At 40.7% G+C, this 144,179-nt stretch overlaps 2 protein-coding genes across 2 annotated transcripts; one reads left to right on the top strand and one right to left on the bottom strand.

Annotated features, from left to right (window-relative positions):
- The first annotated feature begins 37,886 nt into the window (after positions 1 to 37,886).
- LOC141902217 (forkhead box protein P1-like) lies at positions 37,887 to 72,456 on the top strand. Its single transcript, XM_074789859.1, has 14 exons — positions 37,887 to 37,934; positions 42,543 to 42,713; positions 45,961 to 46,219; positions 50,715 to 50,885; positions 51,066 to 51,219; positions 51,984 to 52,071; positions 52,357 to 52,434; positions 54,278 to 54,575; positions 56,856 to 56,932; positions 59,366 to 59,467; positions 63,469 to 63,620; positions 68,516 to 68,585; positions 71,314 to 71,447; positions 72,082 to 72,456. The coding sequence occupies exons 1-14, from the start codon at positions 37,887 to 37,889 to the stop codon at positions 72,419 to 72,421; spliced, it is 2,142 nt and encodes a 713-aa protein (XP_074645960.1). The 3' UTR covers positions 72,422 to 72,456.
- A 10,078-nt stretch (positions 72,457 to 82,534) lies between these two features.
- On the bottom strand, positions 82,535 to 143,148 carry LOC141901511 (dynein axonemal heavy chain 5-like). Its single transcript, XM_074788796.1, has 65 exons — positions 143,101 to 143,148; positions 140,205 to 140,339; positions 139,009 to 139,096; positions 137,742 to 137,795; positions 136,482 to 136,642; positions 135,653 to 135,857; positions 135,264 to 135,427; positions 134,562 to 134,738; positions 133,882 to 133,995; positions 133,279 to 133,386; positions 132,337 to 132,646; positions 131,758 to 131,894; positions 130,920 to 131,148; positions 130,086 to 130,267; positions 129,360 to 129,566; positions 128,461 to 128,778; positions 127,878 to 128,028; positions 127,067 to 127,324; positions 126,110 to 126,537; positions 125,293 to 125,494; positions 124,598 to 124,833; positions 123,819 to 124,037; positions 122,948 to 123,249; positions 122,197 to 122,437; positions 121,227 to 121,580; positions 120,489 to 120,652; positions 119,862 to 120,069; positions 119,054 to 119,215; positions 118,363 to 118,587; positions 117,732 to 117,904; positions 117,202 to 117,380; positions 116,541 to 116,728; positions 115,501 to 115,992; positions 114,695 to 114,941; positions 113,966 to 114,207; positions 113,143 to 113,527; positions 112,139 to 112,416; positions 111,400 to 111,615; positions 110,609 to 110,839; positions 109,900 to 110,063; positions 108,842 to 108,964; positions 106,546 to 106,615; positions 105,559 to 105,812; positions 104,114 to 104,267; positions 103,457 to 103,621; positions 101,720 to 101,946; positions 100,760 to 100,878; positions 99,968 to 100,416; positions 99,083 to 99,298; positions 98,263 to 98,528; positions 97,627 to 97,795; positions 97,353 to 97,508; positions 96,788 to 96,943; positions 95,751 to 95,933; positions 95,033 to 95,137; positions 94,663 to 94,916; positions 93,882 to 94,072; positions 93,312 to 93,433; positions 92,521 to 92,842; positions 91,391 to 91,617; positions 88,944 to 89,216; positions 88,177 to 88,439; positions 87,288 to 87,657; positions 85,300 to 85,452; positions 82,535 to 84,659 (listed from the first exon to the last, which is right to left on the bottom strand). The coding sequence occupies exons 1-65, from the start codon at positions 143,146 to 143,148 to the stop codon at positions 84,273 to 84,275; spliced, it is 13,956 nt and encodes a 4,651-aa protein (XP_074644897.1). The 3' UTR covers positions 82,535 to 84,272.
- Positions 143,149 to 144,179: the final 1,031 nt, after the last annotated feature.

Here is a 144,179-nt window from a genome sequence, read left to right as displayed (position 1 = left end):
TGTGGAATTTGTCTCTTTGTCCCTGATTCGTCATTGACAAGTAGGCATCGTATTTTAGTCGTATTAAATTGCGTTATCGGAAATTGAAAAAAAAAAAATCTACATTCCAGCATCAGTTATCGGAGCGACTTCGAAATATGATTATCATCTATATTTAGTGAAAAGAAGGAAAACAATTTTTTCAATTAATTCGCTCGAAATTTAATCGCGAAATTGATCTTTTAATTCATGTTTATCATCATCATCATCATCATCATCATCATTATCATTCAGGCAGTTTTTCGTCGGAATTGATCGTTTATCTTTGTTGATAGGTTTTATGAATTTTTTTATTCGAAAAAACAATTTTTTTCAAATTCAAAATTCTATTTTCTCGATCAGGAGAATATATTACACAGTTAAATAAAATAAAAAATCTTCAAGCCGGTTTTCCGTGAAATCAGTGATTCGTACATATTTTTTTCCCGGAAGAAATTTTCTTTCCCGGTTCGTTTTTCAACAATTCATTTGAAAAAAAGCAATAAGGAATTTTTCTAATTCGAATTCAAATTTGTATTTTAGTTATCGAGGATAAAGGAATTTTTTTTGCGATGATAGATCAAGACGCAGGATGAGCCGGCTGGGTACACGGCGTCAAAACCTGAAACGCGTCGATAATAGTGTACTAGTGATAAGAATGATTATAATGTTCGTAATTATTACACTGATAAGTATCGTCGATTGTAGAATGAAATGTACGTTTTGCAGGAAGTTTTTTTACCCCGATCTACATAGGCCTACATATCGAATTTCGTCGAATTTTCGGTCTTGATTTTCGTTTTTTCGAAACCGGTATTTTCGTTTTTAGATCCGATAGGGTAGATTCGTAGAGTAGCCGTCCATGTGAACCGGTTTTAGGATAAATAACATCTAGGTTCACCTGATGAAGCTTCTATACGTTAGCTTGTGCATCAAATAAATAGTTAACAGATCTATAGCGATTTCATATAGCAAAAACAGTACAAACCATATTTTCTAATGAGTATACAAATCTATTCTTGCAAATTTATTCTATTCAGGGGTTAAACTTTACCCACTTCGGGCACTGACTTTACCCACTAGCGCGACTGATTCAATTTTCGTGTCATACTGGACCCCCAGTTCCACAGTTGTGAGTTAGGCTTAACTCTATTTCATTTTCAATTGGTAAACTCTGAGTCAAATCTTAACGCAGAACTGTTGATAGGGATCCGGTTCCACAATTGTGAGTTAGAGTTAACTCCAAGTCAAAATTATCTGAGTTGAATCTTAACTCACAACTGTGGAACTGGGTCCTGGGTCCAGTTCCACAGTTGCGAGTTAAGATTTAACTCTTGCGTTAACTCATTGAAAATGAACTAACTTCAACTCAAGAGTTGACTCTTAACTCCTCACAACTGTGGAACTGGGTCCTGATATTTGTATGAAATGAGACAATGCTTATTAAATAGTAACAACAATGTCGGATTACTGAGTGACGGATAGTGAGAATATGAATAAAAAGTAATTAATTAGATACGATCTTAAGCGAGTAAAATTTAACTCCCGAGAACGTTCGCTAGAAATGAATTCACTCAATGGAAAATTAGCTTTTTGTTTCTATATGGACTTCGAATTTTTTTAAAAAAAATTTCGCGTTGAATAATTTGTTAGGTATGATTTTTTTACGTGATGACGTTGTTGTCGGGAGGATGGGTTCGATGCGCGGTTGAAAATAGTGTCGCGTCGACGACTGGAAAACAAAAGGTTTCTTTGTGCTTTGTTTCGCGCCCGGTAGATTTTTTACGTTTGTTTATTTTTAGCTCTCTCTCCACAGAGCGCGCTTGTGTGTGTGTGTGTAGTGTGTATTGCCGGTCCTTATTTTATAAGTTGATTTTGTTTACCCGGGCGGCTCGCATTGAGACGCCGCTTTTTGTAGGCTGCATGATTCATTATTTGGTTTAGATAGCTAATCAAAATAGTTGCCATGGTCACGACGAGAGCTCCGCAAAATATGATTTACTTAACGCGCGCCGGAGCCTTTTTATCATCGGCGAATATTGGGCCAAGCAAACAAAACAAAACATTCAAATTTTTGTTGACACAGATCGCATTAACTATGTATATATATATATATATTATATAAACTGTACTTCTTTTTTATTCGTTCGGATATGAAGCGTTTATAATAAGATCTATCGCCCAGCTAAGCTCCGTGGCGGTGGTGGCGGCCCGGCAACTTTTTTGTGTGCCTCAATCGCCATCTTTTACGCTCTTAGCGCGCGTTCTTTGTGTCCGGTAGATATTTCGGTGAATGGGCGTGTGCTCGTCGGTCAAAATAATATACCCTATTGTCGTTTAAAAAGTTTATGATAGGTGGTAAAAGGTCACGACCGTGTTGAGGTCATGTACGTGTATGTATGTATATATATATATATATATATATATATATATATATATATATATATATATATATATATATATATATATATATATATATATATATATATATATATATATATATATATATATGCACAATCGGAGGGCAAGATCAGAGGGTCTTTTTTATTTCTATCAAAGGCAAATAAATAAAAAACGGGCTGTTTGTATCTTTTTTCAGAAAAGCCATCATTTTGGTTGGTGAAAATTTGGTCAGATATTCTGAAAATGCTTTGCAAAGTGTAGCCCTGGTAGCCAGCCTTTTTCTTATTCAGTGATGTAAGACTTCCTGTTTTTTTTTAAATGGAATTCCGTTGTTTTTTTTTTCATTTTCCTGGTCAAAAAAATGCCGTGAAATAGCATCTGAGAACGCTTATAGTTAAAAAAATTTCCCAATATTTTGGATATCAACAATTTTCCTTTTTTTTTTCCTTTGGCCACTTACATCTCGGCTTATTGATTTACCGTTAGAAATTAATGCCGGCAAATGATTCATGGCAAGCGCGATCCGTCGATGCAAAAGTATGTCTTTTTTGACAAAAAGAGTCCAGTCTGAAAAAAGTCTCTACGTAAATGGGAAACTCAGAATTCTGTTCAAGCTCTAGAAAGTCGCGCGCGAGACCCCCGAGATGCTGCGGTGTGCGAGCTGTTGATCGAGGGGTGCAGAGTTAGTGTAATCAAATATTAGCGATCGTTACTGTAATTCGGTATATTCCGAGATAAATTTGAAAAATACATCGAAAACTTATCGTCGATAAGAAATGATAAACGAAACGATAAACGCCGCCGCCGCGACTATAGAGTTAAAACTATGTTTTGTTTATTCGCCCGGTTTTTTTTCCCGCCCGTTTTACACCACGCGCGCGCCGTATTTCGCGATGATGCGTAATGTTATTAATTCGTGAAATAAATATGTCCGCCCGCCCGCCCGAGTAGAAGCGTATATAGTAGGAGATGTTTTCATAGCTGTAAACAAAAATTGATATTGATATAAACTGCTCTCGGTATGATTAGATACGAGCTGCGCGCGCGCGGTGTGTATTTACTGATATTAATCATCAACAACGTTTATATGTTTTTTTTTTTACTCACTTCCCGATCTGGAGTGTAAGCGAGAACCCGATGGTTTTCAGATGGTCGGGCGGGGCGAGTATGGTTTACTCAGGCTGTTGTTCGCCACGTGGACACTGCTGCACCCCTCGGATATTCGACATCAAGGGCCGGACCAGGGGGCCTTTTGTCCCCTGGCCTAGATTTTTCTAGCCCAGTCCCTGTGACTGTTCGATTCCGTTAAAACTCCTTCTCGACCTAGAATATTCTTCAAGGTCCTGAATAATCCTTGAATTTGAGCAAAGTGCCCAAAAGTCCTCGAAAACTCCTTGAATTTTGAGAAATGGGCGATTAGAAAATTTTTAGGCTTAAGGCCTAGTTATTATACACACAGATTCAAATCCTGGCTCCGCCCTTGGACATTTCAATATTTATCGTCACCATTCAACCAATATCTCACTGTGTCGTGGCCTTGCGTCGATGATGAACTACAAAGACGTTTTATTAGCACGCTTATAAATACTGATTACCACACTTCACGAGACAGACAATTTTGGTTGAAACCAACTACAGACCCCATAAAATAGACATTTTATCAGCACACTTTCAAAAAAATTGTTTGTCCACACTTGACATGTATGAAGAGCTTTCTTAATCAGAGATGTTTCTAGTCGAATAGGAACTACAAACACCTGTCATTAGACCTTTAATCAGCATATTTTTGGAAAGTGATCGCAAAGACGCCCAATGGCAGCATTGGCACCGTACCTGTACGAGGGGCTATATATCGACAACACGTCGCGTCGGGGTCAAATTCATCGAAAGATTTGGCCAATTCAAATAAAAACAATGTCATGTCAACATGATCGGTGTTAATACTGTGGCTTCATTTTAGGTTATGAATACTTATATGTGTGTATATACAATGATAATCTCCTTGAACTCTGATCTGACTAAAATATAACATAGTAACCTTGAGAAGATAAAGACAGTGGGCTGTTGGCTTGACGTGGCACTTTATAGTTGAATTTCCCAAGTAATCAGTAGTGATAGCCAGTGAGTTGATACGGGTTTCACTTATGAATGCTGTTTTTGCTCTCAGCCTTTGTTTGACTGTTAAAGTTTTAAGTATCTTCGCGATAAGCCATTGGTAGGCCGAGGCCCCTATGATGACACACTGTCTTGAAAGAACGTTCATCACTTACAAATTGAACAGCCAGGCTCATAGGCCAGATTGATGCAAAAATTGATACCTGTTGTTTTTCCAGGCCCTTGAAAAGCCCTGGAAATTTTGAATTTGGCACCAGCGAAGTACGGTGCTTAGTAAGCGCCGAATCTAGTGTGAACGCGGCTTAACATTAATGTGCGAGCGCGCTCTCTTATTAGACACGGGCCAAATTTGACTCAAGCATGATCCGTGCCAACTGGGCCCGGGCCAAATTGTCTCCATGTGATTGCGGCTTTAGCTAAGGGGTACAGAAAGTCGAATTGGATAACTCTTAAAAACCGTGCTATAAATATTAATAGCCTCGGTAATTGTGATTAACTCATATTGATTGCTATGAATATCGCTATCTATTTTAATTTCGATACTGATGTTGCCGCTGCTGCTGCTGCCGCTGCTGCCGCTGCTGTTGTTGCTGCTTCTGGCCGGATAAATCATCGTCATTAATTTTAAGTTTATAGGTGGGGGGAAACTGGGAGCAGTTTATTGGTAAACAGTTAGACGACGAGACCGTCTCGCTGAATGAATATACTATAACTCGACTACTAAACGATATATGAAAGTGATACAAATGAATGTTCGCGCCGCTCGAAGATTCATCATGGTTAAGCCGCGTGTTAATAATTGAAATTAATGGATCGTTTTTCCGCGGATCGAACTGCGGGTCTTTTTCCCCTCGTACCGACGCCGGCCGCCGCGAAGAGGGCGGCATAAATTCGTCGATTATTTCCGTGCGTAAATCGCGTTATTTCTATCGACGGCCGAAATCGTCGTCGCCGTCGGTGGCCGTAAATAACGTCGACGGGAACGGCAGCCGACCGTCCGTCGTGGCGCTAGTGCCGCGGCTGTTGACGACGCTTTAGAAGTGTCTTTAGTAGTTAATGACTAACTTAAACGATAAAAGGTTATCAGATATGAGGACATTTTTGAATTGATTCGAGGACATTTTTAATAATGGGCATTCATTGAAGTCAAAGTCCATTGCGGTTATAAGTGAGACTATGAGTGTTTGAAAGCAGTTACTCTTTGGTTTCAGTTTGGTGGCAGTTTGAAAGAAATTATTCTTCGGTCTCAGTTTTGAAAGTCGTCACTCTTCGGTCTCAGTTCGAAAGTCGTCACTCTTCGGTCTCAGTTCGAAAGTCGTCACTCTTCGGTCTCACAGTTTGAAAGTCGTCACTCTTTGGCTGCAGTTTGAAAGTCGTCACTCTTTGGCTGCAGTTTGGCAATCCTTTTCTCAAGTGGTTGCCTCCAGTTGGATTTTAGTGTGTCAGCTGAAAGCAAACCAAACCAAATGCCTCCTTGATATTCAAATAAAAGTGACGACAATGACGAAAAGTTGCTCGTAAATGCAGCAGAAATGGTCTTAACATTGCCACAGTCCCTTTATAGGTCGCTTCTTGTGTTCACGTGCGGGAGGCGGGATACCGGTCAGCGGTATACCGGTCAGCGCTATACGCGTATACGTAATACTTACTTATTGTGCGGCTTAAGATTGTCACCTCTCGCTGAAACTAGTTTTCGGGTAACTCATCCGAAAATATCATTTCATTTTTGCGAGTATTCTTCGTTTCCGCGTAAAATGCGCCTTTTTGATTGTTCCTCGAATCCCGTATGTGTGTATGTATATAAATATATATATATATACGACGCGTATAAATCCCATCAGCGCGCAATTTCATACCGCGTTGAGGATCAGTTTTTCGATTCGTCGTAAATATCGCGCGATTGTTTCGGAATCGGGGGATAATTTCGTCAGTCCCGGTCCGACTTTCGGCGGCCGTCGTCGTACAAATAGGTGTTGATTTTTTGCTGCCGATTTCTCATCAATCGGGAATTCGGATATACTTATCGCGCTCTTTTCAACCGCGGAACCAAATTTTGGCGAGTAAGAAAACCGAATGCGGTCGTCTTTCGTCGAATTAGAAACCGTTTTCGGTAGTGTCGGGGGGGGATGAAAATTTGCTTATAAAACCGCTGAATTAACGCTTTACCGCGATAAACGGTTCCGATTTCGAGAGCAGTTGATTGGGATATAAAAGTGATGCAGATGCTATTTCGTGGAAATTCGAAAATGTTTACCTCTTCGCCCCACGCTTCCCCATACATATATGTGTCCTAAGTCTGAACGAAAATGATACCTTGTTTCTCCGCAGCGGCCGGGTCATTTTTGAATATGATAAAATTTGTAGTCAGATCATTTCTATAACTGCCAGGTCTGTTATGGTAAAATTGATCACGATTTTTAATGTACATGGTGGTAGATAGGCGGCCGTCCAGTCGGGTCAAGTTTTAAGCTCAGCGGAGCAGAGAAACGAGGTATCCATTTTTAGCCTAAAGATATGAAATTTTTTTTTTTTTTCATTTGATTCGTTCAAAACCTCATATATGTAATATGTTTTATATATATATTTATGTGTGTGTGTGTGTATATCAGCAGTTTTAACAGCCTATGTAAAATAGTCAATAATGAATATACACGGCTGCCGATCGGCGTGGTTGTTGTTGATTCTGTCGTTTTTTAAAGAATCATCCTATCGGTTTAAACACGTTCGCAGGTGCTACAACAGCGAGTAATTCGAGCTGTCGGTTGACTACGTCGCAAACATGGGCCGCTCGAACTTAGCTGTATCCGATCGTCGCTACTGGCGTTTTGGGTCCGTAATGAGGAGTTTTCGAGGGTCGGTCCAAACGTAGTCACATGGCGCCGATGGTTTACGCGTCGATGAGACCAGAAAAGGCGACCCGTAAATTTTCGCGGTAAATGGTTAATTTCAATAGCGTGTGACTGTCGTTACGTGCTATGTGCCCTTTCCGACAAGTGTCCATTCCTTATAGGGACGTCGCTGAAATGGAATGATAATGTTCTCGAAAAAAACCTGGAAACTCAGGGAATTCGGTAGTTCAAAGAATCTAAACCTGGGCATTAATCGAACGTGTCGCCACGAACACTCTCAACCTACGTGTCCTTGTGACTGCCAGGGGGGCTCCAAGCGGCCATGTTCTTCTTTCTGTTCCACTTTCTGACTGCCAGGCGCTCCAAGCGGCCATATTCCACTTTCTGTTCTACTTCCTGACTGCCACGGGCTCGTGAGCGATATCACGTCCGACGTTCTGTGACGCAACCATCTCTGCCAGACTCACGTCACTCGTGACTGACAGACTAGTCGCACGCCATCAGGAATGAATCTTCGTCATGGCCAGTTTTCCGAGCGATTTCCAAATAAAGCTCAGCCCCTCTAGCTATTTATAGCAGCCGGATATCGAAGCTTTTTTCTAGCAACTATCTGCTGTGTTGTTTGGGAAAAAATTGTTAATTGTTGTTTGTCGACTTAAGTTAAACTGTGTTTCGTGATTATGCCTCGATGGTTCTCACAGGGCGGATGTAGACGATTTGCTTGATTTTTGAGCTCCCATTTCTTGAAATATGGGGAGTTACTTATTAAAATCCATAAATCAGCAAAGCCTGAAGGAGCCCTTATAGGATGTGACAGATTTGACTTATGGTAGAGTTTCTGAACAGCAAAGCAACACCTATGCCTTATCTGCGCTGTTTTTTATTGAGACTTCGGTACTTGTCTTGTTTGGGATGAAAATTTGCCCCTCTTCAAGTAAGTGATGGAAGTGTGTAGCTGTGATCTACTTTATGATGGAAGTGTGTAGCTGTGATCTACTTTATGATGGAAGTGACTATCTGTGATCTACTCTACGATTGAAGTGACTAGCTGTGATCTACTAGTGTGTAGCTGTGATCTACTAGTGTGTATCTTTGATCTACTTTATGATGGAAGTGACTAGCTGTGATCTACTAGTGTGTAGTTGTGATCTACTCAATGATGGAAGCGTGTAGCTGTGATCTACTCTACGATGGAAGTGATCTACTCTACGATAGAAGTGTGTAGCTATGATCTACTCTACGATGGAAGTGTGTAGCTGTGATCTACTCAACGATGGAAGTGTGTAGCTATGATCTACTCTACGATGGAAGTGTGTAGCTATGATCTACTCTACGATGGAAGTGTGTAGCTGTGATCTACTCAACGATGGAAGTGTGTAACTGTGAAGCTATGATCTACTCTACGATGGAAGTGATCAACTCTACGATGGAAGTGTGTAGCTATGATCTGCTCTACGATGGAAGTGTGTAGCTGTGATCTACTCAACGATGGAAGTGTGTAGCTGTGATCTACTCTACGATGGAAGTGTGTAGCTATGATCTACATTACGATGGAAGTGATCTACTCTTTATGATGGAAGTGTGATCTCTATGATGGAAGTGTATGATTTTGTTATTGTTGTTCTGTGTTTATTGTTCCCGGAGCTCGTCGTAATCGCTGAAATATGTTGCCATTATTAAAAACGATTGCGTTCGTTGTTTACACGCAGCGAGCATTAGTTCGGTTATTTATCATGAGACATATAATCGATCTCGCGGGGGGGGGGGGAGAGGGGGAAGCTTACGGGTTGATAGACGGGTGATAGATGGGGAGGGAGCGGAATGGTTGGGAGAGATTTCGATCTTAGGTATGCAGAGATGGAAATCGGAAAATAGGAATATACGGAGTGTGGATTTTTGGGCTGAAAAAAACAGGAAAACGTGAAGCCGCGCTCACGCTGAGCCGATATGGCCCGGGTCACGCTCTTCCAGGGCGGACCGGAGTCAAATAAGAGAGTGCGTTCACATGTACACCACTCATTCGATACTAAAACAATGCTTAAACAAACGGAAGTCTATCACTTCTGGAGCCAGTTGCAATTCAAATGCAAAAATTTGACCCGTGCTAAGATTTGTTGCGGCCTGGTTGATCATTTCGGTCGGGCCACGGTTGGTTGAGCCAAAAATTTCTTGTACGATTGCGGATTTAGGTTAGATGGCAGTGGTAAGAGGGAAAGAGCCGGGATAAGGATAAGAGAGGTGAGGTTAGAGGGTGGTATATAAAAGAGGAGGCCAATTAGCAAGGTTAGGACGAAAAAAGATAGAAAAAATGAGTTTGTTTACGGTTGGAATGAGTTTACGAACGGCGACTACGCCGATGGATTATTGGAACCCGGGCCGCGCCGGGATTTATGACAATTACACGTAATATATAGATCTGTCGTACCGATCGCGAGCAATAAACAAACGTCGTCGAAAATCGCGTAGAATAGAATGGAAATAAATGCGTTGCCGTGGTAACCGAAGTATTTCATCATCATCATCACGGTCGTTCTCGTCATCATCATCATCGCGGCAATAATTCCTCTCTCTCTCTCTCTCTCTTGAATCGTCGTTACGTGGCGGCGGTTGTGAGAATAAACGAACGAACGAACAACAAGGGAATAAAATATAGTCTGTTTGGTAGTACGCGGGTGTGTACCGGTGCTGCTCGTGTCGATCAGCGGTATTCTTCCACGACGACGGCTTCTCGATCGCCGATTCATTTAATGTTTTTCGTATTGGTGAGGTAACAGGCGCGCGCGCGGTGGCCGCAGTTCGGCGTTAGGATGCAAGATCGATTGTTCAGCCGCCAGTGATGCCTAGGTATGCGCGGCTGCGGGTTCGCGTGCTACGCGCGTGCGCGCTGGGAGACGGGATTCTTCGTCGCGATGGAAGTCTTCGTTGCGCGAGTGAGGATCTGCTCGACGGCCGCTTACCCAAAAATCGGGGCGGGGGAAAGTCGGGGGAATTTATTTTCTTTAAAAAAAAAGTCTGGGAATTTTGTAAAAACTCCCAGACGCTTAAAATGCAAAAAAATTGTCAAATCCTGAAATTTGATTGTTTGATCATGCGTAAAATCAAACAGTTTCCATCTATGTCTTACGTATTTGACTGGGTTGATTGATTCAATTCTGAGACAGAGGAGTACTCCACCGGAGGAGTACTACGTCGGAGGAGTACTACGTCAGAGTATTACGGCGGAGGAGTACTACGTCGGAGGAGTACTACGTCGGAGGAGTACTACGTCGGAGGAGTACTACGTCAGAGTATTACGGCGGAGGAGTACTACGTCGGAGGAGTACTACGTCGGAGGAGTACTACGTCAGAGTATTACGGCGGAGGAGTACTACGTCGGAGGAGTACTACCACGGAGGAGTACTACATGGGAGTACTCAATGTCAATAACTTTTCATTCATTTATTCAGTTGCAGTAAATCATCAGTTTATCTGCATGAATAATAGCAGGAACTGTCCTCCGCAAACTGACTGCTGCTGCTGCTGATACTGAAGGGAGCGGCTTTGTTTTTATTTATTTTTTTTTCAACTGGTTAATCTCCGGGTCTGGTCCTTCTCGAAAACTCGACTTGCTGTCTTTTTGAAGCAGCAAATTATTTCATAATCTTGGCCCACCATCAAAAAGTCAATACAAACCGAGTGTTTAGGATTTTATTGTACCTACTTGTATTGATACCACTTAGGTGATATCTTCAGAGCGGCCAACTGTTCCTGATTTTCAGTATTTGTTACTACTATTTTATAGTGAAAAATACTGATTTGATTTGTTGTCAGCCCCGTATCCTATTGATACCTCCCAATACCTCAATCCCATTACCTCAGATTACTTATAGATATATATAACTCCATGTATCTAGGCGGATAGATTTGGGTATCGGTACATCTTGATACTTGCTAGGTATTAATAGCCGGCCTATTTAAGTAATATCTTATTGATACCTCTGGATACCGCGATTCAGATAACTCGTAGATGTTACTCTGCCTAGCTGCATTTAGGTATCGTTGCATCTCGATACTCGTTAGGTATCGATACCCGGACCACTTGATAATATCCTGTTGATAACTGCGGATACCTCTATCCAGTTATTACTCTCTCCGGATACCCGTATCTATACTATATTTAAGCGTATATCGATAAGTAACTTTTTCCAGTGGGTAGATACATTTATGTATTGATACATCTTGATACTTGCTAGGCGTTGATATCCTGGTCCAGTAACGATACTTTTAAGATACTGACTCTTGCGATGCATATACCTCCAATAGTCCTAGGTATTTATACAAATGTATCAAATGTATCTTACAAATGTATCAAAACCTCTAAACACAAGTATGTGAAGGTAGGCTTTGATCGATTAGGTATAGGGCCTATTGATACCTCGCTATACCCTCTTAGCTGATATGTCTAGTTATTGATACAGCCAGGCAGGTTGTGTTTACTAGCTATGCCCCTCCCGGTATTATTCTAAACAGCCAGCCCAGCAATTCTTCTTCCACAAATCCTGGGGGAAATTCGCAGTTCTCGGAATGAAAAAGAGGTATATTTTTTTTCCCTGTTTACGATTATCAATAGTATATTTGTCCACGAAAACATGTGGTGTAGACAGTCGATCGTAGTGTGCTTACAAAAGGTCATTTCGTCTATTCATACATCAATTTATATTTTCAAAGAAATTCCTTTATTATTGTTTATCTTGTTTATGTGCGCGCCATGTGTGTCCCTGAGCCGGATAACAAAATCAATATAGATAGAAAAGCAATGTGTTTTCTGGTTTGGACTTGATCTGGGTTTGAGAATCGACGTGATGAAAGTGTTTGAATTCAGATGAATCTTTGAAGGTGTTTCAACTGAGACAGATTTTTGAAGGTGTTCCAATTGAAATGTATCTTTGAAGGTGTTCCAACTGAGAAATATTTTTGAAGGTGTTCCAATTGAGATGTATCTTTGAAGGTGTTCCAACTGAGACAGATTTTTGAAGCTGTTCAAATGGAGACATGTCTTTGAAGGTGTTCCAATTGAGACAGATTTTTGAAAGTGTTCCAATTGAAATGCATCTTTGAAGGTGTTCCAATTGAGAAATATTTTTGAAGGTGTTCGAACTGAGAAATATTTTTGAAGGTGTTCCAATTGAGATGTGTCTTTGAAGGTGTTCCAATTGAGATGGATCTTTGAACTGTAACTCGTGAAGTGAAGTGACTTGTCGTCTAAAAGTGCACAATTACGTATTCAGAGGCTGAATGCGAGTGGTATTGAATTCGATTCATAATATATAGATTTTTATTTCTGCGTTGTGTGTATTTTGTTGAATAAAACAACCAATTGACACGGTTTTTACGAATGTCTAGACCTCCGCGCGCTGATAGGGTGAGAAAGAGAGAATTTTTAATTTTCATTCAAACCAAACAAATATGACTCACTTTTTCTCCGGGGAGAGAGTCAGAGACGAGAGAGAGAGAGAGGGAGAGAGAGAGAGAGGGGAGTCCGGAAAAATAGATCGATCGTCATCTGTTGTGTATTTTATATGTTGTTTTTTTTTTTCGAGGGCGCCGATAGAAGGGGAGTTATTAAAATATTTTCCTGCCAGCCGTTGCGTCGCGCCCCTCGCGCTCAGCTCACTGGCAGCTCGTTAATGAAATATGTTGTTTTATTTGTGCCGCGTTTTTGTGTGTTTATCGAACTGAATAAACACGGTTGCCTGGCAACGTAGCCGTCTGGCATGTTTTAATTTCATTGCGCCGGTCACAAAGAGGTGATATCCTCCGCACCCCGGCGCGCGCGCGCGCGAGCGCGGTGTATGTATTATTATTTTTGTGTTGTTGATCGATTTTCGAAAAGTGTAATATTTCGCAGATGAAAATAATATGCTAGATAAACAGTCGAGACTCGACGGTTCCAATTGCGTTTTGTCGCGGTAAATTCCCGGAAATGGTTTTTCAGCGTGGATCCGATTCCACGTTTACGTTTTCAGTAGAATTAAAGATCCTTTTCCACAGTTGTGAGTTTTAAGTGGAATCAAGGATTCAGTTCCACTGTTGTACGTTTTCAGTGGATTCAGTCCACAGTGTGTTCAAGGACCATCCCAGTTCCACAGCGGATTCAAGGACGCAGCTCCACAGTGGATTCAAGGACCAAGTTCCACAGTGGATTCAAGGACCCAGTTCCACAGTGCAATCAAGGATTCAGTTCCTGTTGTCAGTTTTCGGTTGAATCAATGGGTTCAGTTCCACTGTGGATTCATGCGCCCAGTTCCACAATGGAATCCAAGTATGCTTTTCCGCGGTTGAGAGTTATCAGTGGAATCAAGGACCCTGTTCCGCAGTGGAATCGACGATTCGTTTCAACAGTTGGAAGTTTCAATAGGACTCCAGGGGGCCGTTCCATAATCACGACTTCAAGTCCTAAAGTGGGCTGGTCTTAAGTTGTTAGATTGGCTACGAAACTAAGAGGCTGATCTTAAACTGGTCTTAGACTGGTCTGAAGTCTAAGCCAGGACTATGGAAGCTGCCCTGTTCCCAATGATCTTTGCCATTTGAAAAATACACATTTTTCGCGCTCGTATCGGATATTATGTTTTTGTTTCCATGTATTCCGATCGTAAAACTCGACAATACGCTATATTTAGTCGGCCATTGTTCGTCGTCGTCGTCATCAAATTTTTTTGCGAAAAAATATCGCGAACTCGAGATTGAAATTCATCGTCTTTCAAACCCTGGTTCGTTCGCAATTGTTGTCATGCTAATAACATCGGCCTTTTATTTTTTTAAAGTACTCGTCAATGTCATCGGCATTATCGGCTCAGGGCTCTGCGACTAAGGCTCATCGATAAATTCGTATATAATGTCAACTCTACTATAGTTCGCCGTACTTTTGCATCGATTGTTTGTCCCCACACCCCGATAGGTCGCCTAGCGCACCTGCGCGCGTCTTATTTTTTTCGCGCTCGATCGCGCGGCCTACCTAGGCGTGTTTTTATATACTTCAGAAATTTAAAGGACAGCTGCGATTAGACTAGAAAGAAAAAAAAACTAAACGACGCGGTGAAATATTCAAGGGCGAATTTTGCCTACACGTTTCGATTTGCGGGTTTTGAAAAAAAAACATCCTCGAAAATTTCAAAATGTGTTAGTACGTAATAGTCATACAGGGTCCTTGACTCCGTGATTCCTTAATTACTCCTCCTTAACGGGAAAAAGTTTTCGAAAGTGCTTGAAACTCCTTTGACATTTTTTAGCAAAATGTTAGAGAAGAATCTCCTTTAAAACTCCTTCAATTTCGATCGATATTTGATCGATTAGAAATTTCTAGAACTTGTGCGTGTAATTTAGTAGATTGAAAGCAGGGTTTGTTAGCCGATTTTGCGGTGTGTAACCTAATTAGAAACCCGAGTTAGTGTCGAGGATAAAAATTTGCTTACAAAACCACTGAAATAATGGCTTAAAATTGTAATAAAATTACTGATTTAGGGGGAGTCTTCATACTGTAATTGGGATATGAAAATGATGCAGACGCTTTCTCGAACTTTGAAATTTTCTCCTTAAAAAAGAAAATAGAGCGAGAGTAGAGACGGAGCAAAGAGCAAGGAAGAGCTGAGAGACCGAGGGGGAGAGTTATAAGGGACGGGCAAGTGAACTCGGTGAGAAGAGAGATACTGAGAGCAGAGAGGAAGGGAGAGAAAAGTGAACGGCGGATAGTGAGGGAGTTGTGCGGTGAACGAGCTTAGAGAAACCGATGATTGTTTTAAATGGCGGTTGAGGGGTATCTGCCCGCGAGGTAACTTCGAAACTTGATCACCTTCAAGTGCCGTGTATAATACCGGCTACCGTCTGAATAACCGGCCATTGTTTTTCGAACGGCGCTGAGATTTTCATTGAATATCATTTCATCGTTGTTTGTTATTGAAAATTCATTCTCTCTTGCCGCGCTTCCATAAATCGTTGTATGCAAATTGCGCTTCTAGCTCTTCTGATGGGTTTGAATTGCATTATAATCCTCGCGCTGGAATTACTGGCACTTGAGACTATATATCGGATTAGATATGAAGATTCAATTTCGCCATTCGAGAACTTGGTTCAGAGTTAAATTGAACCCTCATAACTGTGGAACTGGAGCCAGTGTAATTAAACCCACACAACTGTGGAACGGGGGGGGGGGAGCCAGAGTCAAATTTTTAACTGGGTTCAGAGTTAAATTGAACCCACAAACTGTGGAATTGGATCCAGTCTAATTAAATCCGCACAGTTGTGGAACTGGGTCTAGAATCAAATTGTACCCACACAAGTGTGTTGCTGGATACAAGCCAAATTAAACTGTAGAACTGGATCCAGATTAGACTCTCAACTGGATCCATAGTCAATTTAAACCCACACAACTGTGGAACTGGATCCAGAGTCAAATTAAACCCACACAACTGTGGAACTGGATCCAGAGTCAATTTAAACCCACACAACTGTGGAACTGGATCCAAAGTCAATTTAAACCCACACAACTGTGGAACTAGATCCAGAGTCAAATCTAACCCACACAACTATGGAACTGGATCCAGATTAGACTCACACCTGGATCCAGATAATATTTGATGGTGAATTTGAATCTGTGCAACCGACAAAGTTGTGCGTCTTGAAAACGTTTTTTCTCTAAAACTGTGAACTATTGTTCATCATTGTTCGACGGGGCGTGATTTATTCTCAACGCACGCCGAGCGTTTGTATTGTTTAACGAATATCCTTCGCCGTCTGATTCTTTACGATTCACCTTCGGAATCATCCGATTCTGTCGTTCGTTCGTTTGTTGTTGTTAATATCGTCTTTTCGCGTCGGTGATGAAGAAGACATCGTTCCTCGGATGTCGGTCGGTCGGGCTGCGACAGCTCGAGGCCCCCGGAAACGAAGCCTCCCGACACCGATGACAATACGTTTCGAGACGAGCCGTTTAAAATTCGAACAATAACTCGATTGAATCGCGCGATTCTTCGAGTGTTGGAAACGCATCGTCACACGTCTTTGAATTATCAGAGATGAGGGGAAAAACAATGAACTCAGTTTAGTAATTATACGCGGCAGTCGGACTGATACTGGTTACTCTCATGGACACGTTAGTTCATGTGAGGTCATCATATGGGCTGGTGTAATTTTAGCATTTAGTTCACAGAAAATTTAATTCAACTCATAAAACTGTGGAACTGGAATCAGATTAAACCCACGCAGCTTTGAACTGGATCCAGAGTCTAATTAAACCCACACAACTGTGGAACTGGATCCAGAGTCTAATCAAACCTACACAACTGTGGAACTGGGTCCTAAGTCAAATTTGACCTATACACGACTGTTAGTCCAGACTAAAACTACATAAGTTTGGAAATGGACAGCGAGTCAAATAAGATCCATACAACTGTGGAACTGGATCCAGAGTTTAATTAAACCCACACTTCTGTGGAATGTGATCCAGAGTCAAATTAAACCTTCTTCACAACTTTGGAACCAATACAACTGTGGAACTGGATCCGGAGTCAAATTAGACCTAGAAACTGGACGAGTCAAATAAAATCCAGACAACAGTAGAACTGGATGTAACGATGAATTAAACCCACACAACCGTTAGGACTTCCGGTGAATAATATTCCATTGTATTAATTAAAATCCATCCGAATATAAATAATCAAAGACTTTAATTAAAATATGTGTTATCGATGTTGATCGTAGTCGATTAAAAAACCGGGCGCGATTTTGCGAGCGCGTCTGACGCGAGGCGCTCGTCGTAGTCGTTTTGAAGAGTTTCGCCGGCAGCCAGGTTGTATCGACATCTAAATGGTTGCGCGTGTCTTCGCTTATACTTCAACGGCGTATCTGCGACTGACAAGACATAATTGTGAAGATGTTTTTAAATGAAGTACTCCTCATTCCTCATAAGTTCCTCATTCCTCATACGTTTTTCATTTAGTCGTGATATTTGTTTTTCTGTCAGCTCTGTACGAGGGGCGGGGATGACATACCTACTCGAGCTATGAATCTGCTCTAGCTATATCATTTGTTTTGGTCTCATTAGGCGGCTGTGGAGGGTATGATCCTTTTAGTATTCAGCGAGGTTACAATGTGAACCTGTGATGCAGTCGTATGACTTTTGAGTCCGAAAGTGGTTTTTAATCATGAGACTGATCTCAAGTTGTTTTAATGGCGCTAGATCCAAAATAAGCTTAGACTGGTGTTAGGTCGCTAGATTGGCTATAGAACCAAAATGAGCTGAGCTTAGACTGGTTTTATGTTGTGAGATTGGTTATAGAATCAGAATGAGCTTTAGACTGGTCTTTGTTGATTGGTCATGGAACATCAATTAGCTTAGACTGGGTTTAAGTTGTTAGATCGACTATAAACCCAAATGGGTTTAGACTGGCCTCAAGTTGTTGAATTGGTTATATAACCAAAATTTGCTTAGCCTAGTCTTATGTTGTTGAATTGGCTATAGAACCAAAATGGGCTAAGAATGATTTGCTATGGAACCAAAATGAGCTTAGGCTGGGTTTAATTTGTTAGATTGGCTATAGAACCAAATGAGGTTGAGTCTCAAGTGGAATGGGTTATGGAACAGAAATTAGCTTAGATCCTGGTCTTAAGATTGGCTATGGAACCAAAATGGGCTTTTAAACTATTCTTAATTCTAGACCTTAACTATCTAGTGCAACCGGTAACTGAAGTTCATCTCCGTTCGTAGCGAACAAAACAGGACACTTACGACATTCATATTATAAATAAAACATTTCATAAAGATGAATCTGATCCGTTTTTATTTGAAATTTAAAGGAAAAAAAAATGTCGCAATAACGCGAAGGTCATTCTTGTCGAAAATGCGTCGACGTAACGCGCGCGGGAACGTCAGAAAGAAAAAACGAACTGACATTTACAGAAGCTAAACAAACCCGAGTTTTTTCTTCACACCATTCATACATCGAATATGAAAACACTCCCGGTAAACACGAGCCCCGGTGATAGTTTTTGTTTACGCGGAGGCCTCTCGTCGTCGTTGTAATTTTTCTCCCTGCGCCGGCGCCGAATTGTTTGTAAACTCGATATATATATTATTCGTGGGCGAGAAATATAATTCGACTAGAACTAGTTTTTTTTTCGCGCGTCGGGCCGATGCGCTGGCGAGAGCGGCTTCTTAGAAATCACTTGATCTCTTCGAGAAGATCGCAATCTACGTCAGGTATATTTACCGGCCCAGTGAATAGAGTTTTCTTTATTTATCGACTGAGTTCATGAAAATTGAATAAACTGTTTATTTTTCTCATGATTATGACGTGCAGTGTATATGATATAGTCCCGATCTCCACTCACTGTAAGTGTATATATATATATATATATGTATATAGGTTTGTTTGTTTGATTTTATGAATGTGCTCGAGGTATGGCGAGGCTTTTTGTGTTTCACCTATTAAAAACATGGCTGTGTACGTTCTGCGCTGGCTGTCTATCCCCTCTCTCTCGATCCGACGATGATGATGATGTTGTTGTTCAACGCTGGATCATGTTTTCCCGATTGATGTAAACGTTTAGTAACCGGTTGATATTGATAACAGGGATGATCGGTCTGTATGATTCATGACCTGTTATTTGACTCCCGACCCGATTACACAGTTTTGAATTTAATTCGACCATGGATCCGGCTCAGCGGGTCTTGATTCGAGACTCAGTTAGAAATGTTTTTCCTACTGGGTCCTGTTCCACAGGGGTTGCATTAAAATCTGGGTCCAGTCCCTCAGTTGTGTGGGTTTTATTTGCTTTAGGATCCAGTCCCACAGTCAAAGATCCAGTTTCTCAGTTGAGTAGGTACAATTTTGCTCTGAATCCAGTTCCTCAGTTGTGTGGGTTTAATTTGGATCTGAATCCAGTTCCTCAGTTGTGTGGGTTTAATTTGGCTCTGAATCCAGTTCCTCAGTTGTGTGGGTTTAATTTGGCTCTGAATCCAGTTCCTCAGTTGTGTGGGTTTAATTTGGCTCTGAATCCAGTTCCTCAGTTGTGTGGGTTTAATTTGACTCTGGATCCAGTTCCTCAGTTGTGTGGGTTTAATTTGGCTCTTAATCCAGTTACACTGTTGTGTAGGTTTAATTTCACTCTGGATACAGTTCCACAGATCCAGGATTAAGCTATATAAGACGACATCCAGTGTTAGGAACTATTATTTCCTAAATTTTTAGGGTGAATCGAAATAGATCGATAGAACTATGCCCTGGCTTTCAGGCCTAGAGTTTGAATGCCTATAGATTACTGGATCAAGCTAAGACAGGCCATATCTTGCGTCCTGAGGGCACCTGGAATCTGAATGGAAAAGTCGAATAAAAATTGGAATTGTTGTATGTAAGTAATAAACCGTTGAATAATCAGGGTATCTATTGATCATTAATATGATCTGATTAGTTTCTCAATCGTTAATTAATCATTTATTGTCATTAATCTTTTGTTGCCGGCGATTTTTCAATTTGTAAATAATAACTCCATGGTAACCGTGACGTCTGAGTAATGAATACAGAATGATGATCACTGATTATCATGAGGGGGGGGGGGCGGCGCTTGCAGGACCTGACTATATCACAACTATTTTAAATATCAAAATAATCCTAAAAAAAATCTGAATAATTTCTAGTTCATTTTCTATTAAACTAGTATAATTGTCGATGTCAAATTATTCTCCTATTTTGGCAAAAACCACAATGATTATGTATCAGGTAGTCCTCCATCTATCCCCTCTTCTGCCTGTCCTCCTCTACTCGATTTATTGATAACCATTCTGCCTCTTTCTCCTCTGTTCCTCCCTCTCCTGCCATTCCTTCCTTAATGAACTCTCTGTCTGTCTCCATCACCTCCATCACCTATCTTGTCTTTCCTCCCCCTGTCTCTCGCACCCTCCATCACGGTACTCTGCCTATCGCCCTGTCCCTTAGCCTCGAGGTGGACCCAGCCTCGGTGTCAGAATACACCATAGTCAACAGTATCACAGCACCACAGATAGGGCTATTCTCTTGCCGAAAACTTTGAAATGCAATCCGAGCGTTTGTGGGACTCCGAATAAGGAGATCCCATTATATGCGAGCTTCGTATGTCTACGCAGTAAGTCGGGTTCGCTTCAGTTCACCCTTTCTCTTCTGCATGCTTCTCAATTAGAGAAACGACTTTGCTCCATCAAGGTTTCCTTAATTAACCAAATCGAGACGGTCAAAGGTGCTTTACATCGAATCGAATTGTCTCAGTTTTTGGACAGACATTAAGGTACGCGTGTATAGTATGTTTTGTAGCTGGTTCCACTATGAGCCATTAAATGCCATTTCTTGGAAAGAAAAAATTCTTAAGGCCTTCACAAAAATGTCAATGATCGATGGAAAGTGCTGCTTTTTTTAACGTTAGCGTCACCTGAAATGTTTTTGTTGAAGCATTTGTATTTGTGATGCTTAGCGTTGATCAAAATCTTCAAAAGCAAAGAACACATCACTTCCAGGAAATAAACATGCCCTATAGTGCATGAATGATATTGGTGATTTTTTCTGTATGTATTTGTTTTTGTTATCATAATGAGTAGTTACAAGCTCTATCGTGTAAAGGTCTATCGTGTAGGCGATTCACTGAAAAAGCACCCCGAGACTATCTAGAAGGGGGTGTCTGGTCAGAGGAAGGTCGTATTATCTGCAGGTGCGGATACAACACCCATTTCTCACTGTATTCCAGATTTGAGAAGGGCACTTTTTATTCTGCACAGAGTACCTTTTAAATGGACACTGGAAAAACGGTGCCCTTGTGGCATCGTTTTAGACCCCTCTTGATGGAATGTCATCTGTTATTGTAGATGTGTCTGGCAGAAATCTCTGTGGGCCTTATATACTGTAATCAGAGATGTAACTGGCAGAAGTCTCTCTGGGTCATATATACTGCTATTGGAGATATAACTGGCAGAAGTCTTTGTGGGTCGTATATTCTGCTATTGGAGATATAACCAGCAGAAGTCTCTGTGGGTCGTATATATTGTTATTGGAGATATAACTCGCAGAAATGTTTATTCATGGACTATGACAGAAAATGAAGAGGGCGCTTTCAATAAAATGGAAATTTTTTCAATCGCCATCGCTGTATCCAGGAAAACATGGAATAGAGTCTGAATCCACCCCTGGTCTGGTAGGGTGGGAGGTAGAGGGCAATGCTGTCATTTGTTATGATTCGTTGCAGTCGTGTTGTGTTTCGAGACTAAGATATGACGACGATATGACGCACGCGTACACGTACCCCTGAACAGAGCAGACGCGGATTGCAGACTTATTTACAATAGGTTAACAAAACATGAATTTGTCGTGATGGCTGCTGATATTAGTGGAAGATGAACGGAAATTAAGTATAGTTGTCAGATGGGCCTCGTGTTTTTCTGCCCCGCCACGACCGGCTTGCGTAAACAAATAACCCGGCTCGGCGTTCTCGCCGATGTTTACTGTAAAGTTATTATTTATTAGGTAAATATCGCGCGCCCAGCAAACAGACATTGTGTCAACATCATTTCTTTGCTTGTTTGAAGATCTACGGTTCTGGTATGGCATTATATTTGATGATGGCTTTCCGAACATCAAACGCGCCCCTCGCAACTGATATAAACTGGAAAAAATAATAAGGAAAACAAAATTTCCGTGTGCGCGCGCGATGGCTGTGCAGTTTGGGTGGGACCGACACGGATTTTGTCCAAGTTTGTCACTCTTGATGAGACTTTTATTTCTGTCTTTTACTCTCGTATTATGAATTGCTATAAATTATGCAAATTCAGATACAAATCAAATTGCTATAAATTATGCAAATTGATCTAGTGACAGTATCGAGATTTGCGATGAGACCAGTTTTTGGTGGACCTTGGGTCCATTTACGTATGTGTTTAATATCGTCATTCAGCCGCAGTTTGTATCGAAATATCAATATTCTATAGACTGAGTTCAAAGATGATTAAAATCACTTATTCAGTATCATCGGTTCAATTGCCTTCAAAATGAAGCAATGTTTCAAGTGAAACTGTGTTTGAAACTGAAAGTGTTTGAAAGTCGTCTCTCGGTCACAGTTTGCATCGATGTCAATATTCTATAGACTGACTTCGTTAGATCAATCATAGCATGAAGTGTGGCGCTGAATATCATGACATCCGGAAACATCAAAGGGTGGCTCCGGTTGGACTGGGCTTCCAGCATCAGACCCGATTCCATAGTTATGTATAAGATTAAACTCCCCCTACTATGGAACTAGGGTTTTGGGTAGTGCCCGCTTTGTCATCAATATTGTGAATAACTCTTAACTATGGACTAACAGTATTGTATAACTATGGACTTTTTTATAACGAGAAATACTGATTTGATTGTTTTGATGCGTACAGAAATGTGAGAGACGTTACCAAGGGTCTTTACTGTTGATTACTGATTAATTTGAACAGAAATATGACAGGTGTTACTAAGGGTTTTACCTCTTGATTATGGATTAATTTGAACAGAAATGTCAAAGAAGTTGCTGAGGGTCTTACTGTTGATTACTGATTAATTTCAACAGAAATATGAAAGATGTTACTGAGGGTCTTACTGTTGATTACTGATTAATTTCAACAGAAATATGAAAGATGTTACTGAGGGTCTTACTGTTGATTACTGATTAATTTCAACAGAAATATGAAAGATGTTACTGAGGGTCTTACTGTTGATTACTGATCAATTCGAACAGAAATATTAAAGATCTTACTGAGGGTCTTACTGTAGATTACTGATTAATTCGAACATTTTCTTTCATATTTCAACGAAATGTTACTGAAAAAAATTCTATTTGTTGCTGATAGCGCATTTCAGAGGTTGGCAGTCGTGCATTTAAGTTAATTTTCTCGCCCGTGTATTTTTGCGTTACTATATTATGTGTATATTCAATTTGAAATACTTCCCATAAAACCTGGTTAATAGTGACTAATCATGATTTCTGGGGTCGAAAGTTATCGAACGTCGAACCGTAAACTGTCAGTCCGTTTCGGATTCGATCTCGGTTGCGACCTTTTTTTTAAATTATCTCGAAGAAAAAAACCGTTTTCATCGGCGCGATAATATTGTTATTTTAGCGGATTGTCAATTGGAAATGATTGTTTGAAAAGTCTGACAGTTGTGAAAGTTCATCGCGAACGTAATCTTATTGGTTTCTGTCGTTTGCTTTGTGTTTTTAATACGGAGGATTCAATGTTATTTTTAGTGAATAATAAGAGTCCGTCGTCGTCATCAATCGGGCGCGTGGTTTATTTATGTTGGAGATTTTGTTTGTTTTGTTGGTTTTATTGATCAGATGTGAGGAGTGTAAGAAGATTACGAGATTGATACGCTATGAAAGTCTAATCTGTGACACTCGGCGATGAAGGCGAGGGAGTTTATCGTCTGATAAAGGGGGGAGGTTCCTTTTTCATTTAGCGGGGGGTTTGTCTTCCCAGAGGGAGGGGTTGCCCCTTCTGAATTACAGAGGGGGTTTTTGTTCTGATAGAGGGGAGGGGGTGTTTTCTCATAGAGGAGAGGGGGTTTGTCTTCTGATAGGGGAGATAGGGGAGAGTCTTATGATAGAGGAAATGGGGTGTTTTCTCATAGAAGAGAGGGGGTTTGTCTTCTGATAGGGGAGAGGGGGTGTCTTATGATAGAGGAGAGGGGGTTTGTCTTCTGATAGGGGAGAGGGGGTCTTCCGATAGAGGAGAGGGGTGTTTTCTCATAGTGGAGAGGGGGTTGTATTCTGATAAAGAGAGAGTTTGTATTCTGATGTGGGAAGGGGGCATTCCTTCGGATATAGGGGGGAGCTGTTTTGTGATGTTAGATATTAGGGGTTTCTCTTGAAAGGGGTCCTGATAAAGTGGAGGGGGTTTCCCTTCTGAAATCGGGGAGGGGATTTCCATTCTGAAATCGGGAGGGGGTTGTCTTCTGATAGAGTAGAGGATGTTGTCTAATGGTAGAGGGGGAGGTTGTTAGAGGGTAAGGCATCAATTAGACGAGAAGATACACAATATCCGTGTATGATGATAACGAGAGAAATCCCACAATAACGAAGCCAAGATTGAAAAATTCTATATCAGAATGATTGTATTTGAGGAGCGACATTTCGTCTAACAACTATTAGCCATCATCATACTGAATCATCCTGATATAGAATTTTTCCATCTTGGCTTCGTTATTGTGGGATTTCTCTTGGTAAGGCATCAAATTTAATTTCTTTCTGTCTGCAAGTTTGTCTCGCCGCCCCCAAACGACTGTGAAAACCGTCGAATTAAAGCGAAGACGTACGCATCGATAACTGAACGCCGGTGATAATTATCATGAATCAAACGGCAGGTAACTGCGCGACCTTGAGTTCGCGTGTACCCGCGACTACGGATTATTAACCTTGAAATAATGAACGGGCGAACGCGGACAAACGTTTGAACGACGCCGCGCGCGCCGTGAAAGAGATAGTCGCAATAATAAAAAGATGATGACAACGACGAAGTCTCGAAGATAGTTCAAACATCTGTCAAACTTTTCGTTCGAATCTAATCGTAACGGAAAAGCGGTCGATGAGTCGATCGATTCAATTCGGAATCGGTCGTCGTATCGGCAACAGGTAGGCCTAGATGATATTAAACAATAGCCTGTGTTTACATTTTGAATTTATTTACGAAAATTTAGGCACGTTTTGATCGGCACGTTTTAGTTAACCGCTGGATTGACGATTAATAAGTTTATCATTACTATGTTATTTATCGGGCCGGTTATCTTTAACCAACCTTTGAGCAACTGCCCCTCCGGAATATCTATTCTGGAATAGTGTAAATCTAGTCGACACAGCGTGGGAGGGTTCGGAATCCCAGTATTGCTGAAACTGCAAATCGAAGTGAAAGACAGTGCACACTGATGACGCATCAGAGACTTGCCCCAAAAGACTCGCATTTCAGCACTTCAGCCTCTCACTAAACTATTATCACGTTGAGGTAGATATTTATATCTATTTGAGGAAGAACTAGATACTAGTGGCGATGACAAGTTAGATACGCCTTTCAGGGGCATTTCACTGACTGGTTCATAAGTTTCTAACCGCTTCTGCGCTGTGACTGAGTGCTTGCTTACCCTCCGATGTTATGCCGGTACTGAACACTTTTCTGTTCCTTCCGCAGCATGGAAAGATTTTTTTCCGCGGATGATATTTTCCGATATTTTGTTTATTGCTAGCTGACAGTGAGCGCCCTATAGTGTAGTAGGCCTATAGTAGTTTCTTTGTATAAATCTGCGATGATGTGAAAACACGTCCGCCAGTCTGGACTATGTTGTTTATGTTGAGCTGAGTTTTGTAGCTTGTTTATTTACTTGTTTACGGCGCTATTTTCAGCCGCCCTCTTCCCACCACCACTCTCTCCCTATCTCCGTTTTTTTTCGAAAAAATGTTATGTTTTTTGTTGTTGTTGTATGGGGTTGATGTGTTTAGTTTGTATGAAACGATGATGCGGTGTTTACTTCTTGTCGATAAATAAAAACACGCCTGGAGTTGGATAGACTGGGAAAATAGATTCTTAAAAAAAAATGTCCACGTTTAAGTGTCGATGTGCGGTATGGATGGGTTGTTGAAGCTTTAGAATCTGGACCTTGTTATTTTACCGGGTGCCTACCGCACCTTGATTCTTTAAAAACTTCTAAACTGAAAATACCTTTTGAAGATGTTCGAAACTCGTTTGTTTTGAGCAAGAAACTCCTTCCATTTTGAGAAACAGGCAATTCGAAGCACTTGTTGTATATAGTAAACTACACTCATGTTGGATGCAGGATTTTTTCTTTACCCAATTAGGCGGTAACCGAATTCGAAATAGAGTTTAGTTGTGTCGATAAATATTTGCTTACAAAACCACTGACTTGATGGTTTACATAAGTTGTCGTTAGATCTGGAGGAGTCTAAGTTGTAATTGTGGTATATGGAAGTGATGCAGACAATTCCTTGAAGTATCATCCTTTAAAATTCCTTATATCCAGGAATGACTAATCTGTAGGGCCATGTTTTATATGAGTAATTGTAAGGAAACAATTTAGTTGGGGTCAAACTAATCCAGACCAGGCCAACGTTAAGTTAGACCCGGGCCTAATTAGAGAGCGTGTTCACACGTAAATGACTAACTGTTACGAAGGCGCAAAACGAAACAGGCAGAAACAAAACAAATTTGGCCCGACCAAAAAATGTCGCACTAGGCCTGAGCTGAATTTTAGCACGGGACACACTTGAATTGCAACTGGTTCCGGAAGTGACTCACTTTGCTTTGTTTGAGCATTTGTTAGTATGGAGTGAGTGGTTTATGAACGCGCTCTCTAATAAGGCATGGGCCAAATTTGACTTAGGCCTGATCCGGACCAAATCGTCTCCGTGTAATCCCGACTCAGTTTGGGCCCGTGTCAGTTGGCACCGGCGTGAACAGTATTGGCTGGGCGAAATTTAACCCAGGTCAAAAACGCTGTTACGATTTGTATTTCGATTTGTCATTAATTTCCATTCAGCATCGGTCTGTAATTACAGTATTTGTGTTGTCAGATCCTACCCGGGTTCAGACGAAAACTAAATATTTTATCAGCTGCCGAACGTTCAATACGCATCGATGATGTTTTCATTGTTATTTTATTTGTGTGTGTATTTTCAGAAAGCGAGATGAATTCTCTATAGAATCCGCATTCATGTATATAGAATATGGCTCAGGTATGTATTTCATTTTCGAATTTTATAATATGTACGATTGCGCGCTATTGCAGACATCGATGGCTGTTCAAACATGTTCGATTTCATTATATATCTATCTATGCAGCCCGCCACTCGAACCCCTTCAGATATTCGCCGATGTAGTGTGAAGCGTGTACGATCAGTTTTTGAAAGCGCGCCGATAAAATGTCTAATTTCTGGTTTAGTTTGTTAAGTTTTTAATTCTTCGGTGTCTTTCATCAATCAAAAATGTCTCGGGTGAAGAATTTCTGAACACATGTGAAGTGTGGAAGATCCGTTTTTGAAAGTGCGCTGATAAAATGTCTAATTTCTGGTGTTTGTAGTTCATTTTCAATTAAAAATGTGTCAGGTGAAGAAGTTCTGGACACGTGTAAAGTTTGGAAGATCAGTTTTTGAAAGTTTGCTGATAAAATGTCTAATGTCTGGTGTTTGTGGTTCATTTTCAATTAGAAATATCCTGAACGCATGTGTATGTGTGGTGTGAATGATCACATTTTGAAAGTTTGCGAATGAAATGCCCAATATCTGGCGCTTAAAAGTTCATTTTCAATCAAATTTCTCCGTTGAGTGTATAATAGCCTCGTGTCACGTGAATGAAGAGACATTTTTGCAGAACGGAAAACATCGAGCGCAGTATTCGGATAACGCTATTAACCAGGCGTCTCTTTATCAATACATGATTCGTGATTAATGAATATTGTAAACGTTTCATACTTAAGAAATCTCACCATTCACCTGCAGCCGATTCACGCGGGAAATTTTCTGTTTACCGAAAACTTCGTGAGGGGGGAAAATCGGCGAATTATTTATAAACGGGTCAAAGTTATCGCCTTGTGATACACCGTCATTCGGGTTTTTTCCTATCGCCAGATGGTATCGTCTCCCTTCACACTCCTCCATCAATATTTTGTTTGTATGGATTGATCAGCGTGTGGAGAATGCCGGTCTTGTCTTTGTTTATTGTTCGGTGCTCAGTGCCGTGTGCGCGCAGCGCGTCACTCTCGTAGCCATTGTTTTCGAGTCGCCTTTTTTTCCTATTTATCGTCTTCGATGATAATCCGGTGGTCCTCGACGAGCGCCGATCTCAGACTGGCTTCGAGCGCGGAGGGTTAATTAACGACGTCGTGAAAATTAATCTGTACCGGTTGTTTTTATTTTAAGAGCTGTCCGTCCGTCTGCTCGGTTGCGGCGGGCGCGCACCGCGACGCTGTTGTCGCGTTTGTTTACTCTCGACGCCCGTAAAGAATGACGGAACTACTTTTATTCAAATGAATTCGACGTCAAACAAAGACCGTTTGCGCCTAGATGCATTTTTGCATTGTCATCTCTCTCGGTGCGGCCGCGCGCGTTCGAACAAACGATATCTTCGAATGTGAAAAACAACACCAAGAAACAATCGTATCTGAAATCTGTTCCCAGCATCTCTTAGTATCTACTCGAGATCGTCCTTGTTACGACTAACTTCATTCGGCCCGGTTCCTCGGTATTGAGTTAAAGTTTGACCTTAATTTACATAGTGAAATCAACTAATCAAAAATGAGCTGTTTCAATTCTTATCTACTTATCAAAAATTAACTAATTCAATTCTGATCAATTACCGATCAGAAATGAACTAATTTGAAAGTTAGCTCAAACTCGCGATTATGGAAATGGCTATCTGCAGGAAATTCTAAACGATAAGAAAATCTGTTCGTTATAACCTGTTATATCTGGGATGAAATAACAGTGGAACCTAGTTACAACGAACTTAAGGAGCCCAGAAAATCTCTTCATTAAATCCATTAGTCTTGTTTCAAATCTAAATATTATGAGCTTCTTTGAGGCGATCATTTTTGCCCTCAAAATAAGCAGAAGAACTAGTCAAATTTAGATTAGACATTTATTTCTAGTTCATCAATTAGACTCTGGTATAAAGTTGCGCGTCTGTTTGCTATTTAATAGGTCTCGCTGATTGATTCGTCCCGCTGGCCGCTAAGAGTTTCTAGTGAATTAAGCTGAGTGACCGTTGACTGATGACTAGTACGTTACGGTCAGATGGTCCGTAGTAAATGACCACTCATTGATCAGTTGACCGCCCACGCCGGTCGGCATTGAGTGAATATGGTCATTGACTGTGTTAGCGAGCCATTGTCTTCATGCGTTCATTCACAGAGTTGACAGTTCCACTACTGACAGACTGACCTCAGATGATAGACTGAGGTTCCATTATTTACCCATTGACTGAGTTTCAATTACTATTAACCCATTGACTGATCTACTGGACTTAGTTCCACAGTTTTTAGCCGCAATCACGCAGAGACGATTTAGCCAAGGTCAAACTGGCCCTGGATCAAACACGAATCAAATTTGGGCTTGGACTGGTGTTTTTGGTCGGGCCCTTTTTTGCACCCGTGTGAATGGACGACCGGGCCCGATCAAATCCGAAATGTATTCTAAGAAAAAGATGGGAGAAAGAAGGGAAGATTTTCGGAAAAAGATCGTTTTCCTTTTTTTTCCATTTTAAAATGAAAGGGACTGATAATTGATTTTTTGTGGGTTTTTTAGTATTTTCCTTGTAAAAGCTTGTAGGAACTGAGAAAAAAGATTAGAATTTTTTTAGAGCGAAATTTATTGACTTCAATAATTGGAGAAATGAAGAAAACTCTTTGCAAATTATTAGTTCAAAAATTGAGGTGGACACAAAGAAAAAAATTATTTTGTTTTTTTTTTAGGAAAGAGAACTGGAAAATTTTTTTTTTAGATTTGATATTTTTGCGGATTTTTGCTGTAGTGCGGGATTTATATTATTTACAAGATTTTTACGAACTCGTTCAGACGTTATAAGTGTTTCGACCTGCTTGTCATCGAGTACTGACTCAAGAAGTGAACGCAGACATCATCTATATGACCATCAGCGGCAGTGCTGGTCAATCAGTGGTCATTCATTCTGCTGCTCAGTGGTCATTCATTGGTCAGTGGTCATTCATTTCTTCATCAGTGGTCAGTTAATCGGTGTCCGCTACTCGCATTATCAGTCGGAGTGTGTCGACAGAATGCTATAAGTCTGAGGGGGGGCTGTGGGGGGTTGAGGAGGGGACAGATTGATTAATGACAGCTGAAATTATTGCTCTCTAACATCTCCTTATTCTATTAAAAAACTATATTGATAATTAATTGATTACGCATTGATATAGTTTAATGGACTTCATATAATTGATTTCTAATTTACTAGCATTTTCCGTCCGTGATAAGTAGAAGTAGATAAGTAGAAATCATTAGTAGAAATTGTCGTCTGTATCGTTAATTCGCGACTTATCGCAAAATCCGTCCTTCCTATCAGGATTATGACGCTCTATTCGAAATATTTATTCATTTATTTTACGCTCAAACCCATTAAAATGTACAGATTTTATAACACTGTAGAAAATTCAATAACACAGTAAACTTTTTAAATTAACCAACAGAAATAGTAGCTTATTTTGACTGTCTATGCATAGAGATATCTATTCAAATAAAACACTAAAGAAAATACTAATGAGAACAATCATTCAGTAGACAAATGCAATTTTTTGATAAACTGCAAGATCTGCAGGTGAATGCGCAAAAATATGTCGACTGGAAACTGCTGCCATCTGGTGCGTATTACGAAAACGACGGAATGTCGAGCGAATAACAATTGAATACCGTGTCATGGTCACCGCAGTCATCGACGACGGGGACGCGTGTACCTTTACTGCGACGACGCGCCTGCGCGTGTGTGCGTTATCGGTTTTGGTTTACGTAAAACAAACAGATGATTTCGATGGGTTGAAAAACACTCGAATTCTGTTCAATTAGCGATTACGTGGCGGGCGCTTGATTGAAATGAAAATCGTTTAAACAAATAGGCAAATTAACTTGCCTTTTTCGCACTGCAAGGACGACGAGAGACTGATAACAGTTCGAATCGGGCAGATTCGATCGAAATAGGCCCGACTCGAATCAGCTGGAACCTCAAGGATGGAGGAAACTCTATACGCGTGTTTTGACACTGACATGATAACTTAAAAATAATGGTAAAAAGTCTGGAAATATTTCCCTGAGTTAGTAATTCATTCAACGTTTCGACTAAATGCTTCAGGAGCATTTCCATGAGTTAGTAGTTTGTTCAACATTTTGACTAATTATGAATAGTCATCTTCAGGGGCATTTCCATGAGTTCGTAGTTTCTTCAAAATTTTGACTAAATGCTAATAGTCATCTTCAGGAGCATTTCCATGAGTTAATAGTTTCTTCAAAATGTTGACTAAATGCTTATAGTCATCTTCAGGAGCATTTCCATGAGTTAATAGTTTCTTCAAAATGTTGACTAAATGCTTATAGTCATCTTCAGGAGCATTTCCATGAGTTAATAGTTTCTTCAACGTTTCGACTAATTATTCTAATAGTCTTCTTCAGGAATACCATATTCCTGAAGATGACCAAAAACTCTCTAAGGCCTGCAATAAAACGCTTGTCACTCCAGAGCAAAGGATTACATTAAATTTATAGATATGATATAACGATAACGTTTGCTAAAAGGGCATGTTTTCCAAAATTTCTGGGGGAGGGTAACTGAACCCCCCCATCCGCGCTATGTACGCCCCCCCCCCCCCGTAAACTTAAATCAACTAGACTCGATTCGACAGCCTGAAGGAGTTGAAAGGAACAGCGAAGGAAGCTGGTCGTTAAACCGCCGCCCTACGGCGCGTACAAACACACACACAGCCCATTAACCGTCGTTTAAGTTTAATTTCCATCGACTTCGTAATTCAATTATTTTCGCGAACGTCGTTGAAAATGATTGGAGAAAAAAGAAGAAGAAGAAACCGCGAACGTCGCGCGTATCTTTTGATGTTTTTGATTTCGTTAAGTCGACGAGTCGTATGTTTACGGCCTAATCGTGAAAGGGTCGAGACGCTCGACGCGCGCCCGCCGGTTATGTACCGGCGCTTCGAAATTCGTTTTTCGGCCCGGTTATGATTTGATTTTATTTCGCGAAATTTTAATTCTAATCCGCCGCCCGCGCGAACATATCGACGCGTAATTCGATTGTCGCGTTCGCGGAAACGCGTCGCCAGTTTTCGGCGGTGTTAAAAAGAAGTAAAACGATTTTAGCGTCGCGGTGAAGCCCGCGACGCGGGGAAACGCGGAATAGGAGATTGAAGTACGTTTCCCTGCGTCTTGTACGTTGACGAGAAACGAGAAACACGATTTCGGGAAACAATGTTTCCGAGATCAGACATGTTTCATTCCATGTTTCTTTTCTTCCCTGCGTCGTTTACGGGAAACGAAAAACACGATTTCGGGAAACAATGTTTCCGAGATCAGACATTTTTCATTACATGTTTCTTTGTTTCCCTGCGTCGTTTACGGGAAACGAGAAACACGATTTCGGGAAACAATGTTTCCGAGATCAGACATGTTTCATTACATGTTTCTTTGTTTCCCTGCGTCATGTACGTTGACACGGGAAACAAGAAACACGATTTTGGGAAACAAGGTTTTCGGGATCAAACATGTTTCATTCCATGTTTCCGTGTTTTTTCGTGTGCGTTTACGAGAAATGTGAAGCCTAAGAAACAATGTTTCCTAGATGAAACATGTTTCCCTGCGTCGTGTGCGTTTATGGTCAAAGCACTCGTTGCAGGTAAACATGGAAACGGAAATGATTCGTGGATAAATTGACAAATAGAATTTCCGCTAGGTGGCGCTAGTTTGAAGTCAGTCACATAGAGATCAAGGAAATCGGGCAGATACGCACGCAGGCAAAATCAGGGAATTCGGACGCGTCTTGAAAATCGGGGAAACGTCGCAAAAGTTTAGATTTTGGAGTCTTGTCGTTCCGGCGGGTGATGAGCGGCGCGAGGAACCTCTCGATAAGATACATCCCCTGCTGATAATTCAAAAAAGATCGAGAAAAATCAGGGGTATAGCCGGGAATTTTGGTTCCCTGTAAGTACCGTGGCCGATGCTATCGCTGCAACTCACTTCAAGGTGCTAAAATGAGGTCAGTATTTTGTGCATATCGGCGGCTTGCCATGTGACGCTGTCAGTCGGTCCGGTTATTCAACATTTTTTTCCGATCAGACCAATGTTATATAATTGGTAGGAAAATGTGTGACTCAAGTGTCAAGGTAAATTGAAAATTAGTATCGAATCAGGTCGAAAATGTAATTTTTCATGCATAGCTGAATGAATTGACCTAAAAAGCTTATTGATAAGGTATCTAATCTTTATTTCAATTTTCAGAAAATCAGGCCAGAGCTTTGATGACTAGTTAATGAGAACTGGGTCTCGCCCTGGAATTAAACGTTTAAAAATCAAAAGCTGATCAGTTTTTAAACTGAATATTTTGCTTAATTCCGTATCCTGCCGGGTGCAGTCAAATAATGGAACTGGGTCGAATTAAACCCACACAACTGTGGAACTGGATCCCAAAGTCAAATTATACCACACAACTGGGGAACTGGATCCAGAGTCAAATCATACCTTACAACTGTGGAAGTGGATCCAGAGTCAAATAAAACCCACACAACTGTGGAACTAGATCCCAAGCTAATCGAACCCATGCAACTATGGAACTGGATCCAGAGTCAAACTAAACCCACACAACTGTGGAACTGGATCCAGAGTCAAACTAAACCCACACAATTGTAAGAGTGGATCCATAGTCAAATCAAACCTAAACACTTATTGAACTGGATTCAGAGTCAAATTAAACCCACACAACTGTGGATTGGGATCCAAAGTTAAATCAAACCTACACAACTGTGGAACTGGTTTCAGAGTCGAAAACTTAAACCCACATAAGTATAGAACTCAAGTTATCATACCTATAATTGGTGGCATGCCATTCATTCAAATAGATTGATCGTATCAAATGTGACCGTGTATTTGTGCTACAGCTTCTCAGTTGTTTGTGAATATTTTGGTGAATTTTTTTTTTTATTCAGCAATTCAAAGAGACACTGAAAACAAATTGTATTCGTCTGAAAAAGTCGCATTGATAATGAATTTTAATAGAAGGCTGCAAATAACAATTTTATTACTGCCACTCAGCTGTTGGAAATTTATTAATGTATCTGACAGCTTGTTTGCTACTTAAAAATGTGCCCATTTATTAACGACTACTAATGTAACATAGCTTCTATCATCAGATTTCACCGGTGAATTATTGACTAGAAAGAGTAGAAATTTCCCCTTTCCAATCTGTAATTGTGCGGAGTAGAGATGACACGGAGAGGGTACATGAACGGTGTGTGGTCGAGTGGTTCGAGCCTTCGACTCCATGAAGCCAGCTCGTTGGTTCGAACTTACTTAAGAGTGGACATTTGGAGGGAGGGGAGGGAAGGGGAGAGGGAAGTTATGGAGACGGGAGGGGTGCATGGGGGAAGGGGAAGGAAGGAGTTAAAGAGAGAGGGGGGATGAAGAAGTTAGGGAGAGAGGAGAGAGAGAGGGGAGGCAGAAGTTAGGGTATGAGGATAGTTAAGACGGGAGGAAGAAATTAAGGAGAGAGGAGAGGCAGAAGTTAGGGAGAGAGGGGAGGAAGAAGTTAGGGGAGAGGAGAGGAAGAAGTTAGGGAGAGAAGAGAGAGAGGGGAGCCAGAAGTTAGGGAGAGAGGAGAGAGAGGGGAGGAAGAAGTTAGGGAGAGAGGGGAGGAAGAAGTTAGGGAGAGAGGAGAGGAATAAGTTAGGGAGAGAGGAGAGAGGAGAGGAAGAAGTTAGGGAGAGAGGAGAGAGGAGAGGAAGAAGTTAGGGAGAGAGGAGAGAGGAGAGGAAGAAGTTAGGGAGAGAGGAGAGAGAAGAGGAAGAAGTTAGAGAAGGGGGAGAGCAGCGATTGAATGCATGTGTCATTCACTGTGAGCTGGCCAACGGGGGCGCGGATGATAACACCACAATAACCCTGACGTGTGGTTATAGTATATATACGTCGCGGTCTTTTTATCGGTCTTTTTATCGGCGGCGATGCGTGCGAGGAAGAGATCCGCATAAAAGTTTTACATCTCGTACACACACACACACACTCGCACAACACTCCCCACACGCGCGCGGTAATAATAATTGACTCGTCCAATACCCGCCGAGCGTAGCGAACGTTTCATTGAACTTATAGACGTCGCGCCGTACGCAACGCGCGTTGATCCGTCGAGCGCGCGCTTTCTCGAAAGCGTTATAAAACGTATTCGAAAAATCGCGCTTCTCATTTCTTTCGACGAACGCATGGAAACAACAGCTATTGCGGACGATTGGTAAAGGGTCGATGTTTTTTTGACTAAGCGCGAAACGCGATAAAACTTACTTTTAGGATTATTTATTTTTTCGTGTTTTTTTTGTTGTTGGTTACGCGTATTCGCGATGCACGAACACTACGGACGAGAGTTTTTATTGTCAGACAAGCGTCAGGGCGGCGATCACCTCGACTTCAACATGAATTATCCGCGACTGGACGCCGGTCATCACCATCACCACTATTTCCACCAGCAGCAGCAGCAGCAGCAGCAGCAGGTGGCGTCGAAATTCGTCGGAATTCAGTGGAAATCGCGGCGTCTGACAGAAACCAATCGGTTACAAATTATTCATCGGAAGTTCAGTCCGTCTGCCGCGCGGCCGCTGCAACCGAACATTGACATGCCTCCCGCGCTCGAGTTGTGTAACAATTTCGCGGCGAAACCGCCGCCGTGGGGCGCCACCGCTGGCGCCGCCCCGGCCAACGCTGAGTCGCTCGTCAGATTTGACCGAAATTTCAGTAATAATAATAATATCAATCATAATAATAATATCGTCGTCGGTGATAGTAGTTATCGTAATAATGGTAGTCGTGACGACGCAGACTCATACAGGTATACGGACGTGCCGGGGCTAAAGCACGGCGGCATCCATCGGACTAATCGGATGTTTCCGTTCGAAGATAATATGCCGGTAAAGGCCATCGACCAGCAGTCGTGGGCTTACGTGACCGGTAAGTCGATCGACCAGTACGGCGGATCGGATAAGTCGATCGACCTGTATGGCGGTCCCGGTAAGTCGATTGACCGGTACGGTGGATCTGATAAGTCGATTTACCAGAATGGCGGATCTGGTCAGTCGATCGACCAGTACGGCAGTTCCGGTAAGTCGATCGACCAGTACGGTACGATGCTACCGACACCGCCGCTGTCCGACCGCACCGACTCGAGTTTACGCTCGCCGAACGACGATTCGAATCACGTACTTTACGATAACGATCGAAACAACGAAGGACTGGATTTATCTTTAACTAAATACAGGGTGAGAAACACGACGCGCCTTTCGTTCGTTTGGAGTTTTTTTTTTTCATTAGCTCGCCATATTTTCAGCTCTTCCGATTCGCCGGTTAATTCCGCGTATAAATTGATCACACAGATTAGGGGCGGGTTCCATAGTGACGGCTTGGACAAAAAACGAATTTAAGATCATCTTAGTTCCGTAGCCTATCTAACAATTCAAGACCAGTCTTAATGAATTCAGACATTTTTGGATTTAAGTCTCGACTATGGAACCGGCCTGTATAGCCTGCACCCCGGGACCCTGCATCAATAGCACATTCAATACTTTTTTTATCAACGTTCAACGTAAGATTATTCAGATTTCACACATGCATTCAGGATTTTACCGTAAGCTGTTTTGAATTGAAAATTCGAACAAGAAAAGACTTTAAATTTAAACATGTCATTAGCTCACTTTAAAAAAAACTGGTCATCTTTACTTCACGTGCGTTCAGAACTTCACCTTTTTTTGTACGTTTTTAGACATTTTCATTTTTGTTTGAAAATGAACTTCTAACACCAGGCATTATTAGCTCAAGAAGACATTTTTAACTCTTTTTCATTTATCAGTGTGGGATTCAGTAGTACGGACACCAGACACCATGCTTAACTTTCTAATCAAATGTGTTAATTATGTAGATAGCCAATTAAATGTGTTAATTGATTCGGTGACGTTTTTGTCAGAATCAAGTTCCTCTTTGCTGCTGTCAACGGCAACAACAAAAGATTGTGATGTATCCATAGTCAAATTAAACTCACACAACTGTTGAACTGGATCCAGATTCAAATTAACACCCACACAACTGGGGAATTGGATCAAGAGTCGAATTAAACCCATGCAACTGTGGAACTGGATCCAGAGTTGAATTAAACCCACACAACTGTGGAACTGGATCCAGAGTTGAATTAAACCCACGCAACTGTGGAACTGGATCTAGAATCGAATTAAACCACGCAACTGTGGAACTGGATCTAGAGTTAGATTAAACCCACACAACTGTGGAACTGGATCTAGAGTTAGATTAAACCCACACAACTGTGGAACTGGATCTAGAGTTAGATTAAACTCACACAACTGTGGAACTGGATCTAGAGTTAGATTAAACTCACACAACTGTGGAACTGGATCTAGAGTTAGATTAAACCCACACAACTGTGGAACTGGATCTAGAGTCAAATTATGCCCATTCATCTGCCGAACTGGACCGAGAGACAAACCCATTGTGGCACTGGATGCGTGGTCATATTCAAAATTGTGGCACTGGATCCACGATCGAATGAAACCATTAACTAGTGGTTGTTAATGATATCATATTTTTTCTTACAAATGTTTAACGACGGTTTTTTGCTTTCTTTCTATTTAGGAAAATGGCCATTCGGATAAAAGTGATAATGAACAAGATATAGCGATGAATCTAACGACGATGAAAGCGAATGAAATGAATGGCGTCGACATTGTAGAAAATGGCAACGATTCTTTACCAATGGTAAGTTGAATTTTTAATCTTCAGGAGTAGCTCATTTTTCATATAGCTCGTATTATGGCATCAAGACGATCAAATTAGAAACCCACACAACTGTCGAACTGAGTTCACAGTCAAATTTAACTCAACTGTGGAACTGAGTTCACAGTCAAATTTAACACAACTGTGGAACTGAGTTCACTGTCAAATTTAACACAACTGTGGAACTGAGTTCACTGTCAAATTTAACTCAACTGTGGAACTGAGTTCACAGTCAAATTTAACTCAACTGTGGAACTGAGTTCACAGTCAAATTTAACTCAACTGTGGAACTGCGTCCAGTCGAATTAAACCCATACATTTGTAGAACTGGATTCCGGGTATAATTAAACCCACAAAACTGTTGAACTGGATTCAGAATGAAATTAAACTCACACAACTGTAGAACTGGATTCAGAATCAAATCAATCCCACACAACTGTGGAACTGGATCCAGAGTCAAACTTAATTCACACGATCGAGAACTGGATCCAGAGTCAAATTAAAACCCACTCATCCTTGGAACTGTATCCATAATCAAATTAATCCCACACAACTGTGGAACTGGATACGTAGTCAAATTAAACCCACACAACTGTGGAATTGGATTCGCAGCCAAATCAAATGCACCAAGGCCTGTTTTAACACTGGTCAAATTGTTCTGTTTGAATTTTTATTCCTTGTTCAGCATGGGATGAAATTCAATAATTTGACCCGTGCCGAAATTTGGCACAGGCCTGACGTGACATTTCGTTCTGGTTGAAATTTGGCATCATTTTTTATTATCAGTGTTTTACTATCAAGCGAATGATTTTGAAGTGTGAATGCGCTCCTAATTTGACAGTAGCATACACAGTTCAAAACAACATCGGTCGGTCTGGTATTTAATGTCCAGTGAGTTTATATGCTTTGTCGTTTCTGTTTCTGGCTATATGACCTGAGTATGGCTGTTAATCAACAGCATCAAAACGTTGCAGTTTCATTTCAATAAATTTTAATCGGTTAAGAATTTTTTGCGGGACTTATATTTATCTACAGCTTACACGGATCAAAGCGTTTTTATCTGGCTGACTAGTCTCCGATATGAGTTTCAAAGTATATGTCAAGAAACAAACAGCATCTGTTTCATCGGAGTATGATTACGTTTCATTGTGGCGGGTTTAGTTTATGACTAGTTTATTACTAATGATATAAGTCGTGCCTGGTTATCAGCCGAGATCTGAGGCTTCTTGAAATCTGACAGCATACATAGGAGCGGGCCTAGGTAGTCAGGGGGGGTGGGGGTGGGTGGTCACCTCTTTTTCGTTTGACTGTCGTCGAAAAGATATGTGGGAAAATGTCGGGCATAATACCGCTTTTAAATGCGGTAAAACTTAACTTTAAAAACTTCAAAGTTCGAAAAGTTTCCTCAAAGCTATAAATTTATTCATCCGACGTTTCGACTATATCCTAATAGTCATCTTCAGTCATCTTTCCTGAAGATGACTATTAGGATATAGTCGAAATGTCGGATGAATAAATTTATGGCTGAAAGGAAACTTTTGGGACTTTATTTTTGTTATATTAGTGTGGAATTCTCTATATATCGTCACAACACGGAATCGATTGGTTGTTGTATGGTTAGGTCTCTAGTACACTAGTCTGATGGATGGCCCCGATGTGAATTGGAAATCTTATGTACTATTAAAAAAAGCCCTGAAATCCGTAGTCGAGAAAGTCCTCGAATCACGGGCAAAAAGTCCTTGAAAGTCCTTAGACGAAATCGGTTCATGGGAACTGATTCTTGTAGTATTTTTTCGGCGGTTTTATTTTTTCGTTTTAATTTCGATATGTCGCAGATATTACGTCGGTACGTCTGTCATAGAATCGAGGTTTGTTTCATCGATTCCGCGATAAAAAGGAATCTATAGAACAGGAGCGACGACGATATATTTTTACATGTGTGTCATGTTTTTATGCGCGTTGACGATATATTTTTTATGCGCGTCACGTTCATCGTGTGATCGTTTTGAACCGGTTCGATAAGTAGGGCTCGACGGTGACACTCTTGCGGCAGCGGGGGTCGCGACGACGACGACGACGAAACAATACGCGGGCTGCGACCATTTCTCGGAAAGTAATTCATCGGAAGTCGGTTCGTTTAGTTAACAGCGGCCCGGGAAAATCGCGTCGTTGACTTTCGTAAAAGAATGAAGAAAGTGCCTTGAAATTTCTTAGCCCGTTGAACGCGTATTCGCAATGATTTATCGCGCGCCGTTTCGAATTTTACGTCGTGAATTAAAGTTTTTCTTTTTTTTTTTAGACTACGAAAAAAAAGAATAGAGAGCTCATTTCTGATAGGGTAAATTCTTCGGGAAAGCGTTGATTCTTTTCGAAATTTTACTTTCAATCGCGTCTCATCAAGGAGCGTAGCTTGCTACAACGATAGGGATAGTCGAATCGTCGATTGCGGATCTGCTGAACAGTATCTATTACATTGCCCTGTCGTTTAGTCCAACCGTACTTAATTCAATATCGGATGAAATTCCTATAAACCTAAATTGTACTGAACTTTTGTTACGAACTCCAGTCACTTGCCATTTGCTCTCGATACCGCCATCCTCGCAGCTGTCCAGATACTTATTGGTTCTTGGGCTTCCGTGAGACTCTTATTCTCTTATGCAGTCTGTCTTTCAGCTATTGAGCTTTGTTAATAGTGGGGGTCGATCTTGATGAAACTTAGTTATGATATTAGTACGGCGGGAGTCCAGTTGTGCGGTGCATAGAACGGGCCCAGTGGTAATACCAGTCTATTAAACCGGGCTCTGGTGATTTCGGAAATCGAGTTAGAGTCTGAGCCCGAGATCCGTCGTCGCCTATGGCTTGTTTTCTGTAATTTGAATTATTCCCCGATTCGTGACTGGGATGCAACGGGTGTCCGGTATTTGGAATGAACGTTATTAAAACTGACAAAAAATCGACGATGTTTAGAAAACTAGCAAAACGAAAACCAGCGGCGCTTAGGCGCGCGCGCGCTCGCGGTAAAAAACGAAACCGTAAAGAAAAACTCTACGGCAACAACTAGAAAACAGATGGTTCGTAGAAAATAGGTTTGATAATTGTTTGAATTGTAATATTTGTTGTCGGTTGTTTCTTCTTCGTTCGGCGGCGGAGCGCGCGCGGCCCGGAAACATAATTCATCGCAATAACAAAGTCGTTATTTATTTTAATTCGAATGTGAACGATCTCGTTTCTGTCGGGAAATCGGTGTTTGTTTTAGCTTCGATGGAAGTGGATGTTTAGAACGCGGCGGTAGGTGTTGTTTATCCCGGTCGAAATCCGACCTGAACTAGTTCAATCGACTTATGCTGGAGAAGACAGATTTTTCCTCCAGCTCCCATTTTTTTCAATCTGCCTCTCTTACCCTCTCCATCTCTCCCTCCTCCTATTCTTACCCTCTCCATCTCTCCCTCTTTTCACCCTCACCCTCTCCCCTTCTCTCCTCTATCACCCTCCATCTCTCCCCCTCTCCTCTCTCACCCTCTTTATCTCTCCCCCTCCTCTCTCACCCTCTCTCCCCCTCATCTCACCCTTTCCATCTCTCCCCTTCTCTCCTCTCTCACCCTCCATCTCTCCCCCTCTTCTTTTCTCTCACCCTCCATCTCTCCCCTCCTCTCCTCTCACCCTCTCCCCCCTCATCTCACCCATTCATCTCTCTCTCCTCTCTCACACTCCATCTCTCCCCCTCCTCTCACCCTCCCTCCCACCTCTCTCACCCTCCTCCCTCTCTAACCCTCTCCCTTCTCTCTCCTCTCTCACCCTCTCTCCCCTCTTTCCTCTCTCTCACCTCTCTCCTCTCTCTCTCTCAAAAGATGCACCTGCGTTAGATATACGTTGTTGTTTTTTTTTGTAAACTTTCCACCAATGCGCGACCGCGATTTTCGAATCATGCGAGAAAAATTATTGTCGTAATTGTATATCCTCCTCTCTACTCTCCGCGGATAAATTTCACTTATCGAAATATTTTTGTTGATCTTTCCTCGGAAAAAGGGAAAAAAATTTCAGCGGTATGTTTAATGTGGCCCAGTTTTCACAAAACAAACAGAAATTTTGGGTTAGTTTTTACTAAATATTTATACAGGGCTAGTTGGGTTGATTGGAACACTCTAAACTACGTCAAGTAGATAAATGAATGAGTCCAGTTATTAAATTTTTATGCGATGAAATTCGATGAAATGAAACCGTAACAACATTTCAGCTTTTCACTCATTCGACACACATGGAACAACTGCTGTTCACACGGGTGCCAAATGAGTCAGTGCCCGTTTGGCCTGGCCCAAAATTGGCCCGACCAAAAACGTCAGACCAGGCCCGAGCCAAGTTTAGCATAGGTCAAATGATTGCGTTTGAATTGTTGCAACTGGTTCTGGAAATTACTCGCTTTGTTTGAGCATTGTTTAGTATAGAGTGAATGGTTTGCGTGTGAACACGCTCTCTAATTAGGCACGGGCCAAATTTGACTTGGGTCTGATCTGTGCCAATTTGGCCCAGGCGCCAAATCGTCTCCGTGTAATCGCGGCTTAAGTTTATCCGTCTCGGTTTTGTTTTTTTCAGAAGACGAAACGTAAAAGCAAAAACCTGATGGATTTTCCGCATCAGTCGTTGCTGCTGATGCAACAGGGTATCAACCAGCAACAGGTGCAGCAGTTACTGCAACAGCAGCTGCTGTCCGTGTCGCCTCATGTTCAACGAAATCAACAACAACAATCGATGATTCTTCAACAGGTAAGACGACTACGTCGTCGTAGTAACTGGTGACGAGATCTGTGTAAAGCCCAACTCGGGTCGTTTAACCCAATAACGCCTGCATCCACCCTGCCTATTACTCCTCAAGCCGCCCGAATCCACCATGACACTTCGCATGCTGCACAAAAACGGTTATAGTGGGATTTGAACCCAATAGCTTATTATACACTAGACACCCAAGTTCTCGAAATAACGAATACGACGGTTTTGAGCGCTCATATGAAAGCCTTGACACAGCAGCCTCACCAGCAAGGGCCAGTTCCACGTCAATTTCACATAGTAAAAATTTAAAGGTTGCCATAAGCAATTAGAATCGTTAATTTTCTTCGCGGGAATGACCCCAGTGAAAATACGCACTAAAACGTTAAATAGTATTCATTATCAATCTCTGATGAGAATATATATATATGTAGGTTCAATCATCTACTTCTGTAGCTTTGCAACAGGCTGCACTGGATAGAACGATAACCACACTCAAACGTGGTGAACGGATAATAAGATAAAAACCCACTATCTACAGATTAAAAGAATTTTAAAACCAAGAATTTACTTATTCGAACAATCTAAAATATATAAAATACACAACGTTTCGATTTCATCCTAGCGATCGTCGTCAGGTGATCGTCGGTCCGCGCCGTTTAAATTCGGACTTTTACGCCGAACCTATTCTCGTGACGCCTCGGAGGCGATACAATGTATTATGTACATAGAGAGATGTATTAATTCATTGCCAGTTATAAAACACCTTCGCAGCTGTTTCCGTATGGAATCATCGATATTACCTTCGCCCCTGACCGACCGACCGATCGATCGTGTTTATCGCGTTTTTAAAAACGAGAAATCGATAGATTCTCGCGCGCGGTGAGTGTAAATGTTTTCGTGCGCGCCCGCGTAGAGGGCGCCGTTCGAGTGCGTTTCGACCGAAATCGACTATACTCTACTGTAATCAATTCGAATGTTGTTGACACGTTTCGGGAAAAAAAATAACAACAGAAAAAACACTTTCGGCCGACTGAATTCGCTGTTAGTCGCCACTCGGGGCGACACTCTCGAAAAAGTACGTCGTCAATAGAAAAACACTTATTGCGGTGAGCGTTGTAATCAATTTTAAAATGCAGCGTAAGCCGTTACGAGTATGGAAACGTCCTTGGAATATGCCGCGTGTTTTTGCGGGCGACTTCGAAAATGGGGGCTGGGGGGAGAGGCGGGTATAAGCGTTGGAATCGGCGCAGTTTTCCGGGTCTCAGTTTTTGGTTCGTGGGTTTGAAGTGAATTCGTTAGATTCATTTCACGCTAAGGACGAAAAAGAGTCTTCGAAATCTCTGAAAAACAGGCGGAAATGTTTACGCGGGACGACTTCGAAAATGTCGGCTATGCGTTGGAAACTGCGCAGTTTTCCGTTCTGGGTTTGAATCCCGCTGGTGGCATCGGTTTCGAATCGGATTTATTTTCATTCAAGGAGGCGAAAAGAGTATTTGTAATCTATCGAATGACAAGAAATAAACGCATTTTAAAACATAGCTACCGTTATCATCAATACATAACAATACGCGTGCACTATTTACGATACATGTACTATTGGAGGGAGCTATATCGGAATGTTCTATTTTCCGAGTAGCTTCTACTTTAATGGAAAAAAAGAAATTTGGAACCTGCTAATAATGTCCTCTGAGCAGCATTCAGTAGTTCGAGGGGGACAATTAACCTCGAATTTGGTTTGAGCGATTTAAGATAAAGCGATCCTATCTTCGCTTGATTTTTGGATGACAAAGTACACAAAATAGACCGTAGTGATCGCTGATATAAATCTCAGTATAGTTAACGAATAAAAACCCACGCTAGATTTGTAGAAACAGTTTATTTTCTAGCAGTTTCGAGGTTAATTCTAAACGTCATCGTCGGAGGAACTAGAATAATAATACAATCAATTTGTATTATCCAATATGTATGGCGCGGCTTGTGTTGTGTTGGATATCGAAATAAAATATGACACGCCGCAATTTTAGCCGCTATGAAAAAAAAAACGATCATATGACGACACGGTGTGTGTGTGTGTGTGTGCTTGCGCTGTGCGTCTATTTGTTTTTCTACTTGTGATTGAAATCGCTAAAAATTATTCAAATTCGAGGTGCCTTAACCCTGACCCCTTCCAGCGCTGATTAATTAATACCCTTAAGCGCTGGAGGTTAGTTTTAACCTAGGAATGGTTTCACAAAAACAATTAACTGGCCTAATGGATTTAGCATGAACGTAACTTATGAACGAATTTAATGGAATGAATGAGTTAAACTTGTTGCGGAACTGGGTACCTCATGAATAACACCAGTTTGCCTGTTAATACATTTTGATTGATGAAGAATAGTATCAAGGGAACAACAATCGGGTTTTCTGCCACAAATTATAAAATGTAGGACAATTTCTATCGAATAAAGACTCCTTGAAAGTTTATTGGCGGTTTGAAAAATAACATATATTGCTTAATAAGATAAAAACCCACTATCTACAGATTAAAAGAATTTAAAAACAAGAATTTATTTATTCAATCTAAAATATATAGAAGACACGACGTTTCGATCTCACCCTAGAGATCATCGTCAATTAATTTAATCCGTAGATAGTGGGTTTTTGTCTTATTATCTGTTCACGTTTGAGTGTGGTTATCATTCTAATATATTGCTTAATTTCGTCGACAATGAATGACATAATATATAAGTTATGTATTGTTGTGGATCAATTTTATTTTGGATATGAATATATTGAGAATTGAATTGTATCGGCCCGCAAAAAGTGAAGCCCCAATATATCGGATGTCGTCGTGCACACGCTCTCAAAAATAATCATTGAAATTTATCAAATCGAAAATAAGTCATAGAATATGTGTAAGTGCAAAATGAATGAGCCTAAATTCACGATTGTATCGATATTTCGAAACGCTAGTATTGATGACGTAGCGCATATCGACTGGCACAGAACCCCTCGAATAACGACGCTAGGTATCAATGCGTATAAACATTATTGTAACGGGTTTTACGACTTCAAAAAACCATTCGATGATTTAATAATTTTGATTAAAGTTCGAGTGAAGATTCGCATTGGATTTATAGAAATGTGGGATAATTTCTCATCGAATATCTCGATGTAGGAATATTATTGCGCCGAATTTGGTTTCGTGTCGCTCGGGTCTTATCGTATTATTTTAAAAAATGAAATTCTCTCGTCGTTACAGACGGCTCAGCATAAACTGCAGGAGCAACTGCTGCAACACTTGAACGAACAGCTACAGATGAACATGCTGCAACAGGCGCAGTTGCTGCAGCTGCAGCAACAACAGGGCGACAAGAAAATCAACGGTAAACAAGTGGACACTCAGTTGACGCAGCTACGACTTCAACAACATCAATTAGTGCAACAGATACAGCTACAACAGCAGAGGTTTCTACTGTCGCAGGGGGTCACGATGTTACCGCATATCGGAATGGGACCCGGTTAGTATTTTTATGCTGTGCAATTCTATGATAACCGCGGAAAAACGCTGGAGCCAGTTTTATAGACTGGTATTTACATATAACCCGTGGGCTCACTAAATTGTCAACCTAGTTAGCCCCTGGTTTATGGTTTATTGCAGTCGATTAGGTCTCGGGTCCAATTGGTCGAATTAAACCCTCACAACTGTGAAACTGGATCGAGAGTGAACAAAAATCCCACATACCTGTGGAACTGGATCCAGAGTTAAATTAGACCCACACAACTGATGAACTGGATCTAGAGTTAAATAAAACCCACACAACTGTGGAACTGGATCCAAACTTAAATTAAACCCACACAACTGTGGAACTGGATCCAGACAGAGTTAAATTAAACCCTCACAACTGTGAAACTGGATCAAGAGTGAACAAAAATCCCACATACCTGTGGAACTGGATCCAGAGTTAAATTCGACTCACACAACTGTGGAACTGGATCCATAGTTAAATTAGACCCACACAACTGTGGAACTGGATCTAGAGTTAAATAAAACTCACACAACTGTAGAACTGGATCCAAAGTTAAATTAAACCCACACAACTGTGGAACTGGATCCAGACAGAGTTAAATTTAACCCTCACAACTGTGAAACTGGATCGAGAGTGAACAAAAATCCCACATACCTGTGGAACTGGATCCAGAGTTAAATTCGACTCACACAACTGTGGAACTGGATCCAGAGTTAAATCAAACCCACACAACTGTGGAACTGGATCCAGACAGAGTTAAATTAGACCCACACAACTGATGAACTGGATGTAGAGTCAGATTATACCCACTCAACTGTGGAACTGAATCCAGAATTAAGTTAGACCCATACAACTGTGGACCTTCACTTATTAGGTGACCTACTGCACTATTAAATCAGCATAATGAATATATCTATTAAATCAGCGCAGGTTCTGGTATTGTTTCTGGTATTGTTGCAGGTAACTATGAATTATGACTATTGCGTTATCAGCTCTTGGCAGCAGCTGATACTATTGATATAAGCGATTAAAACCACGCGTGCGCCATTGTAGTCTGTTTATTTCTAAGTTATTTTTATTTTCAACGCCGGACGAAAAAAAAAGTTATTTTTGACGAGCGTGGTTTTTTTTCATCGTTTGATTAGTTGAACGTGGAATCGACAAATAGTTATTCAACTGCGTCGTGTTCATTCATTCGGGGTTATTGTTTATTTTATCGATCTTCTCTCCTCCGGGGTTAAGTTTGTTATTATCAGTCGCGCCCGTGTAATACTTGTGTACTTTTGCGGCGTTGTCATGGCGACGCTATTTATTAGATAATTTCTATCGCGCGACGCCACGCTGCGCGAAAAAATAAAAAATAATCAACCGCGTCGAGAGGCCCGAAATGTTCGAAGTATTTCGTAATTGTTTTTTTTTTTCAAAGTTCATCAAATCGTTGTCGTCTGCCGCGAGATAGAATGGAAAAAAAAGTATTCATCGGCAGATGTTTTCAATAATGAAAATGTGTAACTGAAAAATAAAAAGTTTGGATTCTTTTCTGCGATTGGATTTGTACGATTGGCTATTCGAACCAAAATGAGTTTAGACTGGTCTTAAGTTGTTAGATTGGTTTTAGAACTGAAATGAGTTTAGACTGGTCTCAGGTTGTTAGATAAGTTAAGTTACAGAACCAAAATGAGTTTAGACTGGTCTCAGGTTGTAAGATTTACGATAGAACCATAATGAGTATAGATTTAGGATTTTAGAATGGTTATAGAACCAAGATGAGGTTGGACTTGTCTCGAAGTTGTTGGATAGACTATTGAACCAAAATGAACTTAGACTGGTTTTAAGTCGTTAACGATAACGCAATTTTGAATATTTCGAAAAGCAAATGTTGACGCGCTGACGACGGAGGTATTGTTGACATTGACCAACGATTCCGTCTCATCGTCTGCGTGACAACCGCTTAATGGCGATTTATTTGTTTTTTTTTCTCCGATATAACGTTTCAAATCGAACGGTCGATCGTGTGAATAGCAACAATTACATAGTACGTACCCGGAAAAAAAGTAACCGACAACCTTGACCTGTTTATCTATACGTAAATAGCTCTGCCCGCTTTCAGTTTCAGATTCAGTTTCAGTTTCAGTTTATTCACTCCACAAGTTATAATAACATTGCACAGAGCACAAAAGTAGCGCATAGATTACAGCATATTACAAAAAATATAATGATAGTATTAATAATAATTATATTTATAATAATAACAATTATGATAATAGTAAAAATAATAATAATAGTGATAGCAGTAATATAATACTTATAATAATAATAATTATAATTATAATGAAATTATAATGCAAAAGATGAGGCGGAATTGTAGTATCGAGATCTGATAATTACACACTATATTAAGTAAATGATTTGATGCCTTTTTTGATGCATATCGCCAGATTGAGCAAAGTTTTACCTCTCGAACAGAAAAGGTTATGTAAGGTGTTTTCATCGGGATGTCGCCAGTAGTAACTAGGTATAAATTTGCTTCAAGGTTATCTCGTAGGTGGGCCCCCCCCCCCCCGGTGTTGTTGGTGTTGACGCTCTATCTATAGCGGACGTTTGTACTTTAATCGAGAGGTACCCAGGGTGTCTGGTCGATTGCGAATATTCGCCTTTCTCGCGTTTGTTTTTATCCCGTCGTTTTTTCATTGAAAAGAAAAAAAAATAAACGGAACAATTTTCGATTTTTGTTTTGTTTCGTACAATAGAATTTAAGCGTTGTTTTATAGCGAATGGTTGCGAGAGCGGTTATCCGCACTCCCCTCGCGCTGGTTATCGATACTTCCCTTGCGCTGGTTTCGGGAGACTTATCGTGAATAGTTTGCGTCGTCGAGTCGTTTTGATTGTTATCGAAGTGTCATCGAGACCTTCGTCGTTTTTCTTCTCTACCGCGCACCGGTTTGAAGCCGTCGCGAATTCGAAGGTCGACGTTAATAATCGAGTCATTGAGATTCAGGAGGTTGTAGTTTATTTCTTATGATAATATATATATATATATAATCTATATTCAATATATAATATATTTATTTATCGATATTTATACAAGATTTGATGAATGTTGCTTTGTTTTATTCATTGTACCTACGTAATAGAAAGGACATCCCTGAGCTTAAGTCTGTACCAAAAACACCCTGAAATTTAAAAAAAAAGAAACGAAAAAACCGAAGTAAAATTCCCCACCGCCAATCAAGTTAACGAAACAATGTTTTGAAAAGTGACATGAACCAAAACTAGAAAACTAATATTTATATAATGGTAAAAAAGATGAAAATAATGAAAGGCCTAATGGTAATCATAATTTTGCTGATTGATTCATTGGCAACTAATCATAATTTTGATGAATTGTTTGAAAAGTCATGGCATCGAGAATAAGAAGGCCGTTATTTGTTTCCAATTCGTTTTTAATTTGTTGTAATTCTTAACCATATCCGTCATTGGTGATGATTAGTATTGAGGTAGTTTCTAGCCATGAAAATTAACGTGACATTGTCTTCATTTTCAATGCTTAACCCTTTCAGTGCATCTACACCGCAGTGCGGTGTATAAATCGGTGATGGATTTTGCTAGTACATCGCGCTGCCGTGTAGGTGTATTGATTTAATCAGTAATTAGTAATTATCTCTCTTGAAAGATGGCAGCACCTGTCAAACATAGTTAAATATTAGTAACTAATGATACACCGCGCCACGGTGTAGACGCATTATAGTGCTATTCCCGTTATTCAACACACTAGGGCGGAATTTTCCCAAATTTTCACATTTTCTCAAGCACTATAGGGTATTAATTAGTCAGCACGGAAAGGGTTAATATGATGACAACCTTACCTGTTGTGCCTCGTATTTTGAGTAACGTCGATGTCTCTAGCCCCGAGGGCATCGTATGACGCGACCCTATTATGTTAGAACTATCGAAACGGTTACGTAATAATAACATGTTATCTCATGTTGTGTATATACGTTCTCGAGAAAATTGACGTGCGTACGAATCCCGGTAAACTTCTTTCTGTTTTTATTTTCACGTTGTGGGGACTACCGCGATGAAAATTAGGTGTTATTAGTATCCGGCTGGTTGGCGCGCGCGGCGAACGAACATGTCATTACGATGTTGGAAGCTTCGCGCATGTACATCTGTATAAATAGCGTTGTATTTCGAGCTAAAACATTTATGTCATTGTTTATTTCAATCCGGAGGTAAAAACAGGATCCTAGAATCAGGAGCGGCTCCAACGAGCACCAGGAACGCGTGCTCCCGTCGCAATTTTCCTGTGCCTGTATTGATAAATGACAGCAATATTTTTCAGCCCAATTTCTATCCGCCCATAACTGATAGAGCATCGGCCCGGTGCCCAAGAATTAGCTAATATTCTCTTTCGTGTCACTCAAGTGCTAGAAAATTGCATTAGAATGCACTGAAATTTCAGAATTTTCATTATCCACCGTTTCAGGGATGAGCCCGGCTGAAATTCAACAGCTTTGGAAAGAGGTCGCCGCGCAGACCGGCGCCGACGAGAACGCGATTAAAAATCAACAGCAGACGACGAACGGCAACTCGACGGCGGCGAATTTACTACCGATTCTCAACGGGGCGGCGCCCGATACGTATAACCTAATAGCAGGTTCGTCGTCAGTCGAAATTATAATTCTAGTTTCAATTCTCGAGATAGAGAGGGAGCGAGGGTGGGAGAGAGAATTGTTAAGAAAAGAAGGACGAAACCAGCGATAGCTCGCTATGCAAGCGGCGATCGCTTGAGCATTTTTGACCCGTGCTAAATTAGATCTTTTTATCCTTAATTCAGGTGGTTTGTTGAATAACGCCGCCGGTTCCACGGTGGCTGCCATGAAGACGGAAGAGCCGAATTCTCGCAACCCGCTGAAAGCGTTGTACGGTCACGGAGTATGCAAATGGCCCGGGTGCGATAGTCCGTGCGACGACCATCCCGCGTTCCTCAAGTAAGTGAAAACATTTCTTGAAAATTTCTTCATGACAACAAAGGCTGTTCTGTAGATGGGCAAGTGATTTTTTATGGCAGTTCGACGGAATCGCCCAGTGTGTCCGGGTACGGCGATCAGTCACCTCGAGCGCCGTATTAACCAGCCAATCACGGCTCTTCGACGGTTCACGTGATAGCAAGGTGGTGCTTGCAGTTGGTCGTTTCAAAATAAGCGGTGCTGTTCGCTGATTGACGAAATCACCCAGTATGTCCGGGTCTGTCGGCGATCAAATCGGTCATAAAATCGCCGGCGAATGAGTTGGGCAATTTTTTTGTCAGCTGACGAAATCGCTCAGTGTGTCCGAGGCTTTACTAGCTTGTACTGTACGTATGATTAAAGATCAAACTAAGCTCATTTCAGTTCCTTAGCCAATATAACAACTTCAAACCAGACTAAGCTCATTTTGGTTCTATAATCAATCTCACAATATATAATGAGGCTCAGTTGTGTTCATTTTGATTCGTGACCAATCTACTTACATTCGACCAGCTTAGCTCATTTTGGTTCTACAGCCATTCTAACAACATAACCTGAGGCTAAGCTGTGATCATTTTGATTCGAGACCAATTGAAGACCACTTTTCAGTGCGATTGCGTTATGTATTTGTAGTTTCTAGTTGTCAATAGTGCAACAGTGCAACCGATGCCCTGGGTTGAAATATATTATATGTTCTGAATGAACCTGAGAGGGAAAAATATTGAAATATTAAATTGAAATTGCAGGCATATAAATAGCGAACATGTTTTGGATGATCGCAGTACTGCTCAAGCACGGGTACAAATGCAAGTAGTCAGTCAGTTGGAACTACAGGTAAATGTTGATAAATGTCGGTAAAGTTGATAATACATTTCTGCTCAATCTTTGCTAGCGGCTCGAATCGGATCTTTCTAGTGTAAGTGCAGTCATAGGGCCGTCTGAGGGCGCATTGCAGAGTGATTCTCATTTTTCACGTGAAGTGCGTATGTCGTTCGGCAACCTGCGTCTGCGCTCTAGAAAATGGAAAAACCTGATTCGACGTCGATAAAAAGCGCGTTCTTACGACGCGTTAGTTTTTTCGGTGATCCGATAATAATGAATACGTTTTTATTTTCACAGCTAAATAAAGAACGCGAACGTCTGCAAGCGATGATGCATCATTTACACATGAAACCGACAACTGAAAATAAAGATCTGGTACGTACGTCACGTTTTTTTTTTTTTTAATAAACGACTTCGTTATCGTTATTTTGGCGCACCCGTTGTTTGAATAGAGTAGTTTGAACTTCTCGATTGAATCAACCCTTGTCTGAGAACTTCTTTGTAGTCCAAGTTTAGTCTCAAACATTTAGGGTCAGTGCGTTTACACCGTAGTGCGGTGTATGAATCGGTGATGGATTAGAAAGTACCCCGCATCATCATGTATTGATGTAGTTAGTAGTTCTCTTTGGAAAGATGGCGGCACCTGTCAAATATTGTGAAATAGTGAGTACACCGCACCGCAGTGTATTTGCACTATACCTGTACGCTCATTATATATACATCACGCTAGGGTAGAAATTTTCAAAAATTTCAAATTTTCCCCAGCACTTCAGGGTATTGTTGGTCAGTACTAAGAGGGTTAAGCTAGTCTATTAAAGCCACGTTCACAAAGATTTTTGGCACAGGCCAATCATTCTAGTGAGTGGCTACCTGGGCTAAAATTAAGAAGTTTAAGCGCTTTTCAAATTAGTTCATAGTTCCTAAGTTATATTCAATTAACCAGTCTTTGTCCGAGCAGCCTATTGAGTTTGTCCCAGCAGTCTATTGAGTTTGTCCCAGCAGTCTATTGGGTTTGTTCCAGCAGTCTATTGGGTTTGTTTTCACTCAATCTGTAAAACACCTTGTTGAACATCTGGCGACATGTATATAAAGTAAATCCCCTGTTTTTCAGTCTGACGGTTAGTTTCGAAATCTTATATCACTGATTTGAATTGGTTACCGAGCCACTTGAAAATGATGCCATATCTACTGTTTCATATCCGCTAGAAAGCGCTAGAACTCTGTTGAGAGTCATTCAATTTCGTCAAGTAGTTTTGGGGTTGATGGCTTATATTTTCAGCGCAATGAATGTGCGGTAGAAATAAACTGCCTGTATCGTGTGGTCATGCTGCTAGGTCTTTCTGTATTTTGAATACTGTGTAAACTATCACTAGTTATACTAGGACTAGGCTAGGTCTGTTAAGCTATAAACTCAAAAACCTGAGGAAACGAACGGTGTTTCTTTTAGCAGAGAACTACGGACTTATCATTATTATTATCATTATCGAACTTATTCATTCATAGCTTGTGAAATTTGAAGCATTTTAGAATATGGATATAATAAGTGTTATGTGGAGACCATGTAGGATCTCGGGATTCGGGTAACCTGTGCCTGTGGGGATTGGTTCCTCTGACGGGTTAAGACATAAATGAATGAGTTTTGGGAGAACAATATATTTTATCGTTACCAGTTCGTGAAGATGAGGTGCTAAAAATAGTGAACCGTGGCCACCGACCTGGAAAACCTAGTAAACTCAGGGAATCCAATAAAATCTAGAAAAAAAATCAGGGAATTTTACCAAATTTTATCAAAAACCTGGATAACTCAAGGAATTTGGATCATGGTATTGACTGCGTATTACTTTGCTGGTATGTGATTTGACGAAAAATGAATGAATCGTAACATTTTAAATCTGTAAATTTCTCTGATTCATTCTGGGAATTTTGTGTTCGCATGGAAAAATCACGGAAAACTCAGGGTCTAGTTCCACAGCTCTGAGTTAAGATTTGACTCTGGGTTAACTCATTGAAAATGAACTAACTTTAACTCAGAGTTAACTCTAACTCACGACTGTGGAACTGGGTCCAGTTCATTTCTTTTTAACTCAAGAGTCAAATTTAACTCAAGATCTATGGAACTGGATCCAAGGGATTTGTAAATAGTTGTAAAGTGGAGCCACCCTGACGGTCTGCTTCTATAACTTTCAATAATCACGACAAATTTATTTTATAATTTCAGTCTCATACACCAGCAGCCATTCCAAAACCGCTCGACGTGCTAACGCCGGTGACGGTGGCGCCATCTATCGGCCTGCTGAAAACGCCGACGACATTGGCGGCGCCGATGACCAGCCAGCCGTCGAGCCCGACGTCGAGTCCGCTCGTTACGCCTCACCGAGCGACGTCGCAGTCGCCGCAGCCAATGACGCCGAGCCTCGCTAACAACAACAACAATGGCATGAACGGCGGCGCCCCCTGCGGTGGCGGCCCGATTCGCCGACGCGTGTCCGACAAGTGTAATCTGCCGATATCAACAGGTACAGCTACTACGACTAACAACGGCCCCGGTTGTTCAACTGATCCAGCCACTTCACTCGGTATATATATATATTCGTCTCAAACATACGTCGTTTTTTTCTTTTCCGTTTTTTTTTCTCCGTAATTTTTGCCGCTGCGGTCATATTTTAACGTCGGTATCCGCAAACAAAACTTGGAAACGAGGAATTCGATTGACCCTTCGATGTTTGTTCGCTATTTTTACCGGGTGTTGCGGCGTTATTTCCGATAATCCACTCGAACGGGTTGGCCGCTTACCTGGAAATAAAGGGAAAAGTCGGGGAATTTTCTTTCCCTTAATCCTTTCAGTGCGTCTACACCGCAGTGCGGTGTATAAATCAGTGATAGACTTTGCTAGTACACTGCAATGCGGTGTATTGATGTAATTAGTTATTATCTCTCTTGAAAAATGGCAGCACCTGTCATACATAGTGAAATATTAGTAACTAACGATATACCGCGCCAGGGTGTAGACGCACTATAGTGGTATTCCCGTTATTCAACACACTAGGGTGGAATTTTTAAAAATTTTCAAATTATCTCTAGCACTATAGGGTATGAACTAGTCAGCACTAAAAGGGTTAAAAAAGTCAGGGAATTTGGAAGAAAGGCTTTAAAAAATCAGAAGTCAGGGAAATTTGTTGAGATTGCTAGATCACGCGTAAAATCGTACAGTGTCTGTGTTAATTAATCGGATTCTCAGCAGATCAAGTCTGGTAAAACAACTGGCTTGTCAGGGTTTAGTAAAGGAAAAGTCAGGGGAAAAAAGCAAGTCGAATAAAAGTGATCATTTAGTCGAAGGATTCATCGTGTCTCAGATGATTAACCCTTCGATATCCACTCGCTATTTCTACTGGCATCGCTACAGAATTCGGCATTCGCGAAGGGTTAATCGCTCCGTTTCTTTTTGATTCGTGCGAAACCGAACCATCGAGTTTTTCTTTTTCGGAAAAGATTTGTTCGTTCTTTTTCATTTTTTCGATGTCGTAAAGAAGAAACAGTATGTTTGAATTTGAATAGATGATATACTGAACTCAGTTCTACGGTTGTACATCCGTGGTCAGTTGCTCAAAGGATGGTCCGAGTTGACCGGTAGATAGTTAACATAGTGATAACCGAAACTTCACTGTTGCTATGGAATTTATCCGCCAATTACAACCAACTTTTGAACAACTGGTTCTGTATCGTAGGTCTCCGAAGTCAATTTTGTTCTGCCTTCGTATACCAACACTCACCGTTACAACTGTAAAACTGATCTATTAAATGATGTTTTTATTATTCCTTCTTTTTCATTGTGCTATTCTAAACGCTTTATTTCTTAACGCGATGAACTCGTGGCTACACTTTATTTTCTGTATGGCTGTTTGTTCCCGACTCCTTTTTCACAGTGGATTGAATTGTTGAGTTGTGCTCTGTCAGCGCAAAGTCAAATTTTGTTCCCACGTCTGTTGGAAGTGTGCGTTGTTTAACCATTGTGTAGAATGGATGTAAAGTTGCATTATCGATGACAGTACGACCAGTCTGAATTTTCTGAGAATTTTTTAAGCAATCGAACAATTTGAGACTAGGCTAACCTCAAGCCCAAGCCAAATTTTGGTTGCATGACCAGTCGAAGCTATTTTTGGTCCTATTCTAAATCTGACAACTTAAGACCAGTCCTAACCCATTATGGTCACTCTTATCTCTCATTGTACAATGTAAAGCGCAGTGATTATTCTATAGTATTACGCGATAAAAGAAAATAAATTATGATAATAATTATTATTCATAATTCTAATTATCAATACCATTGATGATAAGGGCAGTTTAAAACCAGTCTAAGCCTTTATTGGTTATACATATACCGGTAGCCAATCTAACAACTAAAGACTAATGTATGCCTTTTTTGGTTCCCTGGCCAATTTAACGACTCAAACCAGTTGATAAAGATCCAAGACCCACCAGAGTTACACTGTTACTTGCAGTTGGGACGTAAAAACTCTTCTAAACACTAAAATAAACTCTTCTAATGACCGCACGACTGGGATTCGGGGAATCGTGCACACGCCTGTTTCGTTTTAAAACGTGGAAACAAAAATCATAAACAACTAAAAATGGTTTTTGCGCAATACTCGAAACTCATTTGAATGATAATAACACCACCATCTGATGCGAGTTCCCATTCTCCTAATCCTCAAATATGATTATTCGAGCTTTATGTTTAATACAATCTGTCTCATGTATTAAAACTAATTTCGAAATTTTCGATTTTTATCTTGCAGAAATCCAGCGCAATAGAGATTTTTATAAAAACACGGACGTGCGGCCGCCATTCACGTATGCGTCGTTGATCCGACAGGTAAAGGCTTTAAGCGTTTCGTTTCCTAATATCCTATTAAAATGATAATGTTCGCACCAACCTGACGCCCGCGGGCTTTCGACGCTCTCTCCCTATTCCAGAGCTGCCAACCGTCAGGCACTGAATTCAAATTTTGTGACGGTAAAGATTTAAATGTCACAGACTTTTAAACAATTGGCTTTTGTCACGAAACTAAGTCGTATTTCAATTTCAATATTTTCAACGGAAAGTTGGCTATTTTTTGCTAGCAGTAGGGGAATTGATAATCGGCATGATATTGAACGCTGTGGCTTGCAGTCGGTACATAACTTTCCCAATCATTCAGATGAATTCGAAACTCATACAATTCCTGAATATTTCTGTGAATTTTGCGAAATTTTCATCCGTAATGCGGCTCTCCGCCTGGGCACGAGGTAAGCGCTTAATTCGAGGTTGAATTCATTTATTCAAATAAAGGCATTATTCGTGCTGAAATTTTTAGGGCGTCCCATGAAAATTGTTGGCTGCCCCGGAAGATGGGGAACTCTCTCCCGCGCAAAAGTTTTAAGCGGGTGGCAGCGCTCGGCTATTCTTTCAATTTCCGATCGTACAGACTTACACATGTTCGGTACTTCACCGGAGACATTGTTAATCGATAATGAATTTGATACGAATGTACATGTACTATAAACACCGAACATTATACGAGCGTATTTGCAAACAGCGATCGTCCACACTTCACGTGTGTTGAAGACTTTTAGCCACGCTCAGGTCGACCGAGATCCGATCAGCTATCAGTATTGCGTCGAAATCGAATTCTTTTCGATTGAATATAATTTTTATTTTCCATAATGTTATATACATTGAATATATACAATAAAAAAAGCAACATGATTGTCCACTCTTCGCATGTGTTAAGTACTTCACAGTGAGATTATTTTCATTTGAAAAAAAAACTACAAACACTGGGCGTTAGACATTTTATCAGCACACGTCCAAAAACTGATCATCCTCATTTGGCTGGATAGCGTTCGCACACTTGGTCAGAGGCGGTTCTGTAGTTCTGAATGTTTTACGTTCAACGACCAAAGAAAAGCAGTTGAATTTTAGCCTCAACAACTGTTTGGTTTGACTTCGAGTGCTGATAATCAATGATGTTATTCAATATTGCCTCAGCTGTTTATCGATCCATTAAGAACGACTTTTTAGATGCTGTTGCATTGTTGTTCTTGCCTCGTAGCGTAAAGTGAAATCCCTCGATTTAAGTGTCGCGTGTGAAAGTTACGTAGTGTACGCGGCTTTTTAAGCGCGGAATGCGATTCCGCGCCGAAAACCTGATCTCAGTACCCGATCTCAGTACGGCACTGAGCTGGCCGAGTATTTTATGTAGTGTGAACGCAGATTCAATGCTTAGCTAGCCGCGTATTAACATCTGCGTAGTACAAAACTCTAAACACTCCCTGCTATTGGCACAATGGGTGACTACTATACTGGGCTTACTAAGTGCCGAATTACCGACTCGTAGTGTGAACGTAACTGGCCGTATAAGCGCCGTATTTTGGTGAATTCGGCACCAGCGAAGTACGGTACTTCGTAAGCGCCGAATCTAGTGCGAACGCCGCTATAGTTCACTGGCGCTTTCCATTAAATCGGTATTATTACCTCCAGCCTATAACACTTATTATGATAACTATGTATCTATCATCTCTCCTTGGGAGAAGTAACACCCGAGCCGTCTGCTAGGCGCTCAGCAATCATCTATCTGGCCAGGTACCCATTTACTCCTGGGTGGAGAGAGGCAATGAGGATAAGAGCTGTGCCCGGGGACACTACGGTAATGTACGGGGTTCGAACCTACCCACGACCTGGCTTCTCAGAGTCGAACGCTCTAACCACTCTAACCCCCCCTCCCAAAGAAAATTGGCCGTTGCTATGCAGCTGATTAACATTTACCTTGTAATCCCACCCACCCATGTCTAATCCTTGATTCACCCTTGCTATCTCTTAACAAATCATGGCTAGGAATTCCATAAAGCTGGACTAACGTCGCCAATACCCTTTCTTGGGATTGGTTTACCGAGGATTGACTTCATGCGCACGCTACGATCAAAACGTTTTTTTTTTTTCTATGTCACCAAATGGAATCTTGTGTACTTTTACTGTACTTTCACCGGGTTCTAGGAACAATTAGCGAATATAGCGCCATATGCGTTTCATCGGATATTCAAGTCGTCGTACCAAGAAAAAGCCCCACTCTTGCGCAGCTGTCCGATTATCGTTCGAAAAATGAATTACTTCGTTATGTCGAACAAAAAGTAAATGATACGAGCTCCGTCAACACTTGCGCGTGTTTGAAATTCAGTCATTACAGCACTAGAAAAAAAAGGCCGATTCGGATTACAGATATCGAGTTATCAAATTTTGACGTCGTGCTATTTGTCTTCTCTTCCGCAGGCGATCATCGAATCTCCGAATAAGCAGTTGACGTTGAATGAAATTTATCAATGGTTCCAGATTACGTTCGCGTATTTCCGACGCAACGAGGCCACGTGGAAGGTTAGTATCCGATGAATGAATTCAAGTTCCTGTAGTTTTTAGCGATTTGTCGTGTGAGGAGGTATACTGGTAGTCTGGTAGATTCGATTTTCAAACTGGACCTGAAATAGGTGCACATTTGCCCCCTCGACCACCAGCTATATTGTTGAAAAGCCCATATGTCCTAATTAGAACTTTGTTTCAATCAAAACATTGCGAAATATTGTGGCGTTTGCCCAAGGGCTTACCACATCTCAATGCACTCCGCATTTGTCGTGGCTTTCACTGTAGTTTGAACTTCGGCAGTCAATTTTAAGCTTAAACTAAGAAATGATTCAGTTGTGGGGGTAAAATTAGATTCATTTTAGTTAGATTTCGTTTTGTTCCCAATACAGACATCCATTAGTAGGATGTAGTTTTATAAGTTAGTAGGGCTGACTGGCAGCCAGATTTGATTCCATAAAAAGTGCACAGGCAGCTGTGAACGGATTAAAAAATAGGATATCATTTTGTGATCATTACAAAGCATATTTTTGTCTGAATTATGGAATATGTTTGTATATTACTCTTCTGGCGCACCTTGTTGGCATTCTGTGATGACGAGAAGGGTTTTGCATTGCATAGGTAAGGGAATACTGAAATCTAACACCCTAAATTTCTTGGGATTTCTATAGGGAAAAATCTATTGCTTGAACACGCATGACAAATGGATGTCTATAGGCAAAAATAGTGTGGACATCCATGATGAATGGATGTCAATAGGCAAAAATCTATAGTGTGGACATCCATGATAGATGTATGTCTAAAGGCAACATTTTATAGTGTGGACATTCATGACGGAAACATGTCCTGGCCAAACGCTATGGTATGGACATCCACGTCTAAAGGCTTGAACATCCGTGATGGATGGATGTCAATAGACAAAAATTTATAGTGTGGACATCCATGACGGATACATGTCCTGGCCAAACGCTATGGTATGGACATCCATGTCTATAGGCTTGAACATCCATGAGGTATGGATGTCAAGAGGCAAAAATTTATAGTGTGGACATCCATGACGGATACATGTCCTGGCCAAACGCTATGGTATGGAGATCCATGTCTATAGGCTTGAACATCCATGATGGATGGATGTCAATAGGCAAAAATTTATAGTGTGAACATCCATGACGGATGGATGTCTATAGGCTGGAACATCCGTGATGGATGGATGTCTATAGGCAAAAATTTATAGTGTGGACATCCATGACGGATACATGTCCTGGCCAAACGCTATGGTATGGACATCCATGTCTATAGGCTTGAACATCCATGATGGATGGATGTCAATAGGCAAAAATTTATAGTGTGAACATCCATGACGGATGGATGTCTATAGGCTTGAACATCCGTGATGGATGGATGTTTGTCTGGATGCATGTCTATAGGCCAAACTCTATGGTGTGAGGTGGAAGTCGATGGGGGATTTTTTCCGATAGAATCGAGTATGGTTGATTTGTCATAATCTTTACACAAATCAGCGAGGTGTGCACGGTGTGCACGTATACCCCGCTTATCTACTTAGAGCAGATGTTCCCTACAAAAATTGATCTACAACTAATAAGTATACCTCCTTAGCTAGAAATAGATATACATGTATACGTACATGCATTGCATAGATGAACCGGGGTTCGATGATAGAATTGTTAGTATCGTGCGGACTCAATTCCATGGTTCTCGGGTTTGAAACGTCACAAGTGAACTAATAGCCGCGATCATGCGAGAATTTTTGCCGACCAAAAAAAAATGGACGAGGCCTGTGCCAAATTGGTACCCGGAAATGACTTTACTTTGTTTCGCAATTGTTTAGAGTGAGTGGTTGAACGCACTCTCTCTGTAATTAGGCACTGGCCGAATACGACTCCGTCCTGATCCGCGCCAAATTTGGCGCGCGCCGAACCGTCTCCGCCCGATCGCGGCTGATGTCGTGTATATCTACCCAGTTCCCGTTACAAACAAATGCCGAACCTGGAGCCAGTTCCGCTGTTCGGTTTAACATTCGAGTCTAGGCTAACGCGCTGAACAACGTATTTTGACTCGCGAGTCAAACTGAAACCAACCCGATAACTATGGAATATCAGCAAGCAAGGTCTGTCTATACACCTGATTTGAATTTTCATCTGAAGTTATATATATATATATATATATATATATATATATATATATATATATATATATATATATATATATATATATGAATATTACATTGAATGGTTTTTCGTGCATGTTTTTGCTGTATGATTTGATATGATATGACGATGAAATGATATGTATGCCTCGTTTTTTATGTACATGACACTCGTTGAGTTGAAAATTATTTACACGTATTATTGAATTTCATGTGTCGATATAGACCAGGAAAAAAACTGGATAACTTGAAAATACGTCGTCGACGTACTTTTACGACGGAGAACGATTTTTACTCGGCAGACGCTGCCACGGCACAAAACCCTACCACACTAGACCGGGGTGCGCAGGTTTACCGCACAAAAACTAAACTTGCGGTTGACCAATCAGATTGCTCGTTGTTTTATCGCTGAGGCAAATTTTGTGAATAAACTATAAACGAAAAAACCCAATGAAAAGAGAACGTGACAGGATTTCTGATTGGCTTATAATGAAATCATCTAAGCTGCGCATTCGGTCTAGTGTGTCAGGGTTTCGTAACGTGGCGAATCTCGATGCCATAAGGTTCGAATTCCTGCTGGGGGAGGACGACAGCGGGGTCGGATCCAGATACTCACTTGCCACGGTGTCTTTCATTCTCTTAATCAGGGCTTTTTAAAGAGCTCAACCACTCTCAAAAATATCAAAAATTCCGAAAGTCAGAATAATTTCTAGTTCGTTTTCCAATTGAACTACAATTTTCGGTATCAAATCGCTCTCATTTTTGTGAAAACTACTACAATTACAGATATCAAATATATTCCGGTCTAATCAATATTTCATTGAATCGTCATCATTGTTAGTGAAGTCAGAACCAAGTTTGGCTGTTAGAATTTATGTTAAGGGCTCGTCGTACATTAAACCCTCCCCTCATTAAACATTTTTTGCTGACTGATAAGTAAATGAAATAAACGTTTTCAGGTCTTGAATTGCTCCAAATGTTGAAAAATATCTTTGAAAATTCCAAATTTCCTCGAGGAAGGATCCCCAGACACCAATTATCCTACCTGTTTACCTATTTACCTACCTTACCCTAACTGCCTATCTACGTACCTGATTTCACACATCCTTCCTCGGCAGGGATTCGAACCTGATGGCATCTCATGACTCGGCTGTAGCACGAAATCCTGCCACACTAGCCTGAGTGCGCAGGTTTGTTGCCAGTTCCCTCTGTGCCTACCTAGATACCTACCTACCTATCTGCATACCTACCTACCCTACTTTCACAGCTCGCCGTACATGGATCCATACCTATTTTATTTAGTTATCAGTAGCGGCATGAAGTTAGCGGGATCGGACAAAAAATGATCACCCGACTAATCGACAAGATTTCTCGCTTTTAGGTTCTGGAGACACGGGCATCCGACCGGATGCGGGAGAAAAACCAAAAACGCAGAGTTTTCGCTTTCTAGATTAGACAAAATAACGCATTTGCCTTTTGTATGTTCATTCATTTTGATATAGAACGCGGTCCGACACAACCTTAGTCTTCACAAATGCTTTATGCGCGTTGAAAATGTCAAAGGGGCAGTGTGGACCGTCGACGAGGTGGAATTTTACAAGCGACGTCCGCAGAAAGTCGGCGGGTATGTCTTTTAATTTTTTTTTTACTATAAGCTTCGTTGCTTTAACACCGGTTTTTGACTCTTGTTTTTTTTCTTTCTTTCTCTCTTTCTCTCTCTCTCTCTCTCGCGCGCTCTGTTATATCTCGCACATACACTCAACGCGTTCGTGCGTATCCCGTCCGTTCGTCCGTCCGTTCGTTCGTTCGTTCAACCTCTGCACACACGCACACACGCGCGCACACCGTTCAGAACGCTATTCGCACCAATTTGTCCCTGCATAAATGTTTCGTAAGATACGAAGACGATTTCGGTTCGTTTTGGATGGTCGACGACGTGGAGTTCGTCAGACGACGTCACTTGACGCGCGGCCGTCCGCGTAAATACCACGAATCGGACGCACAGTAAGCACATTTATTTGTTAGTGTATGAACCGTAGATACGTGTACCCACACGGGGAACCGCGCACCCGACCAGCAGACATCCGGCACATCCGGTTCCACGGTTGAAACTTCGGATAAGACCAATTTCCAGGGGCCTGTTGCACAGTCGTGACTTAAGTCCAAAAGTAGTCTTAAATCTTAAGACTGGTCTTAAGATGTTAGATTGGCTATAGAACTAAGTTGGTCTTAGACTGGTCTTAGGTCTAAGCCATGACTATGCAACCGGCCCCAGGGCCCAGTTCCATAGTCATGGCTTAGACTTAAGACCAATTTAAGACCATCTTAGTTCTATAACCAATCTAACAACTTAGGACCAGTCTTGAAATTTAAGACCATTTTCGGACTTAAGTCTCAACTGAGGAACCAGCCCCAGTAGTTTCATTCGAATTCAAAATTTTTTCTTTTGCCTTGTGTTTTCAATACGGACAGTAGTTGGAAATTCTGTCATGAAACTGATCTCGGCTCTGCTCATTTTGGCACGTAGCTAATCTTAAATAATCACGACCAGTCTCGGAATAAAGCCCCTAAGAGCCCTGTTGCGTAGTCAAAATCTAAACCAATTTTGGTTCTATAGCCTCCAACTTATGGTTTGCGACCAAGTCATCATTACGGAGCCGACTGAGCCTAGCAAATGCGCAGAGCATACCCAAAAATTGCGCATTTCCTTCACATACATTCCTATAGTACTTGCCAATATCGTCTGAATTTGGATTGATCGGTCTTATCTGAAGTCCTGTGCTGCGGAACCCAAACCTGCTCAAAGATTGGTGAACACCTTTGAACAAGTGAGTCCTGCTCGCTGCTGTGGCTGTCAATGATCCACCAGGTGGCGTTAAAGTTTAAAAATTGTTTGAAAAAAAATTCTAAGAAAGTTAATCTTTTATGAACGTTTTTATGTAGTTTGTTGTTCAAATCAAGAGTGCATTTGGCATAGTTATAAACATTCTGTATGATAGATGATACTGCCGTCTTAGTGGAAAACTATTTCTCTCGGCGCCATCTGGTGGAATGGTCGGTTCCTCGTTGCATGAACTTACGTAGCCTAGGCCTGCGCTGACCTATTTCATTACTGTGCAAAACCGACGAGTAGCGAAAATTAGGCGAATGATTTTTTTGGCGAATTTCGAAAGAAATGAAAAAAACCGTCGATGAAATTCTATTCGCATTCTTACGTAGCCGATCGAGATATGCCGATATATATATATATATATATAGATATAGATATTTATGCATGGATTGTTCTGTACGGTAGACTCGCGGTTCAAGTCGGATCTTGTGAAAGCCGGGGAGATCACTGTTCGACTCTCGGATGTTCGTTGAAATATCTGAATAATGAAAAAAATATTTTATTTCAAGTCCGAAAATGTTTCCTCGAGCTCTAGTAGTTTATTCGACGTTTCGACTATATTCTAATTGTCGTCTTCGGGAATACTGAGTATTCCTCGGTATTCCTGAAGATGACTATTAGAAATCGAAGTCGAAGTCGAAATGTCTAATAAACTACAAGCTCGACCAAGTATTTTCAGAATTTAATATTTGTTATCCATTTTATTTTTGTTTTTATTGTGAAATTTTTAGTATTTATTATTTTTTTTCGTTATTGTGGATTTTCAATATTTATTTTTTTTTTTTTCGTTATTGTAGATTTTTAATATTTTTATTTTTTTTTCGTTATTATTTTGGGATTTTTTATGTTTATTATTATTTTTTTTTTGTTATTATTTTGGCATTTTTGATATTTATTATTTTTGTTTTCGTTATTATTGTTGGATTCTCTTCATATTATCGTCACAACGCGGATATAGTGTTTTAACCGATGGTCATCTTCTTGCTCTGATAGTCGCGACACATTTTCTACGGTCGAAAGCTATCCGATTTGAACACCGAGTCTATAGTGTTTACTCTGTAGAGATATTCCGGCCGGAGGTTTCTCGATGCGTGTTAGACTAACGAATTGAAATTGACGATAGTTTTAGACGTGTTTGATATTCCGAGGGTGGCTCTCCTCCTCAGCAAACTTCGGTTTTCGTTCTTAAGTTAATTAGTTGTGGTCAGAATTGATAATGGAACGCCCCATATTACGGCCACAGTTGTGTGGTTCGCCGTATGGGGACTTAAGTTCAAACTAACTGACATAAGGTTCTGATACGGACTAGTAAACTCAGTAACGAAAACCGAAGTATGGCCTTTGTATTTGGAGGATGTAGAATGCACTGATCGTGTTGATATAGTGTAGTATTTGCTCGTAGATTTAGGATTTGTGAGAGTTTAGCGTGGACTGATTACTAACGAAAGTGGAATTCAACTATTTCAACTGCTTCACTTATCATGAAACTGGGTCCAGTTTCATAGACAAGGAACAATCTTACTTGGAATTGCTGCAATTTTCAATAAGTGCAGTTGCTAAAAAGTGCGAGATTCTATCTCGATTTGAAATGGATTTTGACCGGTCTTAGCCGATTTCGGCTCCTTAAAACAAGTCTAAACCCACTTTGGTTCTATACCCAATGTAACAACTTATGACCAGTCTAAACCCATTTCGATTCTAAACCCAATCTTACAACTTCGAGACCGTCCTAATCCGATTTCGGTTCTATAACCAATCTTACAACTCGAAGACTAGTCTTAAGTCCATTTTGGTTCTACTGAACAAATTGATACCAGTATAAACCCCTTATCTTTGTGGATTCCCGAGCTCCTGTCTACATGTTCGACTTGACGACGGCTGCCTGAGGCGTTCAACCATTTGAACAATGAATTTGGTACCGGTTCTGTACATTTCACGTAGTTTCCATGTATTTGAAGTATATAAAAAGCTTGGCTAATTAATTAGATTTCAGATTTTTATCGATGATATAGTTATCCTTGTTAATCAAATTGTTTTCTAGTTTCCACGACGTATATTTTTATCGATTAGTTAGTTGAAATGTCGTTTGAGGCATTATAGATTTTCTGACTACACAAAAAGCAAAAATAAATATTCTTTAGTTAGCAAATATATGCTTCGGGGTTTGAAATAATCGATTTTTCAGCCGCGGGACAAAAGTATACTTGGCACTTTAAATACCTCTAAGCTGAGTGAATAGAATAGAGTAGAATAGTTTGTTTCTCTGCCAAGCGATTGGTATGTATTGAAGGCTACAAGAGTTAAGGAAATTAATAATTAGTGATAAATGACTTATAAAACTTAAAAAGAAACAAAAATGCCCCTATAGAATAGAATAGAATAGAGGTGATATGTATACATGTAATTTTCTTAAGTAATTTGGAGCCAAAATATTACGATTCTAGTGAGTTTGATGCGAGCATTGCACAGCAGGACCCAGTTCCACAGTTGCGAGTTAGAGTTAACTCCGAGTTAAAATTAGTTCATTTTCAATTAGTTAACTCAGAATTAAATCTTAACTCGCAACTATGGAACTGGACCCCTGTAGATCTACCAAGCAATGCACAGCTGAAACCGGAGCCAGAAAAAAAATGGGTGTTGAATTTCGACTTTTCGAACGGGTTAACAAGCTGTCGTTGAATCGACCGTGGGAGCCACTGAGAGCTCACTCAAGGAGTCACTGACTCGCGTGCCTGCGTAGTACTCGAAAAAGTGCGCTATCGTTTACCTCACTTTTCACACCGAAATCGACAAAAATGTACTATTCCTGTTACTTGACCTTGAATCCGAGACCGACTTCAAGGAATTATTCACACAATTACTCTTGAACTCTTAGCTCTCGGTGCTGAGAAAACTGACACCTACTTGTGTGCGCGCGGCAGCTGTTCATCGAATATTTCGACCTCGTCAATGAGGACTCTCCGATCTTGAACAGGTGTTGACCGACCTGTCGAAGTAACATCCATCGTCAAACTCCTCGGCTTGCGTTCATCGAGCAGGTCCGGATGATAGGAGACATTTTTAACCGTCGGTGTGCATGTAGTTTTGATTTCGCATGGCTTAATAGCCGCGATCGCACGACGTTAGGCCCGGCGACGACCATTCACACGGATGCCCGAACGGACCCGTGCTGGCCCAACCAAAATGTCGGACAAGGCTCGAGCTAAATTTTAGCGCGGGTCAAATTATTGAGTGTGCTGTCACCTGCTTGTGTGAGTGGTTGGTGTGAGAGCGCACTCTCTTATCATGCACAGGCCAAATTTGACTCGGGTCTGATCCGCGCCAAACTGACTCCGTGTGATCGCGGCTTCTGAGTGTTTCTCTTGTTATCATGAATCACAATTCAAAAATTTGATAATTTCATAATCCTATAAAACCGCTCGAAGTAGCGCCCCCTATAACTACGCTAGAGGTTTGATAAATCTCAGATAATTGGTGGTAAATATTTGTGCCTAGGTTTAAGACATTGGAAATGAACTCGACTGGGGAATGTGAAACCGCAGTCCAGATGTCAGGGCTTAGATTTGTGACCAGTCTAAGCTAATTTTAGTTCTATTATAGCCAATTTAACATCCGTCTAAGCTCATTGAGGTTCTAAATCCGAGCTAACAACAAGACTAGTCTAAACCCATTTCGGTTTTATAACCAATCAACTTAAGACCGATTTAAGTTCACTGGTTCTGTAACCAATCTTACAATTTAAGATCAGTTTAAGCTTATTTTAGTTCTATAGCCAATCCAACAACTTTAGACTGGTATTGGCTGATTTTAGATTTACAACTGAGCAGTTCTAGGGTTACCTGGATTGAAATGAATATCGATTTATCGAAAAACGCATTGAAAACGCCTCTAGTGTAGACAGCGGGTCGTTCGATATTCTTACGATCAAAACGTCACCTGTTCATTAATCATTTCGTCATCGATATCGCGATAGTTTCGAGAATGAATTCTGTACGTGTCGATTTTTCAGAGTGTCGATGAAAAGTACTTCGATGCCGTCACCAACTCTTTACGGAGAAAGCTTGAACGCTAGTCTGAGGGTAAGTGGACATTTCGATAACGTAGAATTAACCTGTTCGCCTGATGCTGTTTATTGAAAGCGCAATGATTATGGCACAACATATGAATTGGTAAATTTTTTTATTATCATTATCAGTGTGGACCTAAGTAACTGTGAAACTGGATTCATAGTCAGATTAGACCCACACAACTGTTTAACTGGATTCAGAATCAAATTAAACCTACACAACTGTTAAACTTGATTCAGAATTAAATAAGGACCCACACAACTATTAAACTGGATTCAGAGTTAAATTAGACCTACACAACTGTTAAACAGGATTCAGAGTTGAATTAGACCCACACAACTGTGGAACTGGATTCAGAGTTAAATTAGACCTACACAACTGTTAAACAGGATTCAGAGTTAAATTAGACCCACACAACTGTGGAACTGGATCCAGAGTCAAATTAAACCTACAAAACTGTGGAACTGGATCCAGAATCAAATTAAACCCGCACAACTGTGGAATTGTATCCAGAGTCAAATTAAACCTACAAAACTGTGGAACTGGATCCAGAATCAAATTAAACCCGCACAACTGTGGAATTGTATCCAGAGTCAAATTAAACCTACAAAACTGTGGAACTGGATCCAGAATCAAATTAAACCCACACAACTGTGGAACTGGATTCAGAGTCAAATGAAACCCAACACAACTGTGGAATTGGATCCAGAGTCAAATTTAAGCCACACAACTGTGGAACTGGATCCAGAGTCAAATTAAACCTACAAAACTGTGGAACTGGATCCAGAATCAAATTAAACCCACACAACTGTGGAACTGGATTCAGAGTCAAATGAAACCCAACACAACTGTGGAATTGGATCCAGAGTCAAATTTAAGCCACATAACTGTGGAACTGGATCCAGAGTCAAATTAAACCTACAAAACTGTGGAACTGGATCCAGAATCAAATTAAACCCACACAACTGTGGAACAGGATCCAGAATCAAATTAATCCCACACAACTGTGGAATTGGATCCAGAGTCAAATTAAACTCACACAACTGTGGAACTGGATCCAGAGTCAAATTAATCCCACACAACTGTGGAATTGGTTCCAGAGTCAAATTAATCCCACACAACTGTGGAATTGGAATGAGCATCGATCACCGGTTGGTGGTAATGCAATAGTGATACAGTTAAATCAGCTCAGTTGATTTCAAATCTACTGCGGTTAAAATGCAATAAAACTTTATCATGGCTAATTTTGAATTCCCGAGTGCTGTTACATTATATATGTAGAATGTGTAATGTAAAACTACACTTATGTAAATGTTGTTTGGAGTCCTGTTCACTATATATATATATATATATATATATCATTATCCCTGAACTTACAGTACAATACAAACCTGATATTGCAAATGTTTGATAAGTGCACTAAACCTACTTTTATTGTATGCGACCTCAGAACATAGACAGCTGTAGCGTCAAGTCGCTTTGAAAATGAACTACAAACACCATTCTCAAAAGGTGTTCGTCCACCACTTCACTTGTGTTCGGAACTTCACCTGAGACATGAAAATGAACTACTAACACCAGACATTAGACATTTTATCAGCAAACTTTCAAAAACTGATCATCCACACTTCACATGTGTGACTTCACCTGAGACATTTTTATTTGAAAATGAACTACAAACATCAGAAATTAGTCATATTATCGGCACGTTTTTCGAAAAAGTGATTAACCACGCTTCACATTTTGTGTTCAGGTTTTCACCCGAGACTTTTGATCGAAATGGACTATAAACACAGGACATTCGATCAGCACACTTTCAAAAAATGAATGTCTGAGAGTGTAGGTTCCTCCAGAATACAAATTGACACCTACATAAGGGCGAATGTTTGTATATGTTGTGAAATTGATTTATCACGTATTATTATTCATAAAAAAGCAATTTCAATTCTGAATAGAATTCATGTAACAGTAAACAGAATGCTGTTTAGATACCGTTCAATCTATTGTTATCGTTCTGAAAACCTAGAAACAAAGGTTTCCCCGGTGAGTGTGTTTTGTAAATGACGATATCGACGCGATAAACGCGGATATTTCGCGAATATTATCGGAAGGGAACATCCTATAAAGTTGCGCGTTAATCGGAAATTTCAATTATTCAAAACGTCGAAACTGTAGCACGATTTTCGTTGCTGTTTTCAACGCGGTTATTCATCGCTTAATTTGGCCACGCGTTATTTTTGCACGGGGTTTATTTATATAATGATAAGTATTTATTTAGAGGAAAAAAGAGAATGCAAAAATACAAAAAATCCACATTCACATGGAAAAACGTATTTACAGACTGAATAATTTGAGGACATAGATTCAAAGCTACGTGAAGGGGAAGGGTTAACAGATACAGTAATAGTTGATTAGCTCTTTTATCTCATTTTTGCTAAATTGAAAGTTAGGAGATGGATAAAACAGTAAATAAACATAAAGTCAAAAATAATTATTCAGAAAAAGTCGAAAAACTTTTAACAAAACAAAAAATATTAGCATGTCTTAAGCCTTGTCTTCAATGGGTTTTCATGTATATATTTGATAAGGGTGGCTCCTGTAGTACGTGAAGAAGCCATGATTTGGTTTTCTCTGAGAAAACTGTGTTCGAAGGGTGGCTCCCGGTGGACTTCGTGCGGTTCATCGCGGAAACTTTCTGGTTGCGTAATATGTAATTTGATTATTTGTTTCATTCTAACAGGCAGCTCTCGCCGAAAGCAACCTATCGATGTTGAGTCAGGCGGGCGCGGCGATATCACAAGACGAAATGATGGTAGAAGATTTATCGATGAGTCGAAAAGACGATAGCAATGTACAGGAAACAGCTGAAAATAGGTAATTTCAATTGATCATTCCTCTACCCTTCTCTTACCCTTCCTTACCTCACTTCATGCCTCTATCCCTGCCATTCTCTTCCATTCTCAGTTGTATATGACTTCCCTAAAAAAAGTCAAGCTTCCAATACGGCCGAACTGAGGGTCTGGAAACTTTGGAATTGCTGTGCTTCATCATAAAATTTCCGAGCACTTGAGGGATATTCAAGCGAATAACAGCTATCACGCGAGCATTTTTAGCCTGGAAAAACTGTTCATACGGGTACCAAATTGGCCCGACCAAAACGTCGGACCAGGCTCAAGCCAAATTTTAGCACGAGACATGTTTGCATTTGAATTGCAACTGGTTCCAGAAGTGACTCACTTCGCTTTATTTTAGCATTGTTAAGTATCGAGTGAGTGGTTTACATATGAATTTGGCATGGGCCAAAGTTTGGCTCGAGCCTGATCCGTACCAATTTGGTCCGGGCCGAATTGTCTCCGTGTGATTGCAACTTGAATCTCGCGGACTGCTGTCTTATGAGTTGCGGGTGGGAAAAGCACCCTGTAATATACTGCGAATGTAATTTAAAAAGGGCACAAGAAAATAGCGAATAGTAAGATCATAAATCATATTTCCATTCTTTGGTTTTCAGTACGGATTTTACGATAAAACAAGAAATCTGCTACGAGACGACGATGCAAGTGAATCACGAATCGGACGAATCATCGGCCGACGCGAAACGCGAACCGAGCGATGAAAGTTCGCCGCGGCACGACCGTTCGTCGGGTTGTTCTCCGACCGTCGTCGTCGTCGCGAATGACAGTTACCATGACAATGACGCCGGTACGAATATCGCGGAAAGTTCGAGGTCGCTGCCATCGTCGTCGGAAAGTCCGAAGCGCGAATTCGCCGAAAACGACGCGAGTTTAACGATGGCGTCGTCGTCGTCGTTCGCGCCGCAGACGTTCTCGACACCGGTCGCGACCAGTTAGTGATTATTGTAGCGCAGACACACATTCCACGAAATCGTCGTCGCGTGAGCGCGCGCATGCTGCTACGCGTGTTATCGCGTCGGTTGAATCAATCTCGGATTAGTAATGTTGCGGCTGTATAGAGGGCGCCGATGTGGTCGTTTGTTGTGTAGTTTACTACGTACGTTGAATATTTCGGATCTAAATGGACATGAGTAGAGCAGATGAATACGAGCAAGTCTCGCGTATCGGAAATCAGTCGTACAATATTTATCTTCGCCGGATACGCCACCTAGCGGTAGTAAATGCGAATCTCGCGCTTCGGTGTTTAGTGCGTTAGTACACCTTATATTGCCTTCGTGGACATCTTAGTGCGGTTTTGGGACGCGACAAGTTCTTCGAAACTGGTCTCCGGATCCGCCACTTGTTCGCTGTTGCCGCGAAAACCTGGAATGCGGGGGCGCGAACGCGAACGGCCGCACACGGTAGTGTCTATACATGTGTAACGAGGAAAAAAGCAGAGTTCGAGCTGTTGTACGCACGCGCGCGTGTTTTAGGGAAATACGACAGGAGAACAGCACGCGATAACGGGACCGTACACTGACTAGTGATACTTAGCAATAATAATCATCGCTTGCCATTCGTTCATTCTTAACCGAGTGAAAAACACGGGTATCGAAACACATCTTTTTAATTAATCGACGTGATTATTAATCAATATGTGTGTGTGTGTGTGTGTGTGTGTGTGTGTGTGTATGTGTGTCAGATATAGGCGTCCGCGGGTTACCTCGAATGCTGTTCCCGCGACACGATACGCCGCGCGCGAAAAAAAAAACAACCCCCACACTGGTCGTTTAGCCGAGTACGGTACTTATACCATTTATACGATATATATATATATATATATATTTATGAATTCTGCTGTATTTCGTTGAGTTTCCATAGAACAGCTGCTGCCCCCTTTTATTATCGTCCGTCGACTGTAACGTCGTCGCGTGTGTGTTTTACGGAGAAGATATCGAACATGCTGACTAAAACGAAAGTGATTTTTACACTTTTCGAATCCGTCGTTATACGGGAGTCGCCTGTCCGCGCGTTTTTGCGACGGGCGTGCGCGTGTATATACACGTATACGTTTACGAAAAGCGTCGTCGAGTGTCGGCGGGTTTTTCGTTTCTCGCGTGGTTTCGAATCGATTTGGAAGGACGAAATTGAATAACGATAGAGATAACTGGCGCCGGTTATCGACTAACGCTGAGTTAATAATACTGGGTGTCAATTTTGTTGAATAGGTTGAGTATCCCCTTTTTCAAGTAGAGTGGAACATACCGAGGCATTTTCAGTGTATCGATTGCGTTTACAAAAGTACGCCTAAGTACGATTGGAAAAAAACCGGGTAACCTGTTCTGGATCGGAGACATGATTTGATCTGACTGTTTCCGCAATTGTGAGTTTGACTTAAATCCAGGGGCAAGTTTCGCAAAACGAAAAATCATGGTGAGTTACCCATTTTCAAGTAAAGGCGCAAAAAGACTTGGTATTATGATGAATTTGGCGCGGTAAGGAAATGTATTTTCATTGAATTTTTGTTAGGTTTGCACGTGGTAGAAAGTAAATTTTTTAAATCTAAGTTATGCGCTTAACTCACAGCTGTGCAACTGTGTCCAGGCCCCAGTCCCGCATGCGTTGTACTAAACGGGCGAATTGGGACTCACTTAACTTCTTAATCGAGGCCTGCAGGACGTGCACGCCATCTGATCACATCGATCTAACCATCAGGGTAAACCCGATTGAAATTCTATCGTTTGATACTAAAAAAGCAACGATCCGTTTCGCGCTTCAAGAATTTTCATTCGGAATTTCAGTCGAAAGGAAAATTCAAAGGAAGATTTCAAAATCATGGAACCCGCGACAACGAATAAGTTGGTGTATTAGACTGCTTGCGACGGATTTACCTCGGATTATCGCTCGCGCCGGATGACGAAATGTTCAAAAGATTTTCCTGCTCGAATTCCCGTCTGCCCCCCTCCGGAGAAAACGGGCGCGATCCGAGGCAAGTCTAGTAAACTGTGTCGAAAAAAAATTTAACGGATCTATCTTTTTTTTTTAGTATTTGATATTTGATCTCTTTCTCGCAACGGCTGAAAAAAGTGCGCGTAAGCTTTACTTGCGTGTGACTAGATGCTGAACGTAGCGATCTTCCAATACGCGAGATAGAGAGACTGCATTTTATTATTTTGCAGCTCTTTAGTTTTACAAACATATCACGATTAATTACTGTGTTGATGTATCTATCTATATTGAACCCATTACCGATTAAACTCGTCCTTGAATTAAGTCCGTTCCCCCCCTCAAATCTGTCTCACAACGAAACTCCGTTTGGAAAAATTTGTCAATTGGATTTTTTTATCGAGAATTTGTTTTAGTGCAATAAATGCGAAGGTAACCGCGAATTTTGAATTCGATAAGAAAAAAATTGCCAGTAAGATTTTTTCGATCTTTCCCCGGACCTGGGTGAAGACGATTTTGCATTTTGTATCGCTTATTTTTCGCCGCGTAAATCGAGTTGTGCGCCTCATTTTTATTTCATATTCATTGTTGTCATTGTCGTCGTTTGGAAAATCTGTCTGATCGTTGAAAAATGTATCACCAACAACAAAGGTAGCACCGTCAGTCAACCAGCCAGCCACGTTTTATAGTAATTGTTGAAAATGGTTATCATAGCCGTTTGTAAAGTACGTTACGCATGGGCCAGCACGGGTGGGAAGGGGGTAAAATTTACCGTTTGCGTGCGTACTTCACGAAAGGCTCCCCGTACAAAATTTTCTAGAAATTTTCCATGCAGATAAAAAAAAGCAGCAGAAACAGTACAGTATAGATATATATATATATAAAATGAAATATATTTAGTAATAATATGTCTCAGAATAAAAAAATGCTGTCTAAATTTGGCGCGAATTGATGTAAATAGTTCAGAAATTTAAAACGGAAAACAAAGAAATCATGTAAATATACACCTTCATATCAGAGAATATGGTGCGTAGCTCCGTACAAAGGGGTAATAACTGAGCGTTCGTTCGTACTAGGGGAAATTTCGCGATTATTGATTAATTCATAATACGGCCGTTCTTGATCGATTCGTCGACCTTGACATTGGAGTGCGCAATTTCGGGCGTATGTCTCATAGTGCATTTAACAATCATAATCTGTCTCAGTAGTTTGAATGAAGATTTTTAAGAAAAATATCATTATTATAATAATGATTATTATTATTATCATGTTAGGTAAGACTCTTTTTTCGATATGGTGTATAACTAGGGATGGAAGGTGACCTAATCCGCCGTCTGTCTGTACCCGCCCCCAGAATATCGCAATTCGATACAAAACAATTTTCAACGATATCGCGAGCCAGGTAACTGTGGTTTTTGCCTTGCGGGGAGTTACATGTATTCATTCATAAGAATTCATTTACAGCTCATCCGTCGATAACGAGATACTTATGAATTTTGTATGAACGCTGAATGTCTGTTCGGCTATGTAAGAGTTTTGCCGATAAAATATATACATCAGTCTTTAACGGGCTACGGGCAACATCGGTCCCGAAGTCGAACATCCACCAGGTGTCACTAGTAAAATAATATCCATGTTACGATTGTAAGTTTTTCGATTAAACTCGAATCAAGTGGCAAATAACCGCTTCAAACTCGTAGAAATATCGGTCATAAGTTTATCTTATTGGCGAGTGTGAAAATAATTATTTTGAGTCAGGAAAAAAATCAAATTGAAAGTTGATTAAAAATGAACTTATTTTTGACTATGTACTGTAACGCTGACTGCTAGTCACGCCATCTGGTGAGCGGCATGGCTCGTGTTGCGGTAAAACCGGTTAACTCATCAGCTGGGTATAGAAATAACGTAACATCATTTCACAAAACAGAGAACGGAGTAACATTCAGTATTTTTGTACGTAATCCTTTTCATCAGTGGTGTTAGGAACATTTTGGGAATATTTGTGAAACAAATCAAGATTTCCCCCGAAATTCAACGGAATTCAATTCTAAAATTCGCGTCATTCCGTTACGCGTCGTTTCAAGAAAACGGATTTTACCGAAATTCGTTTGAACGATGCGCCGACCATATCTGTCTGAAAAGAAACGAAATAGTCGCAACGACTTTTTGATGAAATACGAATGTTCGTATGTAGGCTGTAAGCCGTCTCGGGAAATCGAAATCGAAAAAAAATAATTAGTGATAAAAAATGTATTCTCTCGTGCCATGAAAATGAAGCTAGTTTTCTACTTATGCAAGAAGTTCGTTTTTACTAGATAGAAATGTTATATATATATATGTTTGTATAAAATACGTGCGTACGGGGATAGTTCCCGTGTGTAGAGAAAGCGAGGGCTGCATCGGTTAGAAAAAGGTTTTTCGTCGTGCGTTCGAAGAAAAAATAACGTCTTTATCATTTACGACTGACTTTAGTTCGCTGTGTTTGTGTGTCTATGATGATTTTCATAGGGTCGAATTTAGTGCAGTAAACTGCGCCTTACTTGGAGGTGTTAGGACTGGAATTGAAAATCGGTAGTGAAAAGTAGGTTTTCGCGATAAGTTTTCTAAAATTCACCGATTTGACCGGTTTACTGCATCGACCGATTCGACCGTTAGATGTTTGGTTTTGTTGATTCTGTTCATGTGAAACAGGTATCCGCTGTTCATATTCGTTGGATAACAGCAATAAATCCCGGACCAGTTGCCCAAAGGTTGGTTAAAGATAACCAGCGGATAAGTACCATTAGTGACAATGAACTTTTAATTGTTACTAAGTCAACTATCCACTGGTTTACTATAACCAACTTTTGGGCAACTGGCCCCTGACTGTTTTGTATTTGAAATTTAAAGTTGGTACAAGCAAATTCGCTGCTTCGAATTTCTAATTTATTACGAAAAATGATCCTATATGATAGGTTTGATATCTGCGAAAGGTATTCGAGTTTTTCTACGATTTTGTAGAGTGTATTTATTTTTTGGTAAAACAAGTAAAAAATCATGGCTTCATAATGAAGCATATATACGACACGTTGAATCGAATATTAGAAAACTGCTGTGGTACTAGATCCTCGGGTTTTGTGCGTACATTTCCGGGTTTTTCGAACCAGGGACTGGTTGCTTGAAAGTTGATTGAATTCTGAACCTTTGAGGTGGGTTTCCTCGGGAACATTTTAAAATTTGTCGGGTTATAACCATGGTTTCTCGTTATTACTATGGTTTTTGTCACCCAGATTGAAGATTTACCCTTAGGGATACCTTGATACTCTCAGTCTATGAAACCAGGCCTTGGGTCAAAAGTTCATGAATTAGAAAAGTTATTGATTGACAGTGACCACGAGGGTCCAGTTTCTAAAAGGATCACGTCCTGAAAGTCAATTCATGACGAAACTGACTAAATGAAGAATTGTCAGAGCTCTCCAATTGAATTGACCATACCCTGTTACTGGTCTTCCAGTAAAAGGAACCCCGTCCTTGATTGGAGTTCAGCTTTTTCATGGAACAGGACACCGTGGTTAACTTAACTTACAAAACGGTTAGCTTAATCAAAATTTGAACCAGCAACCCGGAGGTGTAAACATTATGAGCATAATACCAATTGCCATTCTGAATATGTAGGACTCTAGTATGCAGGCGCGGATCCAGGGGAGGGAGTTCAGGGGTCGTAACAAAATTTTATATCTTTATCTTGAAGGAATGTACTCAAGACAAAGCGGGTGAATGGTACTACATAATTGTTACCATATCATCTTATGTTTGGCCAAACAATATGCCGTATAGGCCCCCTTTCAGAGATTTTAGTCGGCGGTTGAACATTCTTTATGAACCCCCTCCTGGAAAAAACCTGGATCTGCGCCTGGAATGTTGAATGTAGAATCATTTTTCATGCGGGTGAATTTGTCGCGAAGAGCATCGACGAGAAAACGTTCTAAATTTGAATTCTCCCATCGTAGTAAGTTATTAGTATGTATGAATTTCATTTATTTTGTAACAATTGTAATAATCCGTTGTCGCTCTCCGTTAATAACGAGAGGGTCTTCTGCGTGTTCGTGTGTATGTCCGAGTAACTGTAAATTGATTATTATTAATTATTAATTATTGATTATCATTATTACTTTGTGTGTAGTGGACCAAACAAACATTATTATCTCATATTCGAAATAACATTAGTTGTATAGAACCGTCTCCTCCATTACTACATACATTACGTACATATCCATGAAATAGAACTTGTAAGTAAATTAAAGAATAAAATAAAATTGGTATAGCAATAATTATTTCTCTGTTACGTCGTGGTTATTCGTATTATTTGTTTCGAAATATGTAATAGCAGTTACTTCTGAGTTTGCCGAACTTAAGAGGTATTACTTATACCATAGCATTTAGGATGGCTAATAGATCCTTGTGAACCCGGTTTAGAGCCCCGGTAAGAGGAATCACTGTTCTATAAGACTGTAGGATGACTGATGGAGACATTGCACCCAATCTGAGCTCCCCCACTGAGCTAAAGAGGAATCACTGTTCTATAAGACTGTAGGATGACTCGATAGACCTATTGCACCCAATCTGAGCTCTCCCACTGAGCTAAAGAGGAATCACTGTTCTATAAGACTGTAGGATGACTGATGGAGACATTGCACCCAATCTGAGCTCCCCCACTGAGCTAAAGAGGAATCACTGTTCTATAAGACTGTAGGATGACTCGATAGACCTATTGCACCCAATCTGAGCTCTCCCACTGAGCTAAAGAGGAATCACTGTTCTATAAGACTGTAGGATGACTCGATAGACCTATTGCACCAAATCTGAGCTCTCCCACTGAGCTAAAGAGGAATCCCTGTTCTATAAGACTGTAGGATGACTCGATAGACCTATTGCACCCAATCTGAGCTCTCCCACTGAGCTAAAGAGGAATCACTGTTCTATAAGACACGAGGGTGACTGATAGAGACCTATTGCACCCAATCTGAGCTCTCCCACTGAGCTAAAGAGGAATCACTGTTCTATGAGACTGTAGGATGACTCGATAGACCTATTGCACCCAATCTGAGCTCTCCCACTGAGCTAAAGAGGAATCCCTGTTCTATAAGACTGTAGGATGACTCGATAGACCTATTGCACCCAATCTGAGCTCTCCCACTGAGCTAAAGAGGAATCACTGTTCTATAAGACTGTAGGATGACTGATGGAGACATTGCACCCAATCTGAGCTCCCCCACTGAGCTAAAGAGGAATCACTGTTCTATAAGACTGTAGGATGACTCGATAGACCTATTGCACCCAATCTGAGCTCTCCCACTGAGCTAAAGAGGAATCACTGTTCTATAAGACTGTAGGATGACTCGATAGACCTATTGCACCAAATCTGAGCTCTCCCACTGAGCTAAAGAGGAATCCCTGTTCTATAAGACTGTAGGATGACTCGATAGACCTATTGCACCCAATCTGAGCTCTCCCACTGAGCTAAAGAGGAATCACTGTTCTATAAGACACGAGGGTGACTGATAGAGACCTATTGCACCCAATCTGAGCTCTCCCACTGAGCTAAAGAGGAATCACTGTTCTATGAGACTGTAGGATGACTCGATAGACCTATTGCACCCAATCTGAGCTCTCCCACTGAGCTAAAGAGGAATCCCTGTTCTATAAGACTGTAGGATGACTCGATAGACCTATTGCACCCAATCTAAGCTCTCCCACTGAGCTAAAGAGGAATCCCTGTTCTATAAGACTGTAGGATGACTGATAGAGACCTATTGCACCCAATCTAAGCTCCCCCACTGAGCTAAAGAGGAATCACTGTTCTATAAGACTGTAGGATGACTGATAGACCTATTGCACCCAATCTGAGCTCTCCCACTGAGCTAAAGAGGAATCACTGTTCTATAATACTGTAGGATGACTGATAGACCTATTGCACCCAATCTGAGCTCTCCCAATGAGCTAAAGAGGAATCCCTGTTCTATAAGACTGTAGGATGACTCGATAGACCTATTGCACCCAATCTGAGCTCCCCACTGAGCTAAAGAGGAATCACTGTTCTATAAGACTGTAGGATGACTTGATAGACCTATTGCACCCAATCTAAGCTCCCCCACTGAGCTAAAGAGGAATCACTGTTCTATAATACTGTAGGATGACTGATAGACCTATTGCACCCAATCTGAGCTCCCCCACTGAGCTAAAGAGGAATCACTGTTCTATAAGACTGTAGGATGACTCGATAGACCTATTGCACCAAATCTGAGCTCTCCCACTGAGCTAAAGAGGAATCTCTGTTCTATAAGACTGTAGGATGACTCGATAGACCTATTGCACCAAATCTGAGCTCTCCCACTGAGCTAAAGAGGAATCACTGTTCTATAAGACTGTAGGATGACTGATAGACCTATTGCACCCAATCTGAGGCCCCCACTGAGCTAAAGAGGAATCGCTGTTCTATAAGACTGTAGGATGACTGATAGACCTATTGCACCCAATCTGAGGCCCCCACTGAGCTAAAGAGGAATCGCTGTTCTATAAGACTGTAGGATGACTCCATAGACCTATTGCACCAAATCTGAGCTCTCCCACTGAGCTAAAGAGGAATCCCTGTTCTATAAGACTGTAGGATGACTGATAGAGACCTATTGCACCAAATCTGAGCTCCCCCACTGAGCTAAAGAGGAATCACTGTTCTATAAGACTGTGGGATGACTTGATAGACCTATTGCACCCAATCTAAGCTCCCCCACTGAGCTAAAGAGGAATCACTGTTCTATAAGACTGTAGGATGACTGATAGAGACCTATTGCACCCAATCTGAGCTCCCCCACTGAGCTAAAGAGGAATCACTGTTCTATAAGACTGTAGGATGACTCGATAGACCTATTGCACCAAATCTGAGCTCTCCCACTGAGCTAAAGAGGAATCTCTGTTCTATAAGACTGTAGGATGACTCGATAGACCTATTGCACCAAATCTGAGCTCTCCCACTGAGCTAAAGAGGAATCACTGTTCTATAAGACTGTAGGATGACTGATAGACCTATTGCACCCAATCTGAGGCCCCCACTGAGCTAAAGAGGAATCGCTGTTCTATAAGACTGTAGGATGACTGATAGACCTATTGCACCCAATCTGAGGCCCCCACTGAGCTAAAGAGGAATCGCTGTTCTATAAGACTGTAGGATGACTCCATAGACCTATTGCACCAAATCTGAGCTCTCCCACTGAGCTAAAGAGGAATCCCTGTTCTATAAGACTGTAGGATGACTGATAGAGACCTATTGCACCAAATCTGAGCTCCCCCACTGAGCTAAAGAGGAATCACTGTTCTATAAGACTGTGGGATGACTTGATAGACCTATTGCACCCAATCTAAGCTCCCCCACTGAGCTAAAGAGGAATCACTGTTCTATAAGACTGTAGGATGACTGATAGAGACCTATTGCACCCAATCTGAGCTCCCCCACTGAGCTAAAAAGGAATCACTGTTCTATAAGACTGTAGGAAGACTGACAGAGACCTATTGCACCCAATCTGAGCTCTCCCAATGAGCTAAAGAGGAATCTCTTACTATAAGCATTCACACACATAAACTAGTTTATACGTCCATGCTACAAGGATCTAGCGACTTATTGCACTTCCAGAGCTCCAATCAGTGCACATAGGTATCCATCATTCATCATCAAACCTCTTAGTCTGGATCTTAATTTTGATCTTAAATCCAGTCACTACGAAGATAATGATTTCAATCCTCATGAACTGGATGAATATTCAAATAGCTCCAAGCTACGAGCAATCATCTCAACCATGATTGCTACAAGCAATCATCTCAATCATGATTGCTCGTAGCTCCAAGTGACCTCGCATCGATTACAGCATTTTCACGGCATATGATGTTTTGTCCTTTTCCTTGCATCTGAGGGCATTCCAAGCAATAAACTTTTGATTCACTAAATGGTAGGCTTATATAGATATATGGAATCAAACTACGAGGACTCTTTTCACATTTCAACCACTTTCTCCCGCCTCGTGGTTCCTCATCTGCATAGGCACCCAGAACATTACCAGAAAAACTAACAACTGGAAAGTGATATGATGATCATACAGTTTATCCGGATATCTCTTGTTTAAATTGTACAACTGTTATCACAGAAACGAGCTAGGCTTTGACAAATACGAATTAATTGAAAACTGAACATACATTGTATATGTAATCAACAGTATCGCATGATCAGTGGCTCTCCAGAGCGGACGGAACATTTTCAGCAAATAATGAATGAAAAATCTACAATATTATATCATCTGCAAAAACACGTTTCTTATATAAACAATATAGTCTGACAAAAAAATAACAATTTCGCGCAGACCTGGACGGAATCGAAAATGTATTAGTTGAATATGTACATGTATGTGAAGTAAACAAAAAAAACTGAACCGACTGGAACTATGAGTATGATTCAGGTAAGAATACACAGCAGCCTGGAACCTCACACCCCTCTTAAGACATTCACCCCTGTAGTAAGTAGAGATGTGTTCATAAAATAGGTGATGACTGTTATAATATTAGTAATTATGTTTGTAGTCAATTTTCGATTAAAATTGATCATTTTTTTAAAGTACATCTGGTGTTGATGGTTCAAAAAGTTCATTTCCAATTCAAAACATCTCGAGGGGAAGTTCTGAACACACGTGAAGCGTGGGTGATGTCTTTTTTCAACGTGCATCAAGTGTTTTTAGGTCAATTAGTTTATTTTCAATCAAAACTGGTCTTGGGTAAAGTTCTTAACACGTGAAGCGTGGATGATGACTTATTTCTGAGCGCATCAAATTTCTCATTACGAAATAGCAACAAATACCGAACATCAGGAACAGTTGGCAGCTCTGAAAGTTTGCATGATGTAAAGGGGTGTGAGGTCCAGACACTGATACCTGCATTAATTCATTAATAGACATGAAAAAATTACTAATAACAAATATTTGGCTTTCGGCGGCGAAAGACCTGATATAATTACTTTTTACTGTGCAAATAAGTTCGGAAAAGCAGACGAAAAAATTATTTGTTTGGATAGAATACAAATAGATAAGTGTGTAAGGGGCCCAGAGTTGGCAAACGTTGGTAAACACAAAAGCATGTTTTTCGCAATCTAAATATTATCACAGCTATCATGGAACAACAAAGTGACTTCATGAATATTGTAATTAAAATGACAGCGCGTCCCGATGTAAAACATCATTTTGACTGAGATGTGTATGTAATGTGTTACATGTACAGACCATGGTCCAGTTCGGGAATTCTGAGTTAGATTGAATAGTACATACCATGTATCTAATCTAATTAGTTTCTTTTTCAATCAGGAGATTTCACTCATAACTGATTAGATTCGTACAGCTGAATCCAAATTTACGGTCTATTCAGTACTAAACAGGTCCAAATTTACGGTCCATTCAGCTCATGTTAGAGATAAAAAGATGATTTTGCCGTGATCTGAATTTCGCGTAAACGAGATTGATTTCAAACGATCCTGATCGAAAAATATCCATTGGTATAAAAAGATCTCATTTCATCGCATAGACTATGGAAGAAATACAGGCCAGTAGCTGCAGTTCCTCAAAAGTTGGTTAAAGATACCCGGCAGTTAAAGAGACCAAGCATAAACAGATAAGCATAGTAACGCGTAATTTCGAGCGACCGGCCGCAGATATTTTTAGTGCCTTATTGTCAATTTTTTGACAATTTTGATTAAGTTGATAAAGCTTCGAAAAGGAGTGGAAAACTTAACATAAATAGGAAGGTCTGCTGTATATGAAGTATACGAAGTAACAAATGAACGATACACAGATTATTTGATATCGCAGAGTAACGCGACGCCGCGCAAAACCCAATGATCCGGAATCTGATTGGTTTTCAGCTCGACGGCGGCGATGTACGTCAGATCGGTTCGTCGCGGCTTTTTGTAAATCGGGCACAGGTACATGCGCGGGTCCGCGCCGCCCGTGCTGTTGATCGCGTAGATGTGAATGACGGGCAACGGTTCGAACAGCACCTTCGGCTTCGGCTCGATGAGCTTGCAACCGCGTCGATCCCAGCCGGCGCCCTCCAGGAACAAGCCGTAGACGTAGACGCCCTCTTGCGGCGGTTGCGTGATGTCGTCTTTCAAGTATCGGGTGACGTCGTTGTGCAGGACCACGGTGTCCAACGCCCAGCCTTTGTGCGCGCGGGTCACTTCCTGCAATTAGTCGAAACGTAGGCATTTTTTAGATACAAACTCAACTGAATTTACTGATGAATTAGTAGCGGAATATAGTGAACTTGATTAACGCTTATAGCCTATAAGTCAAAGCACAAATTTCATCTTTTTCTAGTAAGTCTCATAAATTTTGATTAACAGAAATTTGTATTTTCCATCCTATTTTTGATTTGTAAAAATGTAACAGAGAATTAAAAACTAAATTTTCATCAATGTCTTGTCTTTTGAACTTTGATGAATTTGTATTTTTCATTTGAATTAATCGAAATTTGAACACCTATGTCAACCCTCCCACGAACTTGAATTTTCTATAAATTCCAATTTTTATTCACCAAAAATCAAAACTCCTTTTTGAATTTGTACACATTTAGAAGAGAAATAAGAATTTCTAATCCATCAAAATAACACTGATTAATGAAGACGTTTTGGATTCTATTATTAATCCGTAGTGCGTATTTTCATTCAGAACCGAGTTTTTGATTGTTTTTTTTTTCTATTAATTGAGGACATAATATAACATATGACGCCTCAATGAAGGCAAGCCAGTGCATTGAACCCGATAGATCGTCATCTGCTTTCCGACCTTGATAACCCGAAAAAAAGACACGCATGCACAAACCTGTCTCATCGCGGTGAGGAATCCCTGCGGATTGAAGAAGCCGGTCATCCAGAACGTGTTCTGCCGCCCCTCGAAGCACCACGTGTTGAACTGCGAGTTGCGTTCGATGAGTTCGGTGAACCAAAATCCGAGCGTACTCGAATCCCACGATATCTACGAAAATACGAACCGTAAAAAAAAAACGTAAGCATAAGAAATCCATACCGTAATAAAGCAGCGCGAACAGTTGGGATGAGAATCGATTCAATTGTTTCATTCCGTGGAAAAACAGATGACACATGTTTATCCTCGCTTTAACAATACGTCAAATGATGTGATTCGTGCTCATCTGATTGTCCGGAAACCATCGCAATAAAAAGAGGCCAACGTCCCCTCTCAACTTGGATTAGACAGGTCACTTATACTGTAGTTTATCTGTACTATATCTTATTCTACATTAGAGCATCCTCCCCTAAAAGTTTTCCCAACGCCCTATTTTCCTGGTGCCGTATTTTTGAAATACGTTTTTATAAATACATCTATAGTTTCAATGATGGCCTCAAAAGCCACTAAAATAAGTCTACGTTTTCAAAATTATCGAGGGAAGCGCCTCCAGATTTCAGTGCTTGCACAGTGTCAACTAAGATGTATAGTTGCCCTGCCACTTAAAGATATCCTAGATGTGCCCCTGTAGAGGCTTTGAATTTGCATAATAATATGCTACTTGTATATGTTACTTGGTTCAATTCCATCTACATTGCAATCAAAATTGAATCACCTATTCTCAGAAGTGCATTAAACACCGGATAGAAAAAGCGAAATCTGATATCGTTCTAGTTGCTGCTATGATTATACACTTGCATTCGCAAATTCTCAAAATCGAGTTCACAGTTGATCGAAATGGCCTGATTTGGATTACACTCAAACCTGAAATGTTCTGGTGTACCATTCAGTGGCAAAATTTGGTTTCTGGAACTCAAAATGATCCTGATTTAAATATCCCTCCTAGACATGCGCCAATCTACCGAGGGCCAAGGTGGATCCGACCGCTCCTATTTTTTGACAAGCAAAGGGAAATCAGGCGCTACTGTATCAGTGAAAGCTTAAGCCCTCAGATGCCGGGAAATTACTTCCCTGCTCCAAATTTTCAATAATTTTTGGGGGAGTTCCTGCAGACCCACCAGCCAATACTGCCTCGCGCTCCTGAGTTTAGGGCATGTGATTATTTTCGTCCTCCCCTTCCAAAAATCCTCGATTAGCACCCAACAAGAGGTTACCTACCCTTGCAGATATAGAATATCCTAACATATGGCGTTTTTATTGTAATACAAGTATAGGTATCAATGAAATATACTTCGATTACATTTGCATGCAGTACATGATTTCATAGTGTTATTTTTTCAAGCGGTGTTACACAAGTACATGTAATACAACACGAAATAGTCTGAATTCGATATCAGTATTTCATCTCAGCCATATTGCGAATAATTCTACGGTATTTTTTCTATCAGCCACTATCAATCCGAGGATTGAAGCTAGTAGCAAATATTTGCCCTTCAAAACTGGATAGATTTTATGCCCTTGAAGATAGTTTAGCCTAGTTTCTTATGTGGCCCCAGATTTTCATATGGCCTCATTTTCTCGTCCCATAAATGACCCCAGTTTCCTATATCCTCAATTGGCCTAAATCTCTGATACGGCCCCAGTTTCTCATTTTCTTCTAAAAAATATGACCCCAGTTTCCTATATCCTTAATTGGCCCCAGTTTCTGATACGGCCTTAGATTATGTGGCCCCAGTTTCATGTCCCACATATAGCCCAAGCTTCTTATATCCTTAATAGGCCCGAAATTCTTGATACGCCCCAGTTTCAGATACAGCCTCAGTGTTGCTAATATGACCAGAACTTCTTGCCGCAAAATACGACCCCAGTTTCTTAAATACTTAATTAGCCCAAAATTTCAGATGCAGTCCCAGTTACCCCCCCCCCCCCCTGCGCCGATTACTCACCTTCTCCCACAGTTTCGGTATGCGAGCGTCGTACATACAATCGAGCGCGTCTCTCAAATTCTCGTTCATGATGATCGTACCGTCGATCGCCAGTTTCAGATCGGTCAACGTCGTGCGCACGGCCGTCAACACTTTCTGCATGCGGTCGATTTCCTGGCGCAGGAAAATGTTCATCGGTTGCAACGCGCCCATTTTCACCAGGCGACCTTGAACTTCGAACGGCACGTAATCCTGCGGCAGCTTGTCGAGCATGTCGTCGCACATGCGATACGCGATGACCTCACGGGTTTCCCCGCCGCCGCCGCCGCTGTCCTTCGGCTGGATGTTCATGATCGTGTCGAGGATCGATTTCGATGTTTTCGTCTGATAGCTGAAACAACACGGAAATGTTCGTTAGTACGGTGCGTTTAAATTCGGCAATATTCTCAGAGTTAGATGATTGAAATGTGATATTTTAGTTCTCGAGTTAAATTTATTATCATTATTCGACTTATGACTGGGAACTAGGTGCGAGGCCCATTTTCACAGTATCCAGTTCAATTCGAATTTGGATCAATTGTGTGGGCTTGATTTGACTCAGTTCCGCAGTTGTGCGAGTCCAATTTGACAGTGGATCCAGTTCCACAGTTGTGTGTGTTTAATTTGACATTAGATCCAGTTTCACAGTTGTGCGAGTTCAATTTGACTCTGGATCCAGTTCCACATTTGTGTGGGTTTGATTTGATTTGTATTAGTTAAATAACTCTGGATTAATTTTCACAGTTAAGTTTGAATAAACCAGATTCAGGTGAGTTTGATTTAACTTGCAAGTCAAAACTGATTCATTCCTTATCGTTTCATAACTCATCAGATTTGCCTCTCAACAGCAGTTGGGGGGGTGACCACTTACGTAATATCGGCGTTCGGATGCAGCCCAAACGCTTCCGGCGTGTCGGTTTGTTGCAGCGTGGCGATGAATTCGAGATATTCGTTCAGTTTCGCGCATTTCGGAATCGTGTAACCCTTATAGAAGCAGAACGCCGGAGTGAACATCTGCTCGCTGAACCATACTTTACAGAACGTGTTCAGCAGACGTTTGTCGTAGTCGTCGGTAACACGTCCGCCATATTGGATCTCGCCAAACATATACCTCACCGTCGTCCAACTAACACCCTATGAATATATATATATATACATATTGATTTGTTTCATCGAAGCCATCAGCAAAATTCAATTAACTTAAAAAGTTCAATACTCATAGCGCAAATATCAAATGTCCACTTCATCTCTGGATCCAGTTCCAGAATTGTGTGTTTAATTTGACTCAGGATCCAGTTCAAAGTTGTGTTGGTCTAATTTGACTCTGGATCCAGTTCCACAGTTTTGCGGGTTTAATTTGACTCTGGATACAGTTCCACAGTTGTGTGGGTTTAATTTGACTCTGGATCCAGTTCCACAGTTGTGTGGATTTAATTTCACTCTGGATCCAGTTCCACAGTTTTGTGGGTTTAATTTCAGTCTGGATCCATTTCCACAGTTGTGTGGATTTAATTTCACTCTGGATCCAGTTCCATGGTTGTGTGGGTTTAATTTCACTCTGGATATAGTTCCACAGTTGTGTGGGTTTGTTTGGACCCTGAAATCTCCGGTTAATTCAAGATTTAAGGGCGCACGAACCTTTTTGATGTCCATATCGTCGAGATGGTTCTGCACGAATTGCACGCTGGCGTTGAAATCCGACGTGTTGAACTCGTACGGTATGTTCCAGCCGAGCGGGCCGAACTTCCGGCGTTCCTGCACGGTCGTGTGCAAGAACGCGACGCCGAACAACATCGGCTTCCACTGAGGCATGTTCGAAACGTCGAGGAAATCTTGCGTCATGCTCGTGTACGTACGCTTCAAACCGGCTTTGATTCCCTGCGGCGGCTCGTTGGTGAATTTGATCGCGATCTGAAATGATTGAAATAACGAATAAAAACATCAGTTTAGGCAATGACTCCGATTCCCCCATAATCTATAAGTAAGCGTACTGAATGAATGAAGTAGGGCCGCTAGCAGACCAGATTACCTGATCTCTGTAATTGTTGTAGTTTCAACACAAAAAAGCGTTATTGACAAAAAGTCGGTCGTTTAATCGAAAATGTACTAGAAATTATTCACATTTTTAGCGTATTTTATCTTTTTGACAAAAGTTGAGCTCTTTAAACGTAGAAACCAGCTCTCAAATAGATAGTAGTCATATTCAGGTCTGCACAGGTTTGGCCGAGTCCAGAACGTTACTAGACTAAATCTTTCTCGAGGACAAGGGCAAACGATCTTGAAAATTGGCCATTGGTACAACCCCTCCCCCCACAGGGTGAGTACTGTCGATTCAATACCAAAATTGGGGAGGTTGAGTTCCTGCCAACAAAAAATCTCGAAAATTCAAGTCACATTTGGTGCATAATGAGGTCTTTGTGAGGCTTTGCTTATAGTTTCGACTTCAAGATATCAAAATACTCTTCAGTATTTTTCGAGGGCGCTAGAAAATCTTAACCATATTGGGGCTTATGCAGATGACATGGCAGGTGGCTAACAAGCGGATGCATTTACAGTCGATTTGCATAGAATGTATCGAAAGAAGAATCGAAATAATGACGGGCACTGAGAAAATGACCGCAATAGTTCAATTGCAACTAAGATCAGACTACAGGACGATTCAACAAAATCTCACGCCAAAAACTGAGCCTGAACAAAATAAAACCTTTTTATTCAAGCGTTATCTGAGCTACGGTACGTTCGAATCTGGCGCAAGAATGAACTAACGCAGATAAATCATCATGCGCTGTCCAGTGATCAATAAAATGGCCCGCAACAAGAAACTACGTTACCGGAATTCTAGAAATCTGAACCAATTCATTCATAAAATGACAAAAGATGAAAAAACTTTTTGGTGACTTTATGAGTATATATGTCTAAGACATTCGAAACAAAATCTGGCTCTGTGAGATTTTGAAATATACAAATAAATACCAAAATAGATGACTCGCTGTATGAACCCTCCTGGTTCCCAATGCTGCAGCTACGCCCGAGCGACTAGGGTGTGCGCAAACTTGTTTGAAAACTTGCGTGACAGCTGATGAAATAAGATCAGTTTAAATAACGCCATATCCGTTATGTCAGGCAGACGCCAATATCGTCGATATGTCAATATGTTAAACCAGCATTAGATCAGGTTGTTCTGCAATTTGCGATTGATTTTCTTTCATTCGGCCGTATCGAGTATGAACTCAACCCGGTCAGCCGTTCAAAAGTACCGCTTTACTCCGGATTAGAATTTCTCATTTCCAAGTACTACCGATTTTCAGCCATCTGTGGCCATACTTTTAAGTGTGATCTGAACATAATCGGTGAAAACAGACACTCCTATTTATATGAGAAAAAATATCTGAAATATCGATTATACGGTCTGACAAACTTTTTTTTAGATGTTCGGGTTAAGTTGCACTCTCATAAGGACATCAACATACACAACAATGATTTGATTATTCAGATCTTCCGTGTAATGTCGCTGATATCTAGATTTAAACCGAGAAATCCAAAACATCCCGCGCAACCACGAATCATTACGTATTGAGTTGTTAATAATGCAACAATTACGGCCAAAATTTTCAATTCCCAATAACGAGGAATATCCGCGAAAAAAGCCATTGGTCCCGAGGAGGGGTATAATCAAGGGCTAACTGCAGAAAGTGAAATACATAAAAAAAGCGTAGCCTTGGTTTTCATTTTAAGGTTACACATTTTCCATGGTTTGTTTTGCAAAAATTAGCCGCAGAAAAAGTGAGTTTGATGTCCGATTTGAAGTGCTGAAATAACATTTTCCACTTATTTCAACTATGGCAGTCGTCTTGGATGGGTAGCGTTGTTCATAGTCGTCTAGGGCCCAGTTGCGCATTCATAACTTAAGTCCAAAAATATAATTTGAATTTAAGACGGATCTTAAATTGGTTAAATAACTATAAAGATGGGCATCAAACTGGTCTTAAATCCAAGCCAACACAGTGCAACTAGTCCCCAGTACTCGATGCGGTGAATTTTGGCGTGACTTTCATCGTCTATGCATTTCAAGTAACGGTAAGTACCTGTAAGAAACTAATGGGGAACTTCGGGTGTACTTCGGTGGTCACCCACAGTCGGAAACCGTCGTGAATCGTTTCGGTTTCGATGACGAAATCCATCACTTCGAGTATGTAGTTGAGACACAAGTGACAATTCTGCAACAATACCCAGCCTCCGTTCTGCGAGGCTTGCGTCAGCAGTCGCCGAGCGTGCACCTCTTGGCCTTGACCCATAGATATCGCCCGACATTCTAAAAAAGACAAAACCAGAATTGTTCATACTCTGGGAGTGTGGATTATATATATATATATACGTGATATATTGAGTTTATTGAAACAAATTAGATATCATAATCTAAATAGTCTCAAATGTTCAGTCGCAAATCCGTTATGTATAAGTAGAATTATGTAAACAGGCTTTTACTAATTGTAATGAATCATTTTAATGGTTGGGTTTGTCAACAGACTGCAAATCGGATTTCCCAAAACACATCAATAACAGGCTCATCATATTCAAATCCATGATTTTAATACCAACAATACCTAGTGATTAATCATCCTTTAATCCCCTATGTGCTCATGACCTAAACATTCTGCGAGTTCTTAAATTGAATTTGTTTATGAAACCAGTTTGTAAATTTTATTTGACTGTGGAACCAGTTCCATAGTTGAGTGGGTTTAATTGCTCTGGATCCAGTTCCATAGTTGTGTGGGTTTAATTGCTCTGGATCCAGTTCCATAGTTGTGTGGGTTTAATTAGTCTGGATCCAGTTCCATAGTTGTGTGGGTTTAATTACTCTGGATCCAGTTCCATAGTTGTGTTGGTTTAATTACTCTGGATCCAGGGACTGTGGTCACATTTGACCAGTTTTGTGGGTTTGATAAGACCCTGAATGCAGTTTTGTGGGATTAATTTGACTCTGGGTCTAGTTCCACAGTTGTGTGGGTCTTATTTGACTCTGGATCCAGTTCCACAGGTTTTGTGGGTTTAATTAAGACTACGAATGCAGTTCCATGGGATTAATCTGACTCTGGATCCAGTTCCACGGTTGTGTGAGTTTACTTTGACTCTGAATCCAGTTCCACAATTGTGTTGTTTCAATTTGACTTTGTCACGGGTCAATCAATTTCCAGGCAAGGCTGGGCAGACGTACCGATTTTCAGTTTTTTCGCGAGTAGCTCGATGTTATTCGTCGGATCGGAACCCATCGACAGTAGACCGACCAGCGGCTGACGACTCGTGCTTTCCTCCCACATTTTCTCCAGATCGAGGATGACGCCTTCGCCGTACTTTTCGCCGAGCGAATCGGACACGTATTTTCGCGCCATCGACAACGTACGATCGGGACACCACGATCGCACGAGCAACAATCGTCGGAACGTATCCAACGAGTTGTTGTAACCGTCCGGAATAACCTCGTCTTCCGGAGCCTCCTTGTCGAACCATTGCTTCCATTGTTTTTCGTTTCTGGCGACCTGAAAAAATATCGCACGATTTAAAACTCAAGTTCCAAGTAAAATGATAACCCTTATAGCTTGCTTGCAGTAGAATTACATCCGAGACTTACTGGACCATTTTGACCAAATAATGAATTGAAGTCTAGAAAATCCAGTGTTGCAGATTTAAAGCTAAAAACATTAGACTGGTCTAAGCCCGTGTCGGCTGTTAAACCGATCTACCGCAGCAGCTTAAGACCAGTCCAAACCCATTTTGATTCTATAGTCAATGAAGACCGGTCAGAGATCATTATCAGAGTCGATCTAACAACTTAGAGCCTGGTCTTTGCTCAATTTGGTTCTATTGGCAATCTTAGTTATGACCGGTATTACGATTTAGGGGCATACTTGAACTTGAAAAGAATCTTAAACACTAAAGAAGACGCCTGACCAGTAGATAAAGAGATAAAAATTGTACGATCGATTCTGATTTTCCTATTGTCGGTACCTGGTCAAGAATGCCGGAGAACTGATGCAAGTTGCTCAGTTCGACTAAATTCAGCCAATTCATGTCGAGGATCCATTTACACGGCTTCGGTTGTACGACGTTCAAATCCAACGAGGCACCACCTGCCGAAGAGACAAAAATTGATCGTTCGAAAAAAAATGATCTAATAACATATAATGCACATTGAACAATTCCAAGTGCTTCAACAAACACAGCCTGCAAAAAAAGCCTGTCATAATTCATCAAATTGCGAACAAACATTGTTTTTTCTTTTAGTATTGATTTTGATATTTGTCACATGCCAAATACGTCTAGGGAGAAAAGTTGTTCAAATAACGGGAGTTTTTTTTCCTGCGTAAGGTATCTATGACCACGAAGGTCAAAAACATTCTCTTCAAAAAAGATGACGATACTGGTTGCTAACTTAGTCTACTCACTACCAGTAATTTAAATCCAATACCAAGGACCCGATTAATTTCAGAATTATTTTAGTCATTGAGAATGATGAATTTTTTTTAATAACTAATCATGATTTAATTTCGAGGAATGGGCACGCTGTTTTTTTTTTACCTTTAACGAATGTCATAAATTCCTCATGTCGGATCTTTCCGCATTGGATGTCGATCTTCAAGGCCAGCAACATCGTGAAGGTCATTTTATCCTCCTCGTAGAGGCCGCGTACGCCGTATTTGAACACTTCGAACGTCATGTATTCGATGATGTTAGTGATTCGCTTTTGAGTAATCGGCGATTTGATCGATCTGAAAAGAAGTCGAACACGTTTTTCGAAAACCGGTCATCGTCGTAAAAAAGATCTTTTACTAGAAAAAAAGCTAGACTGTCAGCTGCATACGACTAACGAGCGACTCTTATAGTGAAATTACAATGGAACTAGACTAGCCTGATGAGCAAAAATCCGTGATGAGTATATTTTAACCCTTTCAGTGCGTCTACACTGCAGTGCGGTGTATAAATCGGTGATTGACTTTGCTAATACACGGCACTGCGGTGTATTGATGTAATTTGTAAAGAAAGATGGCAGCAACTGTCAAACACCGTAAAGATAAAAGTAATTAACGATACACCGCGCCGGGTTGTAGACTCATTATAGCTGATGCCTGTTTATTTGATGAACTGGACTGGAATATTCAAATTATCTCCCGCACTTTAGGGTATTAATTAGTCAGCACCGAAAGGGTTAAATGAACTTTTTAGATCAATTCATCTATTATGGGATTTGTAATCATCGTTTTATCACGGATAGTTTCTAGAGGAGCGCATTAGAACTTTTATTAGGAGCCTTGAGCTATATAAGTGACAATTTACTATTATTGTATATTATTAATCTTACCTGGCCATTGAGATGTCGAACAGACCGAGGAATTGTCGTAGAGAAGTCTGATACATCGGATTCACCATGCTCATCTCAGTGATCAAGAAATACAGGATACTGCCACGAGTCGCCACAGGACGGAATTCTTCACGCGCCGAGTTGATTTTGATTTCCGTTTCAGCGGCCGTCTGCAGCTTCTGCGTGACGTCGACGGCCGTCGCTTTCGTCACGTTCAAAACGTTAATCAGATCTTCGTCGTCGACCAACGAACCCTGAAAATGACGAAACGTCGCTTGACGCGTGAAATACTCGGAAATAACGGCATACCAGGAATGCATGCTACTGTGGCGAGTGAGGATTCCTCGCGCTCGATCGAACGACCGCCTACCTGAGTACTTGTCAATCTATACAGCAGATTATCCTCTAATTCCTTCATCTTTTTCTTGTTCGAAGTAACGTCTTCCATCAGTTTTACCCGTTCGCTCTCGAGTTCCTGAAGCAAAATCATTGTTTCAGTCAAAACTAAATCACAAACGAAAGCTGAAAATTTGCCGACTGATTTGACCAACACTTAAGCAATTCAGCGCTAATCGGAAATTTGATCGGAAATTTTGGTCGTGCCATCTTGTCAAACAGGCATGGACCCCTCAGGCACCAGTGTGAACGGTTCGCCTGGCCTAATCTGGTACGGGCCAACTTTGCCAGGGTCAAAACGCTCGCGTAATCCCATGGCTATATATAATGTTTGATCTTCTATTTCATTTTTCAAAGCCCCGGGCTGGGTCTCATAGATGCGGAAAAAAAACAGTTGCTGAGAATATTTTGAAATTCGTCAGTTATAAGTAACCATGGATCCAGTTCCACAGTTGTGAGTTTGAGTTATAGTTCACTTTCGATGAGTTAACTCTGAGTCAAATCCTAACTCAGAACTGTGGAACTGGACCATGGTTTCTCGTCGTTACTATGGTGGTTGTCACCCACAGATTCAGGATTTACCCCTGGGGATGACTTTGACACTCAGTCCATGAAACCGGGCCCGGGATTTTCGCGACCGATGGGGCGTCTTCGGGTGTTACATTTCGCGGGGAGGGGGCGTGGATACTTACAGCTTTCTCAGTGAGAATGACGCGTCCCAGCAACTGATCTTCTAAACCTTTCATCGTCACGGTGAAATCGATGATCGACGTACGAGCCGAGATCTCCGGAGTGTAAACCGGGTTCGGCAGTTTCGTCGTTATATACAATATGAACCCGGTCATCACGTCGACTTCTTTGTCGCCGACTTTTACCTGAACGATTATAGAAAGAGAACATTCTGAATATCTGGACTTCAGGATTTCATTTACACTCTAACCATTTCGAATCCATGGTATATGAAGGGAGACTAGAGAATATACACACAATTTACAAAACAACGGAGACCTTTTCTCGATAAAATATAGCAAATTTATCATCAATCCATACAGACACGATTTACAATATATTAACAATTGGAGGGATCTACATACAGCGTTTTTCGATGAATTAAGCTATGCCGCGATACCGACTCAGCAAAGCCATCTATCAATTCAATACGGAACTAACTACGCGTATAAACCATCAGTTGAAAAACCACTTTAATCTCAACAAGTGACTTAAGTCTCTAAAGCGTAGCGTACACAATAAGAAAAACATTAAAACAAGAAAGACATTTTCCTCTCAATGCATTTCGGTTTGATTCCTTCACCAATGAATCGAGTCCGTAGTTTACTCGCTAAAGCTTTCCACTTGTTTTGCAACTGGGTGCGTTAATACGAAACAAGAAAGTGTGATACAACGAAATAAACATGTCATATTCGTTGAGCAGGGTTTCTTGTTTTTGTTAAGCGTTTATCATGCGCCATGCGCACTAGGATTTCTGGGTTCCGGGTAAAAATCTCTCAAATTGAACTCATTTCAGCTCCTAGAGTTCAACATACATGTATTCTTAACCCGCGACCGTGCAGCCGAATCCTGGCGGCTCAGTAACATAATGAACCCGGTTCCACATATGAGGTAAGATTTGACTCTCAAGAGTTGAATTACTCTATATGAACTAATTTCAACTCTAGAGTCAAACTCAACTGCAGAACTGGATCCTAGTTCAGTATGTTGTACCACGTACCTTGTATGTCGATCCGCTTTTGATGAAGTTTTTCTCGAGAACATTGTCCAAAGCCGGGTCGAGTTCTTCGCCGACGTCCTCAATCAGTAACGGCCGTCCGAGCGACAGAGAATCTTCCAGGTGTACTCGGAAATATTTGTGATTCAACGAAGAGATCTGGAATTGAATCAGAATCCAAGAGAATCAGCTTTACGCGCAAGCATTCTTTTTTGAGTTTTTGCAGTTAATCTCATTTCAGCTTCAAGCAAAGGTAAGTTTAGTACAGAGGTTTATTTAAAATAAACTCTGGATTCAGTTCCACAGTTCTGAGTTAAGATTTGATTCAGAATTAACTCATTGAAAACGAACTAATTTTAACTCAAGAGTTTATGGGAACACGGACCTGTGGAACTGGATCCTGAAGATTGGTGGAAGGATTCCACCGAAACGTAAGAAAATAACAAGACGGTTTTTGAAATAGATATCGTAGGTTTCTCTTATCGAGATTAGGAAATCTTGATGGCGCTTATAACATATCCGATTCGAAACTGGAAAACTTCCGGAAGCGCGGTAAGCTCACTCTTACCTGTAGCTCATTATCCGCTTCCCTATTTTTGATCCAGATTTTGCCTTGACCTTGCGGATCGATCAGTAGAGGATACCGCGCAGCCTTCGTGACGATGATACCGTTTTGAATGGACAACTCGTCGTTCGGCAATCCTTGTAGGTTCCACTCGCCGATCTAAAGCAGAATTTTGAAGTTTGAATACAGAATTTGGGCCACCAGACTTTTATCAGCACACTTTCAAAAACCATGCTTTTACGTGGCATCGTTGACTGGCATTAATTGATGAACTTACCGTCGTCGGGTCCGTCAGCATGTTAACCACGTTCAAGCTGGCCGTGTACGGAATCTTACGATTTTTCAATTCTTTCTGCCAGTTTTTGTTCAACAGAATACGGAAATCTTGATTGAACGGCCCGGAATACGACAGGAAAGCCGTAGCCATCAAAACATCGCCGACCAACCTATATCGAACATTATTCGAACAATTAGTATTTCAGCAGCTTATCAAAGATGCATGCAGTGGTTAGATAGTTGTCTGGTTAAAATATGACTACAGACGAAATGAGTCTATCATTATCTGAAATGATTTTTTTTTTTATCCACCTAGGTTTACGGGTAAAGAAAAGAAGAAGGGATATATTATCAATGGGCATCTATGGAACCGGGTCAGAATCCAATGAGTACTCAAAGATTAAATCAAAATTGATCAACCTTCCCCGTAAACTGGGCAAACTAAATCAAAAGCCAGACCCAGATGGCCACTTATTTGATATGATTTTACGCGCGATCTAGCAATCTTACATATTTTCCCTGATATTTTCCTTTGCGACTTTTTCAAGAAAAGAAATCTTCCTGACTTTTCCTTGATTTTCAGGTAAGCGGCCACCCTCCTGACCGTCTGAATGCTCGCAGAGCCGAATGAACTAACCTGCCGATTTGAGCTTTGAACTCTTTACTCTGTTCGGTCCAGCGCTCTTTCTCTCCGCCGAGACCGTTGATCAGCGCCGTCGCGGCCGTCATCTTACGCCGACACGTGTCCGCGTCTTCCATCAGTCGCTGTTTCTCGGCCATCGCCGCGTCGTACTGCGCCTGCACGACGTCCAACTCGGCCTGTTTGGCGTCGAGTTGAGCTTGAGCGGCGTTCAAATCGGCCATAGCGGCGTTCAATCGCGCTTGTTGAACGGTCAAATTGGCCTGGAAAAGGTATATATCGTTTCGAATCAATTTCGTTTTCAATATTCAGCTCAAATATTTCAACAATATCTCAAATAGACACAACACTCAATTCGCATTGATAAACAAAATTTTCAGATTTTTCGGTCTTCAATCTTAATTAACTCTTGAATCGGCTAGTTGCACATTCATGACTTATGTCCAAAAGTGGTCGTAATTCTTGAGACTGTTCTTAAGTCGTTGGATTGTGTATAGTCAGTATTAGATTGGTTGTAAGAGAGGACGTTAAATATGTAAACTAAGAGCCTGTCTGTAAATAGGCCTACGGCCTTCTTTGATGGTAAAAGATATGATATAAGTCTAAGCCATGACTACGCAACCAGCCCTGGATGGTGCGATTTTCTAGAAATTTCCCAGATTAAAGGAAAACCTTAAAATTTCCACATGAATTATCAAACAAAGAAATACAATTTCGAAATTCGAAAGTTTGTCCCGATTCTTTGGTACCGTGGAAACCCAGCTAATGAAATTTGGCACTGCAATACTATTTCAGGATCTAAAATTACGATCCCTACCTTCAGCGGCAAAACTTCTTTGTTGATGGCGAAAAACGCGGCCATTGCTTTCGTCCACGAGCACAAACCGGCGACGTTACCGCAGACTTTCTTCGCGATTTCCAGCGTGTAGTCCTCCATTTCTAAGTACGGCGCGAGCAATTCGACCGTTTCGTCGTTGATCGAATCTTTCGCAAAGTTCATTAGATTTTGCAAGAATCCGGAGCCGGCCATCAGCTGAAATGATTTTATTAAACGTTGGGTCACCGACGGTAAAAAGCTTTCAGCTGGATGATTTATACTGCCCCGATTAACGTAAGAATCAACTTGAACTGGAGGCCTGATTAATCCTTTCAGTGCATCTACACCACAGTGCGATGTATAAATCGGTAAAGGATTTTGCTAATATGCTGCATTGCGATGCATTGTTAATATTTATCTTTTCTCTCAGTTCTTATCTCTATTAAAAGATGGCAGCACCTGTCAAACATAGTGAAATAATAATAACTAACAATGCACTGCGCCGCGGTGTAGACGCACTATTGGTACTAAGGTATAACTGCTGGAAGTTTTCAAATTATCTCCAGCACTTTCAGGATAAGGGTAAAGTGACCTGATGCGACGAACTTCAAAAGCAAGAATGATTTTCTAAATTCAAAACTGTTTCGATTGTTAAGTTCTAATTGTCGTCACTAAATTGAAAGTATGAACTTTATCCACCAATTTTAGTTAGAGCTCTTTCATGAGACTGGCATTGAAATGTTCATTTCAGAATCTTAGATAAGTTGCCATGACGAATGTTCAAAACAAGGACGAAAATCAAAAGTTCTTTTTCAACGATTTGGGAGGGACAAGGATTGATTTCTGAACGATAAAAAAAAAACAATGCCCGTATCGGCTACCGACCTTCAACGACTCGCTCCACGACGGTTTCATGCAATCGCGTTCGGGATCTTTCATGATCGGGTCCAATCGGCGTTGAAACAGCAACAACACGGCGTCCATGATCCGTTGAATGAGATGCGGCGGCTTCGCCAGTTTACGCACGGTCGATATATCGGCCGGTTTGATCGTGTTCAACGCGTTCTCCGCCTCCTCCAGCGCCGGTCGCGCCTCCTCCAGCTTCGATTCGGCGACCAACTTGTCGGCTTCGATCGAATCGACGATCGCTTGGGCTTTGTCCTTGACCTTTTGCACTTGGTTCTTCACTTTCTCCGCGGCCTGCGCCTTGACCGTTACTTCCTTCAGGACGACCTCGGCTTTCTGGTTGGCGACGGCGAGTTCTTTCTCTTTGACGGCGAGTTCTTTGCTCAGTTCGGCTACCGATTGCGAGGCCTCCACAAGTTTCTCGAGACCTGAAGGAATATTGAGAATGATAATAAGCGGAATAAGCTCATTGAAAATAAACTAGTTTAACAACTTCAGTGCTGCCCCCGATTTACATTATAAATATATTCGTAGCTTGGCACTGGAGCTGTTAGAAAGTCAGCCTTTCATCAAAATCGACCAATGAGCACTGAGAATCAAGCAGAGTTTGTTCACATTGCTAACCAATCTAATATCTAACTGTAGTGTAACTATAGAAGAATCAACTATGAATATATTCATGGCTGGCACTGGTGACAGAACTGAAAGTACGAGTATACTTGTTGCCAGCAGAAAACGTTTTAGATCCTTGAATTAACAAAAATTCCATACCTGTGTTCATGCGTTCAGCTAATTCAGCGATCTCGGAAAGTTTGCTGGCATAGATAGACTTATAACCGTTGATGAAAGAAAGGTACGACTTCGGCGTCACATGAGTTTGACGACGGTACCTGAAAACGCAAACAAACATATCATATATTCATGAACGTCAACAAATAAACGATGAAGATCGGAAGCTAAAAAGTTAAGTCGCGCAATGGTCGAAATAGACAATGAACCTAATATTGGTGAATTGACTTTGACGATCAATTTATAACAGTTTGCAATAAAACCTCCCTAAACAAATACCTCTCCACATAAAACACCTCCCATAACAAAAGCTTTGCCAGTTCATTTTCAAGTAAGAGTACGATGAACACTTCTTAACAGCAAAAAGCAGTAACTATTTTCTGAATATTTCACCCCCTACAGTGAACAGCGCCAACGTGTCAGTGTCTGGCCGATCAAAAGTTAACAATCGATATGTTTTCATGTGATATCATACATTATCGACCAGTTCATTACCATTGTACACCATGGAATGGTTTATAATGTACCGGTATGTACGGTACTAATTGACTCTATTTATAGGAAATTTGGGAAATGAATGACTTGAGTGACCACAAGGTGACGCTGTGACAAAAAGTTATGATACACCTAATGAACACCCCTTTGCATTGCAGTCTGGTTCTTTATAACTATCTAAGATTTTGAAGATTGATTTTCAGTTGTTTTCGCTTGAAAGTGGATGGTTGTCTTTCTAGGATCATGACTTCAAGATGTCTCTAAGACGCATCTTGCATTAAAAAAATCCCCAGACTCCACCTTCTCGTCTTGGGATCGTGGGTCCTAATTCATTATGTGAGCTCCTCTTAGTGAACTCCTGGATCTGCCCTGAAGGCATTCATTTTAGAGAGATTTACTGAGAGGTTTACTGTTAGTTTTAAAGTTAGATTTGTCGCAAGTTTTTACCTTTGGAAGTATTCGGTACAGCTCTCAGCGACGCCGTCGTGTACGATACCCATACAGTGTATGATCTGAGTTTTCACCTCAGACGTGCACTCGATGTTGAACGTCGACAGGAAGTGATCGGCGACGGCGATCAGCGCGTCCTTCGGCCAACGCTGGAACCAATCCATCGTGCAACCGGAGATCAGTCCCGGGAATTTCAGTGAGCGATTTCGGAACTTTTCGCCGACCTGTAAAACGAAACGTAATGCGGTGTTAGCGAGCGCTAATCTGGACGCAGTTTCACAGCTCTTGATTCAAAGTTGTATTTCTAGCATCGTGCTACCTCCTTTAGAGCTACAGGGATGAAAACGACCCATATTGGAAAAGTCGGAAAATATTTTCAAAAAAAAAAGAAATTTTTGGGGAACAGAAGTCAGTAACTTTTAGCCAAAAAACTTACTTCCTTTTGGTCAAAATATTAATAGTTTGGGCCTGAATAAGAGCCGCTTTTTGGATGAGATGCCATATTGGTTTCTCGGACTCCACAGTTGTGCTAACAACTGCCGAAAACTACGGAGCGCTCCGATTTGACGCCCGCGATTTAGGTGATTAAAGCGATTGAGGTGATTTACACTGTTCTCAGGAATAAAGAAAATGTTAGAAAAGGTCGGAAATCCAAATATCTAAAGACAACTTGTACTTCTTGGTCAGAGATATCTCATATTTCTGGCTCTACCACCAAAACTACTGAGATACCTCGTGCTTCTAGGTCTTACACCATTACTACTATGGGATATCTCTTATTTCTGGTTCTACCACCATTACAAATACAAGATATCTCAAACTTCACGGTTCTACCACCATTGCAACTATTGAGATATCACATATTTCTGGTTCTACCACCATTGCAACAATTGAGATATCTCATATTTCTGGTTCTACCACCAGCACTACTGAGATACCTCGTGCTTCTAGGTCTAACACCACTGCTACTACAAGATATCTCAAACTTCACGGTTCTACCACCATTGCAACTATTGAGATATCTCATATTTCTGGTTCTACCACCATTGCAACAATTGAGATATCTCATATTTCTGGTTCTACCACCAGCACTACTGAGATACCTCGTGCTTCTAGGTCTAACACCATTGCTACTACAAGATATCTCAAACTTCACGGTTCTACCACCATTGCAACTATTGAGATATCTCATATTTCTGGTTCTACCACCATTGCAACAATTGAGATATCTCATATTTCTGGTTCTACCACCAGCACTACTGAGATACCTCGTGCTTCTAGGTCTAACACCATTGCTACTACAAGATATCTCAAACTTCACGGTTCTACCACCATTGCAACTATTGAGATATCTCATATTTCTGGTTCTACCACCATTGCAACTATTGAGATATCTCATATTTCTGGTTCCACCGCCAGCACTACTGAGATACCTCGTGCTTCTAGGTCTAACACCATTGCTACTACAAGATATCTCAAACTTCACGGTTCTACCACCATTGCAACTATTGAGATATCTCATATTTCTGGTTCTACCACCATTGCAACTATTGAAATATCTCAAATTTCTGGTTCTACCGCCAGCACTATTGAGATACCTCGTGCTTCTAGGTCTAACGCCATTGCTACTACAAGATATCTCAACCTTCACGGTTCTACCACCATCGCCATAACCAGATATCTCTTAAATAATATGTTTGAAATATTTCTCTCAAATATTTCTCTCAAACGTACCGGCGAAAAACAGAGGACGACGTGAAGATTCTGACGGGTTCGACTGAGGAAATACTCGTTCAGATTCTCGTTGGTCGGCGGACGTCGCGGGAACTCTTTCTTCATGATCGGAATCAGTTCGCCGTTGATCTCATCGATTTCGTCGCGTTGGAATAAATTCGACACCTTGAATTGAAAAAATATTCGAAGCGTGAAATTATGTTGCTGATAACAATTGAAGGGGAAAATTTTTGAAGCTTTAGATACAGCCATTTATCAGTGAAGTTTCGTTTAGTCATGTTCAACAATTAGCCTGATCTCGGATGCACGAGACTTGAAATCTAGACGAAAGCTAATATAAAATCAATTCAAATTTGATTGAGTTTACCAGCACGCCATCTGATCATAAAGAACCAAATTTTGAGCTATCAGTTTATAGGCAGGTCCTAGTTCCATGGTTGTAATTTGTGTATAGTCGAAAAAACTAACTTATTTCAATTCAGATTTATACTTTACATCATTTCAAAATTGCTTTATATTTCGATAAAGCTTTTCCTTGCCATGGATAATGATGAATCTTCCAAGTCGTTCCATAGGCCCCGGGTTCCCAATTAATTACCCTGGCATTGTTTAATACAACTCTTAATAATATACAAATGAATTAAGCTCAGTACTTACCACACCCGACGAGAGAACATTGTTCATGTACTCCAAGAAACTTTCTTCTTTGATTTCCTGATCGGTGAATATGAAGGTGATACCTTTGCCTTGTTGTCCGGCCGTTCTGTACAAGAACTTCAAGTCTTCGAGCAAGTTCGATACGCTGTACGACCTGTAGAAAACATCACGTAATATCCGACGCTATTAGCTCAAAGTATTCATTCGTCGTGAGAGGAAAGGAACAATGTTGGATCCCACCCAGGTTCAGTTCTCGGGCTGCAACCAGCTCCATAGTGGTCACATTGAGAAATTGAATCGTAAAATCAAAACTTCAATGGACTGCAGCAGTGCAATGTTGCTCAATGGAAAGAACTGCAATTCAAAAATGTTTCAAGGGCCACAATTGAGACTGTACCAAAAGTCCGACTTAAATTTGTAACATTGATGGTGAACTCATTTTTACTGTATAGTCAATTGTGGAATTTGGCCCTGGACTCGGTTTCATAGCATCTGGTAATCAGTTCAGATTAGACTCAATGGTCAAAAGATTTCATGAGTCGAATAATCATCGAATCAGTCCTTGGGAACGAAATAAAATCAACACTACTGATAGTTCAACAAGTGTAAGGAGTTCACACTGCAGCAAAAACATGTGACCGCAAAGAGATTTTCACAGAACATTTCAATCATCATAATCCAACACGATTTCATGTAATAGGTAAAATACGGACAGGCCGGTTCCACAGTGAAAAGACAAAACCAGAGACCATTTTGATTAAAACTTTTTTAGATATTTCAGACTAAACATCTTTTTTAGTTAGATTACTTATTTTTTCAATTGATTCAACCGTTTTAAGCTTGTCGAATGTTTTTCATGAAATTAAGCCAAAGTTTTGCTTAGCTAATTCGAATTCTAGAACCGATTCAAAGATACCGATATCCAGATTTAGCCATTAATTCTCTGACAATTGTCTCGTTGACTGCGGAACCAAATCAGGGAGAAAAACATGAAACGGCAAACAGGAAGAAAAGAGCTACGAAACATTCACAATGAATCTTACCGGCTTGTAGGAATAAAGAAATCATTCAAAATTATGAAATCATCAAATACGAATAATTGGCTCTCAAGAAAATTTTACGAATGAACCTAACAGGACGGTTACACCCATTTACAAATTCGCTAAGTTTTCCATGTGATTACGCAAAATTCCCAGATCGAATCTGAGGAATTTCTAGGTTTAAAATGTTAAATTTCATTCATTTTTCATTGAATCACATATTGATTAAGAAACAACACATTGTGAATAGCACGATCCGAATTCCCTGAGCTTTCCAGGTTTTTGGTGAAATTTGTCAAATTCCCTGAGTTTTCTCTAGATTTTTCTGATTCCCTGAGTTTTCTAGGTTTTGCAGGTCAGTGGCCACCAGCATAATTTCGCGAAATCGGCACAGGGGGCACGTACCTAGTCAGCGTAATCTGGAACGTTTGATAGCCGGCGATGTACGAAGCTAATTTCGTCAGCGACTGTTTGCCGGAACCGCCGACGCCGACGAGCAACGCGTTACCGCGCGGCGTGCGTATGACGCGCGAAATCTTCACCAGGTGGATCATCGCGTCTCTGAAGAATACGAGGTCCATTTTACTGCCGCGGATCGATTCGTTGTACTGACCCATGAACATGATCAAACGCTCGCGCAATTGTTCGAACGTCGTGATCTGAAGAAAAAACGTAACGTAATCGGTGTACAACATTATAGAGAATAATACTGCAGAGAATAGCATCGCAACAAGTCGCGGCGCTAACCTACACAGAGTCTAGTGATTCTGGTCGTAAGGCGTTCACCTTGCAAGGAAATATGCTTGTCTTATAGATAAACAAGGCAAAGGTATCAGGGGCCAGTTGCACAGTCATGGCTTAGGTCAAAAAGTGGTCTTAAATGTTAAGACTGGTCTTAAGTTGTAAGATTGACTATAGAACTAAGTTGGTCTTAGACTGGTCCGAAGTCTAAGCCATGACTATGCAACTGGCCCCAGGAGCCCTTGTTCCGTTTCATTACACACGGTTTATAAATCGGTGATGGACTTTGCTAGTACACCGCACTGCGGTGTATTGATGTGATTCGTACAGGTTTTTATCTCTAACAAAAGATGGCATCACCTGACAAACATAGTTAGATATAAGTAACTAATGATACACCGCACCACGGTGTGGACACATTATAGTGGATGCCCATTATTTAATGCACTGGGCTGGAATCTTTCAAACATTTTCAAATTATCTCCAGCACTTTAGGGTATCAATTAGTCAGCACCGAGTCATCTTGCCTCCTAACCCATTGTGCTCTATTCAGCCCGCTGAGCTAATTCATACTACACATAACCTCAGGAAGAAGCTCTAACTTCAATCAAGATTAAATAAATGATGTTTCGACATCGTATTACAACTTACAGGTTCATAAACTTTAGGCATATCGAAGTCGGCATCGTCTGGCTCTTCCCCAGTAGCTTCCGCTGGATCTCTATGAAATGTTCGAGAAAATAGTCATATTGTTAAAACTTTCCGTTTATGAGAATCAGTTACATTTTCTAAAGCAGTATCCCACAATCTCGGCGATAACTCAGAATTTCACTATCATGGGTTCATGTCTGAATCCTGGTGGTAGCATTCAGTCATCTCGTCAATTTCAGGCTTCATGGGCTCGAATCTTGGTGGTGGCAGTTTCTAGATCTGTCCTCTCCATAAAATGGAAAAAGAAACCTCGAACCTGCTAATGATGCCCCGAGTTGCGCTCAGTGGAATGAAGGAATGAAGGAACCCTTAGGAGATTCTTATTCTGAATAAATAGTGCTTTAGAAAATGCAGCCTGAAAGTTCTGAATTTAAGATAATAATCAAAACACAAATTATCAATTTATTTTCAGGAATTCTAATCTTATTCATTTTTTGACATATTCATAGTTTTAAAGTTTCAAAATTATTTCATCAAATTATCAAAGCAAAGCGGAAACCCTTATCAGTGTTTAGTGCACAGTGTTAGATACCGATACCTTAAGAAATCGCAGTAGTACTGATCTACTTGTATGTCGGGTATATAGTCCTCGGACAAGTCCTCCGCGACAATACGCTGTATAGTTTTATCGAACCAACGCAAATCGTCGAAATTCGTGAACCTGTGCATCGTGTTATAAAATATTCGAACGTTAGATGATAAAAAATATTACGAAATCACTCCCAAAACTGCGTTAAATTAGTACAAAAACATGCTACATAATTATTAGACAATGAAAGCCACAAACGCGTTATTTGTGTTATTCATGGCTGCAAAAGAACTCAGATCCGACACCAGTCGCTCTTTTACCAGGGTCTCGCAAAACAAAACTTCTTAGAATCCAGTTCCATAGTTGCTGTGAGTTTTATTAGAATCTTAAGACTAAGATTCGATAAAAATTAACCTATGTTGACCTATAGGACTTAAATCTGACTTACGAGCCTGCACAGACAGGGCTTCGATTCAGGACCAGTCTAAGCTCATTTTGGTTCTATAGCCGATCTAACAACTTAAGACCAGTCTACGCTCATTTTAGCTAGAATGGCCCATCGAACAACTTATGAACAGTCTGAGACAAGTCCTAAGGTTTTATAGCATTTTTGGACAGTAACCATTGCGCAACTGGACCTTGAAAGTTGGTCTTAGTTTATATCTAACCACCTCTGGTACGCAACTGACCTCGGATCACTGGTTTCACAGGTGTGGGTTCAGTTCCACTCCGCAGTCATAGTCCAACCCACAAGTGTGAAACCAGAATCAGGTGAATATAGTGCAAAAAGTAAACTTTCACTGTTTGTTCGTGACTGAAATAAAATTTGTGAACATTCTTAAAACACTTGAATATCACTAACACTTCCTTTCCAGATGAACAACATTTTATAGACTCTGAAATATTTCTATAAAGTCATCAATATTTCAAATTTGATTGTTTATACGGAAAGAAGCTCTGCGAACAGTCAAGTATTTTTTGCTATGTCAGCAAAGCTTCATTAAAACAAAAATGAACATAGAAACTTGTCAAATTCTACTCAAACCAGAAATTGAAGTCTCGTCCATTCCAGAAAAATGGCAGAATCTAAAACCAATCCTATGACATCATCAAAGATTTCTGGTATGATCCATAGAAAATTGTCTCATTAAACAAAACTTCGATGTTTGCGGTGATGTCATAGGGGTATTTCATGGAGGCAGCCATATATTTCTCATCAATTTCCCATTTCACAGTACAGTTTGTTTTAACGAGGTTCTGCTGAATATGTGACCACAGTCAAACCGGTTTAATCCGCATCAGTTCAATCCAGATACTATTTACCATCCCTTCAATACATACATATAAATCAAATACGATGTTTCATCTGAATATCTCATCACGAACTGGATTGAATTTATCGCTCCCAAATCATCTGAATTAAGCCGGTTTTACAGTAGGCACAGTATTAAAATGCACACCTGTCGTCAAATTATGTTGCTGATTGAAGCCGCAATCACGCGAGCCTAAGCTACTGGCACTGATCTATTTTGCGCCAGGGAGAAAAGTTGGCGCAGCTCTATCAATCTGGCATGACCAAATTTTGCTCGACCCAAAAGGGCTCGTGTGATCGCGGCTTAAGTGTTCAAGCGTTATCTATTAGTTATGTTTGCCGTCAAAAACATCCGCACGGGATTCTTCTGTTCGCTCCAGCGACGGATTTTTTACCTCAAGAAATCTACAAAAAAATTCTCGGTGTCGAGATGCGGCGCGTGCTGCTCGCCGAGATCCTCGACGGCGATACGCGACATCGTCTTCGTAAACCAGCCGTAATCGTCAAACGTCGTAAATCTACGGGCGATAAACGATATAAGTAACGTCTTCAAAAACCGGTAAAATACATACAGGGCCAACTCCGTTTATCTGAGTTAGTCGACTATAGTCGAACTAAGTGAAACCGAATTTCAGATTTCAGTTAGTCGGATCTATATTCCGGAAAGGGATCATTCATTTATTACGTACGCATAAGATTTGAAATTTTCAACCCCCCTCCCCCTCTGTACACAAAATCAGCCATTTTTTCATATACACTGCAGAGGCTTTCCCATGCTATGGAGCTAAGATCATTACCCAGGTCCCCCCGTGACCGCTGGCATTGCAATAAGTCAGGGTAGACATGTTCACTTGTGAGTAACGGAGTGAAAGGGTTTAAACATATGAAATCGAGAAGCACATTTCAAAATCTGGAAGCAAGAAGAAATTATCAGGTTTAAATTCTTCCTGAAAAAGAATCATGTATGTTGAATGACAAGTGTCAATTCCAAAATTGAATTTGAGACTCATTTCTGAGTTAAAACCCGCAATTATGAAAGAAACACTAAGGGAGTAAAATCGCTTTTAAAACAGCTCATTTGAGTTGAAACGTCACAACTTCCTGAAGTTTTTCTTTGTAATTGTTGATTTTTTCTTCAATTGAATAGCGGAAAGTCTATGAGTAACTAACAATACATGGTAATTGAAAATGCAGCTTTGAACGTAAAATATGATATAGTATACTTATATGACTGGAAAGGGCTAACTCAAAATTTTGATCTTGTAAACTCTGTACCGATTATGACACCAATCTTAATTCAAAAAGAAATAATCTATAATTTCCAGTTAAATATCAAAGACTTTTATATGATTTCCATAAATATCCCAGGCACAGCAACATTTCTTTTCACAGTTACGTCAAAAAATCGATGACTTCAAGAAAATCGAAATTGTATTCGATGATTCCAACTTACCTGTCGGCAATGACGCGACAACATTCGTGTTTCCACAGACCGAGTAAGACTTTCTCGTCGACGATTACATCGGACTGCGTGTTGATCATTCCCTGCCAAATTCTCGACAAATCCCGCAAGTTGAACACGTAATGAAACTTCGCTGGCGTCGGCAACATTTTGATCTATAAGTATCGAAGAGAAAAGGAAAACATACAAATTAAATTGATATTGGGTCATAGGAACTGTTTAATCGCGCTAATTTCTAATCAAGAGGAATTATCTACTTTCTCTTTCGATTGCTGCATTTGAAAGTTTCAGCCCCTGGTTCTTCCATCTCTGTGATGGCAGAAATATTCTGCCAAGATTTTACAGCCAGACGATACATCGAATTTTGTATTTCCTGTGTTTTCGCGGTAAAAGTGGAACTTTCCCGGTGTTCTGATGAATGGCGTTAAGAAGGACGGGAGAGTTGTTTTTTTTAGTGACCCAAGTGGTAAGCCCAGCTATAAACATTCCTACTTTTCGCTAATATACTTTTATATTCAATTTCAAAATTTCAAAATTTACAATATGAAATGAATTGTAAAGTTGTTTTCCAGAGTAAAAACCAATTCCCACTGTTTTCCATGGGACTCCCTGAGTTTTCCCAGTTTTTCAGAATCGAGGTCACCCTTTTTTAGAAACAATACACTCGCTGAATTGTTGGTGTCCGATTTTCGATAAATACCTTTGTCAGTTGCCACAAACGCCTGGTCAACGGAACGAGCTTGTCGACGAGGCCGCGGACATCATCGCTGAATCCACGTTGCGGACAGTAATGACCCGATCCGATAACGCTGAATACTTTATCGATGGACGTATTCGACGGCAACGTACAGTTATATATCGTAAACTGTCTCTTCAATCGTTGCGGTATGTCATTTCGCCCTCCGCCAGGTTGAATCATAGCTGCCATAAACTGCAAAATAACGGACATTTTTAGGTTTTACCGAATCAATGTCTCTGTCTAAAGTACTGCTAACGTAGCAGACAGGTAGCTGCAGCCAATACTAGATGTAGTGAACAAGAACCTATGTTTCTGAAGAGATCATTTTTTCTACCCTCTAAGAATCCAGTTTTTCTTTTAAGTTAGTCGCTTCAGAGCCCATTCACTGAGCTCATCAAGAACCAAGGTTCTTGTAATTACCCAGGCTCCTAACTAGGGGTTTTGCACACCAAATCTGTGTCAGGAATTCACCCAGATTCCTGTTCTAGTGACAAAGGATTTCTGGCCACATCTATTAAGAGTTGTTGCCAGAAGAATTTTATCTAATTAATAGACGGTCTCTCTCAGGCTGTTCCCCAAGACAATGTTCTTTTGACTGGCAAGATCCACCAGGTATCTGAGAGGGAGCTCTCAGAATCCAGAATCCTATTCATGTCATCAAACATTAAGCCAAATTTACTGTATTGTAAAAGCTGGATATCTTAAAGTTTGACTTCAGGGATTTCACGAATTCGATATGAATCACATCATACCTGAATATCGACCATGTTCGTGAAGTCTCCCGGTTTTTCAAGGTTGTAAAATCCTTTCATTTCCATCAACTGTCGCACGATTTCATTGGCTATCTGATCGCCCCATTCGTTAATAATCGGCATGTTGATGTCGTCAATGAAAACGGTCATCTTTTTACCGGCAGGCGGACCGTACGTGCTGCCCATTCGCTTGTCGACGAAACTTTCAATTGTTCTCTGAAATGTAAATTTTTTCCCAAGCTGTAAACACATTCACTTCGACTACAGGGATAATCAAAATTACTTCATTTCCAATTAAATCAACTACTTCTAGTAGACAGACAAGTTTTAATCCGAAGAGTCCAAATTGTTCATTTTCAATTTTTGATATTACTAATCAATATCCTACAGTAAGACCCTCAGCAACATCTTTCATATTTCTGTTGAAATTAATCAGTAATCAACAGTAAGACCCTCAGCAACATCTTTCATATTTCTGTTGAAATTAATCAATATCCAACAGTAAGACCCTCAGCAACATCTTTCATATTTCTGTTGAAATTAATCAATATCCAACAGTAAGACCCTCAGCAACATCTTTCATCTTTCTGTTGAAATTAATCAATATCCAACAGTAAGACCCTCAGCAACATCTTTCATATTTCTGTACGCATCTAACAAATCAGATCCGAATTTCTTGTTATGAAATAGTAATAAATTTTAAAACTCGGGAACAGTTGGCAGCTCTGAATGACCGTACCTGGAACATGAGAGGCGTCGTAGCTGACGAGAAGTTCAACGACTGCCCCATGTGATATTCGGGATTGTATTTCGACATGTAACCGTTGATCATGACCGTTTTCGCCGTGCCCTGTTCGCCGATCAGTAAAACGGCTTTCTCTTGTTTGGCGATGATATTGATGAGGAAATCCGTTCGCACGTTGTCGACGTTCGGCACGAGAATCGATCCGTATTCGGGCGTGCTGTCCGGCGGGTAGATGTAGTCCTCCACCAGATTATTCCAGTGCTGCCAATCGCCTGCACGCGAGAGAAAATACAATGGAAATATACATCGTAAAAGCATTTTTCGAAACGAAGATGACTATTTGACTTTTTCAATGTATTCTAGTAGTCATCAGGGCCCGATTTTAGCTTTTAAAGTCTTGTATTACCTTTAACCCGGGAGCTAACTCGATTGATAATGAATTGAGTTAGCCCCCAGGTTAAAGGTAATACCAGTCTATAAAACGGGGCCCAGTATTCCTGAATCGGTAATGGACTTAGCTAGTACATCGCATTGGGGTGTATTGATGTCACATGTAATTAGTTTTTATATCTATTGGAAGATTGCAGGACCAGTCATAGCGAAACATAGCGAAATATTAGTAACTAATGACACATCACGCAGCGGTGTGCACATACTTTAGTACCGGTTATTTAATACACTGGCATGGAAATGTTTTCAAATTATCTCCAGGGGCCGGTCGCATAGTCATGGCTTAGACTTAAGACCAGTCTAAGACCAACTTAGTTCTATAGCCAATCTAACAACTTAAGACCGGTCTTAAGATTTAAGACCACTTTTTGCCTTAAGTCACGACTGTGCAACTGGCCCCTGCACATTGGGATGATAATTAGTCGGCACTGGGGTTAACAAACATTAAAATCTTAGCACTTGGTATTTTCTTCAAGTCTTTTCTCGACTGTTAGAACATAACAATGTGCAGTGCTGGAGTTTACTTGAAAATTTGAAAGCGTACTGACCGTCGTTGTTGATCATGAAATCGAACATCGTCGAATCGGTGACCTTCGACGTGTCGGGCAGGTCTAGCGTGAACTCGTCGTTCTTTCGTATGAACTCTTCGAGTTTCGCGCGGTCGTCCAATTCGAAAAACGCGCCCAAACTCCACATCACCGTGAACACGTAGAACCGCGCGAAATGTTGCCGACTGATGGCGCCCTCTCGTTCGTCCTTCGACGGAATCAAACCTTCGAGGATGTTGCACGCCTGGCTGATGACGAACGCTTCGAGAACCTCCATTTTGAAGATCAGGTTTTGCGTACAGAAGCGGTAGATCGCTGGGAACGACGACTCGAATAGATCCATGATGATATCGGCCTCGCCCGCTTGACGATTGTTCAACCATCCCTGAAATTCGGAGTAAGATTTCAAACCTGGTTCTTACGGCATCTAACCTTAACCCCTTAAAGGTTTCCATTGTTTCTTGATTCCATTTTCTCAGAGTTTCAATTAATTGCACAAAATTCATGATCATTTTCATCATTATCGTCAATGTCACTTTTAAAGTCTACCCTACCAGATGCTGCCATGGTTGTTCCGAATGACGATCCTGGTGACTTCCGTCAGGCAAACTATGACTTAGACTTAAAGATTCATCTAAGACCATGTCAGTCTTTTAGCCAATCTAACAACTTAAGACCAATCTTAAGAGTTAAGCCCACTTAGGGGGCCACCTTAAGTCTCAACTATGGAACCAGCCCCGGATTTCGTTAGGAATAGTATTTTTCTCCCAGCATCATAGGATTAGAAATTGTCGTAAGAATCGAATGGATAAATTGGTTGTACCTGAAGAATAGGTTTCCAGTCGAGACCCGAGCTGCTCATGTAGACCATACCGTTCCTGGATACAGTCGCGGGCGACGCGTTATCGATGTTGTGCGGTTCGAAGATGATTTTACAGTTCGGCGCCATCGGAATACGATCGCCGTTGGCCAGCGTCAACTTCTTCGTGTCGTCCAAAACCGAGTTCAAATTCTCGATCCAAATCGCGTCGACCGGCCCGTCCAATACAATCCAGATATGCTCACCTGATTGGAGAAAAACAAGAACGTATCAATATTTAAATGTTTTACAGAAGATTCTCAACTCGGTGATATATTTACAGTCCCAACGCTACATCTTCCCCCGGCGGGGATTCAAACCTGATGGCATCGAGACTGCCGCGGTACAAAACTCTTATACAATTAAAACTTATAAAGCTAAATTCGTATTTCACGGCTGGTTGGCATTGAAAATAAGTTTATGACTTGTCAGTCTAAGAAAGTCATCAATATTCATCAAGACAATGAAAACATTAACATCTTTTTGATTTGATAATCTGTCAAAATTTCAGACTCTTCAAGTGCCAAAAAACACATGGGACTGCTCCATCATTCATGCATTATCATCGATGAAGTGAGTTCCAGTCAATGCAACAATGAATATGCCAAGGTTATCACAAGCAGACATCTTTGTAGAGGAAAAGGAATGGAGAATTTGAGAGTTATCATATCATATCACGAATGAAACACGAACCTTTCTTCGCTTTTAACGTTCGTCTCCACAGAGTTGAGAAGATACCGTCCGTCCAATCGTTGGTCGCAACGTCCAACAAACCGAACATTTGAGGCGCCGTTATCGCTTTCGGGTTCATTCTCATTTCGCGATGCGGTTCGCCGCAATCGGTCATCGCTTTCATCAGCGTGTGAATACAGCACGTCTTACCGGCGCCGCTCGGACCTAGAGCCATCATACCGTGACGTACTCTCTGCGTCTCGAACAACTACAATTTCATAGATCGAACATGTTTTAGATGCTTGTCAAGGACCGACTGATGGGTACTTATTAAGATACTTTCAAGTGAAATGAAATAATACAGCCCGAAAATTCTACCTTCATCTAGTAATTTATTCAACGTTTCAACTACAGTGGAACCTCGTTTTAACAATTTATCGGTTAAAACAACCTAGAATTTCGTCCTAAATACGGAAATATCGATTACTTCCATACTGGATATAAAAGTGAGCAATCAGTTATAACGAACAGATTTTCTGTAGCAACGAGGTTCCACTGTATATCCTAATATTCATCATAAAATAGTATTCCTGATGATGATTATTGGCTATTAGAATATAGTCGAAACTTTGAATAAACTTCTAGCTGATGGAAAATTTTCAAAACTGTATATTGTTTTTTGTTACTTTTGTGGGAATCTCTTTTCCTACTAACTTTCCATAGTACATTATTACATATACCACTATGTTTGGGGTTGGTTGGTGCATGTTGCCGTGATAAATTGCAATTCCCAAATTCTGAAGGTGGCTTGAAAAGAACATATTTACCTGTACAATTTTCAGGATCCACGGCGGATGAACGACCAATTTCGCGTCTTCCGTATTGCGAGCTATCGCCGCCTCGAGCTCCGGATAACCGGCCTTGTCCAAAACGATTCCCGGGAACAAATCGTCGATCAACGACAAGAACAGCGGTTCGTCCTGATCGACGAGCTTCGACAGGTTCATATCGCGCAGAACTCTCATCACGGTCGTCGGCTCCGTGTCGTCGGGGCTGGCGCGTTTCGCCGCACCGAGCGTACGCAGCACCGACAAAATGTTACGCAAACCGAAATCGTAGTGCACCTGTTTCGTGAGCTGTTCCTCGCACAGTTTGTACAACGTGTAGAATTTACGCGCCAGCACGACGTTCTCCTGGAAACCGCAACTGGCGAGCTTCACGCGAATGATGATCTGTCGGTCGGGTACCATCATGGCCACCGTACGGAAGTTGATTTTCAGATTTTCCGGCAGTTCTTGGCGACCGGCGTATCCGGGGTTCTGAAATGTTCAAATAGTTTGATACCTGAGCTCGGTTCCATAGTCGTGATTTGGAGAGTTATAATCAGTTCATTTTCGATGCTATAACTCCAGAATCAAATCTAACGCAGAACTATGGAACTGGATCCTGTGGATCATTGCTTCATTAAAAGATCAATTGAAAGACAGATTTTGTCCTGTTTCCATTCGAAGTCAAATCTGTTGCCAGCACAAAAGTTGACAAGATGATTGACCAACAGCAAAATAATAGCTAGAGTAAACTCTGCCTTACATATTGGCTAGAGTAGTTGTGACTTTAAATGAGAATCAGGGATATAGGTATTTGCAAATAAGTGAACTAATTTATGTCGTGGACCAGCATAGGGGACGGAAATATTTTCGAGTAAACTGTAGTACCCTAGGAATTGAAATAACAGGGGCCACAGATGCACTGTACAGTCCGAGTCCATTTTGGTCAAAACTCTTAAGCAAAACTAACAATGGTCTTAAGAGTGGTCTTACTTCACAGCCTACTATGAATTTCAAAATCAAATCATTCATCTACTAACCATTGTCAAGAAAATACCGAACTCGGGGTTCATGATGACGCTGTCCCCGTCGGTGAAAATGAACGTCTTCTTGCGTTCTTTGCGGCAAGTGAGAACGATCGCGATCTGCTGAGCGGCGACCGACAACACGGGCAACTCGATACGATTGAACTCGTCGAAACAACCCCACGAACCGGACTGAGCCAGACCTGAAATAACGACCGCAAATAATCAAAACTTCCATTCAGAAGTCAGGCAATCAGTAATTAAGTTTCAGTGTGGGACATTTTTAGTCGGCACTAAAATGAAGTACAGTCGTAGCAAGCAAGTAGAGAACGGGATGGCTCCAAATGACTTAAAGAATAAAATGTCAAAATAGACAAGGAAAGATCTCAAGGTCTCAAGGAAAGATTTCGCGCTCAAATTTTATATCTTATTGTGGGATTTTATTGTATATTGTTAAAACACAGACTGAAAGTTTCCTTAACATTATCCAAATGTCCTAATTATTGAGATATTGGCAGAGCTAAATATTAGATACAGGAGCTAAATGAGTAGGAGTAATACAGGGGTAAAACATGGATTTATGCTATGATTCATTTTGAAGACAATTAAACCGACGATATTCACAGTGATGCAAGCTGTGACTCAAACAATCTTCATTTAAAAATCTATATTTTACCTTTGAAAATACGTCCTAAACCTCGGAAATCCATCTGATCGGAACAATTAAATACGACCACATACTTTCCAAGACATCGACCCATATCTTTGACGGTTTCTGTTTTACCGGTACCGGCTGGCCCCGCCGGTGCACCGCCCATCGACATGCCCAAAGCCTGAGCCAGTGTGATATAACACCTGAAAAAGAATGGGAATTGAAGTTTTGGAGAGAGTTCGATTTATGCTCTAAACTTTCTCAATAAACTTTAAATCGCTTTTTGGAATTTCTGAATTTCCTTTTGAGTTTTCCACGTTAGAAGGCAAAGTTTTCAAGGTATAAAATAAATCTTTCAAATTCGCTGAGTAATCCCTGATTTCTAAGATGTGCAAAAATCGATTAAATTATATATTCATTAGATCACCCAAGAAGTCCCCGATTTTTTCAGGTTTTCTAAATCAGTGACAACTCTGCAGATAAAACTTTTCATCGACCTTTGTAGATTTTTTCAAAAATTGCAGAGCATGAGTATAACTTTTGATGCTGCTCACCTATCAGTCAGCGGAGTGATGACAAGACGTTCCGTACAACCCAAGAACTCGTTCTGATACAAGAAATCGACATCAGTAATTTGAATCAAACATTTGTCGGTGTCCTCGACGAAATAGAATCGCGTCTGCTTCAACCATTCGAAGTCGGCCGGAGTCTTGATGTGCTTCGTACACTACAAGAGGAAGAAGCGTTGCAAAGGAAATGGAATATTTGAAAATTTTTTCGAAATCTTAAGGTGGTGGACTAATCGACCTGGTCCACCTCCCTCCCCCCCCCCAATAGATCTGCCTTTGCTTGAGCTGAAAAGCGTAAAATGACGTCTAAAATCTCCAGAGGTCAATGACAGAAAACATTGAAAATGAAAAAAATCTCAAAAGCTGAGCTCAAACTGGCTCTCTATCCCTGCATATCCCAGCAGATCATTGAATTTTGACTTTGAAGGCAAATTTTGATTTCTAATTTCCAGAAACTGGGACCAAGTTCCACAGTTTAAGAGTTATTTTGATTCCAATGTCACAGGTAGTGACTGCAGTGACTGTAGACCCTTTTAACCCTAGAGTTCCAACTTCTGTGAAACTGGATCCGGAGTGAAAATGGCTACGTAATATGAAAACTGCCTAAAAAAGTTACCATTTCGTCGAAGATGTCGCGTTGATGCACGTGAATCGTGATCAAAGTTTCGAACTTCGTTCGTTCGACCTTCGTCAGATCTCTGGTCGTCTGCTCGATGAGAATGTTCAACAATTCGAGGAATCCCTGATTCGTTTGCTGCATCACTTTACGATCGTAACGAGCGTTCGTCAACGCGTCGGTCGAATCTCGAGTCCAGATCAACTGCAGACCCAGCAAACCGACCTGCAGACAAAAACAATGCAATTCTGGGTAGGAATATTACCACATAAGCAAAGTTCACACTATTGCTTCTATATGGAATGGACCAATTGAGATCAAATCAATGTTATGCTGACGTTTTCAGCAGTTATCACTGGTCCAGCAAGGTGCAACATCGTTTGACAGGAAATTAAAGCAAAGTTACTTTTCACAAAAAGAAATGGTCCATTCTAGAATAGAGAATTCATACCAAACCTGGAACAGGCACTTTGGTCTGGCTAAATGGGCCGGTCGTAATATGAAACCGACCGACTTAGAGTGAACTTTTCGCTGGCATGGTATACTCGGTTGATTTGAATTGACTGAATTCAGACTGAATCCAGATCGTTTTCAATAACACAGTGCGAAGGTTTCGATAATGAGTAAGTTGATAGGCACTTTATATTTCAAAACATTCGGCTGATTAAAATTTTATTTCAAAAGTTCTCACCTGAGCCGGGAACATACTCAAAAACTCCAACAGATTGAAGCTCGTATCCTGTATGGCCATGTAAGCCGTGCGTATAACGCCGTGTAAAGATTTCTGAGCCATCATCATCAGCGACATCAGCCACACTTCGACGTTACCCTCGGCTTTTACCGGTTTTTCCAACTGAAAAAATTTCATCAGATCAAATATAGATAAGTTCGAGCTAGAAGCAACTATTAGTCATATTGAAAAAAAAACCATCTTGGAGGATCTTTTATCTTTCAGGCTTCGTACAAAACTGTTATACTTCATAGAAAGCTCAGATCATCTATTTCCGTTGATACCAGTATTAGACATATACAGACCAGAAGACCTGATACCTCGGAATTGTAGCAGATTTCACCAAAAAATCAGCGTAATATATATATTGACATCAAAAACAGTAGTTTAATTGAAAATGAACTAGAAATCATTCCGATTTCAAGAGTTATTTCGATATGCAAATAGTTCAGACTATTTTCAGTCTTGATGAATATCGAGAGAAAACCACAATATCAATTTGCACAACTGTTATTGTTTATGCTTCAGGTAGAATCCCTCCACCCATCTTCCAGTTTATTTGAAAATCAATCCAAAACGTAAGAAAAAAAATAACAGTTGTTCAAATTAATATCGTGGGTCTTCTATCAATGATAGTTCTTGTATTTTGATATTTTTGCGAGAAGTTCAGCTCTTGAAAAGAGTCGAAACTACTCTCAAATAGTAGCTATAGTCAGGTCCATTTTCATGGGCCCTATTTGCCGAAATAACACTACCGTCTTTCTCTTACCTCGACGACCTCGCCTTCGCACGACTGAATATCGAGAATCATGTCGTACTGTTTCTCGTGGAATTGCACCTTATTCGTGTTGTCGAATATGGACAGCAGATGAGCCTGAATCGTGTGCGGGTCGCTCGCCTGACCGAGAATCTCCAACAACGCCGGGTCGGAGACGAAGAAAAATCGCGGGAACAACAAACGTTTCTTTTCGAGATACCTGCAAAAAGAGAGAATTCGGGGAGAAATTTAGCGAAGATAGTTTTCATGATTAACCTCTTGATTTTCAGACTTCATGAAAGACAGAGACTTCATCTAATGGATAGCAGACGATCTATTAGTACCCATTGGAGTTAGGCACGTTTATAAAGAGACACGTTTATCATGCAGGGAAGTAGAAAATAATATTCTTAAAACATCATAATCTACATTGCCCAAACAAAAATGATTGGTTCTAGAACGTTTTAAGATTTAGGCAAAGCCAACTTGAAATCTAGATCTTAGGTCAAAAATTTCGTGTTCAAATTCACTGATAATGCCTACTGAGGAAAGATTTCTATTTCTATTATACCAAATTTAAGTGGAAGTTTTTCACCACAGGGAAAGACAGGGAGTTTCCAAGAAGTCAGCGGCACTCACCCGGTAAGAGATTTCTGACACAGTTCGAGTTGCTCCAACAGATGCGGCAACAACTGACTCATTGTCTCGTCGGCGACGCAACAATTGATGACGTTCGGAGTCTCGTGCGCACGCGTCATGATCTTAATCCACGATTTGTCGATGTTCGAAAATCGTTTCGCTTCCTACAATCGAGAGAACATAGCGTATGGTTTGGTTTTCAAATTCTGCCTCGATCAATCTGGTATTGAGGACTCGTGGCTAGTGAGGATCCACCAGGTGTTGCTCGTGCGCACTAGGACACCAATCGTGCCGGATTTCATCGCGGATTCAATCAAAATCTATCCGCAATTTCTCAAACTCATCGACATATAGAAATTGAGCCATATGTGTATCATCCCTTAACATCAATTTGAGTTTATCTAGTGTAGTTTGTCTAATTTATGGATGTGGTAGGTCGATGAAGACGAAAGTTATTCCAAAATCAACTAAGCTTTGATAGAATATGTCCTAATGTTAGACACGCTCCGTGGTAGGACGACTAGGTGTCATTTCACCAACCAGCGAATAAGAAAACCATATCTGGACCCGGTTGCCAGTTGCTCAAGAGTTGGTTAGAGTTAACCAGTGGATAGTTGACTTAGTGATAATGAAAACTACATCATATATATGGTATTTATCCACTGGTTATCTTTCACCAACCTTCGAGCGACTGACCCCCGAAATTTGAAAAGTTGTTTCTGCGAAGCTAAATCTCACCTTAGGCAGCTGTTTCGCGATGTCGCCACCGACGAACACGGCCTCCAAATAGACCCACAAGTTCTGCACGGTCATCCAATTCTCGATGATCTCCGTCGAATTGGACAGGTTCTGGACCCAGGTTTGAATTTGCTTCTTGAACGGCGCGTTGTACCGATTGCTCATCAACGAACTCAGAATCATCAACGAGTCCTCCATCTGCGAGATGATCTCGCCGGTCGAGTCGCCGCGCAACAACAGTTCGCCGCGAGATTTGAAGTTGCCGAACGTGAAATCGTGGCCTTGCCACTCGGCGATGACCTGTTTCAGTTTCGCTTCGATGTCCTTCTCTTTCACGGCCGAGATACAAATATCCTGTTTGTAAAGATTATCGAAAAATACGTGTAGTTCGTACTTACTCAATTACTTACATCGAGATTTTCATTTTCGATGACTTCAATGAAAATCCAGTAAAAATATGATTAGTTATATGATTACTAAATGACGATTATCACCTAATTTTCAACGACTTCAACAATTCAGTGGAATTATGATTAGTTAAGAATGATGAGCCTCATTCTCAATGACTTTGAAGATTCAGTAAAATTATGATGATTAGTTCTGCTCATACTCAATTACTTCAATGATCAGTAAAATTATAATCAGCTACTAATGACAACCGTCTCATTCTCAATGAATTCAACAATTCAGTAAAATTATGATTAGTTCTTCTCATACTCAATTACTTCGATGATTCAGTAAAATTGTAATCAGCTACTAATGACAACCGTCTCATTCTCAATGAATTCAACGATTCAGTAAAATAATGATTTACTAATGAGACGACCTCATGCTCAATTACGTCAACGATCAGTATTCCCTGATGACTTTAACAATATGATTGATACAACTATAATTCTGAAACTGTGTCCGCAGTAACTTTAGCAACATAGCGATATGTTCAGCCGTTTGAAATACAGCGCATACAAACCTCAATTTCTTCTTTGAACTGCAGAAGCGGGGCCTCGAGAATGTTGCGCAGGGTGAAATTGTCGCCTTCCACGTCGAATACGTGGCCGGTTGTCTCGGCGATTCGCTGCCAGTGACGAGGCTTCATCGCCTTATTCGCCATCAGCTCCAACAGCGGAACCATCTCGTTGAAGTCGTCGATCGTCTGCCGTAGCTCTTCGAACGCCTGCCATTCTTTCAGGGCTTTCGGCAATTTACGACACCTGAAAATATACAGATATTGTCAGCCAAACGTCGAGTGTGAAATGCCGCATCTTGTACGGATATTTTTTCTAGTTCAGGATCCGGTTCCACAGTTACGAATTGACACAGAAAGTTAATTCATTCTAATGTGAAATCTAAGCTAAAAACTGGGGAACCGGAGAACGAACAAATCAATGTGATTCTTGTCATTAAATGGATATTGTAAAAGCTACTATGGCGAGCGAGGATCAAACAGATATGAAAAAATAGTTACTCCGTTACCACCATGCTTCAATTTCATCTACATTTCAAACAAAATCCAATAACTTATCTTCAAAACTTTAACTGAAACTTCTAAATTCTACTTATCACTAATGGATCGAAAATAAACTAATTTGGAGTACATTAGATGTGATGGAACTGTCGATGTTGTGGTTCCCCATTGATACAAGGAAAACTTTCATGTTGAAGACCAAAAAAGGACCAACGGGTTGAAAATCAACAGCGTAAGGCGCTCTTTCCATACGTACTTGTTCTGGAAGTCTTGCAGTTCGACGTTGATTTTCTCGATGTCGACTTCGAGCCACGCTATATCGTAGTAACCGTTCACCGTGTCGATGACGTTGTTGTAGAGACCGTACAGTTTCTGCAACAGATTCAGCTCTTTCTTGATCGCGAGCAGTTCCGGGTAGGCGGTGACCGGCAAGCCGAACAGGTCCTCGCCGCCGGTGTACGTCTCGTATTTGCGGAACAGGTTGTCGAATCGGTTTTGGAAGATGATCAAACGATCGGACGCCTCGCGCGGTTGAACGCCTGAAACCATCGGACCATTCTACAACAAACAACATATCGATAAAATAGCTTATCAGTAAGAATCAGGCTACGAATTAATTCGGATGACACTGGATTCATCTAGTCTAGCGAAAGGTCAAGATTTTGATGGCCCACCTCATCAAATCTTATAGCAGACTATAGCCGCGATCACACGGAGATGATTTGGCCCCGGCCAAATTGGCACGAATCAGGCTCGAGCCAAGTTCGGCCGTGCCTAATTAGAGAGCAAACCACTCACTCAATACTAAACAATGCTTGAACAAAGTGAAGTGGGTCATTTTCCCATACCAGATACAATTCAAACGCAATCAGTTGACTCGTGCTAAAATTTGCCTCGGGCATGGTCCGTTTTAAGTCTAGCCAAATTGGGCACGGGCCAAAAATGCTCATGTGATTGCGGTTTATATGAAAGCATAGCGATAACACAAACTTTTAATACATGAAAATAAACAGCAAATGAGCTATTCGGTTGGTGATAAACATGGACTTTCCCTTGAATTTTCTGAGGAGTAATAGACACTAGATAGTGATAAAATTGCCGATTGCTAATTTCAAAGTTGCACTTACGCTCTTGTAGTCGTCGTAGTAAGACGCGCAATCGACGATGAAAACCTTAACGTCTTCGATGAGGTCGCCGCGGAAATTCGGCTGAATCGACAGCAGGTGCGTGCTGATCTCGGACGCTTGCGCCTGCAGTTTCTCCCACGAGTAGCGCAGCGTGTCGACGCGTTCGGCCTCCTCGCGAGCGACGGGCAGTTCGTGTTTGTTCAACATCGCGTACGATTCCTGAAAAACAATCGTTTCGTATTTATCGAATGAATCATATTTCGAAACCGTCGAGAAATTTTCTAGAAGCTTGGCTGTGCATAAATCTCAGTAACAGATTTGAGGAACATGATTTGGACTCGATGCCTAAAATGTGCCCTGCAGCACTTCGTATATCATGTATATTCTTTTCATCTTTCTGATCTAATAGACTTGTTTGATAAAAAAGAATTTGCACATCCCCTGCCAGGGCCCATCTCGAGGGATTCAGAATTATATAAGGGCACTCACTTTTATGGTGGAGGGCACTTTCTGTGTCAAATCACGGCGAAAAAGGGCATTTTACATCAAACTTGTGGTTTTCAGGGGCACTTTCTACGCCAGATCATGCAAAACGATGGCATTTTAGTTTTAAGTCAAATCCATTGATTTAGAGGCATCTATCTCCAAGGGGCATAAACAAGCTCAACAGTATTCCAGAACCCTCAGAACCCCGTCAATCCGCCCCTGTGCCCCTGTAACGTTCACATGCCTGTAACCCAAAAAGTTAAATCATATAAGTTATGGCCTTCATAACTAACCTCGACCGGGCCGATGCCCATGTCGATGCGTATTTCTTCTTCGCGAATCTCCTTCAAAGCGGCCATCGCGAATCGAATATCGTCGAGGTCCTTGATCGGACGGCCGAGTCGTTTGCTGTGGTCTTCGATGAAGTCGAAAACGTTCTCCATCTCCGTGCGGTATTTTGTGTTGCAAGCTTTTCCGTAGTGGATGCGCCACGCTTTCGTTTCGGTCGTCAAACCGAACTTCAGGTTTTCTATATAAAGAGAGATAGGTAGAAATAAGTTTAAATTCGAAATCTGGATTCAACCGCACAAGAATACTATCACTGGAAAAGATGGCTGTATAAATTCCGCCAATGGCACTACTCAGGGATAGATCTAAGGTTTGATTAAGTGAGGAGAGCTTATATTATCATATAATCAAAAAGGGCACCCCGAAAAAAAAAGCTCATTGGAAAACATTACCTCATTTTAGGAAATACAGAAAACAAGCTACGATTTAAAACTTTTTAAGTATCAGTTAAATAATTCCATTTTCATTTCGACGAAAATTTAAGGGTGTCTTGACATTTATCGAGGGCCCTCACCCCTGCACCCTTCCCTCCGATCCACCCCTGCTACTTGGTTTTGGTTACCCGACCAAGCGAATCATGAATCACGTTGATTCGATGATGTCGTAGGGATTCATACGGACGCAGCCGTATCGTAGCTACCTGTGTAAAGAGCGATGGCTCCGACGTCGTACCACTCGGGTTCGGCCATGATTTTCATCTCGAGGAATTCGTAGTGAAGAATCTGAGCTTCGAATTCGGACAGTTTCGGGTCGTCTTTCATGAACTCGACGAGGTCTTCTTCGCGATCTTTCTCCCAAATCACGTTGTAGTGCGCGAAGTTTTCGAGAGCCGTCGTGACTTCCTTTATAACATAAAACATGAAAAATGTTTAAAAATTCATATCGGCATATTTCTGAAAACATGGTATTTTTTGTACAAGAGCTCAAGATTTCGTGGACCCAGTTCAATAGTTGTGAGTTCATTTTTATAGTTTTGCAAAGTTATAAGTAAAATGTTAACTAAGAACGTTACTCAGGGGCTGGTTGTACAGTCATGACTTTGTGTCCAAAAATGGTCTTAAATCATGAGATTGGTCTTAAGTTGTTAGATTGGCTATAAAACTAAGTTGGTCTTAGACCGGTCTTAAGTCTAAGCCATGACCATGGAACCAGCTCCAGGGGCCGGTTCCATAGTCATGGCTTAGACTTAAGACCAATCTAAGACCATCTTAGTTCTACAGCTAATCTAACAGTTAAAGACCAATCTTAAGATTTAAGACCACTTCTTGACTTAAGTCTTAACTATGGAACTGGCCCCAGGTCCCAAACAACAAAAAGATGCTCCAAAACCAGAATCCAGTTCCAAGTTTGATTCAGATCAAGTCATGAGTTAAATTGTTGACCTTAAGTTAATTCAATTTAACTCACCACCGCATAACTGCGTTTTTTAAAACAAAAATTGAAAATAAATTTCTTACCTTCTTCGTGGAATTGATCGACGTCGACAGCAACGAGCCCAACTTCGAAATCTCCTTGTTTTCCGAAACGCTTTTGTGATAGTTTTTCGGCATCACCTGAACTTGCATGTGCACCGACGACGAGTCGTCCTTGCGACCGACGCGTGACATCATCTCCGACCTGGAACTTTCCGACGCAACGCTCATGATGCTCTGGCGGCGCATGTCCATTTGGTCGCTGCTCGAGCCGGGTCGTTCGGCCTTCTCGATCTTGCGTTCTTTGCTCCACTGCGACACGCCCTTGCTGACGCTGATGATCATCTGGGCGGCTTTGTTGACGGCTTGTTGCACCTCGTCAAGAGCGGGCTGCATGACGATATTCGGTATTTGAAGAACAGCGTTCGTTCGGAAGAACGGATGGTTGTCTTTTTGCGCGCTGCCTTTATTGTCTGAAAAAAATCGACTCAGGTTTCAGTCATCAGTCTCACCGGTACTAAATCAGCGGAGTTCTGTCTGTATCATTTGATACTTTATCCCCGAGAACCCAACTTTCAACCTTTGATTGTCAAGACTTTACCGGTGTTCAGAAATTCAGAGACTTTTAATTGAAAATTAACTGAAACCACCAGGCCTTAGACATTTCATCAGAGTAAAAAAGTAATCGTCAACACTTCAACATGTCGTCAGACATTCACCTCAAGACAGTTCTAATTGAAAATAATTCCAACTAACACCTAGAAACACATTAGAAATTTCATCAGGTTACTTGCAAAATACTGCAAGTGACTGTTCGTTATTCAATTGAGGGAAAATCCGCAATAATGAAACAAAACGAAGAGAGCACTGACTCAATTCTAGCAACACTTCCAAAGATGGCGAAAATGGCGAAATGTTCATAATTGTGGCTTTTTCTTCAACTTTGTTGAATGTCTGAGGAGGGTGGCTCCAGGTAGCAGACGGATTCTACCGAAGACTTACCGATGTAGTGAACCATCGAACTGGACGTGATCCTCTTGCGCAACGTTTCCAGCGTGTTCTTCGTAACGCGCAACAACGCGTCGAGATTTCGATGATTGAAATGATTCAACAGCTCCATCGCTGCCTCTTCCAGATTTTCTTTCATCTCGCGTTTCTTCTTCGCGATCGGATCTTCCGGCTCGGTACGCGACGTCGGCCGCGACTGTTTCGGACTGCCTTTGTTCGATCCCGGCGGACTTTTGCGACCTTCGCTTTCGGCTGAATGTCAAGAAAGATTCAAATTTGTTCAAGAATGGAAGCAAGTTTTACTAAACCAACAGTCATCAGAAACTGCCAAATTTCATGACACAAAGGGGCAACGAGTATAAAATGCTCTTTCATACCTCCCCAAAAAGATGCAGACGACACATAAGATATTTTTATTGAAACTGTATTCAATCAAAAATGAACTGGATATAAGGCTGATGAAAAGTAGCACATTATTCCTACAGTAATTGAGGTTTTGATAGTGTAGAATTTTCAAACTCTAAGCTATCCTTTTTTCAGTTAGACAACCCAGATTTCCTCTTTAAACTACTCCCAATTTCTTCAGTAAGCTTCCCTTCTACAAACTACCCCTGAATCCTAAACTACCTCAATTTCTTCTTTAAACTAACCCGATTTCTTCTCTAAACTACCACTTTCTTCTTCTATGAGCTACGCCTGATTTCTTCTGCAAGCTACCCCTGATTCCATCTCTAAACTACCCCCATTTTTGTTCTCTATAGGCGGCCCCTGATTTCTTCGGAAACTACCCCCAATATCCTCTTACCGTCTTCATCCTGCTCGGTTTCGAATTCTTCCTCGTACTTTTCTTCTTCCGGTTCTTCGCATTTGCACAACATGTTGATCAGTTCATTCGCTGCGTCTTCCACATTGATGCTCCTGGACTGTAATATCTGCGCTCCCTTCGCGCACAGAACCTGTAAAATTTAGGATAATCGTAATAAATAAATAGTACAGGTAGTTTTCTGCCCAATTTCAAACTTAATCGATACCAATGTTTCATTTTTCTCTAAATTCTACAATTCTAATGGTTAATTAATTTTTCAGGGTGGCCACTTTTATTTGATTTTTTCCCTGATGTGCACATTGTTTCCCAGACTTGATCTGCTAAGAATCAAATCAATTAACACAGTCAAGTAGGTAAAACATTAACAAAATTTTTTGATTTTATGCGCAATTTGATGATCTCAACATATCTCTCTCACTTATCCTTTACAAAATATCCTGATTTTTCACTAATTTCCAGGTAAGTAGCCACACTGGTTTATAAATTCGACAAGTTCAATGTGGCATGAATTTGTGAATCTTGGATTTGAACTCAACCCAAAATAAACGTGCACACCACGTACCTGCGTATTTTCGAGGAACTTATCGACCGTCCACGGCTCCTCTTCGGGTAGTTCGCAGAGCGTGACGTTCGCCATGTCGTAGAGAACGGCGTCGATGCGGAATTCGACGAGGTCGTTCGCGCGGTCCATCAACAACTCCAGATCGGACAACGCCTTGTAGACGCTCGTCGTGTAGTTGCCGATGTTCATCGACGTCCACATCAACGTCGTCAGTCCCGGCTCGATCACCTCGTCGACCTTGGCGACGTGCGGAGCCATCAACGTGTCGTACGCCACCGGGATCTTCGTGCGAACTCGCTTGTTTTCTTGAAGCATCATCTGTTAGAAAAGAACCGATCGATTATTACACGCAGGGTCCCTTCACATCCTGAATATAATAGATAATATCTATTTCATCATCAATTAGGTTGAATACAAAATTACAAATTAGGGTACATGACAGAATTAGTGGATTGATGATAGGGGCCTGAACAGAGCCATCAAGGCTGTACAATCACTAGGACGTTCAGGCCCCTTGAAAAACAAATTCAATGATATGTAGTAGGTTATAGAATACAATAATAGTAAAAGGAGTAATAATGATTATGATAATAACAATGATTACTATAATAATAACAACCATAGTTATGACAATGATAATACCAAATTTAAGGAGTTTTCAAAGAGTTTTAAAGGAAAACGGTTCGAATTTCGAGGAAGCGTCTGCATCACTTTCATATCCCAATAACTGTAGACTACTCCTAAATCTACCTCCTAAATCTTTAATATCAGCCGTAGGAAATAGAACTTATTCTATCTTTATGATTTGGTTCACGATTGGTTCCCGATTAAAAAATTGCAAATTTGACTGCTTATGATCTGATCGGATTTTAGTCGACCCGAGTTAAGACGTTACATACCTGCAGAGCGTTGTAGTTGTCTTTGAAGAGGCCTTGTTTGACGCGTAGGTTCTGAGCGACGAACGGAATGTCGAGACCGAGGCGAGCCATGCACTCCGTCTCGCGGATCAACGTCAGAATCTGCGGGTCGAAATTGACGTACAGCTCCGACGATTCGGGATGTCGAACCAACAACGACGCCGACAATCCCGACTTACACGCGTCGACCTGTAAAATTTTGAAGTAATCAAAAATTGAATACGTATAAAAAAAATTTGTGAAATAAATCAACACATTCGCCGTTATATACTATATAAATGTACTTCCGGTTCCGACACCAGAGCCACTAAAAATATGTTTGTAGCCAATTTTTCCTTTTTACGGTTAGATATTCGCACTCTGGCATATAAGAAGGACGCAGTTCCTAAATGGCTGGCAATGTGACCAAACTCTGCTTCATTCTCAATGCGATCATTGGTCAATTACGAGCAAAGGCTTACTTTGTAACAGTGCCAATCTATGACTGTATTCATGTGGCACTTGGGGGCGGCACCGTATTATCAAGCCAGCAGGGAATATTTTAAAGTATTTTGATTCTGAGCATGCAGATTGTGAGTAATTCGTTAAGAATCAAACATTTTCATCATTTGGTTAAAACCTTGTAACTAAACTCGGCTTGAACGTATTAAAAATTTGAGTAAAAGAAAATTTCATGACTTCTCATCATTCAAGCGTACTACGCATTACCTGTCGAAGCCAGCCTCGATGGTAGAGGATTTCGAATTCGAGCAAAACTTTCGCCAGTTTGTTGTAGTTTTTTATCAGTTTGCGAGCGTCGCTTCCCTGTAAGATGTTCGGCACTTGTTGCTGGAACATATCCATCGGTTCCTGTATACGTCGGAACAACTGACGAGCCCAGGCAATTTTACCTGTAAAATGCAGAAGCAAAATCTTAGCGTTTCAAAAATGATCCAGTTCCACAGTTTTGTGGGTTTGATTGTGGATGTGAATCCAATACAACTGTTGTTTGTGTCTAATTTGACTCTCCATCTGATTCCACAGTTATGTGGGATGAATTTGACTCTGGATCCAGTTCTACAGTTGTGGTTTAATTTGACTCTGGATCCAGTTCCACAGTTGTGTGGGTTTAATTTGACTCTGGATCCAGTTCCACAGTTGTGTGGGTTTAATTTGACTCTGGATCCAGTTCTACAGTTGTGTGGGTTTAATTTGACTCTGGATCCAGTTCCACAGTTGTGTGGGTTTAATTTGACTCTGGATCCAGTTCCACAGTTGTGTGGGTTTAATTTGACTCTGGATCCAGTTCCACAGTTGTGTGGGTTTAATTTGACTCTGGATCCAGTTCCACAGTTTTGTGGGTTTGATTTGATTCTGAATTCAATCCCACAGTTGCGGGTTTAATTTGACTCGGGTCACAGTTCCACATTTTTGCATTAGACAAACTTAAATCAAATTTGAATCTAGTTAGTTTTCAACTTTCATGAATCTATTTAACTCCCAGTCGCGTTTGAGATTTATATATGCAGCTGGGCACGAATAAACCAGAAAACGAAGACTCACCGGCAATCGGGGGCAGATCGCGGGCGACCGGCGGATCAGCTTTGTTCTTCTGATAGATCTTCGACACCATTTCGATGTCGCGTCCGTAATGCGACATGATGCGCGCGTACTTATCCTGAATTCCCAGATTCGGCAGATTCAGGTGTTCGAATTTACGCAGCAACCACAATGCCCGTTGCGTGCTGGAGATCTTTTCGAATCGTTGATCCATGAATGCGACGATGTTCGCCTGCCGAAATGAAATTTATTTGAAATGATTTCAAGCAGTAAAATAGTAACAACTCTGCATAACAACAAATAGTCAACTCTGCAAATATTTCGTCACATCATAAGAATTTGTCTGCGAAATGAGGCTTTCTGATTTAGCCACATTTGGTTTTTTTTTAAAATATTCTTGATGACTAAGTCCGAGCATGAAGATATTCAGCATTTAGAGGTTTTTTTAATCTATAAAATTTACTCTGTATAGAGGTCTTACACGTTGCGTCATAGCTTGTTTGCCAATCAGCTCCGGAGACTGGCAATATATTACCAGAAAAGATAATCAGAGGATTTACATAACGATGAAGGTTTGGCATATGTAAGTAATGTAGGTTTAGCAACAATATGGCGTCGTTGAATCCCGGATGTAGAACCCCGGATGTAGAATCCCGGATGTAGATGGCTGCAAGTCCTCTGTACCAAACCCAGGAAAATAGAACATGCGCAACTCTTTGCAACTGGTGTCGCTGGTGGGGAAAGAGAAACACACCGTTAAGTAAGGCCGAGTTTGCAGTGAGCCTCCCTAAGCGCCCTTTTTTAAGAATGAACTGCGATGTCGGCGTGAAAACGAACTTACGTGCATTTCGGCAACGGCTCGTTTGAAATCTTCGAAGTCCTGATCGAATTCCATCTTACGATGATCCAAATAGTCGTACGGTTTCTTCTTCATCGACGTGACGATCACGTTAAACTTAGCAGCCATCATTTCCATACCTACACATGAACAAATAGAAATAAACTAACTTTATCTTAATCTGGATCCAGTTCCACAGTTGCATGGGTTTAATTCGACTCTGGATTCAGTTCCACAGTTGTGGGAGTTTGACTCTGAATCCAGTTCCACAGTTGTGTCGGTTTATTCTTGGGAGTAATCAGCGTGATTACTACAAGGTTTAATCAATTTGGGTTTGGATCGAATACCACAGTTGTGTGGGTTTAATCAATTTGTGTCAGGACCTAGTTCCACAGTTGTCGGTTTTGTTTGGACTCTTCAGTCCATCGTTGTGGCTGGGTTTAATCAATTTGAGTCAGGACCCAGTTCTACAGTTGTCGGTTTTGTTTGTACTCCTCAGTTCATAGTTGTGGCTAGGTTTAACAGAGTCTGAACTATATAACCCGAGTTCGAACCTCGTGCTCTTTAGCTGAGCTGAATTACCTTCGATTTTCGAATCGGAAAGATGTGAATAAACCTCCATCGTGTTAAACATGTCGATGATTTTGTTCAATCGACGTGAAAAAGTGTCGAATTTGCCGAAAATGTACATCTCCGAAAACTCGAACTGCCGTTCGTTTGGTATCTCTTCGAGTTTCTTTTTCGTCTTATGGAAACAACGTTGATACTCTTTGTTGAGTTTGATCGAATCTTCGAGTTTCGCGATGACGTCCGTCGTCGGCTGCGACCAGACGGTTTCCGAGCGATCGTTCGTGATGTAAGCTTTGCATGCCGTGATCATTTGATTCGTGATCTACAAATACGGATTGGACACGTGCGATTAAATGCCTTGTGATTGATTAAGTACATATAAAATGCAAGCGATCATTTGATTGTGATCTACAAGTATGGATAGAACGCATGTGATCAAATGCTTTGTGATTCATGGATATACATAAGAGTAAAGTAAAGTGATCATTTGATCTGTGATCTATAAATATGGACAGAAAGCATGCGCCATTAAATTCTTTGTGATTGAGCCCATATGAAATTCAAGTGATCATTTGCTATGTGATCTATGAATATGAATAGATTATTCGATTTGTGAACTTGTGTTTATTCCAAAACGTAACTATCTCACTTTGTTTATGCAATGGTGCAACCTCATCACAACAAACTATGAAGCACATGTGAGAAAATCTAGGGCCATTCTACCCCAAAACTAGTCAAAGCTCATTGTGGATCTATAACCAATCTAATAATTTAAGACCAGTCACCAGTCTTGATTGAAGACGATGTTAGTACAAAACCAATGAAATCGATTAAGGTTTGTCACAAATTTGGTTCAAAATTTTCAGATTCTCATAAATTCGGTATACCTGGGTTTGTTGGGACAAGGTTCTACTGTTTTGTAACAAGCTGATTTAGTAGTAGACAATTTCTTACCTTCACGAACAAAGATGTCATTCTTTCCGACGTGTTGTAGTACCTCGAGATACTATGAATCATTCGAATAGCGTTGATCAATCCAGGAATTCCCTCCAACATACCAACCTAGAATGGAACAATCATCAGGACGAAATCGTCAGAAACATCTTCAAAACACTCTAACACGCAGTGGTCTGAACTCTGACAGTTCCACAGAGTCGCGAGAGCTAAATTGACTGTAGATCCAGTTCCACAGTTGTGTGGGGTTGATTTTACTTGGAATCCAGTTCCACAGTTGTGCGGGCTTAATTCGACTCGAAGCCCAGTTCCACAGTTGTGTCTTTAGGTTGAATTTGACTCAGATCCTCAGTTATGGGTTAAATTTTTCTCTCATAACACCAGCCCGAGCGACACCCTGGGCCAACTTCAGTTATCAAAGCTAGATGACTATAGTCGAACTATAAGTGAAACCGAATTTCAGTTAGTCGGACCTATATTCCAGAAATAGTTCGTAAATTAAACACATTCGGTTATTAGTTCCGACCACTAGTCGACTAGATACGAAAACTGAATTTGGCCCCGACGGTTATGAAGACTAGTTGACGAGTTGGAAATACTTACGGGATCGCTGTTGTACAGCGGATCGCAGAAACGTTCCAACGTATACAAAAACTTCACGTTGTCTTTCGCTTCGTTCGCCGCGTCAGTGATTCGACGATCCAACTCTTGCCAAGTCTGAAATGAAATATCTAAATTACTAACTTTTCTTTACCACGTATGGGGATACAGTTAGACCGCTGTTTCAACGATCAAATCTAATTTTCTTAAGCCACCATGGATATCACTAAAAAGTCTTTTATTTTGCGTTAACCCTTTCAGTGCTGACTAGTTACTACCCTATAGTGCTAGAGATAATTTGAAAATTTTCAAAAATTCCGCCCTAGTGTATTGAATAACGGGAATACCACTATAGTGCGTCTACACCGTGGTGCGGTGTATCGTTAGTTACTAGTATTTCACTATGTCTGACAAGTGCTGCCATTTTTCAAGAGATAATTACTAATTACATCAATACACTGCAGTGCGGTGTACTAGCAAAATCTATCACTGACTTATACACCGCACTGCGGTGTAGACGCACTGAAAGGGTTAAAATAGGGACTGTTCGCATTTCTTATTTGTTTGGTACACTTGGTCTGATTTGTTTTGATTCGGTGCCCCTTACAAACCCACCACACTAGGAGTGAAACATAACCACAGCCCATGCTCAAGTTATTCGTTTAAGGCCCGACCATGCTCACCCGAATCGTCTTCGACTTGGCAGCTTGTAAGACGCCCAAAACGGCCTTGACCTCTTGACCTTTGATTTGGTCGAGCAGGTAGTTGAAACGGGACATTCGTTTTTTCCAGTGATCGAGTTCGGCTCGCGGTCCGATGTCGTCTGCCTCGCGTCTCATCTGCTCGCTCTCGGCTAGAACCTGCGATAAAATAAACGATCTATCATGTTGGCTACATATGAAAAATCAATAATATGTGTACAGCTTGAAATTAAGAACAGTTTGAAAATTCTGCTTGTAATGAGGGCATAATTCAGAAGAATACACTCAAAGTTTTCTAATTTCTAAACTCTTAAGCTAACCTTAACTTCTTAACTCCTAATCTGAAGCTAACCTTAATCTTATCAACATCCCTCAACCAGCCAAGCGCCACTTAGGGCATTATTAGCAGGTTTGAGGTTTCTTTTCCCCCTTCAACCTGCTGAGCGCCACTCACGGCATAATTAACCGGTTTGAGGTATCTTCCCCTTCAATCACTCAGGCCACTCATGAACTCTACAACTCGTTTGAGAGTCCATGGGCCATTATCAGCAAGTTCAAGTTTCATGTTCCCGGGAAGAGGCCAGAGAAGAACACTCAACCAAGAAATTATGCTGCCATAAGGATTTTAAAGATCAGTGACCAATCAGCTGTTGTTCACCTCTCCCCCTATGTCTCACTCAATACCTGTTCAATTTGTTTAATCCAGACAGCCATACAATCTTCAATAGCGTTCAGCGATTCGGTGCTGTTCGCGACGGCGATGCAATCGGACGGAGTCTGCAGACGGGACAGATCGTAAGTCTCGCACGGTTTCAACGATACTTTATCGTCCAAACTTTCCTGCGCACCTAAAAACACCGAATTCCGAATATCACTGTCAAGACTCGTTATCAAAACCAATACATTGTCATAGGAATCGGCTAAATATATGACTCGATGATATCCGTTCACAGTTGGCAGATTTGATTCTAGAAGTTCAAGTAATCAAAAATGATCTTTCGAGTGATTAGTCAAGCTCACAACTCACAGCGGAACTGTATGCGAGTTTTAGCTCCAGGATAACCGATACTTACCAATCAGGACGGAGACAAAAGAGTCCAAAGTGTTGAGGAAATCGGCTCGAATTTGAAGCGTTTCCGGCCCGCTCAGACTGCCCCAACCTTTCTCCATTTCTCGCAGCGACGGAATGAAAACGCTCGACAACAAACTCTCGACGCCTTTCAGCAGTCCGTGTCCGTTCGTACCGGCAGACGTGTCCAACACTGTGAACGTCACATCCTGCAAATATACAGTACAGTAAGATTGAAACCCATTATGAACAAAATTGGAAATGAAATTATGCATCCTAACTATTCATCTCTTTTACTAAGTTATGGCCCAGCTCCCGGGGCGGAACCCAGCTACTGACTTTTGGGTCAAAATTCGATAACATCAGTTGGCATGACCGAAATGAGCCCTATAGTATAGTATACTAGACCTAACTAAATACACTATCTAGTTTTTACCACAATTAAACATCTAAAAATAGTTTAATCGAAAATGAACTAAAAACCATTATGATTTTACTAAGATCTGATGTTCTTAGGAGTAATCATAAGCTCCCAAAACAGTAGTAACTTCAACCCTCAAATAGTGTAGTCCTATAGTCAGGTCAGCTGTACCTTTCACAGTTCCGTTCAAATTAAACAGTATTCAACCCTAATTGTAACGCTAAGAAACTCAGTAAAGTCTTTCATATTTATGTTCAAATTACGCGTTTTGTATTCCTGTCACTATCCAACAGGGCATAAACAGCAACAAAAAATGATAACTACAGTTTGAAGTTCGAACCAAGAACCATTAAAAGTATAAGGGCAATTTGTCGAGCGCGCAATTTTCAGGCCAGCTCACAGGAGTCGTTACCTTGGTGATGTTTTGGTCGTTGATGACAGTCCCGGGACTATCTCTGACGAATATCAAACATTTCCCGTGCAGCGGCGCGTCTCTGCCGGACGTGACGAAAACCTTCGGCTTCGTCGACTTCAGCGGCCGATTGGTCGGCGGGCCCAAACGCAAATGGTCGACTACGATGAAATGAAAGAAAACCGTAAATATCAATATTGAAAATTCAATGAAATAAAATCTAAATCTTATTCGAATCAAAACAAAAATTAAAGTTAATTTACACATAAAATTTGTCATGGATTAATTTGGATTTGTCCAGATTTAACAAGGCGGTCTAAACGAAATTGATAATTTTCATTCACAATTTTTAAATTCTAATTTTCGTATATCGTAGAAATTCTGAATTCCAAGGACGCAGGCCTAAAGCGTGAGGATTCTGTGGGTTGGTTCGTTCTAAACTTGGTTGGAACTAAAAAGGGGATCTTGAAAATTTGATGCTCAATTAATGTTTGTTGCATGGTGGCTACTTCGTGCCACTAAATGCATATTTGAATCAAAAATGGTGTTCGATGGTGTTCGAACCTCCCATGGTACAGGCCTGGGGACTTCTTACATCAAATACTACGATGACAAAATGGAAAAATGTCTCGATTTTGAGGATTTATCATTTTTCGAAAAGATTATTTGTCCATATCAAAGAGGAAAAATGCTGAAAGTGCATTTTATATTTTACTCAACCAGTGCACCAGTCTCAAACACGAATGAAGGATACAAAAAAAAGCGAGGAAAAGAGAAAAGGAAGGGGAGGAGGAAAGACAGTACGAAAAAGAGATTGAATCACTAGGTAAGGCTATATGAGACAATCACATATTCAATCGATTTTTCTGATTGCTATCAATAAGCAAAATAATTTCATTTTTGATAATAAGATGTTTCAATAAAAGAAACTTTCACAAAATCCATGAACACTACGGCTTATCTAAAGCGATTTAAAACTGTACCGAGTAGGATAGCATTTCGCAATCGAGGTGACAATCAGGGCACGAATGACGAGGCAAAAAACCTTTATTCGTTATGCCTCGAATTAAACCACGCCCACAACAGAGTAAGGGGATAATACGAAAGGGTGCAAGAAAGAGAAGCGAATCCTTAAGTGACAGCAGGAGAAATCGTCAGATTCATTTTTGGTGATAGAGATATGTATATTTGACTATGCGATATGTAATGATGTACATAATATCAAGTATATATATATATAAAATTCCAGTGAGTTCCTACTTTGGGATTTGCGTCTAGTGTAAGATTCAGCTTGAGTAATTCGGAACTCTACCGCTGAAACGTTAAGCCAAATCACGGGTTAAAAAAACAAACGATTACGAATTAACCGATCTCAAGAACTGCTCGTCGAATTCGTTAGAGCCTAACCTCGAAATGAGAAACAGATATTGTGTTTAGTTCACCCACTATCGCATGCATGGAAACAAGAAACACCAAAACAAACCTACAGCACTACCTATTAATGAGAAGTAATAATTTCACATGATTTCTAAATGGCGCTTATTTCTATCAGTCATGTGATCCATTCCTTATCGCTGATTGGCTTTTGAGTTGGTGTTTCTATTTCAGCTGCTCTGATGTCGCATATAGCAATTGGATGTTTCAATAAACATTGTGTCTTGTATCGGAGCGATGCAAACAGCCACGGAACAAACCAATAAACACGTTTCATGTTAATTTCTTGCTTTGCGCACTAGGCATAAAAATCAAGTGTCTGTTTTAGTCACTGGGAGGAGCTGACATGTATGTATTCCGAAAACTTGATTGAAAATTTCATATCACCAAATTTCCGATATATCGTAACATTCACAGAATTGTGTTGATGAGCAGTTCTTGAGAATGTAGCATTAGATTAAAAAGCAAAAACACCGTTTTAAAAGTTAACATCAGAAAAAACATGCAAAAAAGTGACGAAAAATTAAGTATAAAATTGATGTTTAAGTAAAAAATTCTATCAAAACCTATATATATGTATAATATATTTGTTATCGTTAAATTGTACCAATCAAAGATCATTCAAAACGAAGAAAAATTGATATTCATATTATTGAACTCGCACTTGCACCCAATTCCATTGTCATGATTTGAATTGAATTCTAACGAGTTTAAGCCACTAGAAATGAACTGATTTCAATCTACAAAATTAAATCCAACTCCCGACTATGGAACAGGATGCAGGTGTGAGTTCATTTTGATCCTAAAGAGTTAAAGCGATTGGAAATGAACGAATTGTGAATTCAGAGCTGACCTACAGTCAGGTCTGATCCAGGACTCAGTTCAACAACAATCTTGAGTTCATGGTTCACGCTTGACTGAGCTAAACAAAAACGAACTGATTACGACTTGTGAGTTTTGCCTAAAACCTCAAATCATAGATCCAATCATTATTTTTGGAAGCTTCTTACTTGAATAGATCTTTTAGTAACGTTTCATATATTATAAAATGAGTAAAACAGCGTTAGCTTCCGAGTCGGTGGAATCTATTTACCGGCTTCTCGTTCTGGCTCCGGTTCCTGGTAATAAAACAGTAATTGACGATCTCCGTCTGCCTTGAAAAAATTGTTCATCGTCTCGATCTGAAAAAAAAAACCGAGATATGCCCAGATTATAACATTTTAAATTAATACAAATTATGTCTAGTCATCAAATTTTACTCTCCAACTTTCTCCTTGCTGCGTGGTCAAAAAGAAATTTACTTTTGAACCCAATTTTGTAACCATTTATTTTTTTTGTAGAAATATCTTTATACATGTGTATGCGTATGTGTGCGTGTGTATGTAAGTATGTATGTATGTTTATATGTATACACATGTGCAGATTTATGAATATTCGTAATATTATGTCATGCGTTAGTATAAAGTGACTTATAAGTCTAAATTAGGGCTGGGCACCAAACCTTTATATTCTGTTTATTTTCATAGACAATGTGCATGTCACTATAATAAATAAAATGAATTAAAATAAATAGTACAGAAGTATGACAGAAGACAATGTCTCATATCAAACATCAATATTCAGGTGTATGAATCCACAGCTTAAAGACATTCACCGTTGTAGTGCGAAGGATGAGAAATCATTTTTTGAAAGTGAGTGTTCGTCGATAAAATGTCAAATATGCGGAGTTCGTTGTCCATTTTCAACTAAATCATGTTTCAGGTGAAGGCCTGAATAGATGTGAAGTGTGGACGATCTGTTTTTGAAAGTGTGCTGATCAAATTTCGAATGTTTTTAGTTCATTTTCAATGAAAATGTCTCAGGTGAAGTCTGGACAATTAGTTTTTGAAAGTGTGCTGATAAAATATCTGTCAGGTACTTGTAGTTCATTTTCAATTAAAAATCTCTCAGGTGAAGTTCGGAACACATGTGAAATGACGTGGGCGATCAGTTTTTGAAAGTGTGCCGATAAAATGTCTTATGTCTGGTGTTTGTAGTTCATTTTCATTTAAAAATGTCTCAGGTGAAGTTCTGAACACATGTGAAGTGTGGCCGATTAGTTTTTGAAAGTGTGCAGGTAAAATGTCTTATGTCTGGTGTTTGTAGTTCACTTTCAATCTAAATGTCTTAGGTTAAGTCGCTGAAAGCATGTGAAGTGTGGGCAATCAAAAATTGGAAGAACCGTGATGAAAAGTATCAAATGTCTGAGATTGATACCTGCACCGACAAACTTCAGTAATCATCCCTTACCTGAGTTCCTTCGAGTATAGCATCCTCCACTTCAGACCTTTCGATGCCCAGACTATCCGCAACCGTTTGCAATACATAGTTATGCGTGTGTTCCAACTGAGCTCTTTTGGCTTCTCTTTCCTCTTTCAGTTTTTGCTGAAAATACATTCGAATTCGCACAAATTACGCTATATAGAGACAAATTTGAAAACATAGCGCTACAGATGCCTGCGACAATCACGAAGCTGGCTTCATCTTTGCGGATACCAAAACTGAGTCCGCAGTGCCAAGTGCTGTCATTTGCTGATATTTTCAGGTCCCCTTATCGGATAACGGATGCATGGCTTCATGCAATGATTCATTTTGAACCGACAATCCACACGATGATACTGCGTAATTTTCTGGTTGAAATAAGACGGATTTGATATGGCGCTTAGCAGAATGAGGGTGTTAAAAAAAAAAAACTGACCGAGTGACTACTTTCAAACACACTTAGTTTCCCTCATAACATGGTATGATTCATTTAGAAGAATGAACTGATGTTACTTCGTCGTGTAAAATATCATCGATGCAAACTGTAAATGACTTTCAAACGATCTTAGTTTCACTAACAGAAGCATAACAGACGCCTCTGACGATCTGATCATATACCTGAACGAACTTAACATCCACGAAAACCAATCTCGACATTTTCTCCAACCGAGCACTTACTTTATATTCGTTGATATCCTTTTTAGTAATCAAAGACATATTCGCCGATTCTATCGCTTATTCGGTCAAAGAAATCACAAAAAATATCACCGAATCCCCGAACGAAAAAAAAGAAACAATTCAACAACACATTCCGCGTAATCGAGAAAGCAGAAATATCGAATAAGCTTTTTTCGCTATCCAGCGCTAACGAATACGCGTATAAATCTCCTAAATCGTAGCAGCAGTCGTCACTTAACAACCAGGCGAAGTGAGAATAATGAATACGACTCTCTCTCTCTCGTCGGGCTCCGGCAATCGGAATCGATTAGCGACAGATCCGACAGTCGCGTTAATAGTTTCGTATTAGACTCGATTGCGCTTACCGACGACAACGCGCTCCCCTTCGAGTCGGCGCTTTATTCGAGTACTTCGATAAGCAAACAGCATACGCGTATAAATATAGGAAATTTACTGCAAGAGGTCGAATGGCAAACACTATACGCGTGTAAATACATAAAATTTACTAAAATCTTAGATTTCTAAGTAAATATAACACGTTCCCTCCTTATTTTGTTGGTATTCGTCGACAGTTCTCATTCTATGGTCGGTATTGAATTTTAGGCTTATTTCAACTGTATTTAAGCAATATTTGCCGGATAAGGTACACGTACGTTTGCCGTGAATGCGCGCCGATCAAATATTCGAATACGCAAATTTTGATTATACTGAATCGATTGAATTATCAGGTGGTCATTAGTAACGTCAGTAGACTTGGTTTACCTCGGATCCCGTGGGGTCAAGTATTTTCTCTAAGGTACACGTTGGCTATAAAAGCGCCTCCCCCCCCCCCAAAAAAAAAATCCTGAGATCCAATATCTTTAATCAAAGAAGATTTTTAGAGTACAGTCAAACCTGCTTAATCCCGATCGGCTTAATCCGGATTATGATCTAATCCGGGCATTATTTTCAGTACATTTGTTCATTACTATACAAGAAATGAATTTTAATCCGGATTTCCTGTAAACCGGATGAAACTTGTTGGCCCCGGGATGATCCGATTTAAGCGGATTCTATTGTACATCTTATCATCACTGATTGTCCCGCACAGTCCAGCATTTGTTTGTTCCTTCATTGAGTACCTCTTAAAATCACTGCCAAATTAAACCTAAAACACTTCCTAAAAATCTTCAAAAGTTTTCTATCGGTAGGATCCCGAACTTCCCAAATTGGTTCCCGCCCATAAATAAGTTCCACCTAATCTATCACGATTGGTAGAACACTATATCCGTGTTGACGCGATGAGGAGAGACTCCCACAATGATAATAAAAAGTCCGAAAATGAAACTTCGAGATAGTAGTTCATTTCAACGTTTCGACTATAACATTCGAAGATGACTATTAGGATATAGTCGAAACGTTGAAATAAACTACTATCTCGAAGTTTCATTTTCGGACTTTTTATTATCATTGTGGGATTCTCTCCTCTCCACCTAATCTATATTCCCACGAAACCCTCACTCCCTCCCTGCTTAAAAGAGAGGCCAGGGTATTTCTATCATTCCTAGAATTAGGTAACTCATTTCATACTGAATGTATATAATATTGTAGGCTCAATAAATTATTATTATTATTATCGATTCTTAAATCATATCTAGATTTATTTCCAAGTGGCTTCAGATTATTTATTCATTACAATCATTAACTCATTTCATACTCGAATAAAACTATGTTATGATTTTACTATGGGGACACGAGATCTCCACTCGAGATTGTGAATAGCGCAAAACAGGACGTATTTAGATTGCGGTCCCGCGGCGTCGAACATTGTTTACGCATCGCCATGGCAACTCCGATAGCGTCATACCGCACTGTAAGCGCGCTACGTTGCCTACCTATAAATAACCTACCCGTAAATAAAATGTCATTCGGAAAAATTGACGTGAAATGAATGTGTTTTTCAAGTCGCCCCCATACTTCAACGAAATGACAAATGGTTCCGCGTTGACCCGGAAAGAATTTCCGAAATGCTCGTCGATATCTTCCTCAAAATACGCAGTGTTTTCAATAAGAGCCAGGTCCCAGGTCCCAGACCCGTCTGTCGTTGTAAAGGACCCGCCTGTTTTTTAAAACAGCTTTCATTTCTAGGACTGACATATTATGGGACCCTCTGGTTTTTCAAAGGGACCTGGCTGTTAATTTCTTATTGAAAACACTGAATACGTACGGTTATTTTCGGGTTGATTAGTAAAGATCCTCTTCTTTGACTCGTCATTTTTTTGCGGATCGTCGAATTAACGACCGATCGCGCTATAATATCCCGCAGTAGCGTTCAACGAAAATGAACGTTTCAATTGATCGTCTATAAACTAATGTTCAACTTCGACGAACGTCCGTTCAATTCTACCACTCGACTAGTTCAGAACAAGGAAAAATGATCTACATCGTTCGCGCGTTAGTTTTCACTACGAAATTGAAATGATTTAAGTTATAAAAATGTTCAAAAAGTCCACTTTACTTGATTCTAAATATTTCAATAATGATATAATTCAAGTTGTACACAAATCCGTGAAATATTCCTTAAGATATTATGATTAGGTAATCCTTCCTGTAAGGGATTATGAGCTAATCCTTCCAAGTTGCCAAGAGAGATAATCCCGACAGTTTACCAGCAAGTGCGCATCGAAAAAGCAAGGAGCGGGGACCTCAGAAGGTTCTGTACAGAGGTGTGAACAACGGAATGGCCGGGCTTGATAACTTCCACCTGTGCTACGTCTATATATTGTATTATGCGTGTATACATAAGTATCTCAAATTACAATCCATACTTCATTAAGTAAATCAATAGAGTTAATTGATTGATTGACAATGCGCGACGGCTCAGCTTCTTCAGTCCAAGACAATGCGAATCCTATCGTGAACATACGATCTGTATATGAATATCGCTGGTATCTAGAAAACAATCGAAATGTGTATCTTCTTCGTCGGTTTTATGCTTCAGTTTTACGAGTCCCGTTATGATTTGATCTCGAGCCAATGAATTTAGAATTGAAATCATTCGAAAAGAACCGATTTTCAACTCCGCATTTCGATACTTAATCTATGAATCGCAGCAACTACAGAACAGGGTCTACGTCGTGGACGCAAGCTGCAACAATTGTAGAACTGGTTCAAAGATGAACAACAGGATTGGCTTTTTCTTAGAACTAGCAACCGAAAAAAGCAAGAACCTGCGTATAAAACCAGCGCGCTATCTACCTACACCAGCAGCCAGAATTTTAGTCCTAATAAAAACAGCATCTAAAT

The sequence above is a fragment of the Tubulanus polymorphus genome, chromosome 3 (assembly GCF_964204645.1).
Source record: "Tubulanus polymorphus chromosome 3, tnTubPoly1.2, whole genome shotgun sequence".
Classification (NCBI taxonomy): Eukaryota; Metazoa; Nemertea; class Palaeonemertea; order Tubulaniformes; family Tubulanidae; genus Tubulanus; species Tubulanus polymorphus.
This window is presented reverse-complemented; position numbering and strand designations above follow the sequence as displayed.

Excerpts from the sequence above, each read along its gene's own strand:
- LOC141902217 (XM_074789859.1), top strand. The coding sequence starts at position 37,887 with ATGAATGGCGTCGACATTGTAGAAAATGGCAACGATTCTTTACCAATG. Across the intron at positions 46,220-50,714 it reads GCATATCGGAATGGGACCCG|GGATGAGCCCGGCTGAAATT; the intron begins GTTAGTATTTTT and ends CCACCGTTTCAG. Across the intron at positions 52,435-54,277 it reads CAACTGAAAATAAAGATCTG|TCTCATACACCAGCAGCCAT; the intron begins GTACGTACGTCA and ends TTATAATTTCAG.
- LOC141901511 (XM_074788796.1), bottom strand. The coding sequence starts at position 143,148 with ATGACGAGTCAAAGAAGAGGATCTTTACTAATCAACCCGAAAATAACC. Across the intron at positions 139,097-140,204 it reads CTATACTCGAAGGAACTCAG|ATCGAGACGATGAACAATTT; the intron begins GTAAGGGATGAT and ends TTTTTTTTTCAG. Across the intron at positions 135,858-136,481 it reads ACGACCAAAACATCACCAAG|GATGTGACGTTCACAGTGTT; the intron begins GTAACGACTCCT and ends GTATATTTGCAG.